Source organism: Cavia porcellus, unplaced genomic scaffold (genome assembly GCF_034190915.1).
Source record: "Cavia porcellus strain 051 isolate PalLab524CR breed Dunkin Hartley unplaced genomic scaffold, mCavPor4.1 scaffold_6, whole genome shotgun sequence".
Taxonomy (NCBI): Eukaryota; Metazoa; Chordata; class Mammalia; order Rodentia; family Caviidae; genus Cavia; species Cavia porcellus.
In genome coordinates this window covers 84,269,974-84,414,152 of record NW_026947489.1, presented here as the reverse complement: position 1 = coordinate 84,414,152, position 144,179 = coordinate 84,269,974, and the positions used below count along the sequence as shown (strand labels likewise).

The window sequence follows — 144,179 nt, the reverse complement described above, 5'->3', positions numbered from 1 at the left end:
GGTTTTATCATTTGTGCTATGCAGAAGAGAAAAACTGAGACTCATTGAAGGGACACTTAGTTCTTTGTATGGAAGATACTAACAGATTATTTGTAGGATTTGGGAATGTGCAGGTACAAGCTTGTATGAATGAATGAGGTACGTCCTCAGAAACAAGGGTGATCTGCAGACCAAAGCTTTTCAGTTTTATATTGTTACTCAGCATCTGGTATAGAGCTGATTGCATAAGGATGTTGGACTCAGACTTGGACAGAGGTACGGCCAAGATGTCAGATGAGTTTTCTGAGGCCTCCATCCAATGGACACACATGCTGGACAGCACAAGCATGAGCATATCAGGTCAGAGTTGAATCTTGCCTTTTTCTAAGTGGAGACTGGGTGCGAACAGTACTGAGGCCTCTGGGTCTGCCAAGTGGCGGCTTGAAAGTTCATCTTTTGGGGGACATTTGATCCTTTCTGATCAGATGAGCCAGGCTAGAAAATTATTTTCCAGCTGAAACTTCACTTTCTTCTGAAAATTGGATTCTCAAAGACCAATTCCCCTCAACACTTAGAATCCCCAGCTATCCCTAAGTCATGCTATTGATACTATTAAATAGCATAAAAGAAGATCCTCAGAGATCAAAGACTCTTCTACCACTCTCCACAAGTGTTTGCCTTCTTTGCTACCTGGCACTCAAAAGTGACATCAAAGAAGCAAGGGGGAAGAATAAAAGGGTGGGGTGCACAAGCTCTGGGGAGGGGAGCAAGTCAATGCTTTTCTTCCATTGTCTATGCATTTTAAGTAGGTCTGCCTGGTAAGGTAGGAGCCATTGTCCCATTTTCTGGAAGAGGGACCTATATCTTAAAGAAGCCTGTCACAATGATTAGGATAGGTGACAGACATGAAGGTTGTGACCTATGGTCCAACAAGGGACAGTACAAAGTCCTCAAGGTATGAGGAGGAAGCACAATTGTCTTAAGAAGGAAGACCTCCCTGGGGGAAGTATCCACAGTGTGGTGAGCTCATGCCTGATGGTGACTGGCTGACTTTGCCCCAAATCTGTTGCTCTATGTGGATACAATATGCGTCCAGACTCCTCACTAAGTGTGTAGAAAGCACTTGAAGGCAACTGACTTTCTAGTTTTAAGCCCCACTTCCTTTATTAGCAGAAGAGTACATAGTACTGCTGGTGCCACGGCTGTGCCCACACGGCTAAGGGCATCTATCACACGCGTCTGGAAACCCTGGGTCAGCAGCAATGTCCTGTTTGTTGGTGAAGACGCTGCTGCCGCTGATGCTGCCGGAGAGCATTCCCTTTATCCGTCTAGAAAACCTACACACAGTGCTCTGCACGGATTGTTGATTATTCAGCAAACCAAGTCTTGTCTCAAGCACTGATCAAACTCCAGAAGTTCTTTTTCCCTCGTGATTCTTGGGGACACAAAATTCTCAGACTTGAAGCTAGCAACATTTTGGGCTAGATAGCTCTGTGTTTGGGGAGGGGGTGTAACTCTTATCTTGGAGGGTGTTTGGCAGAATCCCTGACCCCGAACTCCCAGATGTCAGTGCCTGCCATCCAGCTATAGCAACTAAAATATCTCTGGAAATTGCAATTTGTCCACAGGCTGGGAGGCAAAAATCACTTTGCCAAGGGTCACACATGATACCAGGTCCCATCCCTGTGAAGGAAACCGAGCTGGGTTTCTGTTCCCCTTGCTCAGCTGAGAAAAACCTTGAGGCCCAGGCCAGGAAGGTCCATATCTAAGTTCATACAGGGATCTAAGGGACAATGGTCCCAACTTCAATCTGTTTTTATTAATTTTATAGAAAAAAAAGTAAAACAAAATTTCATAACAATTAATAGGAGAATAACAATAGTTTATATGTTGTGTATTGTTGTCCTTGAAGTAGTTACTCAGAGTGCAAGTGATGGGCATAAAAATTTTTCCAACTGATATTAACACAAGCGTTCCATTTCAATGAAGTAAGGGACTCATGGTATAACTGCCTTGCAGTCTTTCCCCTTTTCCCTTCCTTCCTTTCCTTTTCTCCCCATCCTAGTCCCTTTTTCCTTTTGAACATTTTTTTCCCCATTTCACTATACCTTTTGTACATTTTAGACCTTGTTTACTCAACTTCACTTTCTAGAATAGCTCCTGAGTTGAACTGCAGGGCCCTTTACTAACACTATGCAGAGAAGTCTCTCTAGTTCCCCTGTGGGCCTTCCTGACTCTTCCCTTCCACAGAGGCAGCCTGCAGGCCTGCCCTGCCCTGCCCTCTCCCCTCTCCCTCCCTCTGCTCTGCTCTCACCTCATCTACTCCCCTTGCAGGAGAGGATCACCTGAGTGCCTGGATGGAAATGAGACCTTCATTGCAGGAACAGTGACAGAAATAATACTAACACAAAAGCCAGACCTGGCTCTGCCCCAAATTTCAAACCTCACAGGGACAGACTCTCACCTGCTGTTGGGAGGACCCTGGTGTTGGGAGGGGGGCTCAAGTGAGCTTCCTGTGTGCCCTGGAAGGAAAGATCTTGGCCAGCTCTCTGCCACCTGGCAAAGTCGGGCGGGGTAAGGGTGGTCCAGAGTGGGCTGTTCTGGTCCAATGCACAGTCCCCACTCTCAAGGCCCCTAAGTCCCTTTTGCATCCAGCTTGGAAGGGCCCTACAGAATGCACCATAATAACCCCTCCCTCTTCCCCACCTCCCTGCCAGGGTCGCACTGGCCTGGCTGTCTCCCCTGTAGAAGCCAGCAGGCAGTCTGGTGCACAGGTTAGGGGTGTGTAGCATTTTGTCTGAATAGGCCCCTATGTTCCCATAATTTATAGTGGTAAGTAATCTTATTTGCAAAGCAAGCCCTTACAGTTATAAAAAAACAAGTTAATTGACTTGCATAAAAATCAAACATGTAAAAGTTTCCATCTTAACACAAACAGCACACTGAGCCCATTTGTACAATAGCTATGATGCAGCGTGGCCTGCGTCTGGACTACCTGGACCAGCCTCTTTCATAACCCAAAATGGAATCTTAAACCCTGACAAGGCCACATACCGATGGGAGTTACTGAATTTAGAGTCAGTCACTCAACTAATTATACGACGTTTTATTTTTTTCTTTGTGTCAATAAACAAACTTGGGTCTGACTTCTGACATGGAGTCTTGGAAGCCAATTAAGAGGCGTTCCCAATACATTACAGGGTCTACAAACAAGGATGGCTTTTCTTGGAAGAGTGAACATCATGTTTCTTTTAATGAGTGTGAAAATATATGAGTTTCTTAATCACTGGCAACTTCGATGGAGTCCATCTGACACAAGGAAATCGCAGACTACCAGCTCAGGAATGAACCAGGGGCCAGATTCTCTATGAGGTTTTTACTGTGAGATCCTCTGGTGAGAGATCATTGGGAAGACAGCATGCAGTGGCCTGTGTCTGTTCCAGGTCCTAAGAAAGGCACGGAAAAAGGTGCATTGTGGTTGAGTCTTCTGGAGAAAGCAACAAGACCCCACCTTAGCAGTGTATGTGCTACATGATAAACCAGAAACACACTGTAAAAGGTATTGCACAGTGTCACCAAATTATTCCCACCTGCTGCTACCAAGAAAGCCCATTTCACAAGGAAGGGGAAGAGAGAGAGGGAGAGAGACTAATTTTATTAAGTACCCTTTATGTCCTGGGCACCCTTTCTTGCTGTATCCTACTAGCCCTCAAGTAAGCTGCCAGCATGATGTAATTGACCCTGATTTACAGATGTGAAAGCAGAGAGTTAGCCAAGGTTGCACAGTAAGTTAGTGGCATTGGCAAGGTCAGGGAAACTCGGTGTGGCCCTGTTACTTGCACACTTCTCCAAATGGAGCAGGTACAGCCTACAGCCAGAGCTCTGGAATTCAAGATTGAGCATAAACAGATACCCTCACTGGGAAAGGACTCCACCCAGCCACCAATGCTTACTGAATCCCTACTGTGTGCTGGGAACCATGACAGGCCCTAGAGCTCCCAAGATGTGCAGTGTAATTTCCTGGGAGGCAGAAGTCATTCGTATTATGATGAAGATATTCCCAGAGGAAGGGCACCCCCCACTCACCTGGGGGGTGAGGCATGGAAGTGGAGGTGACAGAAATTACTTGCAAGAGGAAATGATCCTAGCAGGACAGGGAGGGTAGGATATCCAGGTGATGAACCAGCACAAACAAAGGCAGGAGTAGGAGGGCAGAGCATACCCCAACAGGTCCCTGTACTGCACGGGAGGAGAATGCACTCAGCCAAGGTCAGAAACGTGACCCAGAGGCCCTCCAAGCAGGTGAGGACAGGTGGGAGGACTTCATGAGGCTCTCAGCCCCGAGCCAGACTGAGCCGGGCATGCCTCAAGCTGACACAGACAACTGACAGAAATGAAACCTACACAAAGAACATTGGGTAGCATCTGAGGCCACAGCCCAGGAATGGTGCCCCCATGTAGCTCCACAAGGAGTTCAGGGTAGGGGTTCTGCAGGCAGCCTGCCTGAACCCAAATGCTGGCTTAGTGTGGCTCCAGGCAAGAAACTTAGCATCTCTATGCCTCAGTTTCTCCTCTACAAAAGAAGATGAGATAAGGCTTGTTGGGAGACTTGAGTAAGTCCATTCATGGAAAACTCTTAGAACAGGCTCTGGAAGACAGAAAGTACTTGATTAGTGTAAGGCGCTGAAGAGTTCTCAGTCTAAGCACCTCCATAGGTGCTGTCATTTTGGGAAAATTTCTAAACACCCCAGGTATGTGGGACCCTGGGCCCTGGGCCTGTAGTAGGTGTGGGTAGATGAAGCCATCATCCCTGTTGTGTCTACCATTGCTATTATCAACTCTGCAGAAGAATCCCCACCTTCGTGGCAGAGCTGGAGTCATAGCTACTGTCCCCTCCCCATGACCTGTCCAGGCAACCTGACGTGCCACCCAGGAGGGCAAGACAAATGGACTTGCCACCTACACGGAGCACACGTGCACACCAGGGGCACGTAGCCCAACTCGTTAGCACAACAGGGCTCCCTTCTTTTCAGCGCTGCTTCTCAGCTCTGCGTGTGCTTTGCTCCGCATGGAGGTCCCCGTTATTTATGTTTGGAAAATGCATTCAGGGCAGTTCCCAGAAGCACTTACAGAGCTCTTATTTAATTGCTACTTTATAAACTCACTGCTCCAAAGAGTGAGCGATTGATGGCCTGGCCTGGCACCTGGAGTGGCCTTACTGCAAATGCTTTTCCGAGAACAGGCTGGGAGCCATAGACCCAGGAGTCTAAGGCCCCATGAGGCCCTGGCCTGCATCCAGCTCCAAAGGGACTACAGGACTTGTCACCCTAATCCTCAGCTTTGGGACAGCATCAGCTGCTGGTGTGATCACACACACACACACACACACACACACACACACACACACACCCCTGCATCAGAGCAGGGTCAAGGGCACTGGAGCATTCAGGTAGAGGAGAGACCTGATTACTGGCTGTCCACCATTCTTTTTCCAAAGACTTGTAAAACCCAGCTCTGAGGATGTCCCAGGCCCCAGACATAGGCCAAGGGACACTGCTCAAGTCTTTCAATCCCCTCTTATCATTTGCCTGGCTGTGATACCAAGGGGTCAGGCAGGCCCAGGCTTGTAGCCCCAGCCCCCCATATTCAAAGTACATTATTTCGCCTCACTGAGCCTAGAGTTTCCTACCCCATAAAGTGCAGTTTATAGCTTCCATTTCTCAGTGTCATTGAGAGAATGAGATGAAGTTAGCATTGTGCCGCTCCTGGAATATAGAAGTAGAGGATCAATAAATGTTATTTATTGGGTTTCTGTAGCCACAGAAATAAAGGATGAAGTGGCTGTGTGAAGTGCTCCTACATGCAAGAGGCTGAACTTCGCATCCGGATGAAATCCAGGCCTTCATAATTATTCCTTCTATTTATGCAGTCACTGTGCAAAGCCAAGCTATAATAATGTTTGATGCTTTCCCAAAAGCATTTTGCAGGCTTTTTCCCAAATAACCTCCACTGTCCAGCAGGTTTCGGACTCTCGGCCTCATTTTATAGCAGAGAATAAGGTGCAAACAGTGATGTATGGTAGGAGATAACTCAGAAGTCTTAGGCTGCCCTGCACACAGAATCCTGGTGGTTTTATGGGTCTGCTGACCCCTAAGGCTTATATCAGCAGGGTTACTTAGTCAATCAGTTTCTACCCTCAGATCTTGCTAACTTTCCTCCATGCCATGCTATTCAGCTTGTCCACGGTGAGCACATAGCCCATAGTCCACTTCCAGGATCACACCAGCGCACAATCTCCTCCACCAGTGAACAGGGAAGACCCACAAAACCAACAGGACTCTGTGCAGGACAGCCTGTGAATTCCGAGGTTATCCCCTACATATCTCACTGTTTGTACCATATTCTCTGCTGGACTACTGCCCATGGGGGAAGCTAAACCGCCATGTATTAAAGACACTTGGGTAGCCCTAAGGGGAAGACCTTGTGATGAGAGACTGAGACCTTCTGCCAAAATCCATGATCAATTTTCCAGTTGCAAGAGGGAACTATCTTAAAATCTTTAGCACAAAATCTAGACCTCCCTCTCAGCCTGGGATCCCTCACAAGAGATCCCAAAGTTAAAATCATCTGGACAAGTCATCCCTAAATTCCTGACCTGCTGAACCTGGGAGTTGATAAATGTTTCTTTTAGTCAAGATTTGCAAGGGAACAGATTAAATTCAGGATGCATAACTTACAGGTTTAATTTATAATATTCATGCAAAGAGTCAAATCCAGAAGACTACAAGAGATCTGTCCATGCACTACAGACAGACCCAGAGAATCCTGATGAGAGGCTGGATCCCATGGCAAAGTCCTGCATGACTCCAGGTGGAGACCTAGAGCCTGTGGTGATGTCCTCCACAAGTCCAACCGGATGCTAGAACCCATGACAATGTCTCATGCAAGTCTATATCAAGGATCTGTACTGGGAAGGCCCAAAGGCCAGTGTTGGAAGCTAGAAAGTCTGCATCTGGGGTGGAATTAGTTCCCTTCTGTGTCACCAGGCTGAGAAATCTATGCTGGAGCCAGGAAGCAACGCTGAAGGTAAGGAACAGAGGTCTCAAGAAGGGAACTGCAGCCATCCTCAGTGACAACCAAGACACAAGCTCCTCCAGTGATGAGAACAGCTGAGCTCATATCAGGAAAAGTAGCATGACAAGCTTCTCCAGCAGAGCCAACAGCGCCATCTTCCCTCCAGTTCTCCTTTAATGATGTTGGCAATGATCCTCAGGTGGGCCTTCCATAACCAGAACCAGACTGATTCAGTTCTGCTGGGTGTACCTGTCGGACGCAGGCGCTCAACACACCCCGCCCAGGACGATAAGACCACGTCAGCTTCCGCAATGCGTACGTCCCTCTCTAAACTAGCCACCCCGTGCGCACCTCGTGCTCACTCCGTATTCGCCCCATGCTGACTCTGTGGCAATCCCTGATTGGCCACAGCTGGGTATAGTAGCCAGAGCCTGCGTCCCATTCCAGCCCTGCTTCCTCGTGGCAGCCTGTGATTGGTCACGGCCGAATATATAAACCAGAGCCCGCGTAAATAAAGCGGCAGTTCCTGTTACCCACAAGAGCGTCCTCTGTCTCATTGGGGGGCTGCGCCGGTCATGTACCACCTGCACGTTAGTTAATGCACCACAATATATGATGTTTTAAGCTGATAATTTGGGTGGCAATTTGCTATACAGCAACAGATGGCTAATACATCAGTTCTCTCACCTTTGCCCTAGCTGAATTTGAAAATATCTTTCCTTCCTACTTGAATCTGAATAACATGTGCCCTATAGACTAGCTTGGCTCTGTAGTTGTCATACGTGATTGTGTTTTTTGTTGAATGCTTTTATTCTACCATTTGTTTGGGGTGGGACGGAGACAGAGGGAGAGAGAGAGAGAGAGAGAGAGAGAGAGAGAGAGAGAGAGACAGAGAGAGAGAGAGAGAGAGAGAGAGAGAGAGAGGAGACAGAGAGAAAGAACACACTCCCCAGGTGGTTCAGGCCATGCTATCATTAATATATGTGTGCAGCTCCCTCAAATAAAGATCCTAATAACCTGAGGTTTTCCAAAAGCAGGTGATTAGCTCCTATATGAACATTTCAAGGCCAGGACTGAGTCTTTCTGCCTGCTCCCCTATTTGTGTCCTCAGCTCAGACCCTCGTTATTTTCACCTGGGCTATAGCAATAGTCTCCTAGTGAATTCCTCCACCTCTTTCAGATGTACTCTCTGTTTCCCCCATCATTTTTACAATTCTCTCTGAAAACCCTTTGCTATGTATTGGTTCCTTTGCAAGAAAAAACCAGTGCAGTACAAGAACTGTCTTGGTTGGCTTTCACTTACCATTCCTCTTTGCTGAATTGTTTACAGGTCTCTATGTGCATCCTTGGCCCGAACCATGCTTTGTGTCTGGAAGATCTTCCCTGCTCTGTCCACTGGCAAACTTCTATTCATCCTTCAAAAGTCAACCCAGTCATCGTTGCCTTGAAATCTCCCTCCCATTTCTCCAAAGAGAGTTAGTTCCCTTCTGTGCTCCTGGCTCTATCTGTCCGGTAACACTGAACACATTGTTAGAATTATATATTCATCTGCCTCCCCTGCTACACTGAGAACTCCTAGAGTTCTATTCATTTTTGTGCTCTTGGCTTCTGGTTCAAAGAGTTGGCATGCAGTAGCTGCTCAATGAAAATTCATTGCATGACAAAGTTTGGAGGGAGGGGGCGACGTTCATTGAGGGAGCCAGCATGTGCACAGCTCCCTGGCATGGCACTAGTCACACAGAGGGCGTGTCAGAAATGTCAAGGCAGTGCCTCTCCTTCTAAGGGGCAGGCGTTGTTTGCTTAATCGTGACCCCACAGCTTCTTCGAGCACTTCCAGAAATTCACAGAATGGTCTGACTTTCACTTGCTTTAAACTCTCCCTGAACCCTCTGTGGTCTGCTGATCCCCCTCATCCTTATCCCTGCCAGGTCTCCTGGAGTCTTTGTGTTTTTCTTTTATAAACTCGACTCATGGGTTTCATAAGGTCATGTTTCATTTACCTTTAGCTGTCCTCTGTTCCTAGAATCCTGCAGAACTCTCATTTGTTCGTCTGCTCACTGTGAGGCTAGAGGGTAGAGCCTGAGACACACCACGCTGCCACTCTGCTAGGGTCCAGATGCCCTGACAAACTCTGTGTCCCCAGGCAAGTGACTGAGTTACCATATTTGTGAAGTGCCTACTTACTGAGGCTGTAGCAGGCATTCTGAGAGGTGGTGTTACCCCTTGATTAGTGTTTAGTCATTCAATAAGCATTTCTTTAGTACCCACATGGGTGAAGCATTTTTAGATACTGAAGAGAACTATGCAAGCTCCTTGCATGCTGGAGTTCCCAGATCAGAGTCAGGAAAAGGCACATGCAGGCTCCAATAATGCCACATACATACTACAGTGGAGACATCTCCTGAGTGGTTTACCAGGAACAAGAAAGGAGTGAACCTGTGTGCTAATGAGGACACCTGAACACACTGACCTGAGGAAGTTATAGTTCACTGTGTAGACAAGACACCAGGCCAGGAAACTACACACGTAAAAGAAGTGAGATCGTATGTGGCATGCTCAGGGAACTCAAGGTAGTGACAGCCACTGTGTAATGAGAGCAGAGAGGTGGCTGCAGACATCTAGACTTGGAGGACCTTAGAGAGCATGCTTGCTACTCAGATGCCAGGCACAAGGAGAAACAGACATTTGAGGACCTGCCACCCTTCCCATGCATTTAAGAAAACTTGATTTGGCTATAAAGTTGGTGGCTACTGCAACAGTCCTGGACAACAAACACATAAGGAATTGAGGGGACAAATTTAAAAGGCATTTGAAGACCACGTAGTAAATAATTCAAGTTTTGTAGACCACCTCATCAACCCCAAATTCTCAGTTCTGCAATTGTGTTCCAAAAGGGAGATGCAGGTCAGATTTGACCCACAGGTCACAGTTTGCCATCTCCTGATGTAGAAGGTGATGGGAGAAGCACTGCCATCCAGCCAGCATGGCTAGAGAAAATGCAGGAAGAGGAGACTGAGGGACTCCAAGAATCTCAACTGACCCCCAGATCCAGTACCCTGCCTGCTTCCAGGTGGCCTAGTGCTATTTCACATCAAGTTATTATTTTCTTCAAAAATATAGGGGAAGGGAGTCAGTAAACCTCTCTCTCTAATAGACTATCGGTTTCCAAGAGTTGTCACCTCCTGATGCCTGTAGGACTCCTGATCCTGCTCCATCCAGACTTTGGAAAGACTAGAGAGCAATTGTGAAATATTGACCCACAGTATAACCTTACAGATTGCCTGGCTGACCATTTCTAACACAGGCCCGCTCCAGGCCTGGAGGAAAAGCCAGAGCAACCGCTGCCCAGCTGAGCTCCGCGGCCGGGAAAAGGCTGACCCGGAGGGCAGGCGGCACACACACACCCAGCCAGACTGTTTGGATTCGTGCAATAACAGACTGCTGGAAAAAGCCATGTGAATCCAATTTGGGAAAGTTGTAAGTCCCAAGAAACCTGGCTGTTTAAAGAAATCCGGAAGGTTTAGCAGGCTACACTATCTGCCCTGACTTCTCCATCATGTAGCTGCAAAAGTAGCACCAGACAGTTTGCAAACCAATGAGTATGACTGTGTGCCAGTAAAACTAATGTAGATAATGCAAACATAGAGTTACAGCCCTCTGGCATGTTGCTGGAAACAAGGATTGATGCAAAACTTTTGAAGGTGTTTCTGTTATAGCTTTCAAACTCCCAAAGTGTACCTTGATCATCATGGTCAATTCTGGTATTCTTATCACCTGGAAATGCTTGGAAATGTATAAACTCTGGCTCTCTACTTGACAGTATTCACTGTAGTAGGAGATCTAAGTTCATCAGCAGGGAATTGATTAAACTGTGGTTCATTTATAATACAAAATACTGTACAACTTTTAGAAGTTTGGGATTGATTTGTAGAAACTGACACGAATAGCCCGGGTTTACTGTCAAGTTTGAAAAATAAAAACAATTCGTAATAAAATGTAAGTGAGTTCAGTTGTGGAAAATAACCTTATAAGTACCAATGTAAATATGAGAAAGCACAGCGAAGCCAGGATGAGGGCGAAGCAAGCTGGGTATCTGGGGAATGAAATCTAAGGAGATTCTCAGCCTCAGCGTCTTAGAAGGGTCATCTCTATACTGTACAACCTGAGAGTAAGGGCCTCCTTAAATTCCACATTTTTGAATGGAAAAAAAGGTAAAACAAAATTTCATCACAAGACAGGAGAATAACAATAGTTAATACATGCATATTATTATCTTTAGTTATTCAGAGGACAAGATATGGACATAAAAAATTCTCCAGTCAATATTAACGCAAACCTTCCTTTTCTATGAACTAATAGACACCAATAGTATGACTAACTTATATTTTTCTCCCTTTTCCCTTCCTTCTTTTCTTCTTTCTCCCATCCTACTTCCTTTTTCTTAATGAGCAATTTCTTCTCATTTCACAATATCTGTTGTACACTGTAGACTTTATTTATTCTTTCAGTTTCTTACACCAGGGAGGCAATATGATGTTTACACAGGTGAGTCTGATTTATTTCACTAATGAGTATGGTCTCAAGTTGTACCATATACCTGTAGAAGTTTCAAATTTATCCCTCTTTATGCTTGAGTAGTACTCCCTTATATAAAAATACCACATCTTTTTTATCTATTCCTTGGTTGATGGACATTTGGGTTGTTTCCAGGATTTAGCTGTTACAAATTGTGCTGCTATAAACATGGATGCACATATACTGCTTTTAATTCTTTTGGAAAGATACCCAGAAGAGGAATAGCTGGGTCAAATCGGACCCCTAATCCTAGCTTTTCGAGGAATCTCCATACTGTTTTCCACAGTGCTGCGCCAACCTGCACTAAATTCTGTATTCTGCAACATAGAATCTTTGGGGATGATGTGCTGTTTATCTCTAGAGAGAAGTATCAAAGGATGGCAGAGAGGAAAGCACTCAGTACTTCGATGACGTTACATAGTCATACGTTTACCGTAGTCACTTCTTCCAATGCAACGTAGTATGGTGGGGCCAGAGTGCCACCAGGGATGCTGTTAAGTAACCAGCTTCTTTCTGAGTCCAGGCTGAAGGGATGGTCCTGTCTGGGATGGGAAGAGAACAATGAGAAACTCATGGGATGGCACTAAAGGCTTTTCCCTAAGCAGGACGTGTTTTCTATCTGCCCACATCCCAAGCCCAATGGAACGGTCGCTCCTAATGGAATAGGACAGGAAATGCTCCCTCTTCTCTGGGAGTTAGAGTCTTGCAGAAAGGCACTGTGAATATTTTTTGAGCAAATAACTCAGTCTGCCAGTAGTGACCATATCAGCCAGCTTTCTGTCATTATAATGAAATATCTGAGATAATTAACTTATAAAGAGAAAAGGTTTACTTTGGCTTAGTTGGGCAGGTTCTAGTTTGTGATCAACAGACCTGTTGTTTGGGGCCTGTGCTGAGACACCATCAGATGGGAAGGCATGTAGAATAAACTGCTCACCACGTGGCCAGGGACCAAAAGAGGAAGAGAAAAAGTGTTGGCATTCCCAGTCCTCATGGATGGGACCTCGCATGAGGCCCGGCCCTTAGAGGGTTCTACCACCTCCCAATCACACCAGCCTGGGTACCAAACCTTTAACAAAGACGCCCTTCAGAATCGTTCAGCACCCAAGCTACAGCAGAGACCAAGTTCCTTATCATGCTCTTGTTCTTCTGCTTCCTGTGTGTGCCTCAGTGGTCTCACAGTCACTGAACCACGCTCCACTTTCTGGAGTTTCCTCTAAACAGTAAAAGAAAGGTCAAGGGAGAAATGCTTATATCATCTGATATGGTGGCACAGTATTCCCAGGGTCGGGCTTAATTATAATGGTGTGTTAGACAGCCAGCATTGGGGCCCATTACCACCTGGAACCCCACTAGAGTTTTATCAGTGAGCAGAGAGAGAAGATAGGTAAGTAACATCATATGTTACACGCCCGTGATCACAGCCACCCGGGAAAGCATCTTCTCCTCCACTGCACTTAGAGCTGACATAAGCGACTAATTTGTCCAAGATTACACAACTGCTCATTGGTTAAGCTGGAGTTTCCCATTCAGCTGTGTCTGCCCCCATGCTTTACCCAATGCATCTCCAAAGAACGGCAACACAGAAGTAGCACCATGTGGGTCCTCAGTCCTCAATGATGTGTGCCTAATGCACATGTGTGTGTGTTTGTGCATGCACACATATGTGTTCCAGAGAAAGACAGAGAGATCAACAACAGTCAGTAGTTTCAGCCCCTATCAAGAAACATGTCAAGCAATTTCAGCATAAGCCAGAGCAACCCACGCCAAATCACTGGTATTGACACAAAGCCAGGAGGGAGTGTGTAGGTACAGAACCCTCTCCAGAAAGTGGGAGAACCTGACCGTGAGCCCCAGTTGTGTCCCATGTTAGTTCTTCATAAATGAACCCAGTGTGTGTTTAAGTCTATTCTCAGTGCTGTGTCTACATCTGCAAAATGGGACTGGGAATGTTGACTTCAAAGATTTTCTGGGAAGATTCAGGGAAACCATACAACACAGTCGCCTGGCACAGGGAAACGTGACTCCTCTGCCCCCAGGTTTTCTTCATGACTTGAGACTTCATCAAAATGCCTAAAAAATCCATCTCATTTCTCCATCACTGTGCAAGGTCACCTCAGAGCTGTTCTGCCTTGATGTCTCCTATTTTTGGTTGGCAGAAGCCCCTAAGATGACAGTTTAGCCAGCTCAAGAATACAGCAAAATGGATTAAGTTTTCCTAAGAGATTCCAGATGTCAAAGTCGAACAACCAAGAATAGCAGAACATCTTTGAATTATCAGATGCTTTGGCCTGATTACTATTTGGGGAGACTCCTTCCTGCTGCTCTCTTCTTTCATTCCCCAAAAATAACCGCCAGTGTCCTTCAGCAGTCTCCTGACTGGTGATGAAGGGCTCCGTCAGAATGGGAGCCACAGCACTTGTGAGGCTTTGTGGGTTCTGGGCATTTCTAAAAAGGAGAACTGGGCTCAGCCAGGGACCTGTTTTCCAGACTGACCCGTGTGCAGGGCACTGGTCTCAGTGCTGGTGTGAAGAGCCCTGAGCTTGAGCCTCAAGTGCCGATGGTCTTTTGAAGGAGAGGCCTGAGGTAAGTGAGCAGAGATATAAAGGAAGTTGTCTGCTATCCCTTTTCTGAGAAAAAAAAATGGAGTAGAGGAGTCAAGATATTTTGGCTAGAAGGGAGAGGGGAAGAGGAGACATGGCAGAGGCAGATGGATGGTCTCCATTGCTCTGAGGGTAATGCGACGGGAGGGGGTCCATATCAGAGGAGGAAGTTGTATTTGGCACCCATTCCAGTTGTCATTGTTGGCAGCATCCTGGCCGTATTTCACTCCTGCTTAGACAGAATTGAGCTTCCCAGTAACTGCCATGAAAGGGCATAGCCATGGGAGATGTTGGTCCCCAGCCCTGGCTGGGAGTCAGTATGCAGCAGTATTTTATGGGCAGAAGTAGCCTCGTCCTTTCTCCCCATGTGTCATATGGATGTGCTGCTCTGTGCACCAGCACGCAAAGCCAAGGAGCAGTGCCACCCAGCCCTGACGAACGGCCGATCTAGGCAGCCTGCCAGCCCCTGCCCAACAGGAAGCCCCTGCCCAACACCCTCTCAAGGCCAGTTCCTTCTTAGAATGTGATTCCTCAATAGAGGGTTTGAGACTAAAAATGCTAGGAGTCATTTGTCCCCATGGCAGCACCTGGTTAAGGCCACTGACAAGCTCTTGTTACCAGCGTCTTCTGATGCATCTTCTTGGCCCTGTCTTTCCCAAATCTATGTTCCCAGTCTTTCTGTTTTGAGTCCCCTTGATTCTTCCAGTAGAATTTTTCACTTAATTGCTATTTTGTTGCCTGTAGTTAAGGAATACTTGGGCTGCTGGGTGGGATGTTGGGTATCAGTGTGTGCACACGTATGTGTGTGCATGTGTGTGTGTCTCTGGGTACAGTTGTATTTTATGCCATGGAAGCTGAAGTCATGTCTTGGCCTCCCAATTGCACCCCATCCACTCCCAAGCTCGTAAGCTTTCCTAACAACTCTCTGAGGTCCCAAGGTCCCAGGGTAAGTAGGACACACCCCGGATCCCTAACCGTTAGCAGGCCTGGGCACAACTGCTGCAGTGTGCTGGGGAAGGATGGCAAAGGCTACAAGAGGGGAAAGAAGACAGATATTTTGGGGGCCGATGGGCAGGCTATGTGTCAGTATGCCACAAAAGACCTCAAGCTCATCAGACTTCCAGGGAGGGCAGGGGGACTCTTTCTGTCACCAGGGCCCAAGTCCATCACTCTTGGCTGTCATGGTGGGAGGTCAAGAAGGGGGTCCCACCCATTCTCAAAGAGGCCTCTCAGTTCAGAGCAGCCAGGGGTGGACCCAGGCAGAGTGATAGAGGGAGATGAGCAACATAGTTGGCATTTACTATTGAAAACACACAACGGCAAGTATTTGAAATGGCCAACTGTTTATTCGCTAGTGGAACTTTTTAAATGGTTGAATGGAGCCCAAGTGTCAGCATGGGGAGTTTGATTAAAAACAAACCAGAGAAGTGTCTCTCCCCAGTTGTGAACTTGGAGAATTTTTGTTTTTTGGCTCTGGAAGCCTGGCAGGCTCCTTCCCTCAACTCCAAACAGCGGGATGGAAAGCCACGGCCTTTTAGTTCTTCCCTCTGCTGTCACTGGTGAGACAAGAGTGTCTGAGTCCCTCAAGAAAACAGGTTCTGATTCAGTCTGGGCCCAAGACGGAGCACAGGACAGTGGCAGGACAGTGTCCATCTGTCTGGGAGTGTTATTGAGGCCAGACCTGAGCATCACTCTGCTGACCATTGATTCCTGCATCCAGACCTTTGATCTGTCTGTCCCTTTCCCTTCTCTCCTTGTCCCTCCACTTCTTGAGTTCAGCACCTGTGAAGCATTTGTCTCCTGCGATGAATTCCACAAAGCTGAGGTGGGGAAGGGTGGGACCTGCTTTGCCAAAGGGTCTCCGTCTCTTCTCTCCTGGAAGAAGGCTGCTCAGCTCCTCCCAGCTCCCTGCACTGTGCTGGCTCCGTGCCTGGCACTTCCTCCATTTCTCATCCAGGTACTCTCCTCCAGCAAGGAGATTATCACCCTCCCTTTCCAGGTGAGTAACTTGAGGCTCAAAGGCATGTGGCCCTAGAAACCACCAAGTTGGAAGGAGGCCAAACAAGGTAGTGATCGATCAGACTCTGAAACCAGGGGGTATAGCTCAGTGGTAGCACATTTGATTGCAGACTCTGAAGCCTACACTCTGTTCTCTGCCCTCTTCCTGCATCCCCCAGCTGTCACCGACAGCCATTGTGCTGGACATCCCAGGACAAAACAGCAAGCCTATGAACATGAGGGGAGAAGCCACGTGGGAACCTAACCTCTCCATCCCAGCCCTGGCTCCCAAGGCAGCAGGCTCCAAACCCCGGGACACTGGAAGGGTCCAACCAGGGGTCAGCCACAGTTGCCACTTGCTCTTCAAATTCATCCTGCTCACGGAAATAGGCAAACAGGAAGAAGAAAACTTAGATCCCCAGAAATTTGCCCTGTTGCTCCCTGGAAACATTTCTCCTTTCCTCCCTTCCTCTCTCCCACCAGTATGACCACCTGTGCTCCTGAAGCCCAAGACTTAGGTGCAGATTCTGGGTCACATGGTTAGGAGCAATTAAATATCATCACTGAACCCTCAGGTTCCACCAGTAAATGGGGAGAATCTTACCTCCAAGCGGCACGATTATTAACCTAGCATTCAGCACCGGCACTAAGTAGTAGCCCAAAACATGCTACTTTTCCCCTCACCATGCGTGCACACACATACATACACACGCATGCACACATGCACGTGCGCACACACACGCATACACGCTCACTCCCACTGCACATCATATGCATAAATGCCCTGGTTCCTGGAAGAGAGGGGAGAAGAGTCTGTGCCTCCAGCCCGAGGCAGCTCCGTGCCCCCACCCGAAACAGTGAATAGTCAAAGCCAGCCCTTTACCCCTTGCGACTCTGCAAATTACAAGCAAACAAGACTGCTCATGATAGGCGGCCCTGGAGTGTGGCCAGATTCCTGAGGGTGAGAAAAATATCACACTAAATCTCCAGGAGACAGTTCCCAGAGAGAAGCTGTTCTTCCCCAGAGACCCCTGCCTTGCCAGTGCCGGCCTGACCTGAGTCCTGCGAGGAACCCCTTTGGAATGAGGCCAGTGTGACTCAGGGACGTCATTTGCTCATAACAGGCCTGGTAGGACTAAGGAGGTTTTTCAGCCTTCGTCTCATGGAAGGAGAAACTGAGGCTCAGGAAAGGAAATTCATTTATTCTAAATGAATATTCTATTCATTTAGAATAAGTTTCTATGCATTTAGAATAAGTTTAGAATAATTATTCTATTCATTTAGAATGTTTCCTACCCCTGAGCCAGGGGCAGACACCCATTTCCAGTAGGGGGAGTTGGACTAAAGCATGCTGGGTGTTGCAAAATTATGCTAGAGACAGAGACAGAGAGAGAGAGAGAGAGAGAGAGAGAGAGAGAGAGAGAGAGAAGGAGGGAGGGAGGGAGGGAGAGGTATGTTTTGCTTTAATTATGCAAATTACTAAAATTTACACAAATGTTTGGTTGGGCATGAGTTAAAAGAAAATTAAGAAATATTCCCTTAGACAGTGAGGGTGAGCAATCCGACAGGAATTATGTAAAAACCACTCTCCTTTTTTATGAAGTCTCCCCCACTCTTTCTTCCTCTCTTGCTTCTCTGTCCCTGCCCCCATACACAAAATTACTCTGCAGTTGTTTCATTTTTTAAAATTTTTATTTGGAGACTCCGCCCTTCTCCCCTATGAGTAGCAGTTTAACCAAGTCAAAAGAACCTGAAATGAACTGTGGTAACAGCACTCTGGGAGGCTGAGGGAAGAGGGTTGGGAGTTTGAGCCCAGCCTGGGCAACTTCATCACTCAGAAAGGTCCTGTCTCATGATAAAAAGTAAAAAAAAAAAAAAAAATCTGGAGATACAGTTCAGTGCAAAGGTACCAGGTTCAATCTCCAGTACCAAGTAAATAAATAAAAAACAGCTGAGCTGTAGAAGTAATCAAACCAGAACTGAATTCCAAGTCTCATGTGAGCTAGGACAAGTGGCTCAGTGCATCTGAGCTGGGTTCCTGGTCTTCCAAACAAATGGTGGCACCCTGCTCGTAGAGTGGCTCAAGCCCTCCTCTCCCCTGGTTCCTTTTTCTAAATAGTAACCAGACAAAGCCCAGCCATTTTCTCTTCTCTAGTTGGACTCCAGGTCACCCACGGAACAACAAGCTTCATCCTAGCAGGAATACATCCTTGGAGAACCTTGCAGGAGGGCTTCAGGAGTAGATTGTCTTAAGCCAATGGCATCACGGTAAAACAATCAGACAGCAGTGCCCACTGGACATGGCATCATATCTCATTTGATCTTTGTCCAGCCTGTGGAGTACATGCATGCAGTCCACCTCAGGCTGTGAACAGCCTCTTTGCATCTGTCTGGTTCTAAAGTCTATGCGCTTTCTCCTCCACCCTGTGGCCTCTATCCATGTATGTCCAAGTAACTTCTCCTCATCAGACACGGTAGTCAGAAGATGCGGGAATGAAAGCAGGGGTGTGGTAGGCAGGGAGGAAGGAGCCTGAGAATCCTTTTCCTTTCTGAAATGAGTAGAAACGTTCCAATTCTATTTTTCACTGTCTATCTCATCATAAGAACACAAAGGCGTCAGCCAAACCCCTAAATATTTAAAGAGTAACAGAGCTCCAGATTAAATTAATACCCACGTTCAGACAGTAGCAGCAACTGAGAAATTACCAAGCTATTTCTAACCTCATGAGAAACAAGAGGAAGAAAATATCAGCCAGGGCCTTCGATCAGGGGCCCCGAAATCTGATCTGAACATGGCGATGCCATGCTGGGGAGCGTTAGCACAATCACATCTTTTAATGTTTCACCTCAGCCTGCTACTTTCTAACTAGGGTCCCTGCTAATGGCTTCCCTTCAGGTACAATGAATTGGTACCACAGTGATCCGGACTGTTTGGACACCAACCATCAATTCCACTGCCTTGGTTTTCATCGACAGATCTATTATTCTGGCTCGTTACAAGGCTGGACTGAGTTTTCCCAACAGAGTGGAAAGTTTCATTCAATCTGCCTTTCATTGTCCAGGAAGGAAAGACAAAGAGAGGAAGGCCGGAGGGAGCTATGCTCAAGTTATTGGAGAACACACATGCACATTTTCCCCCTGGAATAGAACCTGGAGAGAGGAAATATCATGAGGCTGAGACTGGGGCTCCAGGAGGAGGGTTGGGGCTTTTGGGAGGCTCAGAGCCACTGAGTCTTCAGATGCCGGGAGAAAAGAGCAAGCTGACTTTTGCAGGAAGTGTTATCAAGCCGTGGGGCAAAGCTGGGGAGTACAACCTGCTAGATCACTTGCCCTCTTGCAAGGAGACAGCCATCCCCAAATTCTCTGTAGCCCATTAGAAAGCACCTACTTTCTTCGGGACCCGGGGCAGGCATACTGCACCCTTCCCATGGCCTCCCATGGAGGAGAAGAAGCAGGGGCCGCTACCAAAAAGACCCACTGTCCACTTATTCCCAGGCCAGGCACCTCACGGGGATCCCTGGCAAAATGACTACAGAGTGTGGTAGGAACTGCTTTCCTGAGCATCTTCTAGTTTTTGTTTTTGTTTTGTTTTTTAAAGACAAAGCGACTCTGATAGTCAGCTTTACTTAGGGCAATCAGAAATGGAGAGATCAATTTACAGACCAGGTTTAATAACTGTGCAAAGCCCTAAGTTGTGTGTGTTTGTATACTAATACTGTCCCACCTTCACACTTCTGTTCAACTTTTTTTTTTTTTTTTCTGTCTTGATTCCTTACCACGTCTCTTTTATGGAATTGTCTTGCCTCATTTCAGGAAAGAAAAGAATGGTAAGAAATTATAAGGGACCAAGTCAATCCATCATTTACCAAAATAACTAAGTGACAGATTTGGTTTCATCCTCCCAAAAGCCTTTTGGGACAGTGATCACGGTCCTTGTGCTTTGGAGGAGAAGATTCCGACACAGAGAGCTTGAAAAAGGTACCCAGTCACCCAGCTAGTAAGCGGTCTAGACAGGAGGCTAACCCAAGTTTTTCTGACTTCAAAATCCATGCTCTTGCTGCTGCCCCACACTGCCAGATGTCCCCCCAGTAAAAATTTCCCCCAGAAAGCCTCTCCTGATCCAATGGGTATCAAAATCTCCAGACCTTCTGGAGCCCAAAGTAAAGCCACAGCAGCAGCCACTGCTCCCGTCTCCTCCTCTGTCAGCCAGGATAGGAGAAGAGAGCACAGGTGCAGGCCTGTCTCCCTGTCCTCGTCTCTGATGCAAGCCGGGCCAGTCCTGAGACAACCACAGGTCCAAGGCTTGGTGCCTTCCCTTGGGAGTCATGTGTGCTAGAGGAGAAACTCCTCGCCTGTGTTTCTGATTTGCATGTATCCTGCCCAGTCTCCACAGACTTATTCCAAGTTTGAGAACCAGTGAGAGCCTTTTTTTCTTTAGCACCCCCACCTCTGTCTGTCTCTCTGTCTGTCTCTCTGTCTGTGTCTCTCTCTCTCTGTCTCTGTCTTTCTCTGGCAGCTTTTCTCCTTGAATCAGAGAACAAGACTCTGCCAACTGAAAATGTAATTCAAACCTCAAAGAGCTCAATCACAGCTAAAATCTTGCAAGGCATGATCACCCCAGAGATAGTGGCTCTGCCGTTGGGAATCCCACAGGGCACAGTGCTCAGTTGGCCAGAGGTGGGAAAGATGCTGCCCAAGTATGCCCTGCACCTTATCTCCCAGAGAAGGAATGATCTTTTCACTTTATAGGAGAGGAGGCAAAGTTCTGAGAGTTAGGAAGACTCTCATTAACTTAGTGCTTGCTGCGTGCTAAGCTCCTGGTATCTGGGTCCCGCCCCATCCACCCAGAGAGATGGATGGAAGGCAGGCATGCTAAGGTACTAAGATGTTTCCATCTTTCAGCAGGGTATGTCAGTGCATGCCTGTAATCCCAGTACCCAAGAGGCTGGGGCAGGAAGAGCACCATGAGTTTGAGCCAGCTTGAGCTCTGTAGTGTGTTCAAGGCCAACTTGAATGGCGCAGTAAAGAAGAAAAAGAAGAAATTTCCATCTTTTTTCATCCCATCACTTGCAAGAGGTAAAATCAGAATCCAGCCCAGGGCCATGGGATTCCAAAGCCATATTTTTTTCACCATGAGGCCAGGAGATGGTGGGGAGAGGTGTGACTCAATTTAAATGCATGTGTAGGAAAATAGGTACATACATTTACAACCATCTAGCAATAAGTAAAAGGTCCAAATCAAGGCATTGTCTGCTGGGGACAAACTGGATTCTCCTGTTAGGGACTCATTCAAGAAGCAGATCCCAGAATGACCTGGTTGGGTCAGGCAGTGTATGAGGTCCCTCTGACGCAAACCAAATCGTGCTGGACAGTGTCCCGGTGACCTGTCAGCTTACTTTTGTGTTATCCTGAGCCTGTGTTTGCACTTAGAGTCTGGACAACCCCACTCCCACCTTTCACCCTACCCCTTTATCTCAATACTTGAGGATAATATGCTTTGAGATGATGAGGAGCCTGAAGGGAATTTGATGAATGTGAGTTGTTCCACACCCCAAAGGCACATAAACACAGGGTTATGGGTACACAGACTCCCACAGGAGAGCTCCTGACCTAACGCATTATTTCGCTCTGTTCACTGACTTCTGTGTATCAAGTAAGATACCCATAGTCTTGCTATATGAAGTGCTGGGGATTTAGCTCAGCGGCATAAGCGCCTGCCTTGCAAGTGTGTGGTCGTGAGTTCGATCCCCGGTACCGATAAAAAAGAAAAAGACAAAAAAAAAAAAAAAGTCCTAGTATGTGAATTATAAACCACATGCTAAATTCCACCAACTTCTATGAACTCAGTTTATCCTCCGTGAGTGTGACAGGCAGCTATTAACATGGCTCATCCCACGTCCTAGAATTCAGATCCTTTTGTAACTCCTTCCCCTTGAGTGTGAGCAGGACCAAGTGACCCGCCTCTAGTGAGCAATGCTTCCAATCCCCAAGTCAGCTAGAAAATCAGATCATTATAATTCACCTCCATAAATAGAGCAGCTCCTGGGTTCACAAACTTAATTCTTTCCAAGATTCTGGCCTCAAGCAAATTAGTCGGGACCTAAATCAACTTTAGTGGTTGGGTTCAGGGTTGACCTTAGAAGGAAATTTGATGTGGTTTTCATCCAATTTGGTTATTATGATAAAGTTATTGCACAGTAGCAAAGCAATAGTAGTGTGCTGTTGAAATCCCAAACTCCAATTTATGAGGGGAATATGGCACATCCCTTTGGGGAACTGCAAATTCACATGACGAAGGATGTAGATACAGGGAGGGATGAGCAAGGAGGACCCCAAATGCAATCTACTCTAACAGGTTATGACAGTTTAGAAAAATACACAAACATCCACTTAATACATGCACAAAGAAGATACTGGATACATCAAATATTGACAGTGAATGATGCAGGATTGCACATGTTTCTTATTCTTACTTAACATTTTTTCCATCTCTAAGTATTCCACAATGGGCATGTTTACATTTAAAGTAAGAAAAAAAGTTACTAAAAATATGAAAAGGCCTTTGGACCACAAACAAAAGAGAATTCTTTCTGGTTGAATGAGGCAGCCGATGCACCACAGGCAGGGAACAGGAAGCTGGCCCTGAGGCTCAGGTGCTTCTCCGCCGAGAAAGAAGTGTACTAAGGCTAAGGCCATCTTAGCTGCAAACCCAGCCACAAACCCAGGAGGGGACTCCCCCTAAAGCTTCCCCAACAGTTAGTGCTCCTCAGCGCAATGCAGAAGCAGGTGGGTGACTAGCAGTGGGCAAAGCAGAGAGGAAACAGGAACTCCTGGGAATTCCGTAATCCACCCTAATGGGAACTTTAGACAGTATGTGAGTCTTGTCATTTCAGTAAAAATGAAGCTTCTGGGCATTGGTCACTTTTGATGTAAGGAAATAACAGTTTCCTACAATCAACCTAATGCCAATGAATAAGGTGAACCCAAAGAGAGAGGGCAGTTTTTGTAGTCACAGAGAAAATGAGTGGCAAAGCCAGGACACAGCCAGTGCCATTTGGGGAGCAGGCAAAGGAGGACAGCCCCAGGGAGTTCAGGTTTCCTCTGTCTGCAGTTCTGATAGGAGAGAGTCGGCAAGGAGCACCCAGAGCTTTGGCAATGCCAACCTCGGAGATCATCACTCTGTGCACTCTGTTGGCCTCCTAGAAAAGGACATCCTTAATCTTCCCCACCAGCATCACAATCATCATCAGATGTCGACTTTCAAGTCCATCTGCTGCCAAGCTCTGTGGTGCATGCCTGGAAGCCCAGCCCTTCAGGAAGCTGAGGTAAGAGGACTGCAAATTCAAGGCCACTCTGAGCATCTTAGTTAGACCCTGTCTCAAAGTAAAATAAAAAGATCTAGGGGCTGAGGATTTAGCTCAGTGGCATAAGCGCCTGCCTTGCAAGCAGGCAGTAGTGCGTTCGATCCTTGGTACCGAAAAAAGGAAGAAAAAGACAAAAAAAAAAAAAAAGATCTAGGGATGTAGCTCAGGGCTCCCTGAGTTCAAACCCCACCTCCCTATTGCTAACTAATTAATTAATTCTATCTGATGACAGGTGTGAGGAGAACAAGGTCTTAGAAGTTCCTTGTGGGCCAGGGCGGCAATTTGGTCTTTTCTATGTTGTCTGTAGGTCACAACACAATTCTAGGCATGTAGTCACAGTTCAGTCACATTTGCTAAATCCACTGCCAGCTGTCTCTTCATTTCTAGTGTCCCAGGCTGTGTGGTTCCAGTCCTAATCTTGCTCTGTAATTTTTATTTTTAGGTAAGAAGCTTTAGGTGACAAGGTATGGGGCTGAAAGAAATATAGGTAGGGATAGGGTAGCCACAGAGGGACCCTGAAGCACACCAGTAGCTCTGCAAAACCACATTTTTATTGCATTCAGAAAACACTGGTTTTGATAGGAAAACAAGGGGGCAAATCCATCCCTATGCGGGGGGATTTGGGAGCAAGTATTAGCCTCCTAAGAGGGTTCACAAGTTTATGCTTAGTCTCTCTCTCTCTCTCTCTCTCTCTCTCTCACACACACACACACACACACACACACACACACAAACAAACACACACACCCTTCTCGTATCAAGCACCAGCTGGAGCAGGTTCGGGAGGCATGGCACCATTCTTGCTGGCTCATGCCTGCTTTCCAAGAGTCTGCCCCAGAAAGTGCCTTCTCTACCCTTCCCCTACCTGAAAATGAGATTAAAAGCTGCCCTTGATTTTGTCCCAGTACCAGTCCAGCTCAGAATGCTCACAGTGGGGCCATTCAGCACACACTAATCATTTCTTCCTATCTTCCCGTGAGATTATAATACTCTGGGCTCTGGCTCCTGGTACAGCCTGACTGTGTTAGGCCCTGACATGCTCCAGCCACTGCAAAATACCCTGAAAAAACAGGTCTAGGGAAAAAGCTCTCCTGAGGGAGCAACAGCCTCAAACTCCTCTTTCACCCAAGTCACCTGCAGGGAGGGTGGGGGAGGGGAGATGGGCAGAGCGGAAGTTGTCCTCCCTGGGGCCTCTACATGCTGCAGGGGACCTCTACCCCCTGCCAGCTGCTCACAGGGGGCTCTGAATAAGCCCCTCAGAATCTCTTCTCCCCCTGGCTAGGTCCAAGCAAGGAGTCCAGGAATGTTTTCACCCTCAGGGAGACACAACTGCGAATCAGCTAGACCTACATGGAAGAAGCACTTTGCTGCGTGCCCTCCTCCCAACACACTTCAGACTGGGACCCCTTTTGCTTCCTCTCCTTCTTTGCTGCTGTTTCTACCACACAGAGCTCCTCCTGAGTGGGGCCTGTAGCATGAAAGCCTCAGAGGAGGAGTTGCCTCTCTGATTCTTTCCAGCTGTCAGAGAAGCCAGCTAAGAATAACTGCACCCAAAATAGCACTTGTGATGATTTAGGTGTGGCTCAGCCCAGAGGCAGGTGGATGGACTAGATGACCTGTGGGGGTTCCTTCTCCTTGGAGAAAGAATATTCTGAACACCTATTATGTGCCAGGTGCTCTGTTAGATGCCAGGGATGCATGGAGTTCTCAGCCTTGTGATCAAACTACAGACCCACCTCTGCCCCCACCTGACTCCTGCCACAATTCAGCTTCTGTACCATGGTGCTGTGGTCAGACCTCTAGCCTAGCCCGAGACACATCTTCATACTTGTATCTCTTGGGTGGCTTCCCCCACTGGATTTTGAATTCTGCAGACAAGGATTGTTTCCAAATCTCCAGAACTTGGTACATCACATGGCTCATTGTAGATGAGAATAAAGACAAGGGTACATGGATAGCTGATTGGCTGATTGGCTGATTCGCTGACTGGCTGGCTGCATGGCTGGATGAGTGGGTGGGTGAGTGGGTGGATGGATGGATGAATAGATGGATGGATGGGAAGATGGATGGATGAGTGGGTGCATGGGTGGGTGGATGAATGGATGGATGGATGAATTGGTGGTTGAATGGGTGGGTGGGTGAATGGATGGGTGGGTTGGTGGGTGAGTGGATGGATGAACAGGAAGATAAATGGATGGGTGGGTGAGTGGGTGGATGGATGGGATGGACGGATGAGTTGAAAGTAGATGGATCAATCAAGCATTTTATGAAGATGTTATATGAGTTTTCTTCTATGGAGTTCTTTCTTTGACCCCATTTGTTTCAGTTCTGCTATATCAATTTAGGCTAATAGTAAGATTAAACCTAAAACATATAATGTGGGTGTGATGATGCATGTCTCTAATTCCAGTACTCTGGGAGGCTGAAGCAGGAGGATCCCAAGTTAAATCTGAGATTGGGCAACTTAACCCTATAAAACTGAGACCCTATAAAAGATAAGGTCAGGAATATAACTCAGTGTAAAAACCCTAGATTGAAAACTAAGCAATGTAAAACAAATGACATACAGCAAACATTTGAGGGTAGAACATCACATACAAACAAGTATGCTGGTGGCCTTACTCCCATATCAAGGGACACTTTCCTGCAGACTTGCCCTCAGGATCCTTCTCAACACAGTGACTAGGACATTTACAGGCAACTACTGGAGTGTGAGCTTAGCTGCTGAAGCTTAGCTGCCATCCATGATCCAGAAGGTGAGGTCAGCAGAAGTGGGGTAAAGTACATATGGACCACGAGGCCAAATGTCAGATGCGACACTCCTGAACCATTTTCTGATGGACAAGTCTGCCCTACAGTACTCAGAGAAATGCATGCATATTTTTATCCAAATGCTAGTTAGTAATTTTGTCCTTCACAATGACTAATGAATTGCTTACTCATCTCCACAAGAAATCCCAAAATTCCCAAATGCCTAAGGGAATCCCCAAATGTTCAAAGCCAGCCTTCAAGAGGATCAAATTCTAGTTATGTCACCCTTTCTTCCCAAACTGCCAAAGGCTTTCCACCACCTACATGGCCCCAGCTCCTTAGCAGGATAAACCAGAGCTTCCTAAAATCCAAGGCACAGCCATGGAGGGCCATTCCCACTCTTAGACTTAGCCTTCACTCTCTCCTTTCCTGCAGTGGTCTTTCCCCAGCTCCACCTACTTTCAGGCTCCTAGTGTAAATGCTTCTAATTAATAATTCATTTTTTAAAAAGAATGAATCTAATAATATATGCTTAATATGATAACATACAGCCTAATGACAATAGCGGTTAAGAAGTGCAGAGGTTAACACTGGTAAGAAAGAGAGCAGAATGCTGATAAAACTTAACTTGGTGGCATGGAAATGTGAGTGATATTCTTTCTTCTGTTTCCTAAATGGCTTCTAAAATAGTTCTGTTGCTTTTATAAAGAGATCATTAGATTCCACCAACATCTACTATGGAATGAGTCAACATCTATTGGAGGATGGGTCAACATCTACTATAAGTTATTTTTAAACCATATTCTACCACAGGACAATTGAAATGCTACATGTTCCAAGACGACTTCCCTGATTACACCCCCACCACCTTGCTCCCCTAAGACACAGGGTCTTTTCGCTTTGGATTCCATAGTCCCTGAGGACAGCTCTTAGTGGGGTTACCATGTCTATAAATGATTTTATACACACCTGTCTTCAGTGTTATGATGTGGTGACATCATTTTTGAATTAATAAGTAAAAGCAGAGCCATGTTTTCAGCTTGCACTGAAGTTGTAAAATAGAATAAGAAATGAGTGAATATATTCTCATTACTATTGTTTGACCCTCAATTTCATCCTGCTGCCAGTCAAGCATTCTAAATCCCTAGTGATTATTTAGCAAGCACTGCTAAGATGAAAATGTAGGAACCTTCAGTGTGGAGACTGACAAGATCTTTGAACATGCATTGGACTTTAAAACAAGTAAAATCGACCATTTAGTTAATTAATTTGTGGGAAATGTGAAAACCAACACTTGGCTGCAAGCTGTATGCTCCCTTGTGGGATTTAAGCATTCAGCCAGCTGGATGAAGAATTAGGTGTGGGGATGCTACTGACAATGGTAGGAGAACGGGCCTTTGCTTCCAACCAAGACTGCAGAATCACCCATCAGACTCACACAGGTACAGCGTAATTGGTGGAGGATTATTTGTTTGAACTTGCAAAATGAATTTCTTAAATGTTTGAGCTGGTACTAGAAGTGTTTTCATAGTGCCTACATACTCATTTTAAACACACACATTATTAAGGGATTTCATTTGACATTTAACAATTTTGTATATTAATATTCCCCTCTTTCCCCTAAATGGCATAATCCGTCTAAATCCGCAGCATCAAAAGTCATTACACAAAAAGAACAAGATGTTGCCAGAGCCACCATGGCCAGGCATTGAATCTGCGTGAGCTAAGATGATTCAAGCAGATTTATATTCTGTTATTTCCTGAACTCCGAGCAAAACCTCACAGGTTCAAGTCTTTGAAAGCATTTGTCTGAGAAATCTCACTTCATCACTCTGAAAGGAGATGAAGTTTTCTGCCATCTGCTTAAGCTGTGATGCCTTCACAGAAGGAAAATTTTCAATCTCTCTCTCTCTTTCTTTCTCTCTCTCTCTTTCTCAGCCCAAGATGGATTTCAAGGTCCCTGAACATTGGGAAAAAAGAGATCTCTATTTACTCTTCTTTCTACCAGAAAATTTTCTCTTACTTCTTCTCTGGGTTCCCATGACACAGAAAGAACCACAGAGGTGTAGGTAGTACTTTAAACTCTGACAGACTTTGTTTCTTCTTGCTAGCAAATAACATAAAGAGCCAGGCTAGGGTAGTGGTTTTTAATCATTTTTGAGTCACACACACCATTGAGCGTCTGATGAATACTCTGTACTCTCTCCCGAAAGAAAATCAGATATGTGCATACGTGTGAAATTTTGCTTGCAAAAATAAGTGGTTCACATGGTGCATTACTCATCCTTGAGTTGCCCAAGGCTCAATGAACCTCAGCCCCAAGTGCCCCTGATCTACACAACTAAACACTTGTGAGGCTTTTTGGTTTCCAAAGCAGTTTCAAATCTACTTCTTGTTTGACAACTTAATAAGGTATGTGCAAAAAACCATATTGTCATCCTGGCTTACCACTCTCACGCCAAACCAAACCAAAAAAGGTATTGTCAATTCTACTTGCCAGAATATAGATACGTACACATAATATTGACTGGCTGCTCTCAAATTTTAATTTTCACTCACTCCTGATGAGAAACAGCACTTTGAGCATTCAAATTCCATTCATTGTTTTTCAAACGAATTTGTTAGTGTTAATTCCTTTGTTCATGTTACCATTCATGTGGACAGATCTCAGAGCGGGTTCAAAGGGCTGGCCTGGAGTCTGGATCTCTCCATGTCTAGACATCTAAAGGAGAAAGACCCACAGGATTTAATGAGTCACACCAGGATTCTCATGCGAGCCGGGGGCGAGGAGGGGGCATATCAGTATCTCAGAGCACACATTTCAGTAGACCTATTGTACCTATTGTTTCCATGATACAAACTCCAAAGAGTTAAACCTAGCAAATCTTCTAGACTGATATCACTGAGCAGAAGATAGACTGAGAAAGTATGGCAGGTAGAAAGATTTTTTTTTTGAAAAGCATTCTTTCACTGCTGAGGTAACAATGATTTACTGGGTTTATCCTGATGTTTCTAGCCCTCTGCCTTTGAGCGGGAAGCTATAAGAACCGATGGTTTCATCAAGTCTTCCAAGTTATTAATAAATTTCTAGAACAAAGGCACGAATGCTGTCACATGCTAAGCATGAACCTGGCTGCAATCCAGCCCCTTCCACCTGGAGGAACCAATTAGACCACCACTCGGATACTTCCTGACACCCCGGCTCCAAACAGCTACTCCATCCTTGCTCACTTGTCCCAGCCTTGTTCCCTAGTTGGGTAACCTCAGAGCCAGAATGGCAAGTAGGCACAGGGGACAACACAAATCTCTCCTGGCATCTTTCTCCCTAGTCCTACGAAAGAGCAGATGAGGCCAAAGTTAACCCACTGATGAGAAAGGCTGTCACCACTACCACAGCCCCCACCTGCCTGCCCTGGCCTGGCATGGTCCTGTGGGTGCGAGAACAGGCCATCAGCAGTTACTGGCTTTCAGCCTTTGCTTCCCCAGGACCTGGTGCTTTTGATCAGCAAATACATTGAGCAGCCCTGGAGCAAGTATAACCTTGAGTCTGATGCTTCCTGTGGTAGGTTTAAGTCCTACCACCCCAAACAGGGAAGAGCATCTGACTGGCCTGGGTTAGATCTTACCAGCTCTTCCATCTAGTAACATAGTACTGGTATTCCTGTCACTCATTTAATTAATAAAATATTTAATGAGCCCCAACCACATGCCAGTCATACATGAGTTTTCATTTGCTTCTTGGAAAATCCCACCAAGATGATGAATTATTATTCCAGTTTTATCAGGAGGAAGATTGAGGCAGGGCTGGGGGTAGAACCCACTTGTGTCTGACTCCACAGTGTCCTGCTGATCCATCCTGTAATTCGGTGGTTCTCAAATCCATTTGCATGTTAGAATCCCCTGTGGAGCATTTAAATCACACCCATTCCCAGGCCTTACCCAGAGATTCTGATTTCAATGATCTGGAGGAGGGTCAAGCCTCAGGGTTTCTGTGGTTTTAAGTCTTCCCCAGCGATTCTATGTAATTCTACGGTGCACCCAGAGTTAACAGCTGCAGACTTAGGTAAATTACTCATCCTAGTCAAACTCAACCATCTCCTATTTCCACCTGAGTATCTGAAGAGACAAATCAACCAGAGAGTGAGAATTGATAGGGCATCAGAAAAGGTTCCCATTTCCAAAATGCAACTCCATTTGGAGGCCTTACATTCTCCTAGTGCCTCCTTTTAAATATCAAACAGTGCTCATTATTTTGATGCATATTAGTAGTAGGTGCTAGCTGCCAACCACCTAATCAGGAAAGGGCATCAGGAAAGGGATTGGTGAATCGGGAAAGTCCACAAGCAGGGGAAGCGATGGTAGAGGAGACAGGCGTAATAATACGCTGATACTGATCACTGATAACCTATGCCAAAGGCCTATTCATTCCTAGCCCCTTTCCAAGCACTTTCCAAGTATTAACTTGACCACTTCCCCTGCAAGATAGCTACCGCTGCCTCTGTTGTTTAGAAAGTGAAGAAACTGAGGCTTAATGAGGAGAAATAACTTACCCAAAGTTAACCAGACAGACAGCCTGACTCCACAGTAGCTCTCCTTCATGTTACCGCTTGGGTTTTCCTCTGACACAGGTTCTGACTGGTTTCTCTGCTCCACTGAGGGTCACATTTCCCAAGGTCTCCCTGAGTACTCCCTCTGCCCACTGTGCAAATGCTTAGCTCAGGGACTGCGAGGCGAGGCTCAGTGTGCCCAAGGCATTTTAGCAGCATTGGATGAGAAAAAGACCCCAGCCTTACAGCCACAAGATCTGGGGTCTTGCTTCAGGTCTGCTACTAAGTGGCTGTACATCCTGGTCATATTTGTTTTTCCCTCTGGGCTTAAGTCTCCTTTTAAATGCAGGATTTTGAATCTTCTATAAAGGTTCTGGAGAAGTCCTGCAATAAATAAACCCAGTTCCTCTTAACCCAGCATGACCGCTGTGGTAGATTGTGTAACTGCTCCCAGTTCCTTCCCTGTCCCTGGATCCACACTCCTTGCCAAGAGTTTGCAGTACCTGTCTGCAGAGGTAAAGTATGGGTGCCTGCCTCAGAGATACTGGGTTTGGCTACGCAGTGTAAGAGAAGGCTTGAAATATACATGCTCCTTACCTTACACTGGGGCTCCATCTGCATAAACCCAATGGAAGTTCAAAATAATAATATTTTGACTTACAAAGATGTATATAATACTCTAACGACCAAGCATCATAGCTTTGGCTTCACCTACCTTAAGTGTGCTCAGGACCCCTAACACTAGGGTATGTTGGGCAAGATTATATCACATAAAAACTATGTTATAGTAAACTGTTGCATGGCTCATGGAATTTATTGGAGACTGCGTCCAGAAGAAATGTTAATGACACAGCACACTGGTGAGCACCCATTTTGCTCCTGTGATTGTGTGACTAACTGGGAACTGTGGCTCACAACCACTGCCCAGCATGGTCACACAGCACAGTGCTACCTGTCCCCAGCCCGAGAAACGCTCAAAACTCAAGGTCTGAAGAATGGTTGCTGCTGAATGCGTGCCACATCCACACCATCCTCAAGTTGAAAACTCACAGTCAAAGTGACAGGAAGTGGGGGCTGTCTGCAAGTTAATACAGGTAAAGCCTGCCTTCTTCCATCACCGGAGGCCAAGCCTGGGGCAGCAAGATGACCCCAGAAGAGTGAGGAGTGCTTTAGTTGCCCACCGGTCTGTGAGTATCCTAAAAAAAAAAAAGAAAAGAAAAGATAATAAACAGTATGTTTGATGACTGAATGGGACTGCTCGTTACACAGCAGTAATAATTCATGCAACAATAGCTGGCTGATAAAACTACCCAATTGCGCTTTAGTTAACATCTTTTAGTGTGCAGTCGAACTGATGTGCTAAGACACACGTTGGAAGGAATGCTTTTCTAGGGTGCTGGACACAAGTTCCATTTTCCCGCGGCTGCCTTCCTCACTGCTCAAAGGAGGCAGACCTTGCTCAGTGTTTTGGACAGGCAGCTCAGCTCAGCGGCAGCGTTTTGCAGCATCTTTCCATACCCAAAGCTTAGCACAGAGCTCTGTACACTCTAGCTGCCCAATAAATGTTGGTTAATTTTTTAAAGGGGTAACAATCATTTATAACTGTCCGGGTCTCTGTTTTTTGTTTTGTATTTTCCCCCTAGGAATCCACGTGGATAAGATGGCTCCTTAGTATCCTTCCACCTTCAGCGTCTTGGAGTTAAGCAGCCGGGGGTTCTCCTTCAGTAAACCATCTTGACTGGGAATCCTGAACCCTCCTCTAGCCCCGCTCCCCAGGCCCACTCCTGATTTCTGTTTTTATGTTCTCTCTCAATTCAGCCACCAGCTACTGTTCGCTAATGAATAAGAGCTGCTGCTGTGGGGCTCACAGACAGAGGAAAGGCACAGTTTTGCAGTTTGGAATTACTGCCCATCTAACTCGCACTGAGATGTGAGGCCCCAAGTCCTTAGACTGAGACACAAGGGAGCTGGTCAGTCACCCAGTGTTGCAGAGCAGGAAGTGTCAAGGTTGATCTCAGACCCTAAGACTGAGGCCCTGATTACAGGTCCCCTGCAGAGGCCACAGCAGAAGCCATCTCCCCCTCAGTGGGAATCCAAGAAAGCCTGTTCTCCATTCTGTGGTTGGGCTTCTACTTCACTAAGCATCGGGGCAACTCTGAAGGCTCCTCCAGCAAATTTGGGGGATTTCCTAGGTAACTCGAGCGGTATTCTTTTACACCCTCTAGTGGCTAGAGGGCAACCCGACATCCTAGAGGAGCGAAGTGACTCCCATGGGCCTATAAAGTGAGCCCATTACACTAAACACAGTCCTCTGGGAAAGCAATTTGGCAATAAGTATCAAAAGCCATAAACACAGTACTACCCTTTAACCCAGTAATTCCACTTCTGGGACTCCGTTCTAAGGTGATAATCCAAAACCAGGGGGAAAGTCTGTTAGCACAGTGATGTTCATTGCCTCATTGTTTATATCAAAAATTGATAAATATTCTGAGTGACCAAAGATAAAAGAATGGTTAAAGCAAATGATGGTACAACATGGTATTGTGATGTCACTTAAAGTGACAAGTGGCATGTAAAATAGCAAGATCACAAATGCTGAAATAAGAGAGACTGACCTGGTCTCTGTCAATTGGTTGTTGCTGTTGACAAGCTCCCTGAGCCTCAATTCCTCAATCTGTGAAATGGAGTCAATGATACTTATCCTTCATCCTGGTAACATTAGGTTAGAAACTGTGTCACATGCAGCAGATATGTAATAAATGGAGTTGCTGGGGCTGGGGATTTAGCTCACTGGCATAAGCACCTGCCTTGCAAGCAGGCGGTCATGAGTTCGATCCCCGGTACTGATAAAAGTTAAAAAAAAAAAAAAAGGAAAAAAATAAATAAATGGAGTTGCTATGATTGTTATTACTGAAGCTTGAAATTACATTCCCACAGGGAATATAGATCTGAAAACATAGTAATAAGGAAAACAAAGCAAACACAGGACACAAAATCACAGGTTTAGTAAGATTATAATTATGCCAAGAAACACATAAAGACAACATTTCTGTAAGCCATATGTTAAATAGTGCCAATCTTTTTTTTTTTTCAGTACTAAGAATTGTTGAGCCCAAGAAGCACCAAGTTTTTTTTGTTTTTTGTTTTTTGTTTTTTTAATTTTCAGACAGGGCCTCACTAAGTTATCCAGGCTGGCCTTGAATTTACAATCCTCCCACCTTAGCTTCCTGAGTAGCTAGAATTAAAGATGTGCACCATCACACCTAGCCCAGCCCCCTCTCTTCAGCAAACATTTCCTGAGTAGGATGTGTTCAGAAAAGAGCAAGTGTTAGAGCTATGAAGATGGAAGCCAGCGCCCTAAAGAGCTGGCGGTTCCCCAGGTGAGACAGTACAGCCCGCAGGCAACAGAGTCAAAAGGAAACAAGCAGCAGAGAGAAGCAGTACCTCAGATGACACCTGAAGACCGACACACTTCCCCCACCTTCTGGGAGGAGTGCCATCCTACTAGTGGGACTTTGGCTTCATGACAGACACCCAGCTTTAGGCTGGACAATGCACTCAGGAGTGGTCGAAGGCAGGGATTTGGAAGAAGTTAACAGAGTCAGAAGTCACTGGCTTTTACTGTACCCCAAAGCCGCATAACCTTGTACACCTTCCCATTCCTCTTGTATGAGGAAGTGCCCTGCAAGAAGCCTGTATCCTGATGTGCTGCATCAGCATCACAGGAACGAACAAAAGCCATTGCTTCTCTCTTACTGTATTAAACTACTTGGAGTTTTCAGAGAGAATCACAAGTGTCACAGAAAGTTTAACACTATTTAGCAAGTCTGTACTCCCCCGGCTGTCTGGCAACAGGAATGAGTCCCGCAGGTCTCTTTGGTTTTCCCCTAAACCTGATAGGATCCTCCTCCCCCTGGGTTTCTCCTACGCTTATGAGAAATCATTGCACTGCAGTCTCGATCCAAATCTTCACTCTAGGTCAAGAGGTGAGTGTCATGGGGGTCTCACACATTGCCCCCATTTTCTTCTATTCTCATTTGACTTCTGGGTTTATAAATCCTAAAAGTGGAACTGCACAATTTGAGGTTCTCAGAGGATCCAGATGTTCTTGACACTAGCTGCCCCATGCCCTGGAAACATCATTCATTGTCCCCCAAGCCTTTTCTGTCCACGTTGGAGAAGAAGCTCTCTGTTGCAATTACCATTGCTGCACAGCAAATCTCCCCAGGCTCAGTGTTGGAGGGCGTGACATGCAATTTGATTGTACTCATGCATTTCATAAGTCAGAGATTTTCAAAGGACACATGTAGATAACTCTGCTCCATCTGTCCAAGGCCTTATCTATGTGCACATGGGCAGCTGGAATCACCTAACACATGCGTGGAAGATGATGCAGACTGCAGGCTGGGACCTCAACAGCAGATGTCAACAGAAGCACTTACCTATGGCATTCCTATCCCACCCCCATGGCTACTTGAACTTCCTCATATCATGGTGACTGGGTCCCAAAAATAAGGTTTACAAAAAAAACCAAATCATGAGAGTCACATACCAGCACTTCTGCTATAATTACAATTCACCCATTTTCAGTTGGGTCACCAGTTCTACTTCCATGAAGAGTGAGTCACTTTTATTGTCTTCCTCTTCTCACAGATCCTATGTCCAGAAGATTCTGGAATTTATTCCAAGTGAACCAAGCAAGTGCCATCAGCACTTCTGAACTGGGCTTGGGAATTATCTACACATCAAGTGAGGACACCCCTCCCACTGGACTGCTCACCTTCCCCACATTCAGTAAAGTTTTTGAGGACAAAATGACCCACGTGATCAATAGCTATGTGGTCTAGTCCAAAGGCTAGTAATCAATCCCAAAATATTCAGTCACATTAGTCTTTCTCATCAAGACAGAACAAAATAAAAAAATTTTAAGCCCTACTAGATACACCTGGCCAGCCCCCAATGTATACCAGATATCTAGGGGTTTATGAAAGCTCAGGCTTGTACAAGACAAGTGAAAAGAAAAACGTCTCAGAGGATATGGTGACATAATACCATAAGGGTGGTTTCAATATATTCTGTCTTGGAATCCTGACTTGGAAAGAACTTGTTTGACACACACAAGGGGGCCTCATTTTAAGAAAACCCAGTTGGCAATAATCCAAGCTTTTATCAACAAATTTTAAAAATGTAGGGGTGACTTCCTCACTTTCTATTAAAGATGATGCTTTTGTTAAAGGAACTTCCTTGAAGGATTTAAGTGTTGGTTTATAGATTGGCAGTGACTAAGAGGCATAAAAATATAAAACTAAGGCTTGGGCTCTCAGCCAGTCAAAGATGAATCACAAACCAAGACAAACCTCTGAAGCTAGGCATCCAGTGTTATGGAGTGGGATTTGCTTTACACCCATGCACACGTGCTTTAAAGGACAAACCACGGGTCCATTCATTGCATAAAGTCAAGAATCCCTATGATGTAGACCCGAGACCACATTCCAGGCTTGCAGAGGAACATGAACAAATGCATAGAATCAACAAGGCCAGGGCATGTGCTTATGGGACTCAAAGAAGACAGACATGCCTGAGAAGAGGGTGTGTGTCAAGAAGCAGAAAAACCTGCAGCCAGTCAAAGAGAGTGGAGCCATCTGAGCAGGCTTTGAAAACCAAGCCTTTTTTTCCTCCAAAAGTTACATGATCAGAGGGGAGTTTTAGGAAGATGAATCAAGTAGAGGTCTCTAAGTGCAGGATGGAAATAAGGGTCTCAGCTAGAGGACTGTCACAGCCATGAAACTGCAAAGAAAGGCATGAGGACATAATTATTGGTCTGTCTTGGCACCAAAGCTATTGCTAATGGGAAATGACTAATATATTCATTAGGATTTGGATCGTATAGGAAATCTTCCTACCTTTCAGATAGTGGTACACTATTTCTTAAGAATCAACTTGTCTTGGATGTTAAGTTCCTCTTCAGTTCTTTTTCTAAAAATCCCTGTTGCTAGGATAGAGAATCAGGGTGTGTGGAGCAGGGCATGTGGTGAATTCAGGGTCCTGTAAGGCACAAATGTAGCTTAGTGGGGACCGGTCGTGTTCTAAACAAGCCCCTGGTCCTTGAACTTCCAAAAACAGTGTTCCAGTGATACACTGAACCATCAAGTCTCCATACTTCTTTAGATAATTCTGGTCTGCATACTTTCAGATTCTGTAATAAAGCCCTTTAAAACTTAGTGAGATCATAATTTTTTAAAAGAAATAATCATAATTCAGAAAGAGAAAAACATGATCACCTCATTTCAGTAATAACTCTTGGAGTTCAATAAACAAAAGATGTGAGATTTCAATAAAATGTGCTCCAATAAAGTGAGTTAGAAAGTTTCTTATTATCTTTTTAGTCTCTCTCATGCTTGTATTCCCAATATTTACTTTTGCCTTTGCTCATTTCATTTTGAGCAGTATTGCCAATTTGCCTTATTTTTAAGTCTTCAAAGATCTAACTTGTAGGCACTGGAGATACAAAAGGAAAAAACAAACAAAACAATTGGTTTTTTTGTGCAATTGTAAATTGGCTGAGCAGAAAATTTCCAAAGGGAAGTTGCAAAATAGGTTTTGAGTAAAGACAGGAGCTCAATTCTGGCTAACATTATGGCTCTTTTTAAAGCTATGTCATTGGTCTTGTCAACAGGATTGTGGTCAGGTAAAAATTAGTAAGACTTTCCCTGCTCTCAAGGAACCCATCAACTATGGATCAGCTTCCACTGTCTATTGTCTTTACAGGGATACAATTTATTTTAGTTTCTAATTCATAATTTTCAATTTTTCCTATTCTGACAGTCATTAAATTCTCACTAATAAGCTTTCCTGCCATTCCCAGATGCCCTTGTGTTTCAGTTGAAACCATGTGACTGGTTCTGACCAATGGGATATGGGAGGAGGTTACGTATAGCCACAAGATAAGTACAACTACAACACTCTGAATTCCTGTCTCATTTAGTGATCTAGAGACTCACTTGACTTGAACTGGGACGTGGCAGGGTGACAAAGATACAAAGGCAGGAAGGGCTAATCCTCTGAGATTTAGGGGCTTTACTTCTTACCAGAACTGAGTTGAGCCTATCCTGACAGTCCACATTCTGAAATAACCACATAGAGAGTGATAATGATTGGTGTAGACTGCAGCACAGTGTCACGGAGACAGTAAGGACTCTAGAGTGGTACCAACTGGGGTGAATTTAATGACAGGTTTCTGGGTGGCTCACCAGGGTCATCTTCAGTCAGCAATCCCAGAAGACCAACCTACTTCCTTCTGAGAGAACAGACTTGATGCTCTTGTGGACAAGGAGGAAGGGCAGACAGCCTCTCTGAGAGACAGACTCATGTTTTTTGGACAACAGAACTGTATCTCCCAATCCCACACACCCCATCATATCCAGAGAGGCCTGCCAAGAAAGAAATTTATTTTTTTCTTTTTAAAATCATTTCTTTAAAATTATCCCATAAAAGTCGGTCACAGGGGACACACTATAATCTCAACACTCTCAGGGAGAAGGGTCTCAAATTCAAACTCAGCCTGAGAAACTCAGCAGGAACCTGTCTTAAAATTTAAAAATGGTGGAGGATGCAGCACAGTACAAATGTCCTGGGTTCAATCCAGCAAGCCATCAAAAAATTTAAAATTCACCCTTGTAAAATTCTGACTTTAAAAAATAAATTGAATAGTAAATATTACCTTCTGGTTTTATCTGTACATATTTTTTCTTTGTTTTTACAATCAAGCCAAAATGTTGACGGGAAGTCCCTTCCCAACGACTGGCCCCTTATTGTCCAGAGCAACCGCGCTGCCCCATCTTTCTGCCTCTCCGAGCCACTCCATGCATTTGCATATGTGTAAAGGCACATAGTTTGCTCTGGGTTTTTCACACATATTTCCTCTTGAGACACAGATACAGCAAAGAACAGGTAGGTATTGCTCTTCTTTGTTCTTTCTGGAGTTTCTGACTTTTTTCATTTTAGACTTTTGGTATTTTTCAATGTATGTTCAGCCAGTTTAGTGTCTTTTCATTGCTATGTGGTTCATGGGATGGAGATATCACAAAGCATGTGATCATCTCCCCTCTGGTGCACACGTGAAGTGTCTGGAAACTGTAATCAACTTGCTTGAAATGCCTCCTTCTCTGGGATAGATACCTGCAAGGGGACCTTCTGGGTCAAAACATATGCCTAATTTTAGATTGAATAAATGCCACCAAATTGCATGCCAAAGAAGTGATGCCCACTTACATTTGCAAATATGCTCTCTCATTTGCTCACTTTGTTCTGATTATGAATGTGGGTGACTTGCGGACTGAAGCATTTTATGCTAATAAGCAGGTGAGGCTTACCTGTTACAGCTGCCTGATTACAGAGGAAGATAAAACTCACTGCCTGGTAGATTTCACCACGGTGCACATTAGCTCACAGGCACCCATCTCCCTGGTCAAGCGCTTTCCATACCTCCTACTTCTTACAGCAGTGACCTCTGGTTCCTGCATACCATGCCTCTGAAAGTCAGACCCCCAAAATACTGACACGGGACAGTAGCATGGGTCAGGACAAAGAGCTCCCCTCAGAGGTGCCAAAACAGTCAGAAATCAGGATAAACAAGATTGAATATAATCTACTTTAAAAATCCAAATGAATTCATGGTGACCAAAGTACAAAATTTTGAATAAAGAATGAATCCATATTACTCATTTTTCCAGTTTCTTCAGATACCCATAGAGTTCAGCAAAGCCCAGAGAAATACCCACTTATTGCAAGCAGATCTGGGAGACTTTTAGACACACATGCTTTAAAAAGAGACATTGCTGAAACTGGCAGAGATTCTGTTTCATCATTTGCGTGTTGTCAAGGTGTAAAGGAAATAAAGAACATGCAGAATAGCACGGTTGCCACCTGCCCTAGTATCGGCTCCTATTACACACCAAAGCACCCCTGCTGATTACTGGCTCTGGCCTCAACCTCAGCCTGGTTTGATCTCTTGCCTTTTCCCAGGTGACCAAATGACCACTTTGTAAATGCAGATTGCTGACAGGAGGAAATCAACATTTGCCAGATATTTAATTTTAGTTATATTATGTGATGGAAACTTTTACACATTATCTCAGGTAACCTGTGCAAGAACCCTCCAAGATACAAACCCCAGAAAACTGAAGCTCAGAGCAGGCAAATGACTCACCCACCGGCACAGAGCAAGCCAGTGGGTGACAGAGGCGGACACTGGAATCAGCTCTCTTCCTATTCAAATATATAACACAATGTGGACTTCTCTCTGAGCAGCGACAGTAGAAAAAAAGGAGAAAAGGGTCTACCACTTCTGAACACTGACTTCAAGGGCAAATACCTCCTCGAAGTTCCAACCTGATTGTGCATCCAAATGAAGACCAGCCAGTTTCAAGGCCTGGGTGAATCCATGATACAACACTTACCTAGCAAACATAAGGCCCAGATTCCATCTTCAGCACTGCAAATAAAAGAAAAAACAGCAAATTTTGTTCTTGACCCAGACCTGCCGCCTTCAGAGAGCTGTGTGTTTCTCTCGCCTGAGCCCAGGACAGCGATGATTCCTTCTCCTAGGGCAAATCCTGCTGCCCACACCTCTCCTCACTGCCCGCGGGCTATGCACTCCACACCTCACACCCAAGGATTCCGCCTTATCCTCACTGACAAGGAAGGCAGCAAAACAGCACAATTCTAGTCTCTGTCACCATGACCCATTTACTGCCCAGTCCCTCTGCCCCAGCTCTCCATCTGCTGCTAGGAGCAGGAAGGGTGTGAGGGCGAGAGTGGTGTGGCCAGTGTTCCTCCTCCCCATCGCTCCCAGCCCTGCTTTCCACCTCACACTTCAGCAGGGTAAAGGCCGCCTGCCCTGGCCGAGCCAGGCCACCAGAGAGATGTGGAGACAGATGTGGCTCCAGTGGAGGGAGGAGGAGGGCAGGAGGCACTCTGTGCCCTTCCCGAGTATCACACCATGAGGATTCTATCCAAGGCAAGGCCCTGCCATCCTGTCTTTCTTACAGAGTAGTCCTCCCGAGCAGGGTATCTGTCAGCGCTGGGAGAATCCCGTCTGGCTGCCTCCATGAATTCATAAATCACCTTGCTGCCATCGCCTGGCAGAGAGGGGAGGAATGGGAATAAATAACCTCATTTCTATCATCTACCCTCACCTCATTCCCCTCACCAACCCAGGGACTGGGATCTAAGTTCACACAAATGTTATTTGTCCCAACTTCCAGAAGATCTTAGCATCAATATGCCCTCTAGTGGAGTTTTAAAAACAGCCCAAACCATACACACATGGGGTTGCACCCACACCAAACAATGATCAGTTAACTCTGGTTTAAGCCACAAGGCCCTAATGCCAAAATTATGCCATTCAGGGACACCTGTCGCCCCAGCCAGAGCAGCCTGAGTGCAGCTTTCAGGTCTTGGTCAGTGGCTTGGGGTGTCTGGAGCCTGTTGTCTCCATTTCTAGGAGTGGTACCCAGGACCTGGTTACAGTGGCCCAGGCCACAAGAAAGGGCTCCCCTTTGCTTCTCTCTCCCAAACTTTCTCTGCCTGGTACACTGCCAGTTTGGCCCAATAAGTTCTTTCCACCCATCCTTCTGGCCTACATAGCCCTTTCTTAATAGAAAAAGCTGTTCTTTGTGGTCACTGCCCATTCCTCCTGCCCCATGTCACCAGTTTGGGCTCCTACAGAGTTTCTCTGACTAAGGATGGCTTCGTTTCAGTGTCTGTCTCTCAACCTCTACAGCACTGACATTCTCATCTGGTTAATTCTTCAGGGCAGCAGCAACCCTTTATATGTACTGTAGGGTGTAATCAACATCTATGGCCTCTAAACGCTAGTAGCCTGTTCCGATTTGTGACCAGCAGAAATGTCTCCAGATATTGTCAACTGTCCCCTAGAATGAAGGGAGAAAAGCCACCTTCCTCCCTGACTGAGACCCACTGGTTTACCTGTACGCAGGCAATGAATGGGAGTAGGATCTGAAGGAACAGGAAGTTCCCCAATCTATGAGATTAGTGATTGGTCATTCCTGTCTTTGGAGCTTGGGGGCTTTTAGAGTGCCACCTGGGAGAAGGCGCCCTCTCTGCACAGGACCAATGGCATAAGTGTGGCTGCACCCCACACAGGAAGGGTGAGTATTTGCAGGACCAGCAGAAAGAGAAGTGTTAGAAAAGGTGACATGGAAAAGAGAACTGGGCGGGCAGTTTCTGAGTTCCACAGGCTACCTCAAGGACTCAGCCCCTCTCCCACTTCATTTCAGCCTAGAGGATCCCCATGCAAGCCAGCCAAAGCCCTGCAGCCCCCTGACCGCCAGGCATGGGACAAATGTCCTTCACCATTTTATAAGGGAGGACAGTCAGGCTGGGGAAAGTCAATCACTTGCCAAGGAGCCAATGCCAAGACCCCATTTGTCCTGCAACTCTCGAGAATGTGTCACCAATGTGAAATGCACAGAGACAGGTGCTTTCCCAGGTATGAAGTCAGGTAAACTTTGGCCTCATTTCAGATTTTGTTTCATGGCTGACCCAGATGACCCACAGAGTATTCAAATTAGCTATTTATCTATCACAGTACTTAGAAAATGCCAGTGGCCATTTCCTCCATAAAGATCCTATCAGACCCAGGGGACTGTTGCCCCTTCAGGGCTCCCTCACTTCCCAGTTCCTTCACGGGACCTTACAAACTCTCCTGGAGCCCAGCCACATGCAGAAGGCCCAGCCCATCCTCCTCTCAGGCGGCAAGGATGGAGGATGGGGTGCCATGCCAGGCACCAAGGAACAAGCTTCAGTCTTCTGAGGTACCTGGATCAAGTCATCACCCTCTCTGTACTTCAGCTGCTACATATGCCTCCAGAAAAGCCTGGCATCATCCTCTGAGCTGTACCAGAGCTTCTGAGGGCCCTGCGGATTCCCTCCAGGTTGGCTTCGGGCATGGACCTCCTTCCTTTGGAAAAGTTGCCACTGGAAAGGTTCCTGTGCACAGCAGCTCCTCACTCTACAATAGAGAAACCACACTCCAGGCATGAGGTCGGCAAGCTGGGGTCCAGTGAAAATACACCACCTCCCCAAGAAGAGGGAGATGCAATTGTAAAGTTTCTAAGCTTTCCAAACCTGTGTCCTGGCTCCAAATCCAGGTGTCTCTACTTGATCTGGGAGGGTGATTGTGGGGTGGAGGTGAATGCACAAGGGGTGAGCATGGGGAGTGAGAACAGGAAGCTGGCAGTGGGAGCTAGAGTGAGAGACACTTGACAGTGTCTGCAGGCTGGAGGGGACACAGGCAGCTCTGGCTTGCCCCTCTTTCCTGAGCATGCGCTGGCAGCTATGCCATCTGTACTGGGAGTACAGGGCCCAGGCCAAGCCTGGTGAGACGGCTACAAGAGAAACCAGGAACATCATCTTAGTCTGTTTGGCTGCTATAACAGAATCCCATAGACTGAGAGCTTATAAACATCACGAATTGATCTCTCACAGTTCTGGAGGCTGGGCCATCCAAGATTAAGGCACCAGTAGGTTCCATGTCTAATGAGACTTGCTTCATCTTTGAGGGCTGCATTTGCACTGTCTATTGCATGACCAAAGTTCTAAGGGGTCTCCCTGGGGCCTGTTTCATAAAAGCATTAATTCCACTCATATCATCATGACCTAATTACCCAAAGAAGTCACCTCCTAATGTTATGATTTGGGTTAAAATTTCAACATAGGAATTTCAACATAGGACACATTCAGAACATAGCAGAGACGTGGCAATGGTGTTCAGCCCTTCCAATTGGAGATGAAGCCCCAAAACACTGTATCTTCTGCCTCCCTCCCATGTTCTCTCCTGCCAAATAGACAGCCTTTCTCCCCAGGACCAGTCACAATAGATGATGAAAATGTACTGGGCTGATCTAAGACACAGGTAAGGTGGCTGAGGGGCCCATGTACCCCCAACATCACAATGTAATATTCTAGAAGAAGAAAAACCATCACTGTAGGAGATGATCTAAGATATCAAAAGCAAAGGATATTCCTCACTCTTTGCATGCTGTGCTGGTTAAAATCACAAATCTCCACTCAGGAAAAAAAATGAAAATAACAGAAGCTGGTGAGATAATGGGTATAGCTCATGACCAGAATTATCAGGAGTAGACAGATTGTCCTCAGCCTTTCCTACCACTGGCCACTTCTGTCCCGCTTTATCTATGTCCTGCAAGACATAGATATGTTTCAATGAACCTAAGCTCTTCAGATTGTGGAGGTGAGTCCTGAACCCAGTATCCTGATCTGCCGAGGGTCCCGCCGCCTCACCCCAGCTTTCACCTGCTACACAGAACCTAACCTTGTCAAGGAGGCAGGGATGCTTGCCAACAAAGAAATCAGACCATGGCAAAGAAAGAATTTAAGCAAACATGAGAATGTACATACACACACAGCACAGAGAATTTTTACCACCTGGCTTTCTGCTTTCTGTGCTGTCATGGCCCCTTGCTATTCAGACACCAGTGGCACAGAAGTCCAGGAAAGACTGTTCCTGGCTGAGAGATTCTGAAAACCATGCTGTGGGGCAATCCTGGGGCTCAGCCTTTGGCATCAGGACTGGGCAACATGGGGAATGGAAAGAGAGTCTGTAGAAGACCAAGTAGATGGCCCTCCTTGAATGCAGAACTATTGCCTTGACATTAATGAAACTGGGCCCTGTCTCCATGTACTGATATGTACAGAGCTGGTTAAGCTATTTCCTTCTCCCTTCCATTGGCTGTAAGCAATGCAAATAAGTCTAGCTGAGGTAATCATACATAATCTTTGAGACCAACTAACAGTTTCCTGTCCTCACATTGTGTTTTCTATAACTAGTTTAACACAGCGGGATGGCAAAGCTATATAGCTCCAAGAATATCCACTGGGTATGAGTCTCAAATTAAGAGGCTTTGTCTTCCCAGGGTACAAAGTTTGCGTATCAGAAACTGAAGCAACAGCTCGCTAAAAACATTCAAATGCTACCCTAATTAGGTTATGTAGACTGGTCTTTCTGCATTTCTTTCTCCCTGCATATTGCAGAGGTGCATACTCTCCACCTGGCCAGCTCAGCTCGCTCCTGTAATTCCTGCTTTTCTCATTGTCACTTATCCTTGAGACACTCCCTTTTTCATGAGATAGTAAATTCTGGGGGAGGCCTTGAATCAAGGCCTTTGTTCTTGTATCCTCACTTGAATTGGACTTAGGATCCCTCAGCTGCCCAAAACTTTGAATATGTCTTAGTGTCTTTACTCTTGCCATGGGTTGCACTGAAGGTGGTAGATTGGAATTAACTTGCTGGGATCCCAATAACCTTTCTCTGGGATTACAAATATAACTTTCTGGATTGTGAGATGGACCGGAAAAGGGTTTACAATATTTGGATTATGATATACAATATTTGGATTGCAATATGGTCAATCAATTCCACTTGGATGGGATAGCCCAGTCTCTTCTAGGCGCATGAGCAGTAAGGGCTACCCTGGGGAGAAAAACATCCCCTGCCCTTCAAGAACTCCCATGCAAATGAGAAATACCTCAAGTTCAACTCCAGCATCCTCTAAAACCAAAGGAGAACAATGACCTCCAAAGTCTAGGGTGGTGTACAGCCTTACCACCCCGAACACACGCAGTCATTTCCTTTCAGCTCTGCTCTGTGACTTGCTCCATGTAATCAAAGTGCACACAGGATACATCTGATATTTATTTAATTGATTTAATGTAATTTATTTATTTTACTTTACTTTATTATGCCTTCCAATTAATAGTTCAACTACCCAGTGGCTCAATAACAGATTCAGTATCTTTCTGGACAGCCTTATCTCAACTACTCCTAGAACACCAGGAAGGTATCCATCCAGAGCTCAGGCTCCATCACAACTAGCAATCAAAGGAGCCTGAGAATTTGGTCAGTTCATACCCAGCATTGATGTCCTGTGGTGTGACCAAGGATGGGCCCCTGCTTTGTGGGGTGCCCTTGATGGTCTCTATTCCTTCTCACACCACTGCATCACCAAGATAATGCTTCAAGGTGTCCAGTCCTTCCCTAGCCGAGCCTTTACCAGGCACAATGCAGAGACTCTGAGGTCAAGACGTCAGGAGGGTTTGTTTCTTCTCAGCCCTCATTTCTTGACTTGGAAGTGGCTGTCTGCTGTCTGTGTCTTCGTGTGGTCTCTCCTTTGTGTGAGTCCATGTCCTAATCTGCTGTTATGATGACATCAGTCATACTGATTAGAGCTCCCCTGAATGACCTCTTTTGCTTTAATCACTGCCCTTAAATGTCATTCTTGAAACACAGGCACTGTAAGGCTTTGGTGCCTAGGACTTCATCACATGGGTCTGGGCAAAGACAGAAGGACACAATTCATTCCACAACAGTCACTTATCCACTCACCACTAAAATGACAACACAGGGGGTGGGAATCTGTGCCCAGTGCCAGGTAGAAGCTCAGTAGCTATTTTTTAAACACAAGAATGCATTACTGCCTCTCCTGGGACATGTAACACTTTGTACCTCATAGTACAGTGTGTCCATTTCTGGATGTAACCCTCCTCCACCATCTGGAAGATCCTTTGCCCAGGCTTTTATCTGCTACATCTCACAGACTCAGGATTGGGCCTTAGTCAGGAGGACGAGGAGGAGCTGTTTGGTTAAAAAGAAAACCAACAGAGATGTGTATTCCCTCCTTGGCTAGTCACCAACTATGTACCTTGGGATCACTCACCACATCTCCTCAGGCCCCAGCTCCTATCTGTGAGGCAGACATTAGAACATCAGCCATGCAGGGTTCTGTGGCCTGCCAAGATCATGGAGTGAATCACTTTTGGAACCCTAACGCCCTCTGACAAATGCCACCTGCCACCTGCCATTCTTAGCTATGTTGTAGCACTTGATTTTACTTGTTATGGGAGTGTTAATAAGTTATTCTCAAAACTTAGTGTCTTCCTTTCTCAATTTCTGGTGAGGGAGAGAGAGAGAGATAGAGAGAGAGAGAGAGAGAGAGAGAGAGACAGAGAGACAGAGAGACAGAGACAGACAGAGACAGAGAGATAGAGAGAAATGAAGGAAGGAAGGAAGGAAGGAAGGAAGAAAGGAAGGAAGAAAAAGGGAGAGATAGAGTAAGGAAAGGAAAAGGAGAAAGATAAAGAGATAATGAACCATAACAATCGTTTATTTTGCCCACAAACTCTCAGCCCATTGCATCGTGAGGAGGCTACAGGCTGGGGACTAGAAGTGTGAGGCTAACTCAGGGCTCTGACAATTGGTGCTGGACATCAGCTAAGATCTTAGCAGACCAGTGGTGACAACCTCAAACGTGGCCCCTCCGTGTGGCTTGGGCTTCCTCACAATATGGTAATGGGATTCCAAGATGGAGCCAGGGAAAACTACACTGCATAAGTTGTGTCGTGTCATGTTCCTTGCAAACCCTGGGGCCTCAGGGTACAGCTCCATGCTATAGACCTTCCCTAACTTCCTTCCTCAGTGTGGCAGATTCCTGCCACATCCTGACCTCATGTAGCGCTGCCTTTACAAGAGGAGAATGGAGATGATAAATTAATACTAAACAGCTCCTAATGCTAGCTGAATGTAGAGGTCTCCTCCCAAGCTATGAAAAGGCCACCCCTTTCCTGGGCCACTAAGATATCTAGAAAGTTCACACCTGCAAACCTCAGAGAGAGGAGAGAACTTGGGAAATAGTGGCCCTGACCTCACAGCCCTGTACCACCTGCCTGTGCAGAGGTGGAGCCCTTGCCCCATGTACTCCAGCCTGCATGCTGGCCCTGCTGTGCTCCTCTTCTTAACCCATGGAGAGAGGAACCCCTGACTTTTCCCCTGAAGCAGCTAATCATAGCACGAGCACCAGGAGCCCACATTTCTTCACCCCAGTTAGTTCCATAGACAGTAGGGGGATCCGGGAAGATCTGCAGAGTCCCCAAACAAAACTGAGCAGTCAGATCCTCAGTGCATCATTACTTCACTGAAGGAACTGTCTAAAGAAGATTAATCTTTAGAACCACCCCAAACCATGTTGCTTTCCGCATGTCCTCTCCGAGTCATCCACATTTTTTCTCTGACTCATTCGCCCTTTGTGATTGCTAACCATGTCCCGTGTCCATGACGAAACATCAGACTTTATTTTTTTAAGTTCCTACTAGTCAGGAGGTTCTAGCTCACCTCATGAAACTCAAGGGGACACCACTCCTGTCACCTCCATCTCTGCCACTCTCCCACACACACACACACACACATGCACCCACACAGCCACGCACTTGCACACACTGTCAGGTCCTCACACACTCCCTCTTCTGACTGTCCTCGGCCCCAGGAGAAGCCCACCCTCCCTGGCCTGACTCATGACTGATCTCCGGTTTTTGCTCCTGCCATTCTCCTCTCATAGTAACACTGGCTGAGCTGTTTCCAGGTCCTCTGGTGCTCCATGCTCTCCTTTACTGCAGCCTTCACACATGCCAGTCCTGCCCAGTACTCTTCCCCTTCCATCTCAGCCTGTGGCCCTGTGCTTGAAGATGCCTACCAGGGAAGCCCTGCTCAGCCCCCTGTTGACATTGGTCATCTCTGCCTTCTGCTCCCTTCACCCCCTGCACATCTTTCTCAAAACACTCAGCTTGTATCACTACAATTACTTAAGAGCACTCTGTCTGCCAATACCATCACTGTTGAAAGCAGGGCAGGACTGTGCCATCACCAGACTTGTTCATCACACTATCCCAGGACATACCATTGAGTCCACTGTTGAAGGTTGCATGAATAAATGAGGCTTTGGGGAGCTGGGTGTCCCTCCTAATCAGGGTCAGTGACTGTTACTATGGTTTGGCTCCTCTGAAACTCTTTTCAGAATTTGCATCTCATTGTAAGGCACTGAGAGAGTGGAAACTCAAACAAAGAAAGTGTTTAGAGCTGGGACTTAAAGAGTGACTAAGATTTCATAAGATCATCAACCCTCGCAGTTGAACGCTGGGAGCTCCATGAGAAGAGGGAGGAAGACCAGAAAACACACACACAGGACTGTCTCAGGTCTCTGTCAGCAAGGCCATCTCAGATGTGGCCCTCAACATTAACACCTTTAGGACCACAAGTCAAAATAAATCTTTTTTCTTTACAATTTACCTGGTTTCTGATACTGTCTTTTTTGGCCACAGAAAAATAGAATTAAAACACTGTCTTAGTCTGTGCTACTATAACAAAATACTCGAGGCTGGATCATCGATAAAAAAAATAAAACTTTATTTCTTATGGTGCTGGAAGCTGGGAAGTTTAAGGGAATGGTGTTGCTGGATTTGGAGTCACTTAAGGACCTGATCTCCATTTTCAAGATAGCACTTTGAAGGCTGCATCCTGCAGAAGAAAGAAAGGTAAATACTATTTCTCACATGACAGTGCAATAGAGGAACAGAGAGAGCAAGAGGAGGCTGAATTCATCTTTGGGGAAGGAACATTCTCCAGTGATAACAGCATCAACACATTCATCCATTGGTGAGCTCAGAGCCCTCATGGCCTAATCACCTCTCACTGTGTCCATCCCCAGCACCATTGCACTGAGGCCATGTTTTCAACTCAAGCTTTTGAGGGAACACATTCAAACAGTAACAGTGGCTTCTCTTTTCAGCCCTGGGCACCACCAGCATCAAAATGTCCCAGGGGCATTCAGGCTAAGAGAAGGAATGGGCAGGAGGGGAAAGAAAAAAACAAGCTAAGGAGAAGAGAAGAGTGAGGAAGGATAGTGAAACAGGAGGAAGGATGTGCATGGGGTGTCTGCTTCTCAAACTGGGGTGCACATGGCCCCAAGGTGCATGCCAATATTCTAGCGAGTAATTAATGCCATGGCATAAGTAAGGTATACCTCAGAGGGCCCATTTTATTAGTTAGCATCATTTTAAAATTATTTTTAGATCCAAAGAGATTTGTTGTGGAGTCAGATGAAAATCCTGCATTGATTACAATGATTTTTTTAAGGAAAATAAATTAGATTTCTAAGTTATGTCATGTGTTTGCGGTAAGATCTGGGCCCCACCGTCTCCTTCACCCTTATTCAGGGAGTCCGTGCTCCCCTCTCAAGCTCTAGCCTTCAGGTTCTTTGGCTAAGAAGTGTGAGTGCCCTGGGGTGCGACCTGGGGTTCATCACCACATGGTGACAGGATTGGAGATAGAGCCTGCCCAGAGACCGACAAACCAGGGAACTTAGGAGTTAGCTGCTCAGCGTCATGTCTGCTGTAATCTGTTCATCTTAAAGACCCTTTCAAGGTCCTTTGGAGGGTGAATATTTGCAAAACAGAGAATCAGGAGGGACTATTTTACTTTTGCCTGACATGCCATGTTTTTTGGTAGCAGTGGGACTTCTGCATATCCCTCTGAAGAATAAACACGAGGACGGTTTATTTGCAAAGAGCTCATGCCAATCCCCCAACTTTGCCAAGATGCTAGTAGCTAACATCACATGTTAGATGTCAGGCATATAAGGTGGATCATTCCACAGGGAGAGAAAATAACCATCTTGATCAAGGTCACACTGGACTAAAAGCTGCCATAGGGATTCAGTCCCAGGAAATGAACTCAAGACCTCTGCTTTCTGCCCCGGCTCTGCTGCCTGTGAATCCTGAAGGCACCAGTGCAGGGCACCCTCCATATTTAATATTTTCACCCTCACAGCCTAGCAACCATTCTAAAGCAGCTCAGAGAACCATCATCTCACCTCCTCCTACAGGCTTAGAAAGAAGGAAAATAAGCAATCCTGTGGACTTTGGCACAGAGAGGAAACTGTGAGCTTCCTCCTTTCACCCTGAGTCTTGACAAATCATGAATGTATTCAGAAATCGCACCTGCTAGGAGACAAAGGAGAGAAATAAATCCTTTTCCATCCTTGCAGTAAGATCACAGGGTCCTGCAGGCTGCACGAGGAACAGAAACTAGGCTCTCCTTGTTCACAGAGATGGAGAACTCTAACTCTCTGATCTCCATCCTCCTCCTCCTCTTCCTCCTCCTTTTCTTCTTTTTTTCTTCTGCTTCTTCCTCTTCTTCTTCTTCTTCTTCTTCTTTTTCTTCTCTCTCTCTCTCTCTCTCTCTCTCTCTCTCTCTCTCTCCCCCCCCTCTGTCCTCTCTCACTCTGTTTCTCTTTCTCTCCCTTTATCCCTCTCCTTCTGTAGCATCTCCTTTCCCTTGCCTAATTGGCCAGACTGAGTAACAACTGGAAGATCAGGTATCTACAGCAGAGGTCATCAACCCTGGCTGCTACTGAAATTTAACACAGATGATTCTTTGTTGGGAAGCACTGTCTTGTGCATGATAGGACACTTAGCAACATCCTCAGGCTCTACCCACTAGAAGCCAGTAACACACACACATGCACAGGTGTGCACACACACACCTCACCCCCTGCAAGTCCTGACATCAAAAATGTCTTCAGAAATCATCAAATGTTCCTCGGAGGGCAAAGTCATCCTTGATTAAGAGACTCTGGCCTAGACAAACAAGCCACTTACATCAAGAAGCTCCCAAGTAAGTCAAATCCAGTTGCACTTATTGTTGGTGACAGTAAAAATTTGTTACCTGCAATAGGATTTTTGTATTTTCAAAGCTTTTCCTCTTTATCGTCATGTCCCTTTCCCTGTTGCATGTATTATAATTTCTGACTACAGCAGAACCTTTCAGTGAATCCCTCACAAATACCCCCCACTTATCTCAGAACAGCACCCTGCCTGCGTGTGTGGCAATGAACCTGATTCCTCTGCCTGCCATTCCTTCCCCCAGCGCTCACAACCAGGGACCCGCAAGTGTTGCTATATGAGTACCTAGCCCCTTCACCCCTCAGGAAGGGTCACTCTGGAGCATGTGTGTTACAGTATTTCTCCAGGTTTTCCCATCGGATTAATGATAGCCCTCTCACTACTGATTCCTTGGCACCTAACAGTGTCTAGAATATGGTGAGTATTCAATAAATATTTCTTATGCATGAATTAAATGAATCCAAGAGGCTCCTGCGGTTAGGAGAGAGAAGTGATTTTCTCCAAGCTACGCACCAAGTCACTGGCAGAGTTCAAAGTAAAATTCAAGTCTCTTTGATCTTTATCCACTGTGCACTGCTTCCTGGGAGACATAGGTAGGACACATACTTGAGAACCAGGAGCTTCCAAGTCTACTGATAATTCAGGACATAAAACAACCAACTGCTTTCTCCTTAGAAACTCCTCAGGGTGCATCTCAGCAGCTCCTGTACTGGGAAGCCTCTGGTCACTCGTTTTTTCGGTGTCCTCACCCGGCCACACACCCCACTGTAAGAGTTTCCTCGAGACATGCCGTCTTAGCTCACTCCTTTTCCTTCTGAACACTGAGTTCCTTCAGGCAATGGCCCACACATGCTGAGGTCTCCCTACTCTTTATCTCCACCATTCAGCACAGGGCCTGGGCCCTGAATCAGTGCACAGTGATTACAGAATGAACCTCTGTGCAATTGTGGAGCTAGATTATGTAGCTGTATGAGTTCTTCATGTTACAAGAATTACAGGAACTTTGGTGCCCTTGTAAAGCAATCTTCACTTACCAGGAAATCCTCCTTTTCACACTGTGCTGCAGAGAACCTTTAGAATTTCTGCCAAAACAACAACAAAAAAGTGTAGCCATGGAACAAAAATAGTATTTGCTAGCTATTATTGAGCATTTCTGACATACTCGGTATCTTTCATGCATTGCCCCACTGGATGCTCATATCAACCCTCAAGGAGGACATTATTGTTACTCTCAATTTATGATGAGAATAATCATTTCTTAGAACTGTGTGTTGCCCAAGTTCATTCAGCAGTAAGAGCCGTGGCATGGATAGGAATCGAGATTAGCCTGACTGCAGTCCCTCTGTCTGTCTTTGAGGGCTTAATGTTCAAATAAAATGCAAGTGGCTAAAAGTCCTTGCTTGTCTGCTATCAGAACTGGCCCATGTCCTGGTGTGTGGATTTGTAGTGGATGGAGACCACATTCTTCTCACCTTTTTTCCCCCCTCACACTCGGTATTTGTGCCCTGCATACAGTAGATACTGAGTAAATATTAGAGGATGATTTGGATGAATCCCTACACTGAGGTTTTAGGTTGCAGAAGAGCCACGATATGCTAGCCTGGGTCAACACAACCAGAAGGTTCTCAGCCAAAACACAGATTGGCCCTTTCTTCCTCCATGTAGCCCATCTTGTCTCTGTAAACTTCCTCACTTTACAGAAGAAAAAACTGAGATCTGAGCCACACAGTGCTTTGGTGAGTGGGTTAGAGGCTGAGCTTATGCACAGGACCTTCGCTCTGGCTCTCTGGCCCGGTCCTCGGCCTCCTCTGAAGTTCCTCAGACAGGTTTATGGATGTGCATGCGGCTTGTTCACTGCTTTCTGCTGATATCCCTGCCTCCCTCACAGCCTCAACCCTGGGGATGTGGGAGACGGAGAGCTCAGGTCTTCACAGTGTTATGCTCACAGGGGAAGCAGGAAAACCCCTGTCCAGTTCCTTCCCAAACACTGCTGTACATCAGGCTCTCTAGCTAGTCTGGGACTCAGTGGTTTCTGTCTTGGTGCTGCCTTTCAAGAGTTGGAGTGACTTCCTGGATTTGTCAACAGAAAATCCTCTCAGAGCATTCAAAAAGAGCAGGTAAACCCTGCCCCTTCAAGGTCCTTCAGTCCTCAATAGAGTTCTGGTGGCCCTTGTATAATATTGAGCCCAATTTCCCAAACATCCCACTTCTCTACGCTTGACCACCAAATAAGACAGACCCATGGCCCTCCAGGGTCTTCTGCAGCTGGATTGCCCCCTGACTTGGGACCCCCACTAGCTAGCACTTAATAATCTTGGTTTTTCCACATTGCAACTCAGTGGTATACTTGTCTGTTCCCCCACATGGCTCTCGGCCCACTATGCCTATGAATGGGAATCCCATAGAGTCAGGCATTGACTTTCCCATGCTTCAATCCCTAGCACACCACACAGTGCCATCCAGCATAACAAGTGCTCAATAAATGATTGATAAATCACAATGACTCAGCTTCATCAGAGCAGAGAATCTAAAATGTTTTTCCCTTGCATGTGAACAGGTGAGGATTTATTGAACCTGGCACCAGGAAGGATGCTGGGATATTGCACAGTTAATGTCTGAGTTGGAGGTGGGAGTGTCAGATAAGTGACAAAATGTGCAACGTAGAGCAGAGGCATTTAGCACAACCGGAGAGGAAGGAACACCCAGAGAAGCATTTGTTCTACTCTGAGGAGGTATTGCACCTCTGTTTCTCACCAGTCATGACACAGGTCATTCTGACATATCCATTCTCTCCCTTGGTCATCACCCCAGCTTGTAGCATTAAACTGTAGGCAGATAACCCAGGAATGGAAAGGAAGCCAGGAAATAGATTCCCTCATTACAAGAAGGAACAGCCCCAGCCAATGCCCAGCACAGACCTTAAGACCAAGAGTTGCTTGTTTATAGACTTCCTCTGGGGCTGAACTCCACAAATGAGGCTGGATAATTCACTGGACTGGTTGTTCACCATGCCTGGCGCTGGTGCCTAAAGATGTACAATCGGTGTTTTACACAGACATACTTGGTGGGAGGGTCAAGCAGAAATCCAAACTGTGCTTCAGTTAACAAGCCCTGTGCCTAGCTCAAGGCTGTGTCCACTCTGAGGAAAGGGCCATCCTTATCTCCAGATGGGACACATTGCTCTTAAAGATGCCCTAAATCTAGCAGACATCTCTCTGGGGACTGGGATGGGTGGTAATGGAGGAGGGGACAGAGATGTGGGGAATGTAGGGGAAGAGGTACAACACAACAGCATAAAGCAAAGAAATGGCACTTTCCTTAGCTTGCAGGAGCCTGGGGGGTGGGTAACGGATGCCAGACTGAGCCACTGTGGTGTCCCAGAACCCCAGCATAGCCAGTGGGCCCCATCGCAGGCCCTGTTATCACACACCTATCACATTTAGCTCTAAAATAAACACGCCTCTGGCTTGGGATAAACCTGAACCTGACCCCACACCTCCCACATCCCTCTCAGCCTCTGGCTACCTTCTCCTTAAAAAAAAAAAAAAAAAAAAAAAATCCAGGAAGCATCCGGTGTGCTGCTGGTGTGAGTGCCAGCTCGGTGCAGTGAATCACCACCACCGCGACCACATTTCAAAGCAGAGCCCTAAGAGTGTCGGTGACTTCGGGGTGCCACACAGATCACTCCGAGCTCTGATCTATGGGTTGTTTTGATTTCCTCCTTTGAACTCTTCCCATCCCACTCCAGCAGCAGACAGAGATACTGAATTAAGCGACAGACAAGTTGGAGACAATGAGCTCCAGGGGCCCTCTCTCTCCTCCCCGAAATTTGCAGACATCTGCTAGCTGGAGCCCAGAGCTGGAGTCATAAAGAAGAGCTGGCAGGAGGGTGATGTACAGCCTTGAGCTCTCCCCAGTGACTGGCATTAACCTCCAGTAGAGAGGCGCTCACCCTGCTGACCACGGAGCCTTTGTTTTGGACCCCTCAGCCGAGATGCCTTGGCTGTGCCGAAGATTTAACCAAATTATAATGAATGATCCTCAGCAGCGCTGTGCCCCTAATTAGAACAAGTTGCACAGACATATTGTCTCCCTGATTTCCTCTGTAGCATTTCTCGCCCTCTCTCTCTCTGCTCGGGACACATGGGCCCCATTAAACATTCTAGTATTTAATGTGGTTCCCTTAAATTACTTCTCAAGTTTTCGAGTTCCATTTAGAATTGGATTTTACTCTTTGGACTGTGTTTTTGATTTGGAGCTTTGTACGTTTCATAACCGCTCATTTTCTCCACCTAGTGGAGACTGTGGACCGCCAGCCAGCCAGGAGAGCCCGCTGCAAGGTGGTCCCTGGGACCTTCTGTTAACAAGGAGGCTTCTTTTGCCCATTCCTTCAGGGACAGAGAACTTAACGTAAACCTAAATTGATAATGTTGGTTTTATGATCCTCAGACTGATCTCCCCTTTGTAATTAAAGCTTGAGGATTTCCCAGATACCATATTACAGTTTATTGTAAGTTATAGAAGGAAGAGGAAAAATCACCTTCCTCAGCCTATCCTGGAGGTCATTGTGGGAAGAGGTTATATTTGAACTCTTAAGAAAACCATCGGCCTCAACTCTGCAGAATCCATGTTCTGCAGAAGAGAAATTTCCTCCTTCACCAAAGCAGAGAAGACTCATAGTCTGTTCAGAGATGGCAAGAAGACAAAGGGGAAGGGTACCTTGGGAAGTTCAGGGAGTGGAGTCCTGTCCTCCTTGAGCAGCTGTGTGTGTGTGTGTGTGTGTGTGTGTGTGTGTGTGTGTGTGTGTGTGTCTGTCTGTCTGTCTGTGAATTTTTCCCCCAGTGTTTGGATACAGAAGCAATGCACGTACACACATGCACCCAGATAGAATCGATAGGGAGGGTGTGAAAAGATTCCAGGGAATCCGCAGCCCACTGGTGGGTGTGTGCAAAGACAGATTCCACACCCTGCCTGTGTGTCCAAGTAGCAATTTAGAATTCCTTGAAGACAGGAATATTCTGGGTAAAGCTTTTGAGTTGGAAGGGCTTTGGGACCTCTGGTCCTCCCTGTCACCCAATGCCAGGAAGCCACCTAATGAAACCCCAGAGATGTTCATTCATGTGATATCTGCAGAGGTGGACTTTTCAACTTCTTAGGGCAGCCTAGAGCATTTGAGATTTTCTGGAGGGCAGGGCACATGGAGAGTCAGGAAAGTAGAGGCCCCGAGAATCCATCTATCTGACCTCAGGAAAGGCATTTGACCTCTCTGATGTCTCATTCATTCAGCACATATTATCAGGTAATGTTCTAAGTGCTGGACTCCTTCATTTTAGATCTAAAATATCCCCCCAAAAGTGTTTGGAGGTAGGGCCTTCAGAAGGTGGCTGGGTCATAAGGCCCCTAACTTCACCAATGGACTAATGACCATAACTTGATGGTGTTATTCAGAGGTGATGAAAACAGGACATGGAGTCTAATTGAAGGGCATGGATCACGGGGACCTGATCCTGGGGACTATGTGGTCCCTGGTCTCTCCCTCTCTGATTCTTTCCCTCTCGGCTTCCCAGCTGCCATGAAGTTAACTGACTGCTTCTGCCTTACCCTTCTGCTATGAAGTCCCTGTGTTGGAGACAACCAACCAGAGACCAAAACCATGAGCCAAAATGCACCTTTCCTCTTTTTAATTTGTGTATATCAGGTATTTTGTCCCAGCAACACAAAGGTGACTAACAGTTGGGCGTTGAGCACCATACCATTTCTCAATCATTTCCAACAATTTCCCATTCTATGGCATGGAAATAGTGGCTGGCCTCACCAGTGAGCTCATGACTTTGAAACTTGGCAGTGGTGTACCATCATCATGATTTCCCTTGATTATAAGAATGTCAATGACTACCTTATATTGTCTACTCTTGTGGGTTTCTTTCTACCTCAGAAGATAGACCGACTTCTTCCTCAGTGATATGCCTCTCTCTCACAAATCCTTTTGGCTTTGGTTTTCCAGAAAGAATGTTCTTGGATCCTTTGAGCTCTCTTCACATTACATAATTTTCAGAACTTTTATCTTAAACGGCCTATCTCTGAGCATGCTGTAATTTTTCAATGCTATTCTTATAAATCTAGGGCCCAAAACTGAATATGATACCCAAGATGTCACCTGACCAACCACATAATGAGACTACTTCTTGCCAAGAGTACTAATTTTCTACTAATACTTCTCTCTCATGTCATGTCCAATTGTTAGCAGTGTCATCAGACTTTTGGCTTACTTGGAACTGTAAAATCTTGGCTATTTAGAAATCTTGGCTATTTTTCACATGATTTTTTTTGTCCAGGGAATTCCGCCCCCTCCAACTCTGTGTTTTGTCATTTGTGTTTTGCAGGTAAATGCCAGACTTTATATTTTGACCTATTAAATTGTATCTTATTGTTTTTGACCCAGCATTGCAACCTGTCAGGATCAATCTGAGTCCTCATTCTGTTGCCTCTGGTATTAACTCTCCTCTCAGATTTATGACTTTATACCTTTGATCAGCATGCCCCTGAGTTTTCATCTAGTGATAAATCAGGCAGGATCAAAGATGGAGCCCTTGGTACTCTGCAAAATACCTCATTAAAGGTTGAAAGCCATTGTCATGAGTTGGACACAGCCCCTATAGGTGAGGAAAAGACTTCCCGCCCACTCTCTTGGAGGACTTCCTGTGACTTCCCCTCGGTATCCCCACCTGCTGCTATACCTTCCTGTTCCTCCCTCATGAAACCTGCTCCTGTGTCTGCATCCACCTCTGTAGGTCCCCCTGGACCCTGCTCATTTCCATTCCCATCCGCTAGTCACTTGATCCTCTGCTTCACCCAGTGCCCCCGTGTGACAGACTGAGGTTTGCTGACACTTAACCTACCCCTTCCTGGATGGTCTCGCCCAGTGTCAGACTTTCACTCCCAGCCAAGCCCCTGGCCCAGGCCAACGTGTGACTTCCCTTTCCACCCTGATGGAGTTCAGCACATGGGCTGTGACAATCATCCAATATTCAACACTGTTTGGATTCAGCTGTTGAGCCAGCTGCAAATACACAAAACCTCTGCTCTCATCCAACCCACATTTCACCATCTTAGCCACAAGGAAACCATGAGAGAAGCTGTTAACCCTAAGCTGAAATCAAGACCTGCTATGTTTATAGTGTACACCTGATTTGCAAACATAGTAACCTTATCACAAGAGGAAATGAGGTTAGTTTGGAATAATTTGTGCCCAGTGAAGTCATTTTGTTCTCAGCTGACCACCACATTCCTTCCTAAATGCTCACCCACCATCTGCCTCTTAATCCACCCTGCTTCCCTGTAGTCAAGGATCTACCTCAAACTTCCTTGTCTGGGTTTCCAGAAACAATCTCTTTGCCCTCTCTGAAAATCAGGATATTCTCTGCCCAGTTCCTGATTCTGGCACCACTTTCTGTTCTACACAGTTACTTAAAAGCTACTGACAGTGGCTCTAGGATCCCACCGGAAAGTTCTTTCCACACCTTAGGATGTGAGTCATCAGGCTGATAACTTGGACTCCCTTGAACCTTCTTGCTCCCTTCGTATCTCCCTATCTTTTTGAGCTCTGATCCAGTCTGGACACCTTAGACTATGGGGAGCAGTAACCTCTGGCTCAACTCAAACAGTAAGGAAATTAACTCACAAAATGAGAAATACTAGGCAGCGAGATTTTAAGTTAGTTATTCGGTAGATGAGTTCCATCTTCAAGGACACTTTTCGGACGTTTTGTTCTGTCAACCTCATTGTTGATTTAATTCCTTTGCTGTCACAAGATGGTGTTTGCAGTTCCAACAATGCTGTGCAAACCCGACCATGTGCAGCAGGAAAAGGAGGACCGGCCAAACATCTTTTTAGAAGCAAAGATATATTTTCAGAAATGCTGGTAGACCAATTCTCACTTCCTATTGGTCAGAAGTAAGCCTCATGCCTATCCACCAGCCAATCAGTGACAAGAATGGAACCACAATGATTGCTTTAGTCTATTACATATATTCCAGATATGGGGGGGGGGGGGAGTTTGACACTAAAAAGTCAGCAGTTTACCAACAAAAAATGAAAAAGTGACCATGAGAGGGACTCTCTGTCTCGCTACAGAGATAGATCTCTATACATTGTTCTTCCTTTTGGTTTGGCATTCTTAACAGAACAATTATTGTATTTCAACTACTGTTCTCCTTTCTGTCTTTCCATCTAACATCATTTCCTTTTGCCCATGTAATAGGTCCATGTTTGCACTGTTTCATTCACTAAACATTAGAGCCCCCAAAGACTTTTAATTGCCCTCAGATTATCTCCCTCGTTATTGTGCATCTTAGGCTTGCTTGTACCCAAAGCCCCACCCCTTTGCTCTCTGGGGCTCACCCTCAGCATCCCATGGGAAGTATGTCCTTTTAAAGTCAGGATCACCATACAACAACCTGTGTGCATCTGCATGGCTTTGGTCACTCTCACCACACAAAGTTTTCTGTTCACTGAGATTAGCTTTTTAAATTTTTTATTAGTACATGTTTGCAGTGCATAATGAGTACATTCTTTGTGTGGCATTGTTACACATATATGAAACACCTCAGTTTCCTTTTTCAGCCCCTTGCCTCCCATCTCCCTCCCTATCTCGTGCTCCCCTTCCCATTTGAGAAGGATTTACCTCCCTACTTCCTACCATCTTTTATTTTGCTCTTTATTTATAAGTTGGGTTTCTTACATAAAAGAAACCATGCAATATTTAAGCTTCTGTGTTTGACTTATTTCACCGAACATTATGGCTCAAGGAGCATCCATTTTTCTATAAGTGACTCAAGTTTATCTTTCTTTATGGCAGAGTAGGACTCCACTGTGTATAAATACCACATTTTCTTTACCCATTCATCTGTTGATGGACACAAAGGCTGCTCCCAAGATTTAGCTTTTCTGATTTGTGTTTCTATAAACATGGGTGTGCAAGTATCACTATAATATAATGTCTTTTGAAAAAATACCTACAAGAGGAATACCTAGGTCAAAAGGAATTTCTAGCTTTAGTGTTTTAAAGGATGAGATCAGCTCTGACTATAGTTTTATAATGTCTTTTCTAGAAACATCCTATCTTCATTTATGAGATCACTGGCCACAGGACCAGACTTCTCTGTGAGCATTTAAAATCTGTCATAATGGGCATGTTGTGTTGCTATAGGGATCATATTTCCTTTACGGAGCTGCTCCTTTCATTACCAGCTCCCCTCTGACACTGGGGGAAGCAGTGATCCACCCAGGTCAGGCATAGAGGCCAACCACCTTGCAGCTCTGATTGGTCCAGAGGTGGGCGTGAGACCAAGCCTGCCAATTAGAGATATGGCTTGGGTGGGAAAGCAGAGATTGAAGCGATAAGAGGCACTGTTCTGCCAGGGTAGCTAAAGCACAAAGAAAAATTTGCAATCATAGGCAGTTTCCTTTCCCACCTGTCAGCAGATGCCAATCCATGAAACCAAAAGATGAGGTGACAGGGACAAAATCGCCTTGTTTGAGCCACTCCTCTAGCAGTGTCTGAAGCCCATAACCCAGGATTTCCACATCACAAAGGTCAACTTATTCCCTTCCTTTGCCTACCATTAAAAACACACCAGCTGCCAAGGCTAGCACACATGTAACTGTGGCAATGGTCCTCCTTCCTCCCTGTCACAACCTCCAAAATGTGCATCCATGGATATATAAGATGTAAAAGGACAGTTCTCTTTCTTGAACCATTTGGCTTTAGGAGAGCCTATTGCTTGCCATTTGAGACATAAAATCCACTTGCCAAACATTTCCTTTGAGGCTTATAAAATCTCCACTACAGCAGATGACTGGAAAGTTGACAGTCTCTATGACTTCTTTGCTTTGTTTCTGTATCGGGAAATCAGAACTTGTCTTTTAAAGACTCTACATAGGTTTTTTTTAGAGTCCATGAAAGCTTAGACTTTACAGACTTCCTAACAGGGGATTTTCCATTTTTTTACTCAAATAGCTGTATTGTCTTTTTAAGCGTTACCTATTTAATCTCACAGTAGATTAAATGTCTCTCAAAAAGGATCAAAATCATCTTAATACAGTGGTACATGCACACCCATGTTTATAGCAGCACAAACTCATAACAGCTGAATTTAGAAATGGTCCGTATGCCCATCAACAAATGAAAGGATAAAGAAAATGTGGCATTTATGCACAATGGAGCACCACTCTGCCATAAAGAAGGCCAAATGGATTTAATAATAATAATAGTTTGCTTTTTAAGATCATATTAAGTATTACATGATATCTTGCATGAAAAGTGCTTGGATGATGTGTCCCAGTTTAAAAAAATACAATGAACTTTAGCAAAAATTGTTGTCATTTTTATCACTGAAACAGCCTATTCTGATCACCCTCAAACTAATCAATTTCGAGGCTCCTTGAATATAGCAGGTGACTCCCCCTCCCTCTACTAGGACTCTGATCTTCTAAATCATCCATACGTTTTCAATGCCAGGCAAGTGCCATCCCATCAGGTGTCCAGCCCTCTGCAGTCACGGCTGCCTCTTGGCGCTTCACATCAAGTGTACCTGGCTTCTTTGCCTTCCATCTCTGGGCACAAGCTCCTGAGTATCTATTTCCTCATTATCTTGTCACAATTCTTTCAGCTTTCTGCTCCTCTTACTATCTTGCTTGCACATTCTCTTAGCAAGCCACACCATCCTAGGTTTTTGTTCATGTTTTTTGACATGTGGTCTCACCATGTAGCCCAGGCTGGCCTCAAATTCACAGCAATCCTCCTGCCTCAGCCTCCAGGGTGCTGGAATCACACACACGCGCCACCACTCCTGGTTACACTGTCCTAGCCAAGTACTTATCCTAGGTCGGTACAAGAAAAGACTCCCACAAGGCATTTATGTGCATGGCAGAGTCACAACTCCAAATGAACGGGAAGCACACTGTTTTCAAAGATCTTCCCCTGCCTTGCCACGAGGGCATCCCTTGTCTTCTCTCTGCCTGTTCTCTCTTCCTGTTGCCACAAATTCCTGTTTTTCAACTAACTTGCAGAAGTTGTCACTGATTCTTCTTTCACTTTAACACATAATAGGTTATGTCTGTGGAATCCTACCTTGAAACCCAAAATGCTTATCCGGGCATTTTTCTGAACCAAACAGTTCCTTTCTCAAGAAGATTCCTGGTGCTAAACTGTAAGAACATTTGTATTCTTCATACAACGTGTACTTTGTGTATGACATTGGTCTCCTGCTGGCTGAAGTACCTTGATCGGGCAGGCAGCCTCTGCACACACATTCTGCTCAGTTTTATCCCCACCTGGACCCTCCTCCTCTTATCATATGTTTTGGTCCCAGACACAAAGTCTTGTTCTATTTCATTATCTGGAACGTGGTCTCTGATTCATTCTAGTTCAAAGCCCCAGTTTCAGGAGAGAAAAGATAAGGAAGGCAGAGATAAATACGCCTGCTATGCCTTCAAGTTGTTCAGTGTCTTATCACTGTATTGACAATACCAATAAGCATGGTGGTTTAGCCCTCTGTTCACCAGAGCAGTGATTTCCACAAGATTCAGCAGAAGTATCTAGGCCTCGTGGCTCTAGATGGGTTCCTTATCATGCCTCATGCACAACTTGAAACTTTTGCAGAGCAGCATTTCCGCCAGGGAATGCCCATAGAGTGTTCCACACCGTGTCCCTGGGGGACGGTGTTCTCCAGCAAGATGCTTCAGTCCCTCCGTGGAGTAATGAGCGCACAGTACTCACCTGTGCCTGTTCTAGGAGTGATGGGCGCATCTCACCCTGGTATGTCTTTAGAACATACTTTTTTTGATACAATTATCTGGTGCAGTGGGCCCAAGTAGAGAAGCATTCTGGACCCAAACTGAGAGTGTAATCAAATCTCTTTACAATAGAGAAGAAAACTGTGTCCAGATCTAAAAACCACATCAACAGTGTCCTAAGAGTTCGTGATAGTTATGTTTGTTCACAAAGGGTACTGCAATGATTGAGAGATAATTAGGTTGAGAAAGAAACCAGGAATCTTAAATCTGAAAGGGTGGCTGCAAGGAATGAAGACACAAGCTTGGATGCAAGTGCAGGGGACAAATATCAGGCAGCCCAGAGAATCTTTTGCAGAGCAAAATCCTCTGCTTGTACCCAGAGTGGATTCTAACTGGTTGACTGTGGGTATTGTGGAGTCTCTACCCAAGGACTGTACCCCCAAAGCTCCTGTAAGCTAAGAGCCCAGAAGTCTACATAGAGCATTTCCAGAGCAATCTGTGCTTCTCTTTGTCCTTTAGGTCATCTTCTTACACTATCCCAACTCTTGACCTTTTGAGCAAGGTCCCAGCGTAAACCTAAGCTCTGTTGGTAGCAAGAGACTCAGATGTGTATTCAGGGTGCTCCAAACCCCACCAGGGGTTTATTTATTCACACTGGAAGCTGGGACCCTTATGTGAGGTGAGGGGGAGTGGAGTCCCAAGAAATAACCCATCCTTTGAGAACAAGGAGTTAGACACAGGAGCAGGACCTAACGGGCTCCTTTTAAAGTGGGAAAGTGAAGCCGATAGGAGCATAGCAGCCACCTCGTGAATTTGTCTCCCTGCCAATCTCCCGCATAAACTCATGCCTAGGTCCTAGGAAATGACAAAGTCTGAGTCAAAATAGAAAACAAGTCATGTGGCTGAAATTCTGTGTGACATCAGGGCTCCTGCCACAGAGAATAACGAAAGTCACATTTTACAATAAGCAGCAAGCAGTGGTGAGGTGGCATCTTAACACACAGCTTAGGAATCTCCACAGCTAAGTCCCTTCTCCCTACAGCGGGACACACAGCAGTGTCCTCCACATCCCAAGAGCCAAGTTCATGAAGTACTCAGTAGTCAGCCTTAGGAGGGCTCCCAACAGTCCCTGACCTGGGTTTTTGAGTGATTCCCTCACACAAGGCATCAGGGTTCATCTGCATGAGTCATAGAAGGCAGCAGAAGTTATAGGTTCTCTTCCCAAGACTAAAAAAGCACCTCAGCCTCCATCTTCCTGTCTCTGAATGACTGTCTCCAGGGAATCCGCCTGCCCTGTTATGAGCACAAATCTCAGCCCTATAAGGAAGTCCATGTCGAGTGTGGATGGGGGCGCCAGCCAACAGCCATGTGAAGGAGCCATCTTGGAAATGGGGCCTCCAGCCCTAGGTAACCTCTTCACTGCAATGTCGTGAGAGACCCTGAGCCAGAACCATTCAGGCAAGCCATTTATGGAAGCTTGGCCCTCAATAACTGGTGAGGTAAAAACATTGCTTCCTCTATAAGGTTTGTGGAATACTTTATTAAGCAATAGTTACAGATTTTGGTGCCCAAAGTATGTTGTCAAAAAAGTCTACAGATGTAGAAGTGACTTCAAAATCAAGCAGTAAACAGAAGGTAGAAGAAAGTTCAGGACAGTGTTAGCAAAAGTTTAAAGAGCTAAGACAAGACTGCTGATACAGGTACAGTGATCTCTGAGGAGGCTGCAAAGGAGGCTATGAATCCCATTTGGACAGGAAGGTGGGAAACCCTGATTGGAGGAGAAAGGAGGATTCTCATCACATCATGCTAAAAAGCTGAGCAACACTGTCACCTACAGCTACATGCAAAGAAAAATGTATCTAATGGACTGGACTTAGCTGTGGAGATCCTAAGCTGTGTGTTAAGATGCCACCTCACCTCTTCTCGCTGTTTCTAGTACAATGTGACAGAAGACAGTCTGAAAAGAAGATTGTAATGCATGAGGGAGCCAGGACCCGATAATCTTGACCTTTCTCAACCTCTCAAGAAATGACTTTTATATAAAGCTGAATTTCGAAGCAATTCAGGAGAACAGGTCAGAGGATAAAGTGAAGGGTGTGGCACTAAAGTCCTTTGTTCAGACCTCAGAAAACTCTATTGTGGTGTCTTTCATCAAAAACTCCTCTAAAAACTTGTGTGTATCTCACAGATACTCTCGGTTAAACAGTAGAGCGATTCTAAGAATTTCATCCCTTGACAATGTTATCGCAAGGTTTCTAGGTAGGACTTTTGTCTAATGGAATGAATCCAATGCAGTTCAGAGGAAATCCCCAAAACTGGAGTTGAAGAAGCATCACCAGCTCATACGGAAACTGTACAGAATGACAAAAGCTAATCCTGGGACCACCCTCTCCATCCCGGCATGACCCAGGCTGACAGAACTTTTGTGCAAAAGGAAGCACGACTCAGAAAAAAGAACCAAGACCCCAGAAGGCAACATAGAGAGCCGAGGAGAATTATTCCTGCTCAGAAGTAAAACTGAGTCCGAATTGAAGAACTTCCCACATCTTCCCAGCTGTGTTTTACATTTGCCTTGAACTGGAGAATCTTTCAGCCTAACGTTTTCCATGTTTTTGAACATTGTCTACAGCTGTTACAGGGTGTCTGTCCCACTGTTACATGTTGAGTGTGTACGATCCCAGGCCATCCTATTTGAGTCATATATAAGAAGCTGAGTTGAATTATATCTAGGAGTTTCATAAGCTCCTGATTTAGGTGAAAATGTTGTGGAGCTCAAGCTGGCGCTATGATGGAATGACTCTTGGGCACGCTTGGAAATGGTAAGTGCGCTTACATATGGAAGGAATACAAATAGTCTGTAGCCAGAGGGTGAACTGTGCTGATGTTTGAATGTCCACAGACTCTTTGCACTCCTTTTTTCGAGAGTTAGAGCATGGGCTGGACTGAGTGAGCTGATTTTCATGAAGCAAGTGGAAGTGATGGCATTGTATGTTGGATCATGAAAGAGACCTCTGCATCCTGCTTGCCCACTCTCGAGATCCTGTGCCCTGGGGAAAGCTAGCTGCTGTGTCAGGAGGACCCTCAGGCAACCCGAGGGGATGCCTTGTGATAAGGGGCACAGGTTTCTGCCCTCACTCATTTAAGACAGCCACTTCAGAGGTCACACATGGTCCCTGTCGCACCTTCCAATAATGCATTGGCCCAATATTCTGACTGATACTCACGAAAGACCCTGCTAAATCACCTCCAAATTCCTCACCCACAAAGATTTGGAGGCAACAAGGAATAAGCACAGCCCTTTTCCACCCCACTCTATGGAAATACATTGGACATACAAGAGAGAAGAAAATTCTTATGGGTTCCCAAAACTGATATTGGAGGTACCTGCATCATAATCTAACCTTAAGTAACTGAACAATTAGGTTTTATCTCTGTCAACCTGCAGTTAAGCCTATATCCAGTTCATGGGTATCTCAATTATGTAACAATAATTTTGGGGCTCTGTCCTTGCTGGAAACTTCTACCATACCCCTGATTATCTATGCTGGTGGACTTGTCTGTTTAGCAAGAGTAAAACTCATGCATTCCATAATTGAGGGGTTCCCAAACCTTAAGAGGCATAAGACTCACTGCAAAGTCTGGTAATATACATTCCCAGGTCTCACACCAGGGAGGCAGCTTCAGGCAGTCTAGATAAGGGCTACAGAATCTGCACTTTCAGTGAGACCATCAGGAGATTCTAGCACAATTGGTGTTTCACTCCAAAAATCTCTAGGCAAGTAAGTGGCAGACACACAGAGGAACCTTAGCTTTCCAGAAGGCAGAATGACACCTATGTAGCCCATAGGGGCCTGTGCATTGCATGGAGACTGCAATCAAGAAAACTGGCTGAGAATTCAGGCTCTGCCTCTCCCTGGGCAAGTTGCTTTCATTGCCACATCCATAGTGTGGATAATCTCACCTCTTCCTGATCATTGTGAGAATGCAATGGAAGGAGAGACACCATAAGGAATAAGACAGCATTATAGAAAGAACATAAAACAAGGAGTTCGAGAGAGCTAGGATCAATGACCTTCATCATCTGATGTCATCATGGAATCAAATAACTGTGGCGTGCCTCGCCCATGCTAAGTGATCTATCCATAACTGCTTTCTGAATGTCCCCTCTCCCCAGCAGTACTGCTATGGACAACACACAGGTTGCACTTAGGAGACTTCTCTGTGCTTCCAGGTTTTAAAATTTGATTAAATGAGCAGCATAAGCAGCATTTTTCTCTTGGTATCATGTATGTCTTTGCCCCCTTATGTTACACGACAGCATGAAGATATACTACAGCATATTAGGGATAAGACAGAGGTGAGAGGCCAGTTAGTCCATCTAACTCCCCTGGCCACGGTACAGATGAGAAAACAGAGATCTTGGAGGGTTTAAGAGATGTAAATAAGATCCCATGTAGTAAGTGGCCATTGGGTTGTCCTTGAGCCCTGTATCTCAAATCCCAGCCTGTCGCTCTTTTCATTTTAGCAATAGAGGACTGCAACTGGCATTTACCCAAATATTTGGCATTGAGAAAAGGATTGCTTTAATTAGCACAGTCACAGAAGGGGCTGTGTGTGCTAGGCTGCAGAGAGGTTCAAGAGAGAGCCCAGCCCACTGACTGGGCCGGCTCTAGGCTCCATGTTCCAGATGCTTCTTGTCACAGTGGCATGTACATGACACCTGCCACCATGGCAGAGACTGGGGAATATCGCTTGCTTACTTAACATTTGTGAGGCTGGAAGATGAGGGGAAAGTCCTAGAGACAAGTGAGGTTCTCTGCCACATTCCTCTGGGGAGTCACGGGGACCCTAACTGAAAAGTTAGGGAGACACAGAAGCAAGTTCATCAGACCTTAAATCAGTCCAAGCCTTGCTTCTGCCCCAGCCCTGCTGTGTGATCTTGGGTCTCTCCACCTCTCAGAGCCCCATTTCCTCAGTTATATTGAGAAGAATGATACCTGCTCTTCTCCCTGGTTATAGGCAGAAGAAGCCTCAAAGGCAGCCTGATCTAATTCCCTAATTTGATAGCCACAAATCTCTCTGCAGTTGTGAGAGTTGTGAGAGATAGTGGTGTAAGGTGACTTGAGTGCTGTGGTGTCTAAGAACGAAGTTCAGTGAAATTAGCCAACCACATACAGCCTGTGACTGTGATTCTTTGAAACAAGGGGGAGATGATCTCAATTTCCTTGTTAAGAGAAGTCTATCAACATGTGTCCTGAATGGGTTCACCCAGGATGTGGAGTGGGAGAGGCCCCCCAAGCAGGCAGGTTCCAGGGAGTCCAGGAGCGGAATCCTAGTCCCGCACACTGAGAGTGGCCAGGAGCAAGGCCGAGACCCAGGGCAGCAGCGTGTGGAGAAAGGAAGATGAATTGGCAGGCTCTGAGAATCCATCCCAAACATCCGGAACCCATTGCTCAAGCAGGGCACCGGGCTCCAAAGACATGCTGAGTGGAAGATGTTGGGGCTTTGTTTTATTTTTGGATTTTGCCAAATCAAAAGAATTTGGGAAACTATGAGAACTGTTGTGCTGAAATGTAGAGTCTGCCAGGTTGGTGTGGGCCTGTTTATAAGTAATTCAATCTGAGGCAGGGAGGAGCTGCGAGGGCGCCTGCACGCACACACTCAAACTCACACACCCCGCCTGCATGGCCCTTGGTGACAGGAGGCCTGATCATCCTGCACGGGTCCTAAAGGGTGGCTATGATACCATGAGAGCTCCAGGCCAGTATGCATTCTTCTATTTGCTCTAACATTTACTGAGGCAGGCCTGCATGCATCAGGCAAGGGAGATGCTCCAGGGGCCACAGGCATCCCAGCACAGGAGTCCTCCCTTCTCCGTCTGTGCTCGTGCTCCAGTAGAACTATGATTGACCAGAATGCAGGTCCTTCCTTCGTCCCTCTCTTCTGAGCCTGGATAAGCAGCCGAGCAGAGGGTTTCACTGCAGGAGAGCCAGGGTATGGGGACATGGGCAGACATTGATGGCTCCCTCCTTAGCAGCTACCCCTACGCACCACTTCTGTTTTTGGCCAGATAGTACCAGGAATCCTTTGATCTTGGGGAGGGGAGCCCTGTTCCCTGATCTAAAGGGTTGCATCATAAACAATCCCAGAGGTCTCATTACCCTTGGTCAGTGACTGGCCTAAGGGCATAGACATGTGATCCAGCGTTGGCTAAACAACAAGAATTCAGAGGGGAAGGGAGGGTTCCTTTCCTAAATAAAAGGATGAAGCCCTTTGGCTCCTCCCCTTCTTCCTTCCACTGAAACAGGGACAAAACACCTTGGAGGTGTAGAAAAGCCCTTTTGCAACCATGGAGCAACATGCCAACAAGTTAAAATAGCAGGACTGCAAGAAGGAACCTGAGTATTGGACATTACCAAGCCACGGTGCCGAAGCTGGGTAACCTTCCTATAGACACCCATCAACTGAGGCCCAAAGGAAAAGAAAAAGATGATGGAAGAAAGAATCTCTATGTTGAAACCGATTTTTTTTTCTGGTACTAGAAATTGAATTCAGAATACTGAACTACATCCCCCTTGCTCTTTTTAAAATTTTGTTTTGAGACTGTCTCACTAAATTGCTAAATTGTCTAGGCTGCCCTTGAAAGTTTGATCCTCCCAACTCAGCCTCCTGACCAGTTGTAATGATAAGCACACCATGTGCCTGGCTAAAACTGCTTTTGATCGGTAATGTCTGTTACTTGCAGCTGGGTGCATTCCTAAAGCATCTGACAGAGGATGTTGTATACATCCAACAGGATGATCTGTTGTATCATCCTGAGAAAGCCAGTGGCAGAGAACAAATGGACCCAAACCCAGGGAAGGCCATGGGGAAGATCCAGGAAATGAAGAGCTCCACTGAGCTGCCTTCCTCAGTGGTGGTCTCCTGGGTGTCCTCTGCCCCCTTCAGTGTCAGGCGTGTGTGTGATGGGATAGGCCTCAACACCAAAACTCCTTTTGCTGAGAAGGGAGGACTTGCTGACTCATTGCAACCCCAGTTTGGTGCTCTTCACTGTAAGGTGATATTACAATTGTACTTGAAGTAATCACTAAGAAGGAACATTAAATCCCGGTGCGTGCGTGCGTGCGTGCGTGCGTGTGTGTGTGTGTGTGTGCGCGTACAAGAGAGAAAGAAAAAGGAATTGCTATTTAAAAGTTACTGTTGCTTCATGTCTAATAATAGGCATCAAGCTGACTGCCTGGAGCCGAATCCAGCTACTCAGGAACCATATGACATCTGGTTTTGTAACCTCTCCGTGCCTCAATCTTGTCATCTGCAGTAACCTCTACTTCACAGAGCTATTTTGAGAATTAAATGAATTAATTCTTAGTTTTGGAGTTAAGTCTTAGAACAAGTGCCCAACACATGGTAAATCCTTGGGAAATATGACCTCACTTTCATTGATTTTAAGATGCATGTGGTTTCATACTGTTGACATCTCTGAAATCATGAGATCTTTCAGAGCATGGTATGTGTCAGAGGTACAAGAAAGCCTTTTTTTCTTTGGTGACTTTGTTTTTTAACAAATGTACAGTGTCTTTGACTCCATGAGATGTGGAATTATTATTGGAACAGCTTTCCTTGTTGTGGAAAGGGTCACTCAGCTCATGTCAGAGGTGGAAAGATATGGAAAGCAAGATGTGCCTCTTTGTGACCAGGCAAGACGTTTCAGAGACTCACCAGAAGCCACCCTTCCCAATTCCTCTTGATTGTGCAGCACAGACCTGGTAAAGAGGGGGCAAACCTGCATGGGGGATAAGCCAATCTGAGTGGATATAAGGGCTTTCTTAAAAGATCTGATTTTGTTAGAGCAGTTGTAGGGACAGGAAGTGAGAGGAAGGTATGGAGACTTCCCATATTGCTCCTGCCCTCCCACACACACAGTCTCCTTGACTACCAGCATCTCCCATGAGAGGGGAATGCTTCTTATAATTGGTGCAGCAGCACAAACACCTCGTCCTCCCCCAAGGTGTGCATGAGGCTCCACTCTTGGCACTGTGCATCTTATGGGTTTTTTTTTTTTTTTTTTTTTGTCTTTTTCATTTTTATCGGTACCAGGGATCGAACTCACGACGGCCTGCTTGCAAGGCAGGTGCTTATGCCGCTGAGCTAAATCCCCAGCCCCCATCTTATCAGTTTTGATAAATGCATAATAGCATGTAAGTACTGCTACACGAAATGCCTCACTGCCTCAGATACCTCTGTGTTGGCATACTCAGCCCCCTCTCCTGCCCTGGCCACCGCTGACCTCTCTACCATCGCCACAGTTGTACTAGTCTCAAAATGTCACATACTTGGAATTATGTCTGAACCTTTTGTTTAGAAGTACCCTGTGACATTTATTCCAGGTCTTTCTTCGTCTTAATGTCATTTGTCTTTAGTTCTGAATAATATTCTGCTGTCTGAGTGAACTATGGTTTATTTATTCTTTCACCTTCTGGACATCTCAGTTGGTTCCAAGAACTGGAGATTATGAATAAAGCTAATATTTTACAACTGTGTACAGGGTTTATGGACAAAAGTTTTCAACTCCTTTGGGTAAATTCCAAGGGCACAATTGTGGCTGGGCTGCCTGGTAAGAATATCTTTATTTTCTTAAAAACTGCCACAGTGTCTTCCCAAGTAGCTGTACCACTTTGCATTCCCACCGGCCGTGACCGAGTTCCTGTGGCTTCCCATTCTCACCACCGTTTGCTGTTGTTAGTGTTTAGGACATTGGTCATTCTAGCAAGTGTGTGGTGGTTACTCATTGCAAATTTAATTTATGCTTTCCTACCTCACGATGTGTGAGGCTGGGTATCTTTTCACATACCTACTCGCCATCCTATTTGGTGAGCTCTCTGTTCAAGTCTTTGGCCTGTTTGTTAATCAGATTGTTTGTTTTCTTGTTGTTGAGTTTATGAGGGTTTTTTCCATGTGTATTTTGGATAACAGTTTAATGGTGTGTCTTTTGCAAATATTTCCTCTCAGTCTGTGACTTTTCTCATTCTCTGGACAGTGTCACTCACAGAGCAGAGCTGTCTCATTTTAATGAAAACCAGCTTACCAGTTAATTCTGCCTTTGTGTTGTATCTAAAAAGTCACAGTCAGTGATCACCAAGGCTTTCTTCTTCACTATTTTCTACTTTTGTGTTCTACACTGGGTTCCAAAATGTATTTGGAGTTGACTTTTGTGAAAGGTGTAAGGCCCGGGCCTAGACTCATTTTTTGCACATGGGAGCTCAGGCATCCCACTACCATCCACTGAGAGGCTATGAGGTGCGTGCTTTTTAGGTTCAAGGCTATTCAACTACCCGAAGAAGGACCGTCATACAGTAAGGTCATCCAAGCCAAATGTCACAGAGGGCCTCCAAGAAGGAGCTTTCCAATGGGAATGAAAAAGATGCTATAACCCCAATAGGGCCAGAGCTGAGCCTGTCATGGAGAGACAAGTTACTCCAGGCCCTTATTTGACAGAGGTGGCCTTGGGCAATGGGCCCCCTTCAGCTCCCTGCATCTGATAGCATCCCAGTGAGTTGGCTCTGATCCCAATAAGCATGTGGGGGATTGTAGTTAATGGTAGAGGTAAAGAGAAAAGGCTGATTTTATGATAGGAAAGTCAGGATCTATAGTCAAGGGAAGCATGGCCTTATTTCCACCTCAGTTAAATAAAGTGCATCACATGAGTGAAATTAGTACTATTAATTAATAGTAACTGAAAACAAAGCCTTACTACCAGTAGGAGCTATCATTTATCAAGCATCTACCCTATGTGAAGCACAGACTTCATACCATATAGAGATCATCACATTTTCTCTACACAGCCAGGAAGGCACACATGTGACAGGTGAAGAAATGAGCCACAGAGAGGTCTATTCATTTAGCTGTGGTCTCACGACTGGCGTGCAGCAGTGCTCAGGTTCAATGTTGACTTTTTTTACTCCAGATCGTGGGTTAATTCCTATTCATGATAGAAGAAGCAGCATTCCAGTGATTCCCAGCTACAAAGTCTTAGGGGTCAGGGGTGGCTTCTCCCCCCTGCCTGTAAAACCCAAAACGTGTTACCAAGGGTTTGCTGTTTGCTACCCTCTCCATGGATTAGTCAGCTCAGACTGCCATAGCAAGGCACCGTGGAGGGGTGGCTGCCACTACACACATTTATTTGCTTATAGTATGGAGGCTGGAAAGCCAAGACTAAGGCTTGGTGGGGCTCAGGTTCCGGTGAAGCGTCTTTCTGGCTGTCACTCCCTGTGTCCTCACGTGTTATCTTTCTGTCAGGCCACAGTCCTGGTGGGTTGAGGCCCCACCTTTCTGACCTCATCTAACCTTAGTTGCAGCCGATGGATCTGGCTCCAGATAAGTCATGTCGGAGGTTAGGACTTCAACATAGGCATCTGTAGGAGGACACAATGTATGTTCTTTAAAAGAATGAAACAATGCACATCCCCCATCTCTTGTCAAGTGATACTCTGTGCTCCTGGGGACTCCTCCACCAAGAAAGTAATCACCAAATGCAGCCATTTGGCCTTGCACCCCCAGAAACGGGAGCCAAAATGAACTATTTTTCTGCCTTCCTTCTTTCCTTCCTTCTTTCTGTTTGTTTGTTTCTTTCCTTCTAATGAAACTTTTCAGGAATGTCTATTCCCATGTAAATCAATGTCTGAGACTTCTAGATCTAAGAGTAATTTCAGGGGAAATCAAGTCCAAACTCTACCTTTTATCATCGAACAGTGACACTGAAAGGCTAGGGGACTTTCCAGGAGCCACACAGCGAGGCAGTGGCAGACCTGACCCTAGATGCAGGTCTGGGTGGCTCAGTGGCCTTTGTTGCTAAATCTTAAAGGAATGAAGATAACGGAGATGACAACCATGATGATGATTCAAGTCCGTACTCTGAGATAGGCATCACACAGCTCAACACTCCAGAAACAGCGCCCAGGTCAATCTTGTCAGTGGCCCAGCACAGTGAGCATTACTGTCCCCCGAGAGGAGGAAACGGGCACAGAGACCTGGCACAGAGGCAGGCGGTCATGCAGCCTGGACTCCAACACCTAAGCTCCCTTGGTGTTGTTGTGCTGCATTTCCACCGAGCTAGTGGGCACCCTTGGGGAGACCCAAGGCGGGGGCTCTGGGTTAACTCATGTGAGGCAGGATTTTGAGCTAAGGGAAAGTTACAGGCACTTGGGATCAACCCTAAGGGCCAAGGGGCTGCCAGGAGTGATAGAAGAAAGTAAAAGGAAGGAGAGAGACCGCAAATGAAGGTAGCTGGCTTCCAACGTTGCCGTTGCCCCTCTTAGGGGCTTCCACTTGCAACTGTCAAGAAGCCAGGGCCAGCCTGGGTCAGCTTCTCGGGAGGCTGAGGCAGAAAGATCACAAATTTGAACCCAGCCTGAGTAACTTAGTGAGACTGTGGCTCAAAATATAAAACAAAAAGGCTGGTGGTGTAGCTCAGATGTACAGTCCTAGTCTAGCACACATAGGTCTTGGGTTCGATCCCAGCACCACTAAAAGCAAAACAAAACAAAACAAGACAAAAAAGTCAGTGTCTTTCCCCTTTACCTCACACTCTCTGCCCTTTATCGGTGAGTAAACCAGCCTTGCAGACAAGTACAAACCGTGCCAGCCCACCCTCCCCTCGGGCTGCAAAGGAAATGAATTTGGCAACGTGCAGCCCTCGCTTGGCACGAATCACAAGCAGCCCCAAGGGACAGGGGCACGGCTGCGCATCAGGCTGATGGGCACTCCAAGCTTTGGGAGAGGGAGAGGGAAGCCGCTGCAGGGGAAAGGTGAACGGCTGGCCTGGGCCCAAGAATGACAGCGGCCCCCTGCTCACAGGCCCCTTCTGTCTCCCTGGCCCACGAACAATACCGAAATACCAAGGCGCTGTCAGGAAGTGACACGGAAACGCCATGCCCTTGTACCCCGTTCAGCCCCTGGCAAAAGGAGGTTCCTGGAGGGAATATTTTTAGTTTGACAAATGAAAGCCTGGGACCGAGGACAGCAGGGATTAAGGGAGCTCTTCTCTGACACTCCTGGAGACGAGGAGGTGATGAGTCAGATACAGAGGCTTAGACGCGACTTCGCAAGACATTCCTGAAGCGTGAGCACAGGCCGCCCTGGAATCTCTCCTGCTGGCCTCCAGCCGCCTGGGCCTGGAGGCAGGGAGGGCAGGCAAGGAGGGGCCACCTTGTCTGCCCTGAGCCCAGGGCAGCTTGCTCCTCCATCCTCCCCTTGGCTCACTGCTGGACAGCAGCTTCTGAGATCAAAGCGGCCGCCCGAGGTGCTCTCCAGATTGGGAGTCAGAGGAGCAGGGTTCGAGTCCAGCCTGGCTGTGACACTGGGTGTTCTCATTTCTCCTGCTGGGCTGCAGTGTCCTCAGCTATAAATGGAAGTGGTCTATGCCTTGGATGGGGACTGTGAGGCTGGACTTTTGAAAGCAGCACCAGGAGAGGACAGCAACGGTGTAAAGACAGCATTTTTGTGCAGCATCCCCAGCTCCCATGTAGGCACAGGCTCCACATCTCTCATGAAGAAAGGCCAGTGCTGAGAGACCACAGTCAACCAGGCATGAGGGAGGGCTCAACACCCCCGGCTTCCAGACAAAGAAACTGAGGCTTGGGGGGTGGTCTGCATCCCAAATCTCTCTCCTGGTGACTTGATAGGCCACAAAGGATGTTAGATCGAGGCCATGCAAAGGGCCAGGCACACACAGGGCCGGGATGGGGGAGACAGTGAGGGAGGGCTGCCAGTGGCAGGGAAGGACTGGGACAAACTCAGAGGCTGGGGTGCAGAGCCGGGGCACCGATGTGGGCAGAAGGAAAGGGGCCAAAGAGGTTGCCGAGCAGACCCTGGGCCCTTGACAGTGGCTTCTTGGCACCAACAGGCTCATGCCATGTGGCGCATGCCCAGAACAGTGGGAGCACTTCAAAGTCTGAACCTGTTCATTGTGCAGGAGAGAACGAGCCAAATGCCAGTCCGGGGATGGCTTGTTCCCACTCTGCCAACAGCTGGCCCGGGCAGGTGCCCCCCAGGGATAAGCAGCAAGTCATCGAATGAATTCTGCCCCCAAAATAAAATCCATGAGGTGCCACCCACCCTGTGGACACTTGATGACACTTGAGGGTGTCATTGGAAAGGCCATCGAGGTGTGCTGCTCTCCACGATGCTGGTAGTGACCATTTGTGGCTAAAATTAGTGCTACTTCCCTCTGTGGTGTCCGCTTCTTATGCAGGTTATCTAAGTTCCAAGAAGTCACTTTTATCCCCTCCAGGGACTTGATACAGCTATTTTATTTTAAACTAAAAGCAAAAGGTAGTCCATAAATTCAGTTATTTTCTTCTTTAATTTGCCCTTGGGAGAGAAGGAAGGATTAAAGGAAGGAAGGAAGGAAGGAAGGAAGGAAGGAAGGAAGGAAGAAATGTGGTTTCACAGTGGCTGCCCACTGGCCAGCCCTCTCCTGTCACCTGGACACCTGTTCTCCAGCCATGACTTCCTTTTCCTGTGGTTTCTGCTGCCTCGGAGTTAACGTGCAGGAAGCCCCGTGGGTTTGGCAACTTCACCGCACATCCCAGCGTTTCAGCTCCAGCTTCATCTCCAGCTGTCTTGTTCTCTCGTCACTTCCAAGATCAAGTTCTCTAGGGGAGAAGTCTGCCTGTATCAACTCATCACTTTTGCTTCAGCCTCCTCCCAGAGTCTGCACTGGATTCACTGAATACATCATCTACCTCTTTCCCTAAAAACCAGGCTCTGTGGTCGACAGTCTGGGGTACCCTGGCACTGCCAAGTGGCCTTCCACATCTCAGCTTCTTCTAACTTTGCCCACAGGCTCAAGATTTGGGAAGACTGGGAGCTGAATCCCAGCCCCACCTGTGACCAGCCGCTCTGTTTCTAGCAAAGCTCCTCTCCGACAGTCAGACTCCACATCTGTGAGCGGTCGTTCTAACAGTGTCAGCCTCGCAGGGCTGTAAGGGCAATAGGAAAGACAGTCAGCACAGAACCCTACCCACAGCACACGCTCAGCACCCACGTGATGAGGTGAGATCCAAAACACGGTGAATGTTTAAATTTTTAAAAAATATCATTACAGCAAAAGATACATCGCCCTTCCTCCCCCTCCAAAGACTTCCCCCTGTTTCAGACACACTTATCCCAAAATCTTCCCTCTTTCTTGTAGCAGTTATAAAAGTTTTCTTTCATGTGTGTCTTTAGTTGTACTGAGATGGCTGCCTCCATGTCCTGAACTAACTCAAAACATTTATCTTTTACGGTCATTTTGACTTTGGGGATGTGCCGAGAGTCACATACGGCAGATCCAATGAATGAAGTGGATGAGAATGTGCAGTAATTTTGTTACAAGTCTGCCCTCCCATTGGATGGACTCAGCAGCAGGGCCCACTTATTTCTTTTAATCACACCTCTAAAGACACTCGCGGAGGAGGACTTCCAGAGCTGCTTCGGAAAATGACAAGAATGATGGGATAAATGTGTTCCAAGCACAGGCAGTGTTTTGAGGGGTATTAATGACAATGTATCTTTAAAATTTTTTAAAATCTAAATATTCACCAATGTTTTAATCATATCATATTCACCCAGCTGTGGTTACCATAATTCAGAATTAGACTTAATTGATACATAGCCATAGCCCCTTTTTTTTTTGTTTCTTTGTTTTCATTTTTTTGGATTTTATTTTTTTGTACTAGGATTAGAACTCAGTACTTTGCACCTGCCAGGTAGGTGCTTTTTGCCACTGAACTAAATCCCCGGCCCCTTATAGCTCTTTTTTTTTTTTTTTTTTTTAACTTGAGAAAGTTTCTTAACTGGCCAGGCTTTAATCTCTCAACTGTAAAACAAGCATCTTCTAACACCTGTCTCCCAGGGCTGGTGCATAGGGTGCGCCATAGCCACCTCCAGGCACACTTTGTGGACACAAGGCATTACAAACACCTTTTCTTCTCACTCGGTGTTCATGGGTTATTCCTTCACTACTGTCCCTAGGAGCCCCACAAGACATACCTAGAAGCAGCCTATGAAGAGTTCAGCCTCTTGGGTCTTAGAATGAATTATTGGCTACAAACTCATCCTCAAGGAGCCAAGGACGGTAGAGCAGATGGGAATCTTGAAGATCATCTGATCTCATAATCTATAGGGGAATCAGGCCAAAAACAAGAGGCAACAGATCAAGTAAGATAGGGGCCAGCCAGAAACAAGACCCACCCCTTGGAGTTCCCCGTCCAGTGTATATACCGCCCTTGATCTGCCCCTGCAGACTTCTCCACTTGGGATTTTCTTTTTCCTGGTCTTCAAACCCACATGCACAGCATACTCCCTTGCTTGCACATGCTTCCAGAACCATCTCTGTGAAGACCGGAAGCCAGCCTTGAGGTGAGCTGGAGAGAAAAACAGAGATAGCCCCAGAGACAGCGAGAGAACCATCACAACCTTCGCTTGCTTTCCTCAGCACAGAGCCGAACCCCGTCTGAGAACCGCAGCGACTGGGAAGCCATAGGGAAGAGAGCCCGAGAGCCTCAGTGCTCCATGTGGGCCTTGAAAGTGAAAGATTAGGCCAGCACCCTGGGGCTGGGCCACTCAGCCTGGGCCGTGGGGGGGGGGGGACAACAGACTACCTGCCTTGCCTGGGTGATGAACTTTGAAATCTGACATTATTAAAAGCAATCAACCCTGATCTCAAAGGCTGACAAGCCCCTCTCTGCACCCCTATCCACCTGGGCCCAGCCAGGCCCATCAGACAGCTAACCCATGACATTAATTGTCCAGCGAAGATGCTAGCAACAGAGGAGGAAGATGGAGCTACAACCTCGTCCACTGAGGAGAATTCAGGAATCCTTTCCAGCTTAGCTGCTGAACTGCTTCTCATAATACAGAACTACTCGGACTTCAGAAAACCTCTCGCCTCCTCCTACAATCCAGGAAGGTATCCCACTGGCCTCCAGAGGTAAGGTGGGCTTCTCTGTTCCACCTGCTAAAACAGCTCATAACCACACACACACACACACACACACACACACACACACACACAGACCACCTGGCTGTTCTGGTCTGGGCCATGCTGCCTTTGAACTGAAGTAACACGCAGTTAGGACCTCCCGCTGCTGCCCCCCATTGCTTCACTCCCTCTTCAATCTGGGAGTGGGGTGTCCCTAACTCCAGCTGAACAGCAGGGTCCAACCCAGGACCAGAACCTTGACAGTGCAGGAGACCCGAATGAGCAGCCAGATTGGGAAGCCCGGCTTTGGTCCGTCACCTGCTCTTCTTTCAACTCAGTTCTGCTGCTAAGTCCAGGGAGGGGAATCCTGATACCAGCCCTTGGACGTCCTTGGCCCATCCACTTTCCCTCTCGTCTTCCCTCCAGCCACTACTCCAGGTCTCCATTTCAGAACCAACCACCTCCTGTGACTTCTGGGCCCAGATTCTTCCCCCCCTGGATTTCCACCCATCTATTCTCTAATTTTTGTTTTTGAGACAGAATCTTTCTTTGTGGTTCAGGCTGGCCCCGAACTTACAGCGACCCCCTGTCTGGGCCTCCCACGTGCTGGGCTTGCAGGCAACAACCACCACGCTCAGTCATTGTCTAACTTTGGAAGTGCAGCCTCGGTGACATCACCCCTCCTCGGGAGACTGTGCTCACACTGACACTACATTGCTGCCTCTGGGTGACAGCAGAGCCCTTGCTTCAAACCACAGCAATGATGCAGACGTCATGCATCATAATCGATGTACATGTGCCTGTTCATTTAATGCTCCCCACAACCTCAGATGAGAAGGGTAGGCATGAGAAAGCAGAAGATGTGCCCCAAATCACATGGCTGCTGAGTGACCAATCAGGACCAAGTCAGGCAGCATAGCTATGGACCACACTTTTCGCTTCCTTCCAGTCTCTTTCTGTCTCTATGGCCCATCTCACCCACTTAACTCCGAGCTCCCTGAGCGCAGGAGTTGTTCTTACCATGCCTGCTTAACAGTGTCCTAAGTACTAGATCACTAAGCAATTAGCACACTGGGAAATCACAGTCCTTCTAGCATATGGAAGCATCTGCATATCTCGGGTTGCTCAAAATCATCTTCTCCATAACTCAGCAGCCACATTCAGAGCTTCCAAGATGAATTTTCCAACTTAGCCGTGTGAGCTCAAAGCCAAGACTGCCTGTCCCTACTCTTGATTTTCCAACTCTCAACACAGTCAAGATTCAAAGGCAAAACTCAAAGATCTATTGGATTAAGCTGAATGAATGTATCCTTTGCAGAAATTCTCTCCCTTAGAATTCTGAAACCCTGATTTAGGGGTAAATGATTACAGTTCACTACTACCCAGCAGCCATTGGGTTCCCGCTGAATGTCAGGAGGGGTTCTGGGGTCTCCACAGGCAGTGATTCCTTAATTCACCATATCCTGTGAAGCAGAGCCATCGTGTATCCCATGCTTGTGATGTTCCACAGAGACTGAGACAGGTGGTGAGATGCGCCCAAGATCGAAGGGCCAGTGAGGAGCAGAAGTGGTGATCGAGTCTACGGTGACTTCTGGGAATTAAACCCCAGAGACAGCATGGTGTGCTGGGGAACAGTGAGGCGCAAGTGGCCGCAGACACATCTGTCAGGTATCGTTTTCTCAGATGGCTATCTCGGCAGATTCTTCCAGTCTTCCAGGACCAGATTGTTGCCAGGAGAATGATGGCACAGACCAGCCTGTTGCTCCCAGGGACAACTTATTTCTGCCCCTTCCTGCGGGCCCCAGCTCGGCCCCTGTGCATTCCTAGTGACGTCACCCAGCTGTGCTCACTCATCTCCCGAGAAAGCTCTGTCACAGTTAGAAGGGGGTGGAGGGGACTGGCTAGGAGGGATGACACCAGACAGGCTGCCTCCGACCAGCCCAGAGGAATGCGGTCCAGCCTGGCCCCTGGGCCCTGCTGGGCCCCACCATTGACTGTGGGGAGGGTCCCCAAGCAGGGTCACTCCCCGATGATCAGAAGGTGGACGCCAAGGCCTGAAATGCCCAGGCTAGAAATGAAAAATAATCCAACTGAATAAATAAATCACCAAAGAGAGCAGCAACCACCGTCTGCCAAGAAATTTAATCCTAAATGTGGAGAGCCGAGAGGGGTAGGGGGTGGGGGTGGGGGGACAGGGAGGATGGAGGCTCCAAAGAGATTTAATTGGTGATAGGGCCCTAGGAATATGTAAATAGTCTCTTGGTTTCTGTCCTAAAAAGAGAAACAGATGCCAAGGTCTCCGAGCTGAGTTTTCATATTAAAATCACTAAGGCCCAGAGAATGGCATTTAAAATGTATAGACTTCGATTGTTATCATGGCCTACAGAGGAGGGCCCTTACCAAGGTTTACTTTTACAGCATGCCCGCCCCACTGTAAGACCCGGGCTCCTTTCGCTGTGCTCCTCCCATTCTCTCCCCCAAAGCCCCAGGGTTCCAGGCTGGACACACAGAGGAGGATGCTGAGCTCTGAGCTCCACATGGAGGTCTGGTCTCTAAAGCCTGTGGCTAAACCATTAACTCAGAGACGATCTAAATAAGGTTAACGATTTCCAAGTCCAGCCTCTGCCGAGAAACATCCAGAGACGGGAACTCGGCTCCTTATATCTCCGTAGGCAGCCAAGCCTTTGCATTTGGACAGTTGCTTAGAACTTTCCCCCATGGGTCCCCATAAATTCATCTCCAGAAAGCTTTTTCCTTTTGCTCCTTACACACCACAAAATGCAACGGAGCCTTCTTTATAGGAAGTCCTGCTAGACACCTTCTGGGGTTGCAGAGGTTCCCATTAGAAAGAAAAGGAAAAGAACCTGAGAATCTAATGGAAGGAGTTTGGAGGACAAAGAGAAGCTAGGATACCTAGATTCTAGGCCAACTTTGGCTCATTGACTTTCAAGGGCTTCGGTTTCCTCATCTGTAAAATGGACAAACTGGAGATTGCCCTTGGTGAAGATATAATGAGAAAAAAGAAATCACCCATTTGGAAAGTAAAACCATTCTGTAAATGTGGGTCATGGTAAAAACACCAGATGAAGTTGTGGAGACACTGGGTAGGATGCTCTGTCTCTTCCATGAATCAAGTGGGGTGAACCTGGGCCCTCAAATTCCTCCAGGTCCGATGGGTCAAGGACCTCTCCTGTGAGTGGGGCAGATGCAAGTGGGACTTCCAGATTTGCCAGTCAGCAAATGCATTTGTCTCTGGCCAGGGTGGCTCTGGTGAGCAGCTGTGCCATTTTCAGGAGAGCAGAGCCAGGGTAGGACAGCAGGAGCACGTGGAAAGGGGGCTCTTCCCAGCGATCTGAATGTCCGGCACTTGTGTATCAAGCCCCCTCTGCACGTAGCCGGCTGGACAAAGTACCTATAGGGCCTTTCCCTGACAGTGTGGTTTGCTCAGGGAGGCACACAGGCCGATTCTCCACGAGGCTGTAGAGGGTCCCTACCTGAGCCACCAGAAGCCAGAAGTGGCAGAGAGGCACTCTTCCCTCCAGCCCTCCAAGCCCGTGTGGCCCCACTGATGCCCCAATTTGGGACTTCTGGCTTCCAGAACTTATACTGTTGTGAGCTCCCCCCCAACCCCTGAATGCATGAGAATTTGTCACAACAGAAGGAACTGTGTGATCCCCAGTTCTCCTTGCTCCCTGGAGCAGAGTAGTGAGAGGACCCTGTTTCACAGCCTGCACTGGTTCTAACTCCGTGGTTAGCTGCTGAGTCAGTCCCGGGAGGGCTTTGGTGACTCTATACCTGAGCGCTCGCTGTGAGATGGAGACAGGTTGTCCTGGGGCTCACGCATGAGCACTGGGAGATTCCTGGTTTGGGCTTCGGGCTCCAGGGGTGCCTCAGTCACTCAGCATCCCCATCAGTCTCGTTCCCTGACACCTGAGGAGAGGCATGGATGCCTGGCATTTGGAGGATGAGAAGCCAGCGCTACAGGACTCAGTCCCAGGGATGTGACCCACAGAGAGGCAGTGTGCCTCTGCACCTCAACGTCTGGAGCACCCAGGGGTCCACCTTGAAAACACTTGGGGTTCCTACTCTTCTGGAAAACCAAGAAAATACTGATTCCTTCTGGATATTTTCTACAGGCTCATTCAGAGGGGACACAGAGGAAAGTGGGGAGAGGGAAAAATATCTGTATAAACTGGAGCAAATTCTGGGGGCAGGGCCAGACCTGCAAAGGGGCCACAGGGTGGGAAGATGACCCCGGGGCAGAGTGGCACAAACAGAGCAAGGGGCCCTGGGAAGGAAGGGGCTGGGCTGACTGACAGGAAAGGGAAGGGCGAGGATAAATAAGCATCATGATCCAGACCCCAGAGGGCTCCCCAAGGGTACCCCAAACCATTCAGCTCAGGTCCCCCCAAGGCGGACTTCCCTTCCAAGTGCCCACCTCAGGGCTCCTGTGGGTCCAAGGCAGGTGGCCGCAGGGATGGGCAGCAGAATAAGGCCCCTTAAGGTGTGCCAGGCAGACCTGGGTCTGCAGGTCAGGGGAAGAGATGGGTTCCATCCAGACACTCAGCTCAGGAGCCTGCCCTGGAGCCGGACTCTCCCTGCTCACTCTGTACCTGGGAAACAAGGACAACCATTCATCCTTAGGGGCTGCTCTGAGGGTTTGAAGCTGCTCACTCATTGTCCCCAGCACATCCTATACCAGTGACGGCAAACCCTTTAGGGCCTTTGTGTGGCACAGACGGCCCGCTACGGCACGCGTGCCACAGGCTCGCCACCATGGTCCTGGCCACACACAGAAATTCCTCACAGCCAATGTGGCTATGCTGGGGCCACGTTCCCACCAGTCTCCCAGGACAGTGGGATGAGCAACCTCCTTGATAAAGAACTATTAATCTCTTATGCTAATAACAGTATAAGCTTCTCCTATGTCAACCATTTTCTTTAAAGAATTTTTCTTCTTTTTTCTTTTTTCTTTCTCTTCTTCTTCCTCTTCTTCTTCTTCTTCTTCTTCTTCTTCTTCTTCTTCTTCTTCTTCTTCTTCTTCTTCAGTACTGGGGACTGAAGCCAGGGCCTTCATACTAAGCTACATCCTCAGCCCTTTTTATAATTTTTATTTTGAAACAGGGTCTCACTAAGTGTCTAAGTTGCCCAGACTGGGCTTTGATTTATAATTCTCCTGCCTCAACCTACCAGAGCACTGGGATTACAAGTATGCATCACCATCCTGGCATTCATTTCTATTTATTCAATCACAGCTCTCTGGCTGGGGATTTAGCTCAGTGGTATAAGTGCCTGCCTGGCAAGCACAAGGTCATGAGTTAGATTCCCAGTACTATAAAAAAAAAATCACAACTTCCAGTACAAGCCAACATGCATTTCCTTGAAAAATGAGAAAAAAGGCAAGCTGACTGGTATGTCCAGAATCAAGAAATCAAAAACATGAAAGCAACACCTTCCAGAAGAGTTGCATGGATCATCTCTAACTATAAGGTGAGCATGCCGTTTCCACGGGAGCTGCAGGGAGGTGGGGAAAGCCCATTGCGCAGTTTCGCTCCTCGGGAAAAGCCTGTGAGGGCACAGAGCTGCCCGCGTTCCCCAGAGAACCCCTGGAAGACCCTGGCTCTGTAAAAAGTGGTCCAGGAGCAGCTCCCAGGGAGGAGCAATTGGAAGGTAGCAGTGCACCTCCCAGCTCAGGCTTCCTTCTTGTGTGCCTCAAGAATTTGGAGATGTGGAATGACACCTGCTTCAAACACTGGCTTTTCTACTTGCCACTGAGAACTTCTATTCCATTCTGGGTCTCTATAGAATGGGAAGGACAGCTTCGTTGGGCAGTTTGAGGCTCAAATAAGGCGAGTCATGGAAACACAGCGGAGGCAGATGGCAGCAGGGGAGGAAGGTCTGGTAGCTCTTTTTGCAGCTTGGCAAAATTTTCCCTTCATTCAATATACTGCTAGCCTTTTAACTGGCCAAGGACTGTACGTTGGGCCAACAGCGCCACCTGGTGGCCAGCACAAGAGCAGGCCCATAACACAAGGGCACCTCGCGTTTCTTCAGCCTGGTCCTACGGAGGGTCCCATCACAAAAAGATGGTGTGCCAAGGGTCCTGCAGTCAAGCAGAAAAGCTGTTCTGTTTATAATTCATATTCTAAAGAAGAAAAGCTGATAATGGTCAAGAAGGTGGACCTTGGGTTCAGCCCAGCCTAGACAACACAATTCCGTTCTCTGAGCCTGCTTTTTCATCTGTATCATGAAACAATATTTTACAATGAAACAGCACCCAAGCCTGGCATGGTGGCACATGCCTGTAATCCCAGAACTCGAGAGACTGAGGCAGAAGGATCATTGTGAGTTCGTGACCAGCTTGAGTTACAAAGTGAGCCCAAGGCCAGCCTGAACTCTATAGTGAGACAAAAAAGACAAAAAAAAAAAAATTTAAAAAAAAGAAAAAAGAATACTGTGTAATGAAAACAACAACTTATTTGCAAATATTAAAAATGAAGTAAGTATAGGTGCCATCTACTAGGTATGTAAGATACAGATACAGACGATACAAATGACACAGATACAGACACAGAAAACTCAGCCACCTGTCTGATCCCAAAATCTACCTGGTCTCTGGGCAACACCTGGACACAGTCCTGCACCTTGAAACCATTTCCGAGCAAACACACTGCACAGCCAGCTCTCTCCTGGGCCAGTTGTCCGCTAGCCCCATAATCTTTCACCTCCCCACCTCTGGGGGGCACTGCTCCAAAACCAGACTTGTTTGGGAGTCACCTACCTGTTTGGGACAAGCTAGGGTTCTCACTCACTCATTCATTCATTTATTGAAAGTGCGGAGAATCTGAGACACAGATAATTTCAACATGACTTCTGACCCCGAGGAGCCTTCATTTGAACTTGGGGGGCAGAAGAATACAGAAATGAGTAAACACAGAGGCCATGTCCTCTGATAGAGATGTGAGCTGCTTAGAAAGGAAATGCAGAGGAGAAAGTACCCAACACAACCTGGGAAAGTGGGCTGGATTCCACTAACAGATGCAAACAGCTACGAAGCGCCCAGCACAGTGTAAGGATCTGGAGACTTAGGGATGAATTAAAACCAAACTCTGGCCCAAAGAGGCAGGGGTCACTGGGATTAGGGGAGAGTACAGAGAGGACATGATACGTGGTTGGGACTGCTGGAGGCGCTGGTTAGAGGAATTGAGGCCAAAGGGCCTGCCAGAGCAGAAAAAGGCTGAAAGATCAAACAGAGCAGGATCAGCCAGCCGGATGACTTCCCCACCTCCACTCGGCATCTTCTGAACTGCAGGTCTCCCTTTGGGGTTCAGCAATCTGTTGCTCTCTAGGGCCAACTTCTCACCAAAAGCTCGACTTCCCCAGTTTTCTTGGAGCTTTGAGCCCTTGCCAGCTCCCCACCCACTTGAGGTTCCAGTACCTTCTGATCTAAAACCCAGAGGAGGTAGGAGATGCATGCTACAGGGGTGCTGCTGTGGAGGGGGCCCACAGCCCTGCAATACCTCACCTTGCCGGCCCCAAAGGAAGTGAGTAAAAATGACCCCTCCCCAGCAGCTCTGCTTCGGGCCAGCCTCCCATGTTCACGCCCTTTCCAGACCAACGAAGAGCCCAGGGCTAGAGTTCACGTCCAGCCGCCACCACTGCCTCGCTGGCTGGGTTCACATAGGTGACTTAAACTCTTAAACTGTCACCATTTCTTCGTAAAATGGAAACAAGTGCTGGTGTGAGGATTAAACACAGAAATGCAGCAAAGGACCTCGATGATTGCCGGGCTTTTAGCAAGGACTCACTAAATGTCAGCTCTTGTACCACAGTAATGCTGCATGCGCATCCACTGGAGCCTTGCTGTGAACCCTAAAGCCTCAGAGCTGATGTCTGTTGAGAAGATGAACTGTTCAACTAAGTCAGGACACGAATACTATGTGATCACCAACTGTGAGGTGAGCTTTGAGGCTATGGATAGTGTTCACAGAGAGAAAAAAAGGAACGAGGGGAAGCAATGGAATTAGTTGGGAGTAATGACATTTAAGCTGAGACCAAAAGGATGTGCAAGAATGAGGCGATGAGCTGTGGGAAGAGATGCCAAGGCCCTGAGGTGGCCAAGAACACTGAGCCGTCAGGAACTGGAAGCAGAGAGTCTGTTCAGCTGCCATGCGGTCAGCCAGAGGGAAAGGGTCTGAGCTAAGGTTGGAAAAGTGGGCAGGAGCCAGCTCCTCCCCAGGAGTGAGGAACTGAGCTTTGTACTCTAAGTCAGAGGGGAGCCAGAGAGTGTTTAGGGGACAGGGTCTACCTCTCAGACTTACTTTACAATTTCAAAAGATTACTGGTAACCACAAGAGTAACGCCAAGGACAGCAAACAGAAATCGATTCCAAAGATGACATGACTGGGTCTAACGCAGGGACCCAGCCTGAGATATAAGGAGTGAACTTGGTGGTGGGTTGGATGTGAGTGGTGAGGAAGAGGGAGACGGAAGACGACCTTAGCTGAGATGGGGAAAGAACAGGTGGCGAAGGGCATCAAGAGTGAGCGTCAGCAGTGCCAGGCGGACTGCTCCGTGTGGGATTCCAAAAAATACACGTCTGAGGGCAGTATCTGGAGGGACAAGAACCCTGAGGTGCCATGTCCAGGAATGAGGATGAATTAAACCACTTGGGGAGAGATCGTGGGGAGAGCGGGAAGATCAGAGAAAGGGGCTCAGGAGCAGGGATCTCTGCACATAAAAGGGAAGTGCAGAAACAGGAACCAGCAAGAGAGATTGGAGGAGCAGCAGCCGAGGCCTGCACTTGGAAGGTTTCTCTGGTCCAGCCTAGGCTGCCCCTTCCTAGCCCTCTTGTTTGCTTCTCTGGCCTGACTTCGACACAATTTGGATGAGGGAGCTACAGTTGCAAGGTTCCTAGCGAGTCACCTGTGGACCAGGGCCTATCCCTCTGGGATTTCATGTAACAGATTAGCCAGCATCTGTAGTATTGGAACCATCACCCATTTCTGGGATTAGTGCCTTCTGCTAACTTCACCGATATGATTGGAGAAGCTGTCAGTGAGAAATAAATATGTGGTGTGATGTGAAGAAACAGAGTCTTGCTATGTAGGTTTGTGGAATCTAAAAACAGAAGAGACCTTTGCTTGTTCCCAGATACACCCCTGGAGAAGATGGTCCAGAAAAGAAGGCTTGCTGAAGTGCAAATCACCAGAATGTCATGAGAGCCGGTAACTGGTCCCTGTGTTACTGAGAGACACCCAGAAGTTAGCAGAGAGAACCAGACATCTTGCAACTGAGAGGAAGAAGTGGCAGGCACAGTACTAACTGTACAGACCAGCCAGGGCCCCAGTGGATCGGGGGACATTGCAGGAGAGACCTGCAAGACAGACCTTCCCCACCTTGCACTTAGGATCCCAAGGGTAGTGCCGTGGGGCAGTGCCGGGCTACAGGAAAACAGAACTGACCAGCGATCACATTTTATCCCCGTGACAGAGTAAGAGCTTGAAATAGAAGTTGAGGTCAAGAATTTGCACATCTGAGGTGGAGGTTTTCACTTGCAGCTTCTCCAGTAATGGACTCAAACGTATGTCTTGCCTCCCTCGTGGAATCGTGAGAAACAAAATCTAATCGTATGTCACACAGGAGACTGTAAGAGGCTCTGAGCTAGAACGTCATTATGGTCATTGTCATCATCATCAATAGCTTCCATGGAAATTGACGTGGACGAAGGGCCCAGCCTGAGAAGCACTGGCAGCACGACGGCCACCACGCCTTTCTGCTGGGCTAGGGGACGTGAGGAGTGTCCACACATGGGCCTCATTCCTGAACAATGGCTCTTTGCTGCCCAAGTCTCCTGTTCTTCCAGCAAAAGCAGCCCTGTTTCCTGGAGGTTCAACAGTTGCTGCTGATCACAAGGAGAAAAGGGGGTTTGGTGAAGAACGGGACATTATTACAGACCTCCACTTGGCATGGTACCATATTAGCTATCATTCGTGGACCTCAGAACCACATCCTCACTTTGCAAATGTCAGCTGCAGTGAAACTTCAGTTGGTTGGTGTTGCCCCTATTGCTGCCCTCAGTGTATCAGACTGCAGTAATGCTGTACCATAGACTTTCCCAAAGGCCAGTGGCCTGAAATAGCATGCATTCATTCGTGTCTCTCTCAAGTTGAGTTGACTAGAGCAGCTCTGTGCCCTGCTGCAGGTCAGCTGGCTTGGCTCCAGGCTCGGGGGTGGGTTCACCACCGTCCCTGTGTTCACACTGCCTTCTTGGACCAGCAAAATCAGGCCATGTTCTTCTCATAGCGAATCTCAGGAGTGCAAGAGGTCAGATTGCACAAGAATATTTCAGGCCTCTGAGCATCCCATTGGCCAAAACAAGTCAGCCAGCCAAGCCAACATCAATGGGGTGGGGAAGTACATGCCACCCACCAAGGGAGGGCACGGTAAAGTCACACAGAAAAGAGTAGAATAAACAGTTCTATTCTGGGAGTGAGAAATGAAGACCTAGAGCCTGTCAGGGACAGTCAGCATCTTCACGGTCTCTACCACTAGACTTGGAGGTCGGTTAATTAGATTGGCAGACAGCAGTCCTGATGTCCTTCTCAGGACTTCATGGAACAGCCAACAGATTTCTGGTGGCCTCCCCTTCCCTTCTGCACCCTGCTATCTTGGCTCCTTTTCCCAGGCATCCTCCTGTCAACTTCTGCTTCCTGGATCTGGCTCCTGCACATAGTTCCTATCAAAACCCATTTGATCAAAGATAAGCAAATCTCAGAACCAAAAGCAGTACAATAAATAAAATCGCTCAACTTCACAGCTACTTCCCTCTTTGACTGGCTCTGTGAAGTACACAGGGCTGGAATTGTTTTCCAGGTTCCCATTGTATGGAGGAGGAAATTGAGGCTCAGAAAGGTTATGTGATTTGCTCCAGTCTCACGGTGGCCCAGACTTGAATACAAGACTTCTGTCTCTAGGCTCTGGTAAGGGAGGGAGGAAAAGTCATCAAATCCAGATCCTGAAAACAACTCTGGTTTGGGCAAGTCAGACTCCGTTGAGAAAAATGTCTGGAGGAAAAGCATGTTCCAGGAAGATTCCCTGCAAACACTTCCCTCCGGAAGTTTGGTCTGCTCATCTGTACGGAGTCCAGCTCTCAACCCTCTTCCACTGGGAGATGGCCAGAGACATCCAGGCCACAAGAATTCAGTGTCCATCTGAGTGCCTTAAGAAGAACAGATTTTCATCTTAATTCGAGGAACCATACGAGTTTGCTCAGGTCCCCCAGAGCACCAACAAGACATCATTTTCTGTTTCCACTGGGTCTTTACTCCCACACCCCTTCCCTTCCAACCTTCTCCACCCATCCCATTCCTGCTCCCACCTCTTTAGGCATGAAGATCGTCTCTTAGTGGATTTGGTTTAAAATGAGTAAAACTTTTAAGCAAAATCCATCTTTAGCTACCAAGTGGTCTTGCTGTTTGGGAGATGATACTAAAATAAGGACTTTAAGTTAATGAATTGGCCGACACTATGATGTCAGAAGGACTGGAGCCAAAGGTGTTTTGCTAAAGGGAGTCTCCCCACAGCCCCCCCTCCAGACGACACGGCACCCCTGGAGCCCATAGTATTTGAGACTGTTCATGCTGTTTACACACCCAGCTCCCCTGACTGTCTCTTTGTGGGAAGTTGTTTACATGAATTTATTTTGGGAAAATTCCATTAGACAGGACCAGGATTTCTTCACAAATCATTGCCTCTCACTTGTGTCTTGATCAGATCTGGGTAGGTGACTCTTTCTTCAGAGTCCTGTCCCCTGTGTCTCTATTAAGGGTTCATGGGGAATATGTGAGAATGATGGGTGGCCAGAAGTGGCTCCAAAAGAAGAGGCCTATTTGGTAGGACCGGAAGAAAGAATTTGGGGAAGAGAAAAAGAGGTTTCTACTGGCTTGGAAGTTGAGTTTCACATGTGCTGTTTTCTAGGCCATAGAAATGTACGGACCTTCCCCTCTCACGCCTGGTCTTGTGCTAAGGTGCTAAGACCTACAGACAAGTTGGCAATGCTCCCTGACCTCAAAAAGCTCTAAATGCAAACAAAAAATTTCAAGCAAATGGTCTTGGGGTCTTGGCTTGGCCTCTATGCCCTTGCCCACCTCTCTCTATACTGGAGCATGTTGGTTACTCCAATTAACTCACTCCACTAGGTTGAAGGAGCATCCCACACACTGGATGGATCTGATTAATTGCCACTGCCTTGACCTCACATTGGTGTCACATGCACAAAGGCCACATAGGTGTTACTATGGAGCCAGAGCAACTGCCTCCTATCCCCCAAGGTAGACTCACTGGATGCCCAGTAGGCACCAGCTTCATGGGTCCAGAGATTCTGAGACATCCCTGCTGTGCAAGAGCTCAGCCTGGAACCAGCAGAAGAGGGACAAGAGGAGGGATCACACAGAAGCCACGAAGCAGATGCCCACTCCTGGACAAAGAAATCTTGCTGTGGTTCCAGGTGTGCTCTGAGGAAGGAGTGGGAAGAAACAGGGAGGCTCCTTGCAGGAAGCCAAGCCATGCATAGATTGAGTCATTCTGTGCCCTATAGTAGGTCTGGCTTGTCTGTCTACTTATGACACTGCAGCCTGCTGAAGCTCATAGTTGCTGAGTTACCTGAAGAACTACAACAAGGTCCTGTTTCTCTGGGTGTTTTCTCATCCCTGAGAGGGAGGAGCTGTAGTTTGCAAAGTTGCAGTCATGGTGATCTTTCCCTCAAGATTTTTGGGCAGTGCCCATGTCTGCACTGATGGAGTGCTAACTACACACCATGCACAAATCAAAGTGTTTCATATCATGGATTCACTCAAACCCTCATAGCAGCTCCAGAACTTATTTACTTACTAATCTTCAGTAAGCACCTACAAAACAATTAGTAATTTACTCACATACACAAAATGCAAATTGGATTTTAAAAATATAGAGTTCCTTTTGTCAATGAGCAAGTGAGTTTGCTTTGCCCCACCCATCCGACTCCAGATTCCAAGTGCTGGAAATACAAGATCCTACTCTGCAGACATCAGTCCATACCCCAGGAGTCTAAAAACCACTTCCAGGGTACAGAGGACAGGGTAATATGAGCATTGACTCCAGGCTTGTACCTGACTCCTGACCCAATTGCATCTCTCAATAACAAGCCAGGTAACTTCAGTAAATTCCTTAAACTTTCCAGATCTTGGTTCTCTCATAGGGTTGTCGTGAGCACCAAGTGAGACATGCACAATACCTATGCCACATGTATGGTAGATACTTTGAAAACACACTGACTTTTATCACTAAGAAGGGTACAAGGAGCAGCAAGTTATAAGATATTAATACACGACATGGTGTGTTTCCATTATGGGCTTTCTTGAGACCTGGAGTGTCTACATGTGGGAGATGAAAACCATCAGAGGCACTGGTTCCATTTTACTTTATATCCTCTGACTGTTCTCAACATTTCCATGTACATCGTCAATGTTGTTGAATGAGCAAATGATTTAAAGAAAGAATGGATGGAGGGATGAAAGGACTTAAACTGGCCAACACTATTTAAAAATCTCCACCACCTCTGTGTTAGTCAGCTTTTCCACTGAGGCAAAGTATCTGAGATTAAAAAAAACTTGAAATGATGAATAATCTATTTTGGCTCACAGTTTCAAAGGTTCAGTTCGTGATTGCTTGGCCCTGTTGCCTTTGGCCCTGTGATAAGAATGCACATCATGGTGGGAAGTACATAGTGGACAAAACTGTTCATTTCCTGGCAGGAAGGGAAAAGAGAGCAAGGAAGAGATAGGATCCCAATATCACTGCTAAAGCACACTCTCCATGTTACTTAAAAGGTCCAGTTGCGGCATCTCCTCTAAAACTCATGGCAAACTCTTAACTGTGAGCACCTGTAAAAAAAATTGTTTTAGAGTTATATACTACCAGGATACAATGTCACAAGTTAAACATTCCATTGCTCATAGAGGAAAGTGGGCGTATAAAGGAGGCATGGTAAATTACAGCTGAAACCCACCAGCGTAGAAGTGTCAGCTGGTTGAGAAGAGAGCCCAGAAGTGCCCTATTCATGTAAGTCTCCCTGAGGAATCATTCCCTTGAGACTTATTTACCTGTGTTCACCTATCCAGGCACCCAGAAACCACTGTAACTATGATACAAGGGGGCCTAGCCACTGTGCATGTTGGAGGTAGACCCTGGCATCATCCGCATGCAGGCATGCAGAATACAAGAGTTGTGAGATTGTGGAAGCTTCCACCCAGATTTGAAAGGAAATCCCAGAGGCCCTTCCCAGATCCCCTGGGAGTGATATGTGAAGCTATTGAGAGTAAGGCTGACGTTGCCATGGGCACCCCAGGGTGGGCAGTGAGCAAAACCAGCCCAAGAGAGCTCATGTGGACTGCAACCAGCACCCCCCTAGGAGTGGGGCTGCCCAAGTGCTTTGGAGCCCCCCTCTTACCATGGATGCCAGACGCAAAGCTGCAGGATTTAATGTTTGCCCTGAGTCGATTGATGCATCATGGTGAGTTTCAATCTCCTTTAGTCTGATTCTTTTCCATCCCCCATTCATCTCTTTGGAATGGAAATTTTTACTTTGTGCCACTATATCTTAGAAGAATATAACTTTCTTTTTAGTTTCACAAAGGATCACACTAAGAGTTTGTCTTGAGTCTATGAGGAAACTTTAGACTTGAACTTTTCAATTTTGCTGGAACTGTTAACACTTTAAGGAGATGGACTGAGTAGATTTTCCACTGTGAGACAGATAAAAACCTTTGAGGGTGAGTTGTACAATGTTACCTTTTGTATCTGGAATACCCTAGAAGGATTGGGTGCTGAAAGCTTGGTCATTAGCTGAGAGCACTATTGTGAGGTCATGGAAACTTTAGGAGGAAGTTAAGACATGGCGGGGTGGGGGGGGGTCTTTAAAGGATATATTGGAACCCTAGTCCCCCCACCTCTCCATTTTCCAACTACCAGGAGGCAGACAGCTCTGTTCCTTCATACACACCCTACCATGTTGTTCCGCCTCACCACAGGCCCAAAGGCAAAAAAGGCCAAATGACCAGGGACTAAAATCTCTGATATCATAAGCCAAAATAAAGCTTTATTCCTTCCCAATTGTTTATCTCAGATATTTTGTCACAGTGACAGAAAGATGATGAACACATCTAAGTACATATCTGACTTTAACACCTCAGGAAACACACCAGTCTTTAAATCCTCCCCACTCTTTCCAGCCTGTAACTCCTCTTGTCAGATGTGGCCTCTCTGTTTAGCCCATTAACAATACATTGTTCCACCCCCTCCATGGTAGTTGTTGATTCTGGCTTCACCACTTAGCAATATGGTGGGAAAGTGGGCTATACTTAGCAGCATGGGCCAGCTCCATCTCAGTTCCTGGCCCTACCCTCCACAACCCCAGCCTGTGCATATGCTTTTGGGTCATTGGAGAAGAGGTAACATCCAGACATTCATCCCCTGAGTCTCCAGACTCTTGACACTGGAGCGAGAATAATGGGTCCTGTGTGTCTTGCATTCCATGGCCAGAGTCCAGCTGTGCTCTGAGGTTGTTTCATGTACAGTCCTGAGTGCTCTGTGCTTTGCCTACACGGGAGCCAAGAGCACACCCAGTGTGAGGCTCTGTCACCCTCTGTTGGCAGTGGTTAGAGAAAAAAGAAAACCCAGCCATCAACTGAGTCTGAATTCATCCTTTTTATGACTTCTTGGGGACCAATGAGCCCTCAAGATGCAATTAGTCTAGGTGCAGCTGGCTCCCCAAGGCCAGAGCTACCAGCCCAGCACATGGTTGCATCACTAATGCATCATCATATCTCTGCTGTCACCCTCACTCATTCCATAAAAGCTACCTGGTACCCTGGAGAGTCCACCCCTTGGGGCCATACTCTACAGCCCACCGGCCAGCTCCAACCTAATGCTTGGTTCTGCCCTGCACAGAGCCAGCCTATGCACACAACTTTAGGTCATTAGGGAGGAGGTAACATCCAGGTATCCATTCCCTGGGGCCCCAATACAGAAAGTACTTCCATGACCCAAGCCTACCTGCCATTTTTCTGTGTCCATCCACCTGTTTATGACTACAACAGACCATTCTCCATCCGCACACACCTAGCTCATGCTCACTTCCACCCTCCGTTCCTATTATCCTCATTCTCATCCACTCTTGCCCTTACCCCCATCTTGTGCTGTTTCATTCAGCCCCCAGGGCTCTGCTCAGTGGTGCTCTCCCCTGAGAAGACCGCCCCATGGCATTTATCACATCCTGCCCATGCCGTGGGCTCTCTGCATCTACCAACTATGAAACAAAAATATTTTGTCAAAAGTGCATCTATACTGAAAATGTACAGACAGCATTTACCTTGTATCAGTTTTCAAAGTAATCTAGAGGTGATTTACTTTGGGGATGATTTAAAGTATTAGGAGGATACATGTAGATTATATGTGAACCCTACACCATCTTACACAAGTGACCTGAGCGTCTCAGATATCAAGGATGGCAGTACTTTTATGCCCTTTTCCCTTTCCTTGCCATGATTACCAACTGTACAACCAGAACCCAGCTGGCTCTCTGCAAAAGGATTCCGGAATCAACCTTCCCAGCACCCTGGGATGTTCATTCCTGGCCCGACCCACCCCATCTCCTGCCATGCTTTTTGCAACTGGCTCTTAACTGTGCTCCCTGCTTCTCTGGGGGCCCATTCTCCCTCAGGCTCACCGTCCACACAAAGGGATGGTGATAAACATATCTCAGAGCACGTCACTCTTCAGCTCAAGGTCTTTCTCAGAATGAAATCCAAAGCCCTCTGCGTGGGGCATTAGGTCCTAGTTCCCAGAGCCACAGCCTAGCACCAGGCACCTCTCTCCAAGGTGCTAAAGGAGAACACCTGGTCACCTCTCCGCAGGATTCTACAGGACAGGGCTGTCACCTTACTGCAAGTGAACCAGGTACTTCTTTACAGGATGCTGTGGGGGGAGACCCAGTTATCTCTCTATAAGCACCAACCAGATGGAACTCAGGTGCCTCTACAAGGTTCTACTGGATGAGGTCCAGTTACCTCTTCTGCCAAATGGGGTCCAACCACTTTTCTACATCCTCCTCCTGGATGGGACCCCATAGCCCCTGTGACTTGAGCCCCCACCTCATCCAAGCCCCCACTGGTTCTTTGGGCTCTTGGTAAAGACTCAAACATACCAGTGCGGTCACACTGTCACTTCAGGGCCTTTGCGTTTACTGCTTCCTCCACCTGCCAAGCTCTTCCTCCCTTCCTGTCCACCTTCTCCTTGAGTTAATTTATTCTCATGTGCCATAGGACAGGCTTTGTCACTATCTATCCTCACCCCTCCATCAGTCTTCTCCACTTTTCTATTTATTTTGCAGCATCCATGACCCTCTGACGTACCATGTTTTTCACTGTAGTGTTTATTGATGGCAATCAGGAATTAGGATCCCTGTGTGTTTTGTTTACTGATATGTTCCCAAAGCAAAAATCAGCATTTGCTCCATAGGAGATACCAAGTGACTATTGTTCAACTGAATGAATGAATGACATGTACATCTGTTTGATATGATATGATGTAATGTGGTATTTCCCATTCAAAATATCTTGGTCTTACAGTCATAAAGCCCATTTGAACTGGTCCCGATGAAAAGGGACCCAGTTTGGCTTATAGAAATCCTTGGAAATTGGCAACTATCAAGGTTTATAATTAATAGCTCGAGCTTCCAGAGATAACTCATTCAGTTTCACTTCCAAAAAAATTCCAAGGAAGAAAACCAAAGGGCACTGCTCACATCAGTTGCCCTTCCCTCGACAATCCGCTGTGGACACTGCAATCGCATGCCAGCCACCACAGCCATCGGGTGAGTGGGAAGAGGAGCAGGGGCAGAGGTGGAGAACAGCTGGGCACCCAATCCACAGAAGCCAGGATAAACCAATGAACTTAATACTGACCACCTTTGTATGCCCAGAGGAATCTAACAAGGTGCTTGCGTTATAGTATGGATTTAGTGTCCGCTGTTTGTGAGGATACTGACCTGTTAAAATCTATGCCTCGCCATGGGAAGCAGAATGGAGACAGCCTTCCTGCCATCAGATTGCTTACAACCAACTGTGATTATCTCTGGACTCATTCTGGTGGTAGAAATTTTTCTACTTAAAGGTAAAACAGGTAAGAATGGAGCACCTGAGTGGAAGCAAGAGGGAAAGAGTGAGAAGGGATCACTGTGCCTAATCTATTCATCACACCTCGCCTCTCCACCCCAGGATACCTCAGGCTCAGCACAGTACCTGTAGGACCCCAGTCTCCAAGAGCACCAGCTCCTGAAAGGCAGGTTTAGAACTTTTTCATCTTTCCGTGCCTGCTTCCCAGCTCAATGCATGACACGTATACATTTTGGTTGACTCGGTCAGTGAAAGAACGAATCTATCACATTGGCAAGGGAAGATGTTTGCACAGGAAATGCCTACAGAACCATCACCACAAAACATGTAGTTTAATATCTCTTTACGTTTCATGGGTAGTTCACCCAAAGAAAGCACTCAAAGTTGGATAGGGGAGAGTAGGGAGGCAAGAATCTTCTGAACTAGATTCCGAGGGAAGCATAAGACACCAGAGAAAAGCAGGGAAGGAATTCAATGAGGAGAGCCAAGAGGAACAAAGACATGGATCCAAGAGAGAGCTCTGGCCACGTGGGGCCAACTCAAGGCTCATGCAGAGGGTTAACAAGAAATGAAGCCTTTTTCTGTTTTACACTTTCTAGTGTTCTGTGGAGGCAAGTAGGTTCTGTGGAAGACTAGCTAAGCTGCCACCTCGTTATGCTCAACATACTTTCCATCTTAATAAAACTGAGGAACAGACTAGAGAACATGTTCCATTCTATGCTGGTGACAGGGACTAAAACAGAAGACGCTGCTCATTTTTTTCCATCCATTCAGTTAGTACCAGCTGAACAGAGCTATGTTCTCGGCTCGGTGCTAGTGTGCAGGGGATACTGAGTAAACTGGGATTCATCGATCATCCTGGAGGTGTCTGGAGTTAATAATTACTGGAGGTGATAGCCCTCACGGGAGGAGGTGACAGGATGCAGAGGAGGACATGGCTAACTTTGCCAGAGAAATCAGAGGGATTGTCAAACTGCAGCAAAGGCCAGCAGCACAGTGTGTGCCTGGCAAGCATGAGGTCATGAGTTCAAGTCCTGGTACCAGAAGAAAAACAAAGTGGAGACCACTTTTGAGTGAGCCTCGAGTCTTCTGAGGAAACAACCAGATAGTAAATATTGGGAAATTTACAGGCTGCACAGTCTCTACTGAAACTACTCAACTCTGCCACTGTCGCACCTAGAGAACAGTAACTTTCAAGAGCAGTGTTGTCCTGGGTCTGGCTCATACCAACCTGCAAAAGCTGAGGATTTTATCTAGGAGTTGCTAAGTCAGCTGTTTTGAATAGTGTCATTATTCTTAAATTAGACGATGCAAAAAAAAAAATACAATTAAATAAATTACATTTAAAAAAACAATGATAAGTACTTAAAAGCTCATCTCTTCCTCATTATTTTATGACTTCTTACCATCTTCTCTGTTCCTGAGATGACTGAGGTCTTGTCCAGCCTCACCTTGGAAGTGCTGTGTTATCTTGTGCCACCGAAATCCTCTTCCCAGTTCTGCCCTCAGTGGCCTGGATTCCCAGCTTGAATTTGACTATGATGGGAATATTTACACCTCAGGGACTGACACAGGGTTGACATCAGCTCCCCCTCCAGCCCTGTCGCTCAGATCAGTTGTTAAACATTTACAGCATAGCGCTGAGCACTATTGAAACACAGCTCAGGACCAGGCCGCGATGGTCTCAGGTGAGGAGAAGATGATGACGACAGGGGTAGAGATACACTCAGTGTAACAGGGAGCAGGAGAAGAGAAAGATGTCTCGAGGCCAGAGAAAATGCTATTTATATGTAAAGACGCTCTTGGAACCCCAGGCCCTGCTCTCCCTCTTGCCTGCTCACAGGAGTCCACTGTTAACCCCAAGTATGGGAGCCCTGAGACCTGGCCCCTGGCTGCCCTGTGCCACGCTGGCCCAAGATCACCCAAGGAGTTGCTGTTGTCACCCACCCCCACCCGCCCACTCAGCCGTGTCTGGGTGTGTTTGCATCTCCTATATAGCTGCATGCAGAGAGCTATTTGGGCACCCACCGCGCTCCACCAGCAGGGCCATGTGTATTTATAACCACGCAGCCGTGTGTGGACAGCCTTGCATGTAGCTCTCACCTCCATCACTTCACACGTCCCACGTGGGGTGCCAGGGCCTGTTTCCTGACCTCACATCAGGCACTGTATGCCCTGTAATTGACTCTGATGGGAACCGTGCTTTGCCAGCCAAAGGCACGCCCACCTCCCGCAGCCCATGCCTGCTGCCCTCCCACAGACCGGGGGCGGGGCAGACCTTCCTGGTAAAGCTATGCAGAGAGGGAGCTAGAAACAAGCCGCAGGCTGACCTGCATGTGGAAATGAGGCTCGCGGTGGGGACTGGCACCCAGCCACAGGCCTGTGGCCCCGCTGCCACCAAGTATCTTTAGCATGAACTCTGTTCACATCAGTCCCGCTCTGCTCCCTCTCCTCTCTCTCTGGTCCTCTGTCCTGCTTTACTGTCGCACTTTGTCATGCCTCTTTCTAGGCTGGGGTCTCTTCCTTAAGCCTGCACAGATGGCCTGGCTCCATCCTCCCTGTCTGCCAAGAGAGAGGCTATGATGGTAGCTCGAACTTTCCTAGTGCACTGCACACTTCATACAGTCCCCTGGAAGGTTTGCGGAGCCCTCACTTAACACATAAAGAATGTGCAGCTATACAATGGCGGGTCACTCAGAGGAGAGAGGGGCTGAGGAGGTCAAGATTAGCATGGAGCTGGAAACTCTAGCTGGAAGAGACGTTGTGTCAAGGGGGAAGTGAACAACGGGAAGACTGGGGAAGTGAAGTCACAAGAAAAGACTGCTGATCAACGTAGAATTGACACCAACCAGGTGGCTTTATCAAGATGATATCTGTTCATCCTTTCATCACCAACGTTGGAGAGCCAGTGTTGGGTGGATGGGGTCCAGTCACCCTGGGAAAGAAGTGCATAACATTTCTCTGTTCTCAGGGGACACTGGCCTGGGGATACATCCCCTCTGCTTTGTTTCCTCAGGGTCCCTGATTCAGGCCAAAGTCAACTGCAGGCTGGGCTGGGCCTGTCTCCTGCTTTCATTTGCAATGTCATTGTCCTTTGCAGATTTGCTCACTGAAGTAGGGGTGTGTGTGTGTGTGCCCCTCCTCTCCTCCTGCTATACCTCCTTCTCACCCATGTCTTCTCCCATCCCTTCCTCTTATCCTCTTTTCCTGCAGTTCTAACAGAGCATTCTTCCTAGAGTCGAGCACTACTCCCTACAGTTTCCACTATTTGCTTCTGCTTCCGTCCTCTGGGACCACGTAGACCCCACCAAGGATAGCAGCACTGAGGAGGAGGATGGTTCCTAGCCTGAAAATTTTGTATCCATCATTCCATTTAACCCTCAAGGCAACCCCATGCAACACCCCGCTTTAGAGAAGGAGAAACCAAAGCTTGGAGTAACTCAGTAACCTGTCCTACCATTCACAGCCAACAGGTGGAAGAACTTATGATTTGGGCCGTGATCCAGTGCAAGGGTCAGTTCTCTTAACCATGGGGTGCATGGCTTCCCTCTGCCTTCCATGGGCAAATCCTCAAATCCTGAAAGATTCACCTATCTCAATGGGCCAAAATGCTTTGGCAACATGCCTGCTGAGGGTCCAGTCACGTTTTTTCTGTCTGATTCTTCCCTGGACTTGTTAGAGCTGTGTGTAGGTCTTTACCCATATGCCCATCAATCTTCTCAGCAGTTATGCCCTCTAGCCTTTGAGCAGAAACACATGAGCCAGCCATGTCCACTATGTATTTCAGAGACCAGGGTTTGAGAACCTTTTAGAGCTTCTTTCACTGATAACAAACAGCCCACGTGGGCCATAGGTTTGCCTGCACTGCATTAGACATTCAACCGCAAAAGAGAGTTAATAGAATAAACTGCTGAGCATCTACCAGGAACCGCACCCACCACCTAGTTATGTCACTTGCAGTCACTTGCTCAGGGATCTTTCCTAAAGCAACCTCCCAGCCCTCCTAACCACTCTGGAGTTCTGTGCGGGTGAGCTGTGTGCAGCTTCCATGCCTGAGGCTGTAATAAACACAACTGAAATGCAAGTCCAAACCCTGCCCATTGTCATCACAGTAAACAGCCTGGCCCCAAAGACCGCCTCTCTCACTCCCCAGAAGATTAATAAATCAGATGCAGACGCCTATTGTTCTGGACACAGTCAGAGTCAATTGCAGGATTTTAAATCTCTCAGCACAGAGCAGCTGGCTGGCTATAAGAGGCCCCGCTCTGTCTCTGGGAAAGCAGGCCAGGGCTGGAAATCAGAAAGAAAAAGGCAAAGATCAAATAATCGATAGTTACCACGAGCTCTTGGCCATGTCCCTGTCACGTCCCTGAGGAGATGGGTCCCTAACTTCCTCAGGATTCTCACACAGTAAGGGCACAGTAGAGGGGCAGAAAGTCAGGCTGGGAAGAGAGGGGGCCAAAAGAGGCAGGGCTGGTGGGTCCAGGGTTAGCCTCAGAGGGGTGGGGCCCTCCACACCTACCTCCAACCTCACCAATGGCTAATTTCATCTGCAAATGTTTGAATCTTTCCAAAGTGAGCACTCACTGCCCAAAGCCACATGGTGAATTCTAGTTTGTTATCCCAGAATTCGCAAGAAGAATTCATAGAAATCCTTGTATCTTAGACTAATTATCACTCTCTGGCCAGTCCCACCCTTCAGGCTTTGGTTTTGTTGTGTTGTTTTGTTTTTAATCCCTTCCTCTCATGGGAGACATAGTGTGCCTACCACTGCCGCCCGAGTGGCTGCTAGCATTTTCCCTAACTGTTTATGTGGAAAATCATAAAAATATCTGGTGGCCAAAAAAAGAGAGGGGAAATGCTTTGGTGGTCTGATGCAATAGAAATGCTTTTTTGCAAAAAAAAAAAAAAATTAAAAGCTGGATGTCTTCTTCTAATCCAAAAGCATGCATAAATGCTGCATTGATTGAAAAGTACTAGGTGGAAGGCACATTTTCCTTGGCGATCTGCCCCACCCCACCCCTGCAAGCAGACAAAAGCACTGTTGGCAGCTGGCACAGGGCAAGTTGCTTGTCACTGGGCCACAGAGTTTGGGAAGAGCTGAAAGCAGAACTTCTTGTAGGCTGTGCTCTACCCTGGGTCTGGAATTCAGCTCCTGCTTGCCCTGGTAGCCTGGTGCTCTGGGCAGAAAGCACAGGCAAGGATGCTGATGTTGATGATGGGGATGGTGAGGATGCTGGTGGTGCCGGAGCTCCTGCAGCTGATGTGACAGATAAAAAAGAAAAGGAGAAAATATGTCGGTGTTATATTTTAAGGGAGCTATAAAGCCTACCCACACACTTGTGTCTTTCAATACTAAGAGTGAATCCCAGCAGGAAGAAGGGTAGGTGTCATTACCACATTGTATCTGTTTCAGAGAGAAGGAAAATGAACCCTGAAAGAGACAAGGGCCCCTCAAAGGGGGGCACATCTCACCAGTAGCAAGGTCAGGATTCAGATCCTGCAGATCAGCTTTATACCATGTGGCCTTGAACATGAGCCATTAATGCCATTTAAACTCTTCCAGTAGCCACAATTTTTACTTTTTAAAAATTGGAATTGTTTACATCCTGTGTAAGATAACCTAGTATAGCCAAAATATTTATCATTCCCACATGTAATCAAAGCAAAAATTATGAATGCAGTATTCCATAGTCTTTGTTTTCATTGTATTTGGGATCTGACCTGTTATTTGCATGTTGAGCGTATCATGTGCCAGACAGCCACATGTGGCCAGTGGTTGCATCACTGGCCAGCACAAGCCTTGATGGATTTAACAACTGTGATGCTGAGTGTGGGAGTGAAAGACCAAAGACTGGACATGGTGGTGCACACCTGTAATCCTAGCACTCGGGGGGCTGAGACAGGAAAATTACTATGAGTTCAAGACCAGCCTGGGCCACAAAGTGAGCTCAAGGCCAACCTGAACTGCATAGTGAGACCCTGTCTCAAAAAGACAGGGAAAAAAAAGGAGAAAAAGAAAGAAAAGACCTTCAGACAGAAGGAAGTAGAATCCACCCTTGATTCATCTTTATCTGTAAAAAGAAAATCTCTCATCTCAACCTGAGCCTCCCCGTAGACACTCAGGCTAGATGCAAAGATCATTTCCCTGCACAAACTGCCTTTTTCCTCTTCTTATTTTTTTCTCCCCTTTCTTCACGAGTATCCTTTGCTAAAACATCTAATCCAGAGATTAGCACTGAGCAGTTTGCTGTCAACCTGCTCCCTGCGTTCTGAAGGCTTTTTGATCTCCATCATAATTATACATGATGCTACACCAGGCACAGTGCAGAAATAATGAGCTCTCCAAGAATCCCAGGCATTAAAAAAGAAAAAAGGAAAGACAAACAGAGGCCTAGGTGGAGGGAAGAAGAGAAAGACAGAAAGAGGGAAGGAAAGAAAGTGTGCTGATTTGAACATTTCAAAATATTCACGTTCACCTGTAACCTCACGGTGTGAACTTACTTGGAAATAGAATTTTGTCTATGTAATAAATAAGGGGTCATGCTGGGTGAAGGTGAAGCCTAATCCAATGGCTTGTGTCCTCAGAGGATGTATGAAAATGGTTTTCCTCAGTACAGAAGTCATGGATCTAGGAGTTGGGGTTTGAGGTGCCACTCCTGAGGGCAGGGCTTGGATGAGATCCTGCAGTGGACAAGATATACACAAGGTATAAGCTCTGTTGGGCCCCCATCTCTAGGGCACATGACCCAACCCCATACCACCTGGCCCTCGCCCTGGCCCTGGCCTTAACTAGTCAGATTCTCATGTACTTGACTAATATGGATGCAAACCAAGGGCTATGGGGGCTACAGAAGAAAGCTAGTTGGATACCTGGGAACATAACAAAGTCGTGACTACATGCAATACAAATCTCTGAGGAAGCAGGAAATACATAGGAACAGAAAAAGTCATTGACAAGGGAAAGATAGAAAGAAACAGGTTTTCAGGGGTCTGCTTATTAACTTCTTCATATCTCACTACTCCAAAATTTGGTGGCTCAGAACAGCAGCCATAGTATTATGCCTGGTGGATGTGTGGCAAGGAAGACAGGCAAGGCTCAGCTGGGTGATTCTTCTGCTCACATGGGATCAACAGTGTCCAGGTGCAGAGGGTGCAGGATGGCTTTCCTCACACATATGGCATCTTGGCAAGGAAGGCCAGAAGGCTGGGTTCAGCCAGGCTGTGCATCAGAAGGCCTACCAGGGCCTTTCAGTGTGATCTCTCAGGCCAGCAGGACTCCTTATGGGGTGAGGCAAAGCTTGGAGAACAAGTACTCCAGTGAATAAGATGGAAGTCGCACGGCATCGCTTCTGCATACTGTGTGGGCAAGGTAGTCCCAGGCCCATTCAAACTCAAGAGATAGGTATGCAGCACCTACCAGTCTACGGGAAGAAGGTCAGAAAATTCGTGACTATAGTTTCAAACCACCCCCGAGAGAGGCAAAAGTGACCTGAAGAGTTGCTTACAAGTTCACAACTCTCATAAGATAAATATACGTTTTTACTTTGCTCACCGAAGTAGCCCTGTTATGGGCTGAACGGTGTGCGGCAAAATTTCACGTTGAAGTCCTAACACACAGAACTCCACGGTGTGACTACGTTTGGAGTTAGGGTGTTTAAAGAGGTAATTAAAGTGAGGCCATTAGGGTGAGCCCTGCTCCAACATAACCAGGGTTCTTATATGAAGAAGACGTTATGTAGGGAGAAGACCAAGAGGTCAGGACAGCTATCTCCAAACCAGAAAAGAGGTCTTGGAAGAAACCAATCCTGCCAGCATATTGATTTTGGACTTCCTGCCTCTACAACTGTGAGAAAATTAATTCTCTGTTGTTTAGGCCTCCCAAACTGAGATAATTTGCTAAGGCAACTCTAAAAAATGACTACAACCCCCAGCTAAACAAATATGCCCTGCCGCAAGACACTCAGGATGTACAGGTTAAGACGTGAAAGACAAAACATTAAAGACAGATGCCTGATGCCCAGCACGCACCCAGGAGAAGCAGGGAGCATGGGACAGGCAACTCATTTCTCCTGTCTCCGCCATCCGCACATGTAAGCATGGATCTTAGTTCTCCACAGGAAAAATGTTTTCTCTGCCCAAAGAGATGTTGCTCTGTTTTCTTACAGTCTTTCTTCCCTATTCTATCACCAATGTCCAACTGCACATCGGAAGTTAGGAAGCCTGGATTTGGTACAAGTTCTACTAAATTTCACTTAATTTTCCTACCTTATAATCCTGAAGTCTAAAGTGTCTACAAGTGTCTTAGTCATGTTAACTCTCTGACTGTCCACTTCTGCAAGCAGGCGAGGACAGAGAGCCTTAATTTCATGCGTGAGTTTTAATGTTCCCTTAAGACCTTGTAGTCATTGTTAATGTTCATCTTGTCTCCCACGATCACAATGGCAAGCTCTTAACACCCACCTCTGAAGTCTCATGTCAGCATCTTCCTGGCCGCAATAGGTGACAGCTATTTACCCTCTTGTAACCTTTGCTCACTAATGCATAAAACCCCCACACTTTGTCTGTTTTAAGACATCTCTTCCTGCATGTTGATGTCCTACCCTTCCTTACTGGGCTGGAGGTCACAATTCTCCTACTGGCACTGACAACTCCTCCCCACCCTGTCTCTCCATCCCATTTAACCCATACAACCTTGCAGCTTCATAGTCAACCCAACAAAGTGCCTTCTCCAGCTCTGCACCCCACATAAAGAAAGGCCATCTCACTGCCAGGACAGGTGCTGGAGGAATGGCCTCTGACACAGCTGACCATCAATACATACTGCTCTTCCTCCCATCCCCAGGGTGTCTTCCCAATCCCCCCCCCCCCATCACACTCTCACAGGATGAGCAGAACTCCTACTTTGCAGAGAAAATAGAGGCAATCAGGAAAGGACACCCTCGCTTTCCTGCCGCCCCACCTACAGCTCACTGGCAGGCTTGCACTGTCCTTCCTGCTACCCACCCGCTCCTCCACTGTCCAGCACTAATCCACCACCTGTGCCACAATTCCTCCCACCCCCATCTGGCTTAGCCCTTGTCCTGCCAAAAAGTGCCACCTCCTACTTGATCTGTGTTCTTTTCCCCCACTGTGGGTCCCTTTCTCTCAGCACGTATGCATGGTCATGTCTCTCCATCAGAGAGAGAGAGAGAGAAATCCCTAGACTTTTATCCTCACCACCTTATTCCCCACTTCCTTTTCTGGCTGAGACCTGAGCAGACACAGGCCTGTGACTTCTTCCTTATCTGCCATTCATGGATTTTGAAAGTGGAAATCTTTCAGCGTTGTTTTCTTTCTGTTAATAAACGGCATGTGCTCATTGTTTATTTACAAAATGCAAGAACATTTAAGTGGAAATCTCCTCTGCCAGAGAGAAGTGGGTTTAGCCTGTTGCTGCATGGCTACCGCCCAGGCATCTGTCACTCACGGACGTGCACAGGCCCAGCTCTGCATGGATGGCTTCACAGCGAAGCAACAGCCCAGGAACCTGCTTGTCTTGCTGCACAATGGGCTGCTGGCGTCTTTCCAAGGCTACAAATGCGGCTGCATGGCGATACTGCTGGCTACCAGCAGTTAGTTGCATGATTCACCATCATTTCCTGAGCTGGTCTCTATGGAAGAGGTATATATGGTCCCCCCATGCAACTCTGCCTCTGGTCAAGTAAAAGACAAACTTACTTCAGTCATTTGAGTGCCCCTGGGGTCAAGAGCAAAAGCAGGATCAGGCCACAGGAACTGTCAGATGCTTTTTTCTCCATCTCACCTCCTTTTCTCTTTTTTTCTCCTCTCTTCTCTCCTCCTCTCCTCAGTTCTCCTCTCCTGTCCTGTCTTTGCCTCTTCTCTCTTCCTCCCTCCTCTCTCTCTGTCTCTGTGTCTGTTTCTCTCTCTCTGTTCCTCTCTCTGTCTCTCTGTCTCTGTCTGTCTGTATGTTTGTCTGTCTCTCTCTTTCTCATGTATTTCATTCTCCCTTCCCTCCCAATTGGTCTCCCTGCCCCTGGCTAGCAGGGCCCTGTGGCAATTTTCTCACCTAACCATGAGGCGCCAATTAGGTGACAGAAACCACTCTGAGCATTTCAGCTCCAGGGGACCCATGCAGGCAACAGGTGCCTTTTAGTAACGGAAAAGCCAAGAAGCCAAACAGGAATGTGAGGCTTCCCAGAGGCTGGCACCAGGCGGAAGTCACATCCTTGCCTCAGCTGGGCAAAGAGATAGGATGGGGATGGGAGCCCCAGTGAGGTCACAATGAAGCTGGAACCAGTGTGCCCCTGTCCAGCAGGGCCCAGAGCCTTGGAGGAGATGCAGCTGCTTCCTGAGACTGGGCCTGAGGCAGAGAGATGGGGAAGAGACACTCCGGCTTCTCCTACTCCATCTACCACCACCCGCCAGTGCCCCACATCGGTCAGCCCTGCTGGAAAGCGGCTGCCACAGGCTGGAGAGCACGGGCCTGTCACGGCCTGCACGGAGTCTGGCCACATCCTACCCGACGCACAGCCTGGGAGAGGGGCAGAGTGGACACCCAGGCTAGAAGGGCCCGGATGGGGACTGGGATGGGCATGGGTCAGGCGCGCTGTCCAGCACGGGTCCTTCCACTGCCTCCACTGAGGCGGGAGGAAGCAGGACACAGTCTGCCCCACAGCAATCCACCTCCCAGGGGCTGTCCTCCCCCAGCGGCCCCTCCTGCTTCTTGCATCCTCTATCCTTTTTCTTTCTCCCTTTCCCTCGGGAAAGACAGTGTCACTGACACTTTCACAGCTCATGGACCAATTCATGGCTGCCCAGTTCTGCCAGTGATCAGAAAGTGGCTCCTTGTCAATCAACACGTATTTATGGAGCACCTACTATATGCCGGTCCCCAGGGGCTTGGCTGCTGGTCTCTGTCTGCTCATCTGAACACTGGGTATAATGTGATAAGAAGGGGGAACTGATAAAATGAGGTGACTGTGAGCCTAATATTTTGTTACATGGGCTCCAAAACAGCAAAACAAAACAAAACAAAAATGTTAATTCTGCCTCTCTTCTGTCCATTCCATCCTCTTGTCCCTGCCAAAAGCTTCTGGTCTTTCTTCCCAGGGCCACTGCTCATCTCTGCTGGGTGCTCCCACCCTCAGCCCATTCACCTGCCACCTTGCAGGCTTTGGGCCTCAGTTTCCCTATCTGTGAAATAGAGATGCTACAGTGTAACTACTGTGTCATGAGGAGGGTGTGGAGAGACCCGGCGGGAGGTCCCCACAGTGCTGAAGGCAGCACAAACATCACCACCCCACCCCACCCACCCACCCACCAGTTCACGGAAGGGCTCTTGGGGAAGAGCAGAGCTCCCCTCTGTGGCCTCGGGGTTCCTGTCCTCTCTGGGCTGCGGCTTCCTGATGTCCTCTTTTTTCTTTTTTAAAGAAAAGAAGCATCTTTCCTCCGGAGACCTTTGTGCTGAAGCCAGTCAGGAATGCTGGGGACATTCATGCCATGCTAAGCATGTTGAGCTTTTAAAAAAATATTATTGTTTACCTAACGGTTCCACGGGAGAAGCTGGTGTCTGTTCCTTTAAACAGAGGCAGTGCAGACAGAGCGGCTCCGGGCTTGTTTGCAGGCGGAGGATGGGGAGAAAGAGGGCATCCTGTTGTGGAGCTGAAATGACCAAGACCTACAGACAGACAGACAGATGGACAGACACAACGGGACAAAGTCTGCAGCGGCTGGCGGCTCACCTGGCTCATTTTCTGCCCTATGAAGAAGTTGTTTTTCAAAAAGGTGACCTATTTGCCACAAGTCTATACCAAGATAGTCCTGCTTCACTGGGACTCGGCAACAGGAATCAGGAAAAATCCATCTTTTCCTACTTCCCTATCAGCCTTTCTGTCAGGGAGGTTCACACGTACCCAGTCACACACTAGGAAACTGAGGCTGGGGCAGGGCCAAGGAGTACCAGGGATCAGGCACGTATGCCAGGGCAAGAGACACATCCAGGCTTCCCCAGAAGCCGTGGGCTCCTCTGCAGATTTCTACCTCTGCGGACACGGGGCAGGTCTGAGGCAGTAAGGAGAGATCTGCGGACTTCTGGCTGTGTGGGTTACCAGACCGGGTTAAAGGTCACCAGCAACCCCTAGGGTGCTGCAGCCCGGATGGGAAACTGCCAGAGGTGTGTCAGATCCAACTGCCACCATTCTCCACAATGTTACAGAGGGTTTCATTAAGAAATATTTTATCAATTGCCAGATCAGCCTGCATAGCTGTCCTGCTCCCCGTGGAAGTGGGCCCTGAGGGACCGGATCCTTCCCTCCTCCTCCCATCCCATCTCCTCACTCTCACCTCCTTTACTTGCTACACTCTGCTGTACCTCCAAAGATCTCTCAGCCCGTCTGATACAATGCTACGTGGAAGGCGAGCTCAGCCTCAAATCCACTGCACCAACATCAACTAGGAGCTGGGTGGAAACTCAGGAGCTCTGCTCCACTGCAGAATCACAAGTTAGAATCCACCTTCCAACAAGGCACACATCAAAGTGTAAAAAGCACCACTGTTGCACACTCAGCTCTTTCTACCCCAGGACCTTAGCATGTACTGCTCCTTCCACCCAGAACACACCTCTTTTATCTTGGCCTGTGTCAGCCCTCCTCACACTGAACTTAGGTGTCACTTCCACTGAAAGGGCTCTCTTAGTACTCATGTAAAGTCATTGTATCTTAAGAGTTTAGCTCTTTTATTTCTCTCACAGCATTGTGTGGTTACTGATCAACCTGTTGAATCTCTATGGCCAAGACATTCTTGCTGGCTTACCAAGGACATAATAGGAGCTGCACAATGTGTGTCAGTTAAATAGACACAGTGTTCGTTTGGGTGCTGCCTGAGGCAAGAAACACACTGACACACCCTGCCTGGAGGACTTGATCTCTCTGGACTTCTTCATCCAGTTTTGGGGAATCTTCACAGAGTGCTACCATGATCATGTGTCAAGCTGGGGTCCCAGGTGTAAGGAGAGTATTAGTAACAAAGTGGATCTCAGAATTTGGTGACAAAGAGCACAAGGGCAGGGGCCAAAGGAAACAAGCCCAGGAAGAGTAACACAGTCCTGGTGGCTTCAGCAAAGAATCCTCAGAAGAAAGGAACATAAATTATTTCCTAACCCCCACTTCCAGTCAGGCATCTACATGGCCAAGTAAGTTCAAAGAGGGATTTGAAATCCACCAGCATAACATCCTCATTCTCTATCAAACACCGTGACTTTTGTCTTGTTTGGGGTTTTAATTTTGTATTAGAATATGTTCCCAGTATGTGCTGGTCACACTCATTGTGGGGAGTTGGTAGATGTACATACATACCTTAATTCTTCGAGTTTTTTGTTTTACTTTGCTTTGAGGGTATTTTGTATTTGCCTGTTTGTTGGTTGGCTTTTGGTTTTTTTGAGTAAGGTCTCCCTGTGTAGTTCAGGCTGGCCTTAAACTATGTAGCCCAGGCAGGCCTCACATTCATAAAATCCTCCTGCTTCAGCCTTCCCAGTGCTGGGGTAACAGGTGAACACTACCACACTCAGCATCTTTTTACATTTTCTTCCCCTCCCATCTCTCTCCCTTCCCTCCATCTCTAGATCCTTTTCCTAACTGCCAAAAGATCTACCTTCCTAATTCCTATTATCTACCCTTATCTACCTTGTTCTTTAAATAGATAAATCCTTATCTATCTTGTTTTTGAATAAAACTAACATCCACATAACTATAAATAAAATAATTCAGAAGTGTCAGAAATACCTCACTCCTTCCCACCCTTAATTCCATCCCCCCAAAATGCTTTTTACTCTTTCACCCATTTATTCCAGCAGATTTCTTATCTCTACACATGCTTACTTAAATGCTTCTTCATTTATTATGTGTTGTTTACTGATTCCTTGTTACAATATCTGGAAGCAAATTGAGCTGTTTTAAATTATTTCCATCTTCTCCTTTTTAATTTCCCTAAATAATTATAGTACTTGTCTTTGTAAATCCAAGTAATGTATTTGCATCTCAATGTCTTCATCTTTCAACTGTTTTTTTCAGTGTTCACAACCTGTGTGTGTGTGCGTGCGCACGCGTGTTTGCACTATACAATGTTTACATTCCTTGTGTCAGGGTTAGTACACTGACCTAACACATCTATCTCAGTTACTTTTCTCTCATTGCTAGAATAAAATATCTGACACTCAAAATTAAGGAAGGAAAAGTTTATTAGTTACAGTTTGTGGAGGTTTCAGTTCATAATCAGCTGGACCCAAGGCAGGGTGGCCTGGCACTGGGGAACACTTTAAGGCAGCAGCCAAAGCAAAAGGAGGAAAAAAGCAATTCTCTTTTTCTCCCTTATATTGTATTCAGGCCACCTCTGCTTAGGGCAGATGTAGCACTCACAAAATTTCCACCTTCCTCTTGCACAGGATGAGAATATTTACACAGTAACGATCCTAGTTCCCTGCTGAGTCTCTTAGTTAAACTTCTCAAGTTGACACAACGTGTCAACCATAACATCTTAATTCCTTTTTTGTCCCCTATCCTGCCTTTTCTGCTCTTCTCTCCTCCTCCCTTATCTTTTGCTACCCTTCCCATCTCTGAAAGATCTGTTTCTCCACTTCCTATTAACTACTTTTTATTTTGCTCTTTGTTTATAACTTGGATTTCTCCCATAAGGGGAAACCAGGTGCCATGTAAGCCGTGCCTCATTTATGTCACTTAACATTATGGTCTCAAGGTTCAACGTTTTCCTACTAATGACTCGAGTTTATCTTTCTTTATGGCAGAGTAATACTCCGTTGTGCATCCCGCCACATTTTCTTTCTTCATTCATCTGTTGATGGACATTCCAAGACTGAGCTAGTATGAGTTGTGTTGCTATAAACATAAGTGTGCATATATCACCGTAGTATGATGTCTCTAACTCTTTTGAGTAACACCTAGAAAGGGAATAGCTGGGTCAAATGGGATTTCTAGTTTTAGGGTTTTTTTTTTTAAGGAATCTCTTATTTCTTCACTTTCTACTTTATAAAACTATCAAGATCTTTCTCTTTTCCTACTTCTCTCCTCCTCTCCCAACTTTAGACAACAGTACATTTATGGTCAGGGCCAATAATATTTACATTCTGTTGCCCAACAAACAATTCAAGTCCTTATCTATGGAAAGAGTCTAAAATTTGAAAATAAGTAATATTTATATTATTGTACACAATATTCCCAAATATTGTAAATTATTCCAAGTGTGTAATTATTATTCCAAGCTTTATGATGTCCCTCAAGTTTCTAATTTCCATCTTTCCTCATGGTATTTATCTTGATTATAACATCTGCTTTCCCTGCCCCAAACCCTCGATGGTATTGTTTTTTCTCAGGGGATCCTTCCCACACCATCCCCCGGATCCCCGACCTTCACAGGCTCCTCCCCGGGTTCCCACAACCCCCCATACCATGCTCTGCCCAGTTCTGCCTGCAGAAGTCTGCAACTTCATTCTTGCTTTTCTCCTGTATTTTAACTGGAATATATTAGCAAGTAACTTCCCAGGAATTTGTGAGAGAGATCTTTTGTAAATCCGTGTGTCTTTTGAAAATCTCTCTCAGTTCATTGATAACTTTGCTGAAGAGAGACTACCTCAGTTAAAAACTATTTTTTCTCAGAACTCTGAAGTCTGTGTTTTATTGTGTGTTCAAGCATCCAGCTCTTTCCTTAAGGATCTGGGTCTTCTCCCTCTAAGATCAATCTTTCTTTCTTTCCTTCTTTCTTTGTCTCTTTCCTTCCTGTCTTTCTTTACATCCTCTCCTCTTTCTTCCATTTTCCTCCAGGATCTTATTTTGTAAAAGGTCACAGTAATAGACCATTTTTCATTCACCTTTCAATCCCTAAACCTGTGTACTTTAGTGGAAACTTTTAAACACTGTTTGATTTACAAGTTCTCTTTCTGAAAGTCCGGTAAATTGAGTATCATTCCCCTTGGGTTGATCCTTTGTGTGTCTCATATCATCTCTAATAGTTTCCACCTCTTTCTGGGTGGGACACTTTGTTTTCCTTACTGTCCAGGAATCCATTTGACTTCTTTTTGTGTTACTTTCTTTCCCCCCAAGGCCTTCACACTGAGCTACATCCCCAGGCTTTTTTTCTGTTCTGGATTTGAATTTGTGATCATCCTGCCTCAACCCCCAGAGGCTAGGATTAAAGGAGTGCACCGCTACCCCCAGCTCCGTATTACTTACCTACACTTTTAATCTCTAAAATCTCTATCTTTACTGCAATTGCTAGCTTTTCATTATGCTGGGTTTTCAGAGTACAAAATCTTGTTAAATTTCAGGGAATATTGTGCAATTAAAAAACATTTTAGTTATTTTCTGATCTCTTAATTGTGTCTCACAAGATCATTTGTTTCTCAATCTCTTTTTCTACCTCTTGTCTTTTTTCTCATTTTTCCTCTCCCTCCTCCTCCTCTTCTTTATCTTCCACAAGTACTAAGAATTGAACCCAAACTCTGAAAGCCAAGTTCCTGAAAAGGTGTTCAGTTCTCATAAATTATCTACATATCATAATATCACCTACAAATCACTAAGAAATTGAACAAGCAGAAAGATAAAAGTAATCCTGTCACTGTAACAAATACTTGAGATAATCAACTTATAAAAAAAAAGGTTTACTTTGACTCCAGACTTTAGGGTTCCCTGCTGCTTGTAAGGCCCTGATAGGGGAGCAGGCAGCAGGCAGAGAGCGTAAAGCAAAGCGAACCTGCTCAATTCAAGGCCACGTAGCAAAAAAGAGAAAGGGCCTGAGGTCTCATATAACCCCCCAAAGACCCAAAGACCTTCCCGTGGGGGCCCCTCTTACAGTTCTGCCACCTTCCCACAAATTAAGACCAAGGCTGTAACCCAAGGACCTTCGGAAGCACTGAAGATTGAAACAGTATCATCAAACAAAAAGGAGAGGAGCAAAGATGGTGAGCTATTTTCTCCAAAAGAAAACCCCGGTGAGCACTCAAGCATATAGAAATACAGGTCAACCACACTAAGGCGCAGAGAAATGCAAATTCAAACAACGGTCTCTCCACAGTTTGGGAAAATCCATCTGCCTGCACTGTATATGGATAAGGATGTGGTAAGACTTTTAAGTACATCACTGATGGGAAGATGGATCGATGGGCCCTTTGGGAAACAACCTATCGACATCAACATTCGACAAAACTGAAGACGTCCAACCAGCACAACCCACAATTTTATTTAAAAAAAATAATAATTTATTTGAAGGTGGGAAAAGGGAGGGAGCGAGAGAGAGAGAGAGAGAAAGAGAGAGAGAGAGAGAGAGCGCGCTACTCTGGAGAAGTAGAGAATATTTGAAAGGAAGCACCCCAGCAATTTCATGTTTGAATATGAACCACAGGAAAACTCTTACTAAGTGTGAGCATTTGTATATGATGGCATTGTTTATATGCAAAAAAGCGGGGGGAGAGAGAGAGGAGAAAGGACCTGAATATTCAGTAGACAGGATGGTGGGACGCGGCTACAGCTGTCTGGAAAGCAGGGCCACAAGATCCCACACACTTCCAAAGGCCTGCACATGGAGAACTCAAGCCGGCCTTCCATATGAAAGGCGAGTCCTGTCATCAGTCTGAGGGTGGACGCAAAAAGCACGGTGGACTCTGAGTTTTTGCCTGTGGTCCCTTTTGTGTGGTGGCCCGCCTTCACACTGTAGGGTGTGCTTCTTTTCCTACTTTTATTTGGCCCAAACTCACTTTGCAGAGCCTGTTTCTTTTGCTGTCTCTACTAAAACTTGCCTACCGTTTGTGATTGTCTTGATCAAGTCTTTGCTCAGGACTCAAAGAACTTAAAAACTACCTCCAGAAGGAGGCACCCCAGAACCTGGTAACAGTAGAAGAACGATTAAACCACAGTATTTTAAAATGGAATTCTACAAAGCAGTTGAAGAGGAGGCAGGTTATGAGAAGAGAAGAAGTGAACTCAGTGGCCTGAATGCTATTCTAACCCTGGAATCAGTCACCTGCCTAATGTGGCTGTGTCATTAGCAGACCTCTGGTTACAGCTAATAGGAAATGACTCTCATTAAATAAGAGGAAGGGGCTGCTTTGGAAGGACGACTAGAAAGCCACAAATCCCAGGGAAGACCAAGCTAGAGTGAAATCAGAAGCAAACACAAAACTTCTAGAGCAGAATTCCTATGGGAGAACTTGGAGAAAGGAAGGACATGGTATTTGGGGACCAGTGTCAAAGCTCATGGCCCATTCCACTGGAGCAGCATTTCTCAAATGGCACCATGGGACCTGGACTGGGTAACTCCTCCGCAGGGGCCGCCCTGTGTGTTGGAGAGTGTTTTGCAGTGTCACTGACTGCTCTCCACTAGGTGCCAGTAGTACCCTCCCACCAGTGATGCCAATCAAATCTCCAGACAAATGCTCACTAGGTGTGAAATAGATGAATACCCACAAAAAAAAAAAAAAAAAAATATCCACTAGGGGCAAAACCATCCTCTAAGGACGGTCCATTAGCAGCAGTGTTTGCAGTACCCCAAGTCTTGCTAGAAATGCAAATTCTCAGGCTCCACTCCAGGCTCCTTGAATCAAATGTGCCAGGTGGATCCAGAAATCTGCATTTTCACCAACCCAAAACGGAAGTACGCTGCCTGCCCCAACCTACAGAACCACTGTCTCAGGGCTGGGCCTTAGGAATACCCAGCTGTGGCTTCCCTCCAAGCCTGTGCTGGGCCTCTCAGGATTGAACAGCGTGGGAATTAGTTTGGGTTAGATCACATGCCCTCTCCAGCTTTGCAGAGAATAGAGAGGGAGATGGTTTCCCTACAGCAGGGATAGCAGTAGCTGTTCTCAGAAAATAGAAAGGATGCTGGACTGGGTCTCCTCCGGAGCACTGAATAGCAGTTTTGACCATCACTCATGGTGCCATTGAGCCCCAGGGTAACCTCTAGTGGTTCCAAGAGGCCGCTTTCAGAGGCACTAGTGAACTAAAGGCAAAAGCTGAATTTGAGGGGTCGGGGGTGTAACGCAGTGACTTAAGCACCTGCCTGGTATGCACAAAGTCACGAGTTCCATCCCCAGTACCAAAAAAAAAAAAAACTGAATTTGATTCTTGGTTCTGCACCTTGCCAGCTGCATAACTTCACAGTCTCCAAATCTCAATTTATGGGAATAATCCTCACTCCAGAAGACTGCAGTGAAAGTTAAAAAATCATGGTTAGGTAGAATACAAAACACTTATTTCTGTGGGAAAGTCTCAGCTTTGCAACAGTGAACAGGGAGAATAGCCAAGGGGGCAATAGATTTGCAAAGTTCTTTTTCCAGAATTTTGAAAATAATTAAATAAACCTGCTGTGCCAGATTCCTTCCATCATTGGTTAAGGCATCAGCAACGTGAATTCTTGTATCTCCACAGCAATATAGTGATACCTTATGTTTATCTGCTGTGTTAGAGCTCTCTCAAACATCATCTTATTGGATGTGGTCCTTCATGTATCCCTGAGAGGTAAGGAGTACCAGCTTGTAAATTCTCATTTGACAGAAGAGGAAACTGAGAATCAGAATGATGAAATCTCAACCAAGACCTGGAACCAAGCTGCAGCAGAATTAGAAGCCAATGCAAACCTTAAACAAGAAGACTTTCACATTTCTGCATTGTGAACTGGAGAAAAGACACCTCGCAATGGGGACACACAAATGAGGAGACTTTCATGAAACAGATATGCAAAGGTTACTAAGGATGGGTGAGCAAACCCAGAGCCCCTTTCCTGTCCTAATCCAAAGGTGAACAACTGGAGACATGCTGGGTCAGTCAGCATGCAGAGAATTATGCTTAGTAGCTCAAACACATCACAATGCAGCTGATGCCACCCCATCTGTGCTTTTGTTGCACAAGATTCCAGGTCCTGAGGAGGAGTGTCTAATTGGCTCCACCAAAGGAAGGCATCTGTGCCCAGGGTCCTGGCAACCGACCTAAGAAGGAGTGTCTTACTCATTTGCAATCTCAGAGTTACCTAGTATGATCTATGCAAACATAGCCAAAAGAAGGAGAGTACAGGAGGAGATCCAGCCCACCTCTGCTCCCCAAGTCATTGTCCCCTACAGGGCTTGATAAGTAGAACTATACTTCGGTCTGTCACTTAGTACCTCCTTCAGGGTATAATCCATACAAACGCACGTGGTAGCCCTGTTTCTCTAGAAGACTGGACAATCATAGGAAAGCCATCCCCACATGGCAACAAGAGAAGGAGCCAAGCTGTACTACTCTCTTCAGTTGGGGCACCCATTCTCCACATCACAACCCTCCCCACCTGGCCTGCTTTGCTAGTTAGTGGTACCCACATAAGCCTATAAGGTATTCAAGTTTATGACCCTCATCTTAATAATTTTTTTTAACATGGGCTTATCCATGGAATTAGTTTCATGGTCTATTTCTAAATGGCATTTTTCTTTCCCACCCAACCCCCTTTCCCAGCACTCCTGGTTAATCTAGTTATTTTTACTTAACTTCCTTCTAAAAATACCTACAATACAACAGGATTTTTAAAAAGAAAAAGAAAAAAGAAAAAAATCAGACTCCTGGTAATCTCTGGAATGTGGGAAAGCACTCTCACCACAAAGTTATATTAAGACGTTTAATTATCAGAAAATTACTGTATAATAAACATATCAAACATTAAGTATGTACACTGCATATATACTCTGAGAATTCCTGGGTAACCTCAGTCTATAAACCTACTCACCTCACCCACAACCTCAACCGACTCTTTGTACGTTTTGCTGTGACTGGCCTAGCTGACCTGCAGACCACTTGTTTCTGCACAGTCCCCCACCTTTCCCAGGAACCACTAGATTTGCAGAGTTTTTCAAGCAGTCAGCTCATCCCATAGACTATGTGCATTTTTCCTCCTTCCTGCTGCCACTGGTCCCCTTCTAATTTATTAGGCGTTTGTTTGTCCACTTCCTACATTTTAGGAAGTCAGAGGGCTCCAAGTTGCTATTGTGGTTGTCTCCGTCAGATAGTACTGCGTAACAAATCACCACAAACATCATGGTGTCCTATAATAGGAAGTACTCCTCATCTCCATGCCTGAGGGTCAAATGGGGTGACTTTGCTTCAAGCTACAGCAATTCAGGTCACCTGAGGAAGCATGGATCCTCATGGCTCTCATCCTACTGGACCTGTGTCATATTTTTCTCATGGAAACAACAGAGATGTAAGACAACAAGCTCAAAAGCACAGGCCCAGCTGGGGATTAGCTCAGCGGCATATGCGCCTGCCTTGCAAGCGCATGGTAGTGAGTTCAATCCCTGACACCAAAAAAAAAAAAAAAAAACAAAGCACAAGCACAGTTGAACCCCTGCCCATGTGACTGTAACTGATATCTTCATGTAATTTGACTCCACAAATTACATGAAGTAGAAAAGCCCAAGTGAAGAATAAAGAATTATACTTGCCCCACAAGAATGGAGGGAAAGGGAGGGAGAGAATGTTTACAGACGCGGCCTGTTTTTCTGTCCTGTGGATCACAAATATCCACTGCTCTCTTTTCCCACATGCTAGATACATGCATTCATCCCTAAGACACACCAGGGAGCTTATCTGATCCTGGTATCACCTGCAGTCCCAGAATCTCCTGATCCGCCACATCTCTCCGATGCTCTTCTTGATTTCATGGAGAACTAAAAGTCAAAAAGATAGGAGGTCCTTTCACATACACCTAAAGCCACTGCAAGAACATGCCCGCTTGGAAAGAGAAAAAATGGGCAGCGCATGGCACTCACTCAGCTGCAGCATTCTACTGGAGATGTTTGGCCAGGTCTCCCACCACGGGAGGAGACGGTGGCTGCCTGGTCTGCTCTCAGTTCTGCACCCTCACCGTGGCCCGTAGTCCTTTCTTCTAGGGCTCTTGCTTCTGTCTGCTGAAGTCCTCCCTGCCATCAGCCTGGCTACTTTGGAAGAGCACACTGGAGAGTGTGACGATACTGAGAGAGACAACACTGTCATCTGTTTCTTGCCTGTAGAAAAGCATGCAAATTTGATTCAACTCCAGACAACCAAAACCCATATACACACTTCTTTTGAAGACCTTGTTCTCTTTCTTTCTCCAGACTCACACTGTAAATTTTCTAGTCTTTCTGTCCAGCTGCAAGAGTACAACCCGAATCCCCTACCCACAGAGGAACACAGCTTAGTGTAGGTCAGAAGCAAAAAGCTTAAGCTTAAGTTAAACTAATGCAAGTGAACAAAAAATTCCACCAAGCTGTGTGGCACAAACACAATTAAAAGTTGCATGCTAGTTTGTTAGATATCTTTCTCCCAGAGAGCATCAATAATAGTAAAATTGCCTTTCAGCCGGGACCACCATCTTTCAGTAATTTGCCAAAATGATGGACACAAAGAAAAAGAAGAGGGGAACCCAACATATGTTCTCCAGGTCTTTTAGAAAACATGGGTTTGTTTCATTTGGCCTTGTACACGTGAATCTACAAAAGAGTGAACTTGTAGACACCAAGGGAATGGGTACTGTGCAAAGAGGAATGCCACACAAATGTCACCATAGCAAAACAGGAAGAGTCTACAGTGTTACCCAGCAGGTGATTGGCATCGTTGTAACAAGCAAGTTAAGGGCAGATACCGGCCAAGAGGATTAATGTGTGTATTGAGTGTATAAAACACTCAAAGAGTCACGATAGCTTCCTGAAAATCAAGGAAAATGATCAGAAAAAAGGAAGCCACAGAGAAAGGTACCTGGTTTAACTAAAGTGCCAGCCCACCCAGCCCAGAGAAGCACACTTTGTGAGAGCCTGAGTTGCTGGAACTTGTTTTCTATGAATTCATGGCATAAACTGGAGATGTTGTCCTGCCATCCAGTACCTGATTGGTGGCTAAGTGTTCTAGGCCTACTTAAAAAATCATGCTGTGTTATAAGGAAGGCTTTCTTAATTGCACAGATGGGTGGTGCCTTTCAGAAACAAAATTTGGAGATTTTCACTCTACCTAGTTAACTATGTCAAGTCTCTACTCTTCAGTATTTTTCTTGCTGAAACATACTGCTGAGGTGTTCTGTAAGTGTCAAACCAAATGTTCAAATATTCATGAAATACTTATGTTGGTTTGAAGATCCTGTAAATCACCATGGGAAAGATGCATCAAAGTCGCTTCAGTTTAAAAAAAAAAAAAAAACAGTAAAATTCAGACAGAGAAAACGTCCCACAGAGCAGCCACCTTCTCATAGGCCTTAGAACTCAATAATGACCTTGAGGTAAAAAGGAGGGCCTGTCGGAGCTTATATGAACCTCCAGAGAGAAGATTTCCTATGCTAAAGGCAGCTTCCTGTTTCCTGGGCTAGAAAGCAAGTTAGGTTGTGGAGAACAGAGAAGATGTTAAAAGTAACTTTCGAGAGAGAGAAACTCAAAGTTTACCCAACTGTATTTTGTTTTTCAAGTTGCAAAAAACCTGAGGTCAATGAAATATTAATGAGCTCACTTCACTGCAGAGCAGGAAGGAGCTGTGTTATTCCAGTCGTTCCCAGACCTGTTCATTGGTCAGTTTGTTTGCCATCTGGTGACTTTGGGATGCTATGTGATCTGATAGCTGAGGGCTGTTTTCTGAGTCTTTTGGGGAACTGAGCTTCCTGGGTGCTCCCACGTAGGGAGGGCCATCAGTGCCAGCCATGGGATCTAAGGGCCACAGCAGGATAGCTGTGATATTAGTATTGGACTCTATCAAAGGGAGAACCTTCTTTTCCTATGGGGTGGAACTTGATTTCTGGGACGATTCGTTTCCAAACTCATTGTTTACTTGTGGCCAGTATAAAACAGGTCAACCCTCCAGTGAGTAATTTACATCATTGCTTTTTGTTCTAGAAGCCAGGTTTCAAAGCTCTGTGGCTGTCATAGGAGGACAGGGAAATGTAGACATCATATTCCTAGCGTATCCTCATTAGGAATTCCAGGAAAGTGAGTGTGCTCCCAGCTCAGAGCTACCTAAATATGACACCACTCTCTCCAATTCTGCTCTGTTGGCTTGAAGTGGAGGTGGGCGCTCAGGGAAACAAAGAGGAGAGCTTACTGGATTCCGGAGGTGGACTTGGGACAGCACCAGGGAGCCAGTGCCACCAATACAAGAGGCAGTTCTGTCTCCTCAGCCTGTGTCCTGCCTGGGTCATGGCCCAGTGTGGAAACCAAAACTTGGTCAAACTCTTTCCTGGATTCCCAGCTGAGTCTCCCTGTCCTGGATTACCGGCATCTTCTCTATTTACTAAAAGAGCTTAGTGATCCTAGTTAGGTAGGCTGTACAGGAAGCAACAGGAAACCCAAATGCCAGCCTGTCTGGTCCAGTCCACAGCAGGCACAATAACGCTAAAGCCTGACCCCTCCATTCACAAACACCCACTGCCACAGTCCCAGGGCCTCTGAGGCTGGAAAGGAGCCCTGAGGGTGGTGAGAATGGTTAGCATGGGGGAACGCCCACTGTCTAGGGTGATGCCACCAAGGTGGCCTGAAGGCAGAGTCTCTCATTTGAGGCCCTACTCCGTCTGAGGGATCCTAAAGAGTGGCCAGAAGAACAAGCCAGAGCCAGTGAGTTAGTAAAGCCATTAAAGAACAAAATTAAGCCTGCTTTCAGCACTGACCCCCCCAGGAGGGTTAAGGTTGGGGACAGAGCACAGCAAACCTCATCAGAACATCCTAAGAGCCCATCCCCAGGATGCTTCGGAACTCAGGGCAGCCTCCCTGCTGGGGGGCAGGCATCCTTGGCGAGCAAGGAAATCATCAAAGGCTCCAACAGCAGGAATGCCCCAGCCATTAGACAGGGGAAGACAGATTTCCTCTAAAATGTGCTTTTAAAGGAGGCTCATTTACCTTCATGGGCCCCAGGAAAGCCCACAAGATAGGTGCCATCCAGGAAGCCCGGATGCTTTAAGATCAGCACGGTTTAATGCAGCATAAGAGCCTTAGGTCAGACCCAGAAATGACTTCCTGACTGTAAGGGCTTATTGGACCATGAAAGAGGACTCCCAGAGAGACTGTGAAATCGCCTTCACTCTGGGATTTTAGATTCTCCTTTCTGTGGGGCAGTAGATTGCTGACCAGCCCAGGGGCGGGCACAGGGCTTGCAGGACTTCTCAAGCCCCTTCACCTCACCCCAGGAGGCACTTCCAGTCTAAGAAGGCTTTCTGGGTAGAAAATCAGGTCCAGCCAATGAGTGGGGCACAAACATTAAAATACACCTAAATTGCTCTTACGGACACGGGTGACAAGGGTAGGATGAAGCCTTCACATTTTGCTGTTTTTGTATTTTATTTTCCAAAGAGGGATTGGCTGGGTAGCAGGTACCAGATTGTCATATACTGGCTAAGAAATATTCCCAGCCTGAAAGCCATTTCAGTATTTTAAATACGTGAGGTTCCTCCAGCTTTGCGACAGCTGTAGAATGTGAAGTACAATTCATGTCTCTCCATTCTCAGGACAGATCTGGAGTATCCAGTGGTGATTCAGGGTGTTAGGAGGCTGGGGAGGGGGCATGGCAGCCAGGATAGGTGGATCGTGTGTTTTCCTTGTGTTGTGGTACTTTTTTTTAAAACATCAACAAATTTTTAAATATCATTTTAAAAAAATACTCTCAGAGTCCCTGGGGAGCTGTGGCTTTTATACCAGTCGACTAGTTGAGAGCTTTGGAAATGCCCCCAAAATGTGCATGCAAAGTCCCTGGGTGACAGGGTCAGAGACAAACAGGCTGTGACTCTGAACAGCTGGCTGCTGACATCCCCTGGTTTGAGAGGGGTGAAAGGGAGGCAGAGTGGGGGGAAGGAGGGAGCCCTTTCATTTGGATGCTCCAGGTCTGTGGTGCATCCCCAGAATCATTCTCGCAGAGCTGGCTAACACAACACTCACCACACCAGGATGGCAGCCTGCCGGGTTAAGTGAATTCCCGCATGTGATATCTATCAGCCACTCACATGGCTCCCGCAAGTGAGCTGTGAATTTGGCCCCGGGCTCTTAAGGTGGCACAAGTCACTCTGATCCTACCTGACCTTCCTTGTCTGCTGGATTCGCACTCTTAGAGCGCACAGAACTAGTCACTCACTCATTCATTCATTCACTGACTCATTCAACACATCATAGACATTCCTTGCATTCTTCCCAAGATCTCAAAATGCAACAATTTCAAATCACTACTCTGCTTTTACATGGATCCCGCAGTAAGGGGACCCATAAACACTGAACATATGCGAAGGAAACAGATGAATAGGTAGTAAAATTTTTATATTCATTATCAATAGAGATCTATACATGTGTACACACATTTATATAATTTCAAATATCAAATGTTGTGATAGAAATAAATCAGGCCCTAGTCAGAGAGAGACGGAATGAAACCCAGCACTACTCAGGTGGATGGGAAAGTGCTCTCTGTGAGTCTTGCCCTGAAATCTGCACCACCAGAGCCCAGTCTGGCCCTTGAAAAGCAGGGAAGAAGGTCCTGCAGGAAGAAGGTCTGGCAGGTGTGAAGACTGTGGGGGAGCAGGGAGCTTAGTGTGTTCAAGGGGCAGAAAGAAGGGCAGCATAGCTGGGCATGGAAAAGGCAGAGCCATGAAGAGCCATACAGATCCACCCAGAATTAGCACCAGGAAAAGTGCACAGAGCAGCCAGCTGTGTGAGCACCGAGCCCCATGCTATACCAGCTACTGCTCTATTCCCCAGAAAAACCGCAAGGCAGCAATGCAAATGTGGTCCTCACTAGTGCAAGAGACCGGCAGTGAGGAGGTGCACAGTCACAAGTGCAAGAAGCACTAAGCCAGGGAGCTTTAGAGGGCTTTGAGAGACTATCAGGGAGGGTGCCCTGGCTGGGGAGATCACCATGGATCCCCCAGAGACAGCCAAGCCTGGGCTGTCACATGCACAGCCAAGGGGAACCAGCCATGAAGGAGAAGAAAGGACAAGACCCCTGGCAGAAGGGACAGTGGTGCCAAGCTCTGGGTTGGCAGGGGTAGAATGGATGTGAGTGACTAAAAGGAAGCCAATATGACTGCCAGAAGATAAGAGCCGTCAGGAGAGAAGGACCAACTATGTCCCATATAAGGAGTTTGCAAGTAGGAATGTTAAAGATCTATGCAGCCATGCTTGGAAGACAGTCTTGTTAGTCTCTGTATTGGGGATCATGAATTCATAATGACTAATTTTGCATCCTTCCCTAAGGGATAAATGGAGGCATGGGATTATGGTATCACCCTTTTGAGATTTCCCATGAACTCTTGGGATGGGCCATCCTCTCCCATCCACTAAGACTAAACTAAACCACTCAGATGAAAAAGAACACTCTGGAGTAAGATCCTTTTCAACATAAAATCATCTCTTCCCTTTTGAGTCATTCTGGGATTATCTGCTGCCTGCAGTGTTATCAAACCTCTGAATCTTCCTGGAATCTTCCCCAGCCCTTCCTGTCATCATATGCACCCATTGCACTGTACACACCCAGTGATAGTGGCTGGTTTGGAGTATCTGGGTCTTTGCCCATCCCGAGGCATTTACCTCCCAGCTCCCCCATCACACATTACTAAATTTGTCTCTATTTCTTATTCTATCCTTCACTGTACCCCCTCATACAGGCTTCTGGGGATCTTGGCCAGATCCCTGATATTTCTAGAAGATAAGGATGCATTCAACATGCATTTTCTGGGTTCACTGCATGCACAATACACTTTCCTGAGTACTACAGGGAGAGTGCTGCAGTGGAAGAGGCCCCAACAACTGAGACTCTTCCAAAGCAATGGAGCGGGGTTTATCGCAGCAGCGCTGGACCTGGCCACCGAAGACACGGGTTCTAGTTCTAGTTCTGCTCCCTGTGGAACACAGCTCCTCAAGAACAGGTGACTGAGTTTAATTAGCTCTGAGTCCCTGCTCATGGCATCAGGAAGACAGATGTACTTAGAGTGTCATGTATCCTTGGATAACATTAATAAGGCCTAACAGTTTGTCTCACTTTCTTCATCACTGGACAAAATACCTGACACATGTGACGGAAAAAGAGGTGGGAGTTTATTCTGGCTCACAGTTTCAGTCCATAATCTGGGGCTCCAAGGCAGCAGCACAGCCAAAGGGCCTGGGCAGAGGAGAGCTACTCTCAAGTGACAGGAGGAACAGGCCACACTCCCCAGTGACCCACCCGTTCCCACCACACCCTACCTTACAGCAAGTCAGTGCTCTGCCTCCGTGACCCACCCGATCACCTTCCAAACACTTAAGGCTCTGTGCCATCATTTTAGATCTAAACTGTGATACAGTTATTTAATGCTTTATCACTTTAATGGGCTTGCACTGATTTTTCTCCTCAATATTATTTTATTCTCGGGACTACCCTGTGATGTGGATTCATGGTTAGCCACATCTTCTGTAGGGTCTAGCGCAAGATGAAATGCATAGCTTTCATATAAATATTAATAAGAACTCAAAGGTGGTGACAGTAGAGCCTTAAACCAAGTAAGGACTGCTGTCAACACAAGGTCCTGTGTGACTGACACACATTGCATGAACCTGAGGCCAGCACTGGCTAAATTCACTGGACAGAGGAGAAACTGAGGCAAAGTGAAGGCCTCTGCCAAGGTCGCTCAACAAGCAACCAAATGAGAAAAGGCTTCACAATGAGCCCAGGCTTCTGAGTCCAGGTCTGGCGCTCCTCCTGCTGACACAGAAGTGGCCTGGATTCAGCTCTGGGTTGCGGTGTTCCTGGCAGAGCAGTCCTAAGCATCTGTTTTCAAAGCCATATAGACAAAGAGGTGGAATGAAAGTGTTCCAGGATCTTGCCCTGGGTGAAAGCACTCCACAGTTCCCACTGCTCTCAGAACAAAATCCTGGTGCACCGAGTCTTTCCGTGGTCTGACCCCGATTAAAATTCTCTAGTGGCACTGCCTACTTCTGCATCCTCCCTTGGGGTGTGCTTCCCAACCACACACACCTTCCTGCCCTTTCCCAGCTGGGCCCTGCTCCTTCTGGTGTCCAGGCCTCTGCTTATTCTACTCCCTCAGCCTGAGACGTCCACCCATCTATCCTTCCATCTGTCTAACAAGTATTGACGGCTACATGTGCTGTGAGCTGGGCACTATGTTAGTGCTGAGAGTCCAGAGATAAATAGGCTATACTTTCTTAACCGTTCCTCAATGGGCTAATACCCAGACAAACAGGTATGACCCATTACACAAACCCCTAATGTCATCTGCACCCAAACACCATCCCCACAATTCATGGTAATTCTTCCTTTTGATTCTATCTCCATTCCCACATCTATAGGTATCATCCTAGGCTTGGACACAGTGGAGACACATTGCTAGGCCCCTTTTCCACTTTTCCATAAGAAATACAAGTCCAGTGATGACCTTTGTGGAGTTTGGTGACCTTAATGTAAATCTGAAGACTGAGGTAAAACATTATATTTTATACTCCACGCCCTTCCACCATTTTGCTTGTTTTGCTCCAGTTACCATCCACCTCTCAAAAGCCACAGGAGGCCCAGAGGTTTAGCTCAGTGGCACAAGTGCCTGCCTGGCAAGCACAAGGTCGTGAGTTCGATTTCCGGTACCAAAAAAAAAAAAAAAAGGCCACAGGACCCTCTTCAGGGCACAGCTTCCTGGAGTGAAATCTTGTTCTTATACACTACTCCGAGGACAATCGGCTGTCCCTATAATCTGGTGGATATAATGTGCTTCCACTCAGCACAGAGGTGAATAGACCACTGTAACACTGAAGGTGGTGATCTCTCCCACAAAGGCAAAGTCACGGCACCTACACAGAGGTGGCAGAGCGAAAAGCACTCTAAGCTACCCTGGGGCTGCTGCCAGGGTTCCTGTATAAAGGGAAGGGTTCCTGGATAAAGAAAAAAAGTAGGAAGTAGATATTACATACAGTAGATATCACATACAGAACTAACAAGGAAGACAGAGAAGCCAGAGACAGTACATTGCACTAGTGAGAACAGAAGTGTTCAACAGAGCGAGTCCAGAATATGAAGCTGAGAAAGACAAATTTGGAGAGAGATAAGACCAGGAAGACCAGGAAGGCCATGCAAAGGACTGGGGAGTGTAAGCGACAGCAACCAAGCTGCTACAAAAGAGTCCTGGAAGAGACGCGATCAGGGAATGACTCTTCCTAGCTACTTATCAAAACAAAAACTTAGGCTGTAAGATTCACTGCTATCAGGTCCTGATAGAAGAATTCATACTAATTTTCAAAGTCTTCAGGTCAGCAAAACCTCAAATGCACTTCTCCAGAGTCCTTTCCTCCTCTCCACATCCCCGCTGTCATCCTGCCACTGTTTAATTCGAAAAGCCACATGGATTTCAAGGGAAATGGAATCAATCTGGTCCTGGTCCGTTCACACTGGAACCTTCAAGTATGCTGTTTTGTAAGGAGCTGTGGATTTCAAGACACTCTCGCAAGCTCCCTGAGACAGCATTTTTACTTTGAATCAGGAAATTGTATTTTGCCAGAACTTTATGTTCAAGTTCAATATTAATGTCAGAACCCACGAAATGTGAGTGGGTTCTAAATTTGGAAAAGCACGTTCTCCAATCTCTCCCCAAGCATTCCTCCCGCTATTGACTTTGGAGGCCACTTCTCTATACCGTGCGGCGTCTGTTGCTTGCTCAGAGTGGCACACCAAGTCTCCGCACTCATGTGGTGCCTCCTCAGCAAATCTGTGTGTCCCTGTCCCCCAGAATCTGCTTCGATGGTGCTCCACAGAGGAAATCCAAGAGCTAGATAGAGGGGCAGCTTGCTTTCTTAGCAAAGCCGCCGTACTCAGCCGTGTGTCCATGCGCTGCGTCTGCCCTGACTTAAACTTTGTCTCCTCACCAAGTGCCCTTTCTCAGCTATTTACACTGGGAACAGAGCGCCTAAAAAGATTTATTTTAAAAGAGAGAGAGACAGAGAGACAGAGAGAGCCAGGCGTCATTTTTAGAAAAGCGAGACACCCAACACATCCTACTCTGAGAAGATTTCTTTGACAGCTTGTGATGTTGCCTGAATGGTAAATATACCCTCAGACTCCGAGTAAATAGTCTACAGCGTGTGACTTGGGTATAAAAGAGGAAATTTTACACAACACAGCCACAAACACCTTGTCATTTCCCAGAAAATTAGAGGGTCTTTCGGTGACCCCCTAAATATATTACACAAGTACTCTTCCACCACTTCAGCAACAGATGGGATCTGTTTTGATAGAGTTTTCTAATTCCCAAAGATAACGGACTGGGGTTAGAGGCAGGAGAAAAGGCAAGACTTCGGTCACGGCTCCCAGAAACGGAAGCCCAGCTTTCCACCTCTGGCCATGTGAAAGACACTTTGTTAAAACCAAGCATCTCGTTGCTGGAGGGAACCAGGAAGGAGCCTGGGTGAATGCTAATTTCTTTATTGGAGGCTCTTAGACTAAAGCACAAAGATATTAAAGGATTAGCTGAAAGGGACGTTCACACCCAGAGGACGAGCTGGAATCACAGCAGGCTGCAGTGGGTTTTGTATAGCATCCTTCTGTCTGCAGAACAAATCAGACAGGCTAGAAACCAGAGGAAGATGTCACAGCCCCTTAGTGACATTTTTTTCTTTTTTCATTGCAGTACTAGGGATAGAGCCCAACTCTTCTGCATGCTGGGTAAACTGCTCTGCTACGGAGCTACACACCCCACGCCCTTACCAACTCTTTCCAGCCACTCAGCAGGGATGGAGAAACCAACTCTGCATCTTCTAGGTAGGAGCTGTTGGTTCATTTAAGCCTCCTCTGCTAACACTAGCTGAGTGTCTAAGAGATTCCCAGCGGCCTGGCAGTGAGCATTTGATGCATTCGATAGAATACATTTTATTTCGAAAAGAAAAGAAGAAAATGCATCGTGTAATCTTCACCATTCAGAATGCCAAAGAAAATTCAGTTCAAAGCACTCATGACTCCACCTAGAGTTAGGAGTGCCTAAGGGCACAGTTTAGATAGAGTAGGGGTGCAATGTGGTATGAGTCCCTTGGGCTCTCTAGGCCTTGATTTTCTCATCTGGACCTTATAGCAGTGGGCCGAATAGCAGTGGAACTAATAGCAGTGTTATGATCACTTTTTGTAACCCAGTTGGTAGGCTTCTCATCAGCATTTCCAATTCACAATTATTTGTCCATTCAGTAAATATTCTTGGGCACTTACAGTTTATGTTATTACTACCGTGTAGACTTTACACCAGGGCCTCAAATCAGTCAGTAGACATTATACTTCATTGCCTTTAACAAGTATCCTTTATACTACTGTTATGCAAAAGCTAACTGGTATCTCTTCACCATTCACAAAGCCCTTATATGTAGACTTTCATGTGAACCTTACAAAAACCTAGCAAAGAAAAGAAAAACAAGCATACCACAGTGTTATGGTTGATTATGATTATTAGTTTCCCATTTTATCCACAACTAAAATGAGGCCCAGGAACTTAAATGAATGCCTTCACTTAAGGCATTTAAGTGAACTTCAGGCAAGAGCCAGAACTCAAACCCAGATCTGGTGATACCTAGCCTGAATCTTTCCCAATACAAGATGAAATGAAAGTGGACAGTGCTGTCCAGGATCTTCTGTCCAATAGGCATGGGTGGTGGAAGGACATCATCTGGAAGATGCAGGGTCACCTGGTGATAAAGCCCACAGACCCTTGGTGAGACAGCCCAGGCTCTGAATTTTGCCTCTGCCACTTACTATATCAGCTTAGGCTTACCCTCTTGGTGCCTTGGCTTCTGTTTGGGTCAGGGGGATAACGATAGTGCTTACCTCAGAGATTGGTGTGAAAACTGGTGATTCATACTCCATAGCTCTTAGGACAGTGTGGTGACTTAATCAGTGCCATCTGATCATCAATTACTTTAATGCTATTATGGTGACACCTGAAACAAACAGGCTGAAGAGGGGTGTGAAGATCCCCAGCTGAAATCCAAGAGAAAGAAAATTAACTGAGTGAAGAGAGGTGTCCAGCTGCAATTCCGGTACTTAACTCTCCGTGCAACCTTCACCAGGTAATCACCCTCTTTCTTTCCCACTGTCAGGTGAGAGAGTTCAGCCAGACTGCACAGAGGGGCTTGCCACAATCCTCTGACTCACTCCCATGAGATGATCCCCTGGAGAGTTCGAGGAATACACACAGACACATCTCGTGGGCTAATCCCATCTGGTGATGATGATCAGTTAGTTCCACACAGGACCAGACTGACCAACGCATCCCAGTTCCCACACTGACAGTTCAGGAACACAGCGACAAAAAGTCGGGCTGGTAGATCTCCCTAATGAAGATCATCCCTTTCAAATTCTCTGTCAGCCATCATTTTCCAAACTTGGCCTCTTTCGGTGTCTCCTTCATATGTCTTTCCATAGCTGTGAAATATTATAAAATTACTCAAGTGCATGTAGTTCAAAAGAATACTTTTATGCATTACTTCCACAGTCAGGATGTGCCCAACTGGCTGAAGTAATCTCATGAAACAAAGAGCTGGAATATGCACCCAGCAGTGCTACAACTGTCGATGCAAACCAGCATCACTGGCCATAAAGACAAAGAACACTGAAAATCAAGGAAAAGAAAGTAGTTATCACTAAATAGTTGTACTAGTTGACTCTATGCAGTTCAGGTTGAACTTGAGCTCACTTTGTATCCAGGTTGGCTTTGAACCTGTAGATCCTACTACTGCCTCAGTCTCTCAAAGTATTGGGATTATAGGCATGTGTCACTACACCCAGCAAGTAAGTATAATTTGATGATTTATTTGTCTACAGTCTAGAATCATCTACCCATACCCAGCAGGGCAAATCCATTCAGGAAGACTCAACCAGAGAGTGTAAAGGGGAGAGGGCAAGGCCAGGCTACACACTTCAATTCTCAGATCTTAACGAGGTGTCAGTCTTTCCAGAACAACTTATCATTAGAACCAAATCAGACCACCAGGTTCAAACTTCCTCCTCCAGCCTCACCTTCCCGCAAACTAAAGGTTCTTCCCAGGTTCTTCCACAATGGGCCATACTCAGAGGGGCGCACCTAAGAGAGGTCCTGTCCCAACAGGATCCAGTGCGAAGTTCAGCAAAGTGGCACAAAGGACTTGTGACTCTTTGACCTCAGCAAGGTTCCTCCAGCTCCTGAGAGCAGCCTAGGAATCACTATGGGCACTCACGGTGTGGCTGACATGTCACAGGACTATGTGACTGCCATTCCTCCAAAAACATAAAAGTGCAAAAAATGCTTTGCCTCCTAAGCTTGGCTACCCAGACAAACAGGTGAGCAGAGCAGTCCACCGTCTGCCCATATCTTCCCACTATTTCCATGAATATATTCACTCTCCCCACCCCACGGCTGGCCTACTGTCCCATTTAAGCCATCTCTCCACTCTCTGGCTTGAAATATCCTTTGTAAGCTGATGACCACCGATCTATATCACCAGTCTGCCTGTCTGCTGACCTGCAAATCCCCCATTACACTACTTGGACATTGCCCCAGGACCTTGGACTCAAGGAGGATCCATACTGAACACTAGCTCTGTCCCAAACCCATTTCCCATCTACTCTCTTTTCCAAACTCAAAACCTGCAAGACCTCAGTGACTTCTCTTTCTCCTTAGTCCCCACACTCAGGCCTATCAGTGTTATACCTAAATGTTTGTGGAATTCATGGCTCTTCCCCACCCCTACCCTCCCACCCCCCACCTTTAGCGAGGTTCCTAAGTGATCTCTTGCTGTCAGCTTTGCTCTTCTCCAATCCTCTCCAGTTCATACTGCAGATACCCTTAGATGACATGTTTTCTTCATATTAATCCTTTTACCTTATTTTCCTTGCTTAAAGTCCCCCATGCCCTATTATTGGACAGTGCTGCCTCAGATCTTTAGCTAGTTCTCAAAACTCCGGGGGACCTGTCCCTCTCACCCCTTCAAGCTCACCTCCTCTACTCTCTCACCTGGTCCTGGTCCTTCCTCCACACCCCCACACCCCCCTGCACAGCTTCCTCAGTTTTCCTGAAACTCCATGCTTCAACTTGACGGTCTTGCACAAGCCTGAGACAGGCTTCCTCCTCCCATGGCTCAGCTAGCTTCTGCTCATTCTTCACCTCTCAGATTAGATGGTAACCTCTGGGAAGCTTCCCTGACCCCCAAACCAAGCCCAGGGCCCCCTGGCCCATATGGATATTCATTACACTGTGCCTTGGGCTTTTTGCCTTTCTCCTTCCCAATCCTCAGCAGGAGAGTGAGTCTTTTTCCTTTAGCTCTTCCCCATCAGGCTGCACCCTTCATGGAGATAGGGACCCACCAATATCCCCACACCTCAGAGGGTGCCGAAGGGTATAGCAAGTGGCCCACAAATGCTGGGAGACTGAGGGATAATGTTGAGACTCACTCCCAATCTGCCAGGATCCTCACCCACAAGGAGACCAACATCCTCCCTGCCTGTCCCCCTTAGGAAGAAAATGCAATCGCATGCATTCTGGCCACAGAAAACGTGGTATCTGGTGACACCACTGGGAACACTGACAAAAATGTGGCTGTAGTGGGTTCACCCAGCTCTCAGGAAGGAATTGGTATCGGTCATGGGGCATCACACACAGGAAGAGCACGAGCCGGTGCAGGGGGCGCAGGATGGCCGAGCCTTGGTCTTGGGTTTCTCTTCCTAGGGTATTTATATCCATCCGGAGAGGCCGGCTGGCTCCATGAATTGTGTGTGTCCACCCAAAGCAGCCATGCCCTGGTGGATCAGATACCAGGCCTTATATGGGCAGCCCTGCTCCTCTCTGATCTTGTGACTGAAATCTCAAGGGACTGTGTCTCTATCATTTCTTTCAAAGACATAGAAGTGCAAAAAATGGTTTGCCCCCTAAGCTTGGTTGCCCAGATAAATGGGTAAGGACAGCCCAGGCCCTTACCTATGTCTACGCTATGCCCTGATGCATGAATACATTCACTCTCTCCACCCCAGGACTGGCCTGCTGTCCTAAGGGAGCCAGCTCATCCACTATGTGGCTTGAAAAAACCTTGACATGTTGTTAATAAGTAACATCGAGTGACAGACTGAGATAGAACACTCAAGGTTGCCTTCCCTTGTCTTCCCAAAAGAAGCAAGGTGGTTGGTTTGGTGTGTTGTTTGTTTTTAATAGACTGACTTCAAATGAAAAAGAGGACAGTCATTTGATGAACTGTGTAGGGATAAATAGTAGCAAAAGAGTACAAATTCTGTGTCTGGTGTCTCACAGCAAGAACCAATCTCTAGTCACGCATGGTGGTGCATGCCTGTAATCCCAGCATTTGGGAGGCTGAGCCAGAAAGGATTGCTGAGAGTTCAAGGCCAGCCTGAGCTACAAAGTGAGTTTAAGCCCAGCCTGTATTGCACAGTAAGACCCTTTCTCAAAAAAGACAAAAAATAAAGAACCAATCTCAGTGGGCTATTGTGCCATGCATACTTCAGTGCAAACACATGAGCTCATTTCCCCTTCATGTCCACCCTATAAGGTGGGTTGCTATTATCTTCATTAAGCAAATGAAGAAACTGAGGCACAGATAGATTAAGTGGCACATAAAGATTAAATGGCTGGCCCAGGGAGTGAACTGCAGAGCTTGGATTTGAACTCAGGCAGCCTCGCTCCAGAATCCAGGAAGTGTTGGGCCCTGTGATCATCCTTTCAGGCCAAAACCAAACCTGGTCCAAGGGCTACATAGTTGCAGCAGCATCAGCCCTGGCCTCACAGAGCTTACATCTTCCCAGGGAGCGCAAACAAGGGCACACATGATTTATACATAGATGAGGAAGTGTGAGATGCTGCCAGAGCATCAGTGTGGTGGAGCTGGCTGGCCGAAGCGGGAGTCCCAGAGCCCTGAGCCCGGGTCTCTATCCCCCCCCCATGCCCGCCAAGTTCTCTAACTAGGGGCACATGACTTAGCCCCACTGAGGCTCGACTTCCCTGTCTAAAATGAGGATGCTGATGGCCTTGGTATAAGGATTAAATGAGAGAAAGCCCCACAGCGTTTGGGACAGGAAAGCGTGCTCGGCATCCACTGGCTACCCCACTGAGGCTCGACTTCCCTGTCTAAAATGAGGATGCTGATGGCCTTGGTATAAGGATTAAATGAGAGAAAGCCCCACAGCGTTTGGGACAGGAAAGCGTGCTCGGCATCCACTGGCTATTACCGCTGCTAGTGCAATAATGGATCTCATCATCTATTCATTCACAAACATAAACCATGCACAACCTACTACTAACAAGGTACCAGGCACTGCACCCAGTGTTAGGGAGACCAAAAAGCACACAGCAGCCAGGCTTGCAAAGAACTTTTTGTTCAGAGAGGGGCCAGAACACAAGTTCAGAGAAAGGAATGGGGAGAGGTGCCACCAGGCAGACAGGAGCCTGGGGTCCTTGCGAAGGGAGCCACGCAGGAGAGAGACAGGGATGCGGGATGCAGGGAGGATGTTTCGGACCTGCTCCAAGCCCCGGCGCATCCCATCTGCCCGCGGGCTGACAGACACCGTATTCTGGGCCAGAGGTCAGGAAGGTGGCTCTGTCTTGTGCAGTCAACTTCCAGGTTTGAGGTCTTCTCTGTCTCCAGAGCTGGCTGCTGAGAAGAGGACAGCCAAATGGAAATCTCAAGAAAGGGGCACCAGGAAGTGAAGAGAGAGGGAAAAAAGGAGAGGCAAATTTGCAAGATTTATTATTATTATTATTATTATTATTATTCCTTCCAATGTCTCCTCTGTAGATCCTGCAGCTCTGTCTCCTGGGAGCGGTTGATTCTCCAGCAAATATGACACTTTATTTCCTGCCCTAGTTTGTTAACACACCCCATTACCACCCAGCTCAGTTTCATGGAACTGCCAGGCGGCATTAACGTCCTCCTCCTCACTGAGGCAGAAAATAGAAAAGGGAGAATTCAGCAGATTTCCCTTCGCGGCACCCTCGGCGGCACCAAGATAACCAGAGCAGAAACCACAATTGGATCCTTATTCCTTCAGCCCAGGAATGCGAAGGACGGGACGGTTTAACCACCTTCTGCATTTCCCTGCAAAGAGTCGGCTTGTTATTCGGTTGTCTGAGCTCCCTTCTCTGCTCTGGAGAGAGATACATTAATTTTTTTTTTTTTTTTTTTTTTTTCTGTCAAGCAGGAGATGCTGCAAACTGTCCCCGTGGGCAGTGGGCGCCCAGGGCCATCAGGTAAGCCGCTGGCGGGCGCCTGTAGCGGGGACACACTGACCCCTAGTGGCCGGCAGGGTCCTCACAGCCCTTGTGGCAGGCGGCGGAGATTTTGGGAACTTGCTCCTGCCAAGGGCAGCTCTATAGGGACCTGTGAGGGCCGGGCTGGGGCCGGATCTACCTGGCCCGCTCGTGCATACGCGCCCGCGGGTACCCCGTGTCCACTGACCCTTCCAGAAACACCATTTCTCCTCTTCTGCCAAGAACTTCAGGCGGTGCGCCCCTAGCTACAATTTAGGCTGACTCAGGGTCCCAACGTGACACATGGCTGAGACAGAGAAGGAAGCTGACCTTGGTGGAGGATCCTAGCGCCAAGCACAGTGCGCACAAGTATCCCACAAGATTCTACAATAGTCCCAAAGCACACATTTGGAAACCGAGACTCCAGCTGCCCGATGGCTTGCCTGAGCAACAAGCTAATGGTTTTTTATTGACTTACTTATATAAAGTAGCCTACATCACAGTCCTGTGTGGTGAAAACTGCCATCCCCTCTGTCTCACAGGTAACCACACCAAAGCACAAGGGGTTTAGAGTGGGGTCCAGCATTGAGCCCAGCGGCTTCTTCCGTGCAGCTCAGCCGATGCACTGAGATGTATGTGCCTTGGATATCAGCACAGAGGAGACCAGATTCCACTTGGCTCCTGATGGGATGCGGACCCCAAGGCCTTCTCAGGTACCTCCTTATGCCTAAGAATGAAGGCCTATGCAGTGCAGCAGAGGAAGTAGGAACTCTAGTTATCACAAAAAGAAGAAGCCTGGTGGAGGCAGTGATCCAGGGAGCTCGCTGAAAATATGGGCCGTGCCGGTCACTTCCAGAGCCTGGATGCTTGGCCTTTGGGACAGGCCTGGATGATGGAAGAGCTGCATGAATACTTAGGTCCTGTTCTCCACCACTGCCTTGTGGAAAGGGATTTTCGGACAAGGTTACACTGGCAAATTCATTCTCTTAATCACTACCAATGTGGTCAGTACCGTCTGATTTTTTTGCATTGCGTGATAGCCCCACAAAGCAGGTAGAAGCGGCCTTTGGTTCTCCAGAGGGAGAGAGACGAAACGAGAGAAAACGGAGAAAGAAAAGAGGACTTTATTGCAAGCACGGGACAGATGGCCAAGAGAGGCAAGCACCCTCTGGGAGGAACAAAGGGGAAAAAAATCGCACTTTTATTTGATTTTGACAAGGGGTGGAGTTGAACGGGCGGGCCGAATGACGTATCGACAGCTGATTGGAGAAGCTTAGCTCATGCGCAAAAAGCGGAAGGTTTAACTTTAGGGTTCCTGAGAAGGGGAGACGCTGTCAAATGCCACTTTGACCCATATGGGAAAAACCCCCGTTGCCGGCCTCCATGTTACCAGGAGAAAGCTGAGGCCTTCCCACATGGAAAATTCAGTGATGAGTGTCCAGTTTCCTAACTAATGAGCAGACACCGGCACACCCCAGCTTCCCAGCTCCAAAGCTGCTCCTTCCCACATTGGCACTATCGGCCAGGACCCCCGCACCAGGAAAGCCCAGCTACTCTGTCCCCGCCTCCTCTTGGCAGTTCTCAGAGCTGGCCAGGCTCCGTCCAGCCTGCAGACTGTGCCCAGCCTGGCGTGCCCTTCCTGTACATGGATCTTCACGCCATGGCTCTTTCCTGTCATTCCGGTGTCGGCTCAAGTGTCACCTCCTCCGAAAAGCCTTCCTTGTCCACCTCACTTAAAATAGCCTTCCAGTCACTCGTTGCATCACCGGTTTATTTACTTCCCAGCAGTTATTACTCTCTGGTAATTTCTTATTTAGTTCCTACGGTTAGTCTCAACGCCTGTGTAACAAGAGCTATCAGTTACAGACCAGGGACCTCCCACGGGCCCGCGGACTTCCTAAGGTTTCGCCCACGCTAAATCATTTAATCCTCACCCCCGCCTATCATCTGGGATCTATCCTTAGCTCCATTCTAGAGAAGAAGAAACTGAGGCAGGGCAGGGTCAGTAATTTATCCAAGATCCCACCCCAGTAAGCTAGGCTGTCGTTGCTGCAAGATGACAGCCAAAATTTCCAGGGGCAAAAGACTTAAATAGACATTGCTCCAGAAATGATATAAAAATAGCCAATAACCTGAGAAGATACTCAACATTATTAGTCATTCGGGAAATGCAAATCTAATCCTTCACTCCTGCTAGGATGGCTTTTTTTTTTTAAGTAAAAAATAAATTGTTAGCAAGGACCTGAGAAAATCCTAATGCTGTGTATTGCTGGTGGGGAAACCACTGGATGATTCCTCAAAGAATCAGATAGAATCAGGCATGGTGGTACACACTCATAATCCAGTACTCTGGGGGCTGAGGCAGGATCACAGGTTCAAGCCCAGCTTGAGCAATTTAGCAAGATCTTGTCTCAAAATTTAAAAAAGGTTGAGATTATAGCTCAGCTTTAGGGCCCTGAGTCAGTCCAATTCCCAGTATCACAAAAGGAAAAAAGAAAACAGATACAAAATTGTCATATGATCCAGCAATTCTATTCCTACTTGCCTACAGGAATTGAAAAGTGCTACTCAAATAAAAACATGCACCTGAATGTTCCTAACAGCACTGCTCACAAAAGCCAAAAGCTGACAGCCACTCTGCTGCCCATCAATGAATAAACACATACACAGAACAAGGTATAGCCACATGGTGGAATGTTATGCCGCCGTAAAAAGGAAGGCAATACTGATACATTTTAAAAAATAGTGATATTCTTAAAAACATACACTGAGTCTGAGTTCAATTCCATATATATATATATACTGAGTGAAAGAAGTCAGATTTTAAAAAACACACAACTTTCATGGTTCACTTTATGACATATTCAGAACAGGTAAATCCACAAAGAAAGAAAGCAGACTGGTGGATTGGTGTGATCAGGGGCTGAGAGTTGGGGTGACAGTGACTGCTTGGGGGTACCAGGCTGTATTTGGGAGTGAATGTCCAGAACTAGATAGTAGCATTGTAAATATACTAAACACTGCTGAATTCTGTATTTTAAAATGGTGAATTTTATGTCACAGGAATTTTGTCACTTAAAGGGGAGAGTAGGCTGGCTTTGTCTTTTTTGTTCATTTCCACCACCACTCTTCCCCTACCCCAGGTAAGAAAGAAGGCAAGGGCCCAGCTCCCCAGATTTGCCAGGTCTGAGGCTCAGCTTCTTTCCACCACCCTAGGCCAATGGTTCACAGACTACAGAGGTTCTGTACTCCAGGGAGGGCTTGTTATGTCCCAGAGCTGGAGTGCCTGATGCAGATGTGGGGCCTGGGATGTGCAGGACTTGTACCGCCCGAGACCCTGGGGCTACCTGAGGCTGCAGCCATCTGCTGGCCACCAAGCCACTCAGACAAGAAAAGATGGAGGGAAGGCAGGGACTGAACCAGAGAAAAGGGAACCACGAAGGAAACTAGTGGCCAGTCTAATGGATTGAGAAACATGAAGCAAGGCCTGGTGTTCTGCCAGGTGAGTGTACAGGTTTAAGGGAGATCTCTGTGGGGTGTCCTGGCTCCCCTACGGGGCTAAAGTCACATTCTGACTTGGAGTGAAGGCTCCTAACTTCACACTCATCTGTTCCCCAGTATCCTCAGGATAATATCCAGATTCCTGACCCAGCCCCACCTAGAGCTGGCTCCTGCCTGTCTCCCAGCCCTGTCTGGCCACACTGGCCATGGTGAGGCCACCTGGGCCCTCAGAAGCTCCTGGAACAGACCAACTCCCTCCACACCTCCAGACCCTTGCATTCACAGCTGTCTCTACCTGCAACAGCTCAGGCTCCCCCAACCCTGCACCCCCAGCCCATCTCCTCTTTTCCCTTCCTTCACTCCCACCTTTCCCTCCTGGCTCAAGCTAACGCCTCCCTCTAAGAAGCTGACTGACAAGCACACAAATTGGGGTGTGTTCCAGGACCCTTCCTAACATCCATCACACAGAGCCCCAGACCCAGTGGAATCCCACCAGGTCAGGCCTGGTCTGTCATGTACACACTGAGGCTTCCTGGCCTCATCCTGCTGGCAAAGACTTTCTGGCTTCCACTGCTGACCTGGTAATTGTCCTGATGCTTGAGCTCAAGGAATAAGAGGGAAAAGAACAAGTGAATCAGATCTGAAAGCCATAGGGCAAGGGTGAGCAGGGGCTTTAGAGTGAAGCCCCGAGAGGTTACAAAAAGCACTTCACACAGAGTTGGTCCTGGGCCAGAAAGGCCTTTCCTCTTCCTTCTCACCTGGCCCACTGTGCCTACCTTTCCTGCCCCAGCTTCAAGTGGTACCTCTGCTCCAAGCGTCAGGTACTTCCTCTGTGTGATCAGGGTTACATGTCTACAGTGCAGGATGGGCTGGGCTGGGCTGGGGCGAGTCTGGGACACACCAGTCTCAGAGAGGAGTGTTGTCTGAGGGCTCTAGGGAAGAAACACTGTACAGAAGTATTGCATGTGTGCTCCGCCATAAGTCACTTCCTAACTTGGTGATTTTATGACTCTGGATACCATTAAACCCCCAAGAGTCACATCTGTAAATTGAGACTCATAATTATAAGTGCCTTACATTGTGACGGTGAAGATGAAATGAATTAATACAGTGAAGGCGTTCAACAAGGTGCCTGGTACATTTAAAACGCTCAGTGAAATGTTAAGAGTTATCTCGCGTGACAGTCTCAGCGATCTAGGGGCCAAGGGCAGCACCCTAATGAAGATGGGGAGGGCAGCAGATGATGGAGAGATTCCGTGACTCACCCACATACACAGAATGAGGCTGAACTGCCATCAAATCTATCTCCGGAACTGCAGGGGAGTGTCGCCCTCGGTCCCTGACACCCCTTCTGTCCCAGGGAAAACATCTGTCCCAGCTTGAGCAGGCATGTGATTTCTCTCACGATTGTTCCATAGTCGTAAGTCCATTCAGCCAGATTCCACAGAGCCGGTCCCCACTGCGGCCGGCTAGCCTCTGTTCTCTCATCAGCTGCCCTTTATGTTGCCCACAGAAACACTGGCTAATTTATTAACCTGGGCTTTTCAGTAAGGTTGAGATTTAAATTACGCCTGGCATCCCATGCAAAATTGCTGTACAGGCCTCTTTGACCACTTCAGGTTGACTGCAAACAATATATTGACTTGTAAATATCTTCAGAAAAGAGTTCATTTTTCTCTCTTTCTTTACAGCCCACAGCAACAAATTTCACACACCTTATCAAAGGGGACAGTGGCTGTAATACTTGATTGGTTAATTGTCAGAAAAAATATTTTAGACATCAGCTTCATTCTGTCTTGCTCCAAAACTAGGGTGTCTTTCTGTGACACCCCATTGTCCCAGGGCCAAATCCAGCCACAGCCATTTGTTTTCTTAGCATGCAGGGCTGCTTTACAGATACAGCTGTGCAAGGCCCTTGAGACAAAAAGTCCTTACCATCTGGACCTTTACAGATGTTTGCCAATGCCTGACCCAAAGTGCAGCGACCAGCTGAGTACCTGTCTCCCCCACTGCATGGCCAATTTATTTAAACTGGGTCTTATTCATCTTCGAATCTTTAGAAAGATCAGCCAGGTGTGGTGGCTGCACACCCGTAATCCCAGCACTCGGGGGGGGGGGGGGCTGAGGCAGGAGCATCGTTTTAAGTTTGAGACCAGGCTGGGCTACAAAGTGAGCTCAGGGCCAGCCTCAACTATATAATGAGACCCTGTCTCAAAAAGATAAAAAAAAAACAAAACAAACTTTCCTTAGAAAGGGCTCAGTGCTGATTAAATAAAATATGAAATGAAATCCTACCCACCCCAGCCCCCCTGAAATCCTTGTGCCCATTCATTCTGACCCCAAACCCAGGTCATTAGAATCCATACCCTCTGCCTGCTTCAGAAAGTGTGTGGTGTATGAGCCAGTGAGCTGCTGTTCCAAAGGCCTAATTCCTCTCTCTTTTGTTTTTGGTACCAAGAATTGAACTCATGACCTTGTGCTTGCCAGGCAGGGGCTGTGCCACTGAGCTATATCTCCAGCCCTGAATTTTTCTCCTACAACTAGTTCAAAGGCCTTGAACCGCCTCCCATTGGAGATGCCCTCAGTGTAGCCGTTCTTGTTCTGCCCTTTAACCTTCTCGAGGTGAAGGCCTCTGAGTATAATCAATATTGTTAGAAAAAAAACCTTTTTCTTATGTCAAGATAACCAAATAGAAAATACGATTTTAAGACAATTCCAGCTATAATTTTTTGGTTTTTATTTTTATTTTTTTTGAGACAAGCTCTCACTATGTAGTGCAGATTGGCCTCAAACTCATCATAATTCTACTGCCTCAGCTTCCCAAGTATTGGGAATAAAGGTATGCACCACCACCCCTGGCAATTCTGGTTATAATTTTAAAACTACTATAACGTATGCAGGATTAGTGTTAATGAAGATATGCATCATCTTTACAAAGAAAACTATAAGATTTTTGCAAATGGCCTTAATATGTACAGAAATAGAACACGTTCATAGTTATAGAAATTCAAAAAGATGGCAACTCTCAAGGAAGGAGGCAGTCCTACTCTACTCAGTTCCTTAAGTACTCTCTTCTTCTTCCCTAAATACAAAGACTTTTTTAATGGAAGAATTTTTATCTTGATTAATAAAATAATGTCCAACCAGACTGGTGGCACATACCTATAATCCCAGTACTCAGGAGGCTGAGGCAGGAGGATTGCTATTAGTTTGAGGCCAGCCTAGACTACAAAGCAAATGCAAGGCCAACCTGAGTGGCAGAGTGAAACTCTGACACTGGGCCCTGCTGCCCATAAGCCTGTGGTATTTTTTCCTCTCCTTGTTTCCATTTGGGACCTGTTACTCCCATGCCCTTTTATTTGGTCCCCCCTGCTCTTCGCCAGCCCCTACTTCCTGTAGAAAACCCTGAGTGGCAGGTAACTGGAGTCCTGAGCAGGAGCCTTCTGCCTGCCTCTGCCTCACGTAACCTGAACAAATCCCTGTGTTAGGCATCAGTGTCCATGAGACATGCTGGCACTCATATGCTGCCTCACTAACTGAGGGGTGCAGTTGTACCCCAATGAAGACACATGTGCAGACCTTAAGGAGCTCAACTTAGAAAACTACTTATTCAAGGCAGAAGGCTATCATGTTTAGGGCAAAAGTATGTTGTTTGGAGGACTTAGTGGGTGAGGGGCTTCCTAAACTCAAATGCCAGCTCTTACATCCAGCAGCTGTGCAGACTAACTAACATAGGCAGAATCAAGGCCTCCTAACCTGGAACTTGTGTGTTCTAACCTGGAACCTGTACATAACGGCATACACAGCAATGGGAAATTAAAGTTGTGGGTGGGGTTACGGTTGCCAGTCAACTGACCTTAAGATAGGAGATCATCCTGGGTTGCCTGAGTGGCCCCAAGATGACCCAAACAGCTCTTAAAAGTGGAAGAGGGAAGCAGAAGAGAAAATCAGAGTGATGGGACATAAAGATTCAACTCATCACTGATGGCCTTGAAGATGGAAGAAGGGGCATCAAGCTAAGAAAGGCAGGCATCTTCTCCAAGCAAGGAAGGCAAGGAAACACTCACCTCCAGAGCATGCAGAGAGAAACACAGCCTTCTGATGCCGCCCCGAGGACTTCTACGTTGGGCCGCTGACATACAGCATGGAAGATCGTTAATTGTGTCGAGTACTTTGGTAGAACTGAGATGGAAAAGCTCATTTGCCTCGCCTATAAATTGAAGAGGATATTTATAGATTACCCATAGAATAGGTACAATGATTAAATAGGGTGCTGTATGGAAAAAAAACAGAACAGGGTTTGCTTTCATATCCTCCCGGCTTTATTCACTTCTTTTGATAGGGCTGATGCAAGCAACTCCATTTTTATTCTGACAACATTTACATTTCCTTTGTCTTCCTGGTGAGAGTTTCAGTAACTTCTCCCTAGATAAACCTCCCCAACCTCCCTTGGCTGGGCCTTCCTCTTGGGGTGAGCACACTTGCTTACTTTGGGGGAAGAGGCAAGGTCTCGCCTTTCCTGGAACCTTTCAACCTACCCTTCTTGGCCTTCCCACTGTCTGCTGTTATGGTTTCCAGGCAGAAGGTTCCCTCCACCCAAAGCCTCCTGCACTTACAAGCAGGGCTTTCAGAACATGACTGGATCACCGGGGTGATGCAGCTGACTTCCGGTTAGAAGGTGTGGCTTGGTTAGAGGAGGCGGGTCACTGGGGCGTAACCCGGAAGTGTATATCCCCATCCCCAGCTCCACCCCTCCTTCTCTGCTTCCTGACTGCCCAGATACGAGCAGCTTTCCTCAACCTAGGCTTTTTTACCATATTGTCTCCATCTTGGAGCCGGCCAGCTGAGCGCAAACTGTATAGTATAAATTACTGGACATTATGGCGCTGTCTAACATGGCAGAAGGCCAAAGCAAAAACAGTACTTACCCTGATGACCAGTTTCTCCTCCTTCCTCTTCAGCTGTGATTACAACTTCCTCTTTCCTTTCCCATGAGCTCAAAGAAAATTCCAATCAGTTCCTCATGCATCATCAGTGCCTGACCCAAACTCCACCTCTGG

At 46.7% G+C, this 144,179-nt stretch overlaps 1 long non-coding RNA gene across 1 annotated transcript; it reads right to left on the bottom strand.

Annotated features, from left to right (window-relative positions):
- Positions 1-49,181: 49,181 nt before the first annotated feature.
- On the bottom strand, positions 49,182-143,633 carry LOC134476526 (uncharacterized). The gene is made up of 4 exons (XR_010048261.1): positions 143,187-143,633; positions 54,363-54,469; positions 52,479-52,526; positions 49,182-49,279 (listed from the first exon to the last, which is right to left on the bottom strand). It is a non-coding gene; the product is annotated as an uncharacterized LOC134476526 (long non-coding RNA).
- Between the last annotated feature and the right edge of the window lie 546 nt (positions 143,634-144,179).